A 144179-nucleotide genomic window follows, 5' to 3' on the forward strand; every position below is an offset into this window, starting at 1 on the left:
GAGATTTACAAGGATGTTGCCTGGACTGGGAGGCATGCCTTATGAAGTTAGGTTGAGGGAGCTGGGACTCTTTTCCCTGGAAAGACGAAGGTTGAGAGGCGACCTGATAGGAGTTTATAAAATGTTGAGAGGAATAGATAGGGTGGATTCTCAGAGGCTATTTCCCCGGGTTGAAATGGTCGCTACGAGAGGACACAGATTTAAGGTGCGCGGAGGAAAGTACAGAAGCGATGTTAGGGGTAAGTTTTTCACTCAGAGGGTGGTGACTGAATGGAATCGGCTGCCGTCAGTAGTGGTGGAGGGGAACTCGCTGGGGTCTTTTAAAAGACTTCTGGATGAGTATATGGGGTTTATTGAGATTGAGGGTTATAGATAGGTCTATAGATTGGTAGGTGTTGATGTGATCGGCGCAACTCATGGGCCGAAGGGCCTGTTTGCGCTGTAGTGTTCTATGTTCTATGTTCTATGTACATATGCCCTCCACTCTAACCCTGTAACTCCACATATTTACCATGGTTAGTCCACCTGACCTATACATCTTTGAACACAAAGGGGCAATTTAGCATGCTAATCCACCTAACCTGCAATCTTTGGAGTGTGGGAGGAAACTGGAGCACTTGGAGAAATCCCATGCTGACACGGGGACAATGTGCAAATTTCACACAGACAGTCACCCAAGGCCGGAATCAAACCTTGGTCCTTGGTGCTGTGAGGCAACAATGCTAACTACCGTGCCACTTTGGCACCTAAAAACCAATCAAAGGAAGTCAAAAGAAAAGTTGGACCAGCCATTTTACTTATCCAGGCTGAACAAGAGCTGCCGGATAATTCAACAACATTTTACATCTTCACCGTTGTTCAAATTTCTTTAGAACTATTTCCTATCTGCTGATTCCCACCAGAGTCCCAATTCTCTGGGAAAAAGGAAAGTTTATCTATAAACTACCCTGATTCCTGAAGAATTGTAATTTAAAGGAGATTGGTTTTAAAACAGTTTAATCCTACAGAATTATCAATGTGTTTTAGAGCCATGTGCACAATAACTATCTTTAAGAGAACATTTTGAATACCATGGTGACAAATGGTCCATTTTTTCCCATTACATTGGATGCCATTGGCAAATTTGCTTATGCAGTGGCACAGTGATGTTTATCAGAGATGGGTGAGATATGGATTCAATTTAATTTCACTCATATTTTTGGAGGAAAGCAATAAAAGAACAATAATAATAAACAATAAATAATCAATAACAAAAACAATAAAAAAAAAGGGTAGCATGGTGGCACAGTGGTTAGCACTGCTACCTCACAGCATCAGGGACCTGGGTTCAATTCCCACTTGGGTCACTGTCTGTGTGGAGTTTGCATGTTCTCCCCATGCCTGCGTGGGTTTCCTTCGGGTGCTCTGGTTTCCTCCCAGAATCCAAGGATGTGCAGGTTAGGTTGATTGGCCATGCAAAATTCAATTGCCCCTGAGTGTCGGGGATTAGTAGGGCAAATAAATAGGGTTATGAGGATAGAGCTGGGTTAGGATTGTGGTCGGGCAGACCCGATGGGCCGACTGGCCTTCTTCTGCACTGTAGGAATTCTATGATTCTATGAAAACCATGTAAGCATCTCCTTCAAGGCGAGAGTGGAGCTCTGTGGTGCCTGGTTAAATGCATGTATTTGTAGATCCATTGACAAGGCCATGTGCTTTCTCAAATGCAGGTTGGCATCAGACTATGGAAAGACTATTCAAAGTTAGACATACAAAATAATGTTCTGTATGATCCCAGGAGTGTTCCCTCATGTCTGAAATTCCAGCCTTCAGAAACAAGAAAGTCTTACCTGCGTTCTTAGGAAGATTTCAAATAGACCACTCAAACGATGCTGGATTTACGACAACTACTAAGAGCAAAATAATTTTATTTGAATGCAATACAGTGCGGGTGAGATCTATAATAAAAACCGAAGTGCTAACATCCACTCACACTGAGTAACAACGCAAATCAATACATGCATTGTGTGAGAATTTATCTGGCTTCTCAAGACCATGAAAATATTGAAGAATATCCATGAACACTACCGTTGATTACGTATTGAAAGCTTCCAAACAGATATTACCCAAGATAAAAGCAAATTACTGCGGATACTGGAATATGAAACCAAAAGAGAAAATGCTGGAAAACCTCAGCAGGTTTGGCAGCATCTGTAAGGAGAGAAAAGAGCTGATGTTTCAAGTTCAGATGACCCTTTGTCAAAGTTCGAAGTAGATGAAATGTGATGACAGTTTGCCCCAAAATTTAAGTGTTTGAATTTCTAGTGACTAAACTAATGCAGGCGTGTCCAAAGAAGATTCTGGTCAATGAAGCTCGAGGAAGTCAATCCTTTTTTTCATTCGATTGTGGGACACGGGCGTCGCTAGCTGGCCAGTGTTTATTGCCCATCCCTTGTTGCCCAAGGGCTGTTGAGAATCAACCACCTTGCTGTGGCTCTGGAGTCACAGGGCCAGACCAGGTAAGGATGGCAGATTTCCTTCTCTAAAGGACATTAGTGAAACAGGTGGGTTTTTCTGGCAATCATTTCATGGTCATCAGTAGATTCTTAATTCCAGATATTTGTTCTTGAATTCAAATTCCATCATCTGCTGTGGTGAGATTCGAACCCAGCTGCCCAGAACTTTAACTGGGTTTCTGGATTAATAGTCCAGTGACAACACCACTGGTTCCCCCTGACAAAGGATCACCTGGATTCAAAACGTCAGCTCTTTTCTCTCCTTACAGCTATTACCCAAAATTTTTTATTTTAAGGTGTGTGATACGAGACTTTCCTTTATTTGCTGCACACAGTTCTCTTACCCCAATATCGTTGTAGAACCACTGATGGCTTAATGATGCTTCAAGGATAAGTGAGCCAGTTTTGGTGATGAAAATGTGATGTGCCAGTCCAAAGTGCTTATTTCTATGCCTACTGACAGAGTTTGTCAATGATACTCCAAACCAGAATGTATAAAGCAGGACATAAACACACAGACATTGCTGGCCTAGAACCAAGTGAAGTAATAAAAATAGAAAAGTGTCTTTGGTCGAGGAAGCTCCACTCCAACGAAAAGGTACCAATGTCCAGGTTGGATTAGCAGTATAACCTATAGGATGCCAGGTGAACAACTAGTGGTGCCAACGCAGCAAGCACCAAGTTTGGAACTGGAGCCTCTGGTTGGAATTCTCCGATAACAGAAACCTTACCACTGCTGCCCACAAAAACAGAAAATCTTCGCGCAACCAAATCTCCATTCACTGCAGTGGGACTGGAAAATCTCAGCCACCGGCAAGGCTGGAAAATTTCAGCCTCTGTCTTTTCTCATTACATTGTGAACAAGCAATAAGTTACCATCAAAGATGTGACTGTGTGATTGAAGGCACACAGGACTGAGGGCATGCCGACACTATAGTTAAGAAAGGCCAGTAATGCCTTTACTTTCTCAAAAGACTAATGAAATTTGACATGTCTGCTATGACTCTCTCCAAGAGAGAGATGCACCATAGAAAGCATTCTTTCAGGCTGTATCACAGCTTGGTATGGCTCCTGCTCTGCCCAAGGTGATAAGAAACTGCAAAGGATTGTGAACGAAGCCCAATTCATCTCTCAAACCAGCCTCCCGTCCATTGACACTGTCTACACTTCCCGCTGCCTCAGAAAAGCAGCCAACATAATTAAGGACCCCACACACCCGGGACATTCTCTCTTTCACCTTCTTCTGTCAGGAAAAATATACAAAAGTCTGAGGTCATGTACCAACTGACTCAAGGCAGCTTCTTCCTTACTGCCATCAAGTTTTTGAATGGACCTACCTTGCATTAAGTTGACCTTTCTCTATACCTTAGCTATGACTGTAACACTACATTCTGTACTTTCTTCTTTCCTTCTTTATGTATGATATGCTTTGTTTGTATAATGCACAAGAAACAATACTTTTCACTGTATACTAATACATTTGACAATAATAAACCAAATCAAATCAAATCAAAATTAATACAACGTTCAAGGGCTGTTAACCCAGTTGGCTGGACGGCTGGCCCATGATGCCGAGCAATGCCGACTACGTGGGTTCAATTCCTGTACCGGCTGATGTTATCTATAAAGGCTCCGCCTTCTCAACCTTGTCCCTCAAGGTGTGAGACCCTCAGGCTAAATCACCACTGGTCTGCTCTCTCTCTCAAAACGGGAGAGAGCAGCCTATGGTCCTCTGGGTCTTTGGCGACTTCCACATCATGTGATTAATTATCCTATAGCGAATTATTCTCCATCTCTCCATTTGAGAAGCTAGTCATCTGATATCTCTGTGAACCCACTGAACGACACGTAACGCTTAATGATTACCATTACTTGAACAATCTATTTGTGGGCTGCCTTGACCTAATCATGTTTTATTGAGGTGGTATTAAATGAGAAATATTGTTATGGATAGGTGAAGGGAATCTCTCATTGATCTTATTTCTCAAAGATCAGCCCAATCTATCTCCCAAGCTGTTTCTTCACAATCTCATCTTAATCCTATTTACATATCCTTCCCTGCTGACTAATTCCAGTAAGTATAAATCCGGACTTCTGGTTTATTTTCTTGGTGTCTGATAGGTGTGAACAGTGGAGCTCTGGTATTCTGATTTCGCACTAGTGAGGAAATAACAATCTTAACAGTTTTTTTCCAAAACCCTAGACTCATAAAATTTAAACAGAACAATCTAACAGACAGGAAATAAAACACAAAAGGTCACGATTGTTTGGGAACCTTTGGATTACATTTTGGACACATCTAGCATAATAAAAAAGGGAAGTAAAGGCAGATTGGTTCAAGACACAATTCACAGTCATGAGTGTAACCTGAACCTGAACCAGACTAAAGTGAGTACTAATATTGATTAGGCCAATCTACAAAATAAGCTAAGAAACCTATGGTGAGGGTGGGGTGTTTTACACTCCTCCCAATCTCCTAAGCCAAGCTGCCATATTTGCAGGTGTGAGGTACATAAAATAGGCTGTGTGACTGGCCTATTGTCTTCCTGCTCCAAGCTGCCCCAATAATAGGTAGCTGGGTAGATAAGGCAACTCCCAGCCCACCTTCTCTTGGACCTTTGACATAGTCAAAGCCCTTAACTTTTTTTTATTATTTGTTCATTGTATGTGGGTGCCACTGGTGGGGCCAGCACTTGTTGCCCATCCCAGAGGGCATTTAAGAGTCAACCACATTGCTTTGGGTCTGGAGTCACATGTAGGCCAGACCAGGTAAAGACGACAGATTTCCGTCCCTAAGGGACATTATTGAGCCAGATGGGTTTTTATGACAATTGACAATAGCTTCACAGTCATCATTAGGCTTTCAGTTCCAAATTTTTTACTGAATTCAAGTTTCACCATCTGCCATGGTGGGATTTGAACCCAGAACATTACTCTGGATCTCTGGATTACTAATCCAGTGGCAATACCACTTCATCACTGCCTCCACAGGCCAACTGGCCAACTATGGGTCCATTTCCAACCTGCCACCATAGTACAAGATCTTGAAGGCGACAGACTAAGGAGTCTAACCTGTTACTTCACCATCTTGGGTGAAGAAGTGGAAAGGAAGGGGGCTACCTTCTTTGGGCAGTGCCATGTGCCAGTTGGGTCACCCCAAGATGTTAGCCCCCATTTTGTGACATCCACCCTCCACCTCCAAAATCTGAACTCTACACATACACCATCCAGGACCTGTTCTTTCACTGAGCAAAACCTGCAAACTCACCTTAGTCTGGTATCCATGTTGCCTTCCCTCTCAGGACTCCTTCCTAGATTCTGCGTAAGTTCATAAATTCATAGGATATAGAAGCAGAATTAGGCCATTCGGCCCAATGAGTCTGCTCCGCCATTCGATCATGGCTGTCATGCTCCTCATCCCCAGTTTCCTGCCTTCTCCCCATAACCCTTCAAACCATTACCAATTAAAAATTTGTCTAACTCCTCCTGAAATTTACTCACTGTTCCAGCATCCATTGCCCTTTGGGGTAGCAAATTCCACAGATTCACAACCCTTTGGGAGAAGTAGTTTCTCTGTTTTAAATTTGCTACCTCTTATCCTACGACCTCTTGTCTTAGAATGCCCCACAAGTGAAAGCATCTGCTCCACGTCGACTTTATCCATATCTTTTAACATCTTGTATACCTCAATTTGATCTCCCCTCATTTTGGTAAATTCCAGAGAGTATAGGTCTAGACTGACCACTACTGAGGTCTGGCGCTGCTAGGGCTATTCAGCTGCTGGTCAATTTGAGTCAGGAGTGAGTGATGAAAGTCCCACAATCACCTTGTTAAGGCCACTCACAGCATATTACCTCTGCAGATTAGTCTCCCCATTTCCCCCCCTCCCCCTCTTTAAAATTCAACCCAAGGTGACTGAAACTGACAATATTTATCGGGACACAGTATAACAGGAATGGGCCAGGACATTGATCAATGAATCATAAGGTATATAATTCGCAACAGATATTGAGGAAATTATAGCCCCAGAATTATTGAAGCAGAACTTTATTGTACAATTAGAAATGTTTCTAATTGAAGGATTATTATCCAGACACTGTCGATAATGTTGTGTTGCCTTGCTCAAGTCACTCTCAAGTTATGCCAAAATATTGAATGTATTCAAGAGGCGGCTGGATATAGCACTTGGGGCGAATGGAATCAAAGGTTATGGGAGAAAGCAGGATTAGGCTATTGAGTTGGATGACCAGCCATGATCATGATGAATGGGAGAGCAGGCGCAAAGGGCCAAATGGCCTCCTCCTGCTCCTGTCTCCTCTGTTTCTATGTTTCTGAACAAAATGATATTAAGCAGAGGGGGATTTGTTTTGCGACACACTAGTTTTTAAAACCAATTTCTTAAGGACAGTTAGGGATAGGCAATAAATGCTGGCCTAGCCACACCCCATTTGAATTAGTTTTCACCATGGTGGTCCAATGGAGATGCACCATTTGGCAACTCTAAGTATCAGCAATGGTTCTTTTTCAAGGGATTCAGGCAACGTATGCTGTTAGTACAGTCACCCTGAAGCATCTCAGAACCATAACCTTAGCTCTAAATTTCTGTATTTTCCCGCCTGCCTCTGTGTAACTTAATAAAACAAAGAGAATGGCAATACAAAGCAACTGTGAAATATCAGAGCATTTTTTTTTGTGTTGGAACAGATGAAACTGAAGCACCATCAACTTGACTTGCAAAGCTGTTTTGAGGTGCTTTTGTCCATATTTGCATGAATGTGTTGCCAAATGATATTTAGGAACCAAACAAGCCTATGCTTTTTCTCCCCCCATCCATTAAGCCAATGGATGTCAGTACCAACATCAAGCATGTCCACATTAGGTGTAGCCAGATACAAGATGCAGGTCCCTTGTTTGCCCAATAAGTATCAATCTCAACTCCTTAAGAACACTTACCATCTTCATTTCCTTAAGCATCCTTGTAATGAGATTGCCAATAATGCGGTGTGAGCTTGTTCTCCAAGAAGTGGATTGCGACTTTCCAGAACGATTTCATGAAACTACAGGTTCATTGCAATGGTTTGCTGTTGAATCCTATTTCCAGAGAACCCAAACTTAAGTTTTTTTAAAAGAACAAAACCTGCATTTGATGCCTGATCAACATCCTTAAGTTTCCACATGGTTTCATTGACACATGGTTTCATTGAAAATGTAACTAATCGCAACAGTAGAAGGAAGGACAATTTTACATCAAATTTGTTTGTCTTTGTTTAAGAAGTGTAGCAAGAATAATCCAGGTACTTACAAGCTGGTGAGCCCTACGTCAATGATAGGGAAATTATTGGAGAGGATCCTTCAAGACAGGATTTATTCCCACTTGGAAATAAGTGGACAAATTAGTGAGAGGCAACATGGTTTTGTGAAGGGAAGGTCGTGTTTCACTAACTTGATCAAGTTTTTTTGAGGAAGTGACAAAGATGATTGATGAGGGTAGGGCAGTGGATGTGGCCTACTTGGACTCCAGTAAGGCCTTTGACAAGGTCCCTCGTGGCAGACTGGTGCAGAAGGTGAAGTTGCATGGGACCAGACGTGAGCTGGCAAGGTGGATACAAAACTGGCTTGGTCAAAGAAGACAGAGGGTAGCAGTAGAAGGATGTGTTCCTGAATGGAAGGCTGTGGCAAGTGGCGTTCCTCAGGGATCAGTGCTGGGACCTTTGTTGTTTGTAATATATATAGATGATTTGGAGGAAAATGTAAAAATGGATTGATTAGTAAGTTTGCTGATAACACAAAGGTTGGTGGTTTTGGCGATAGCGATGGGGACTATCAGAGGATACAGCAGGATATAGATCAGTTGGGGACCTGGTCAGAGAGGTGGCAGATGGAGTTTAACCTGGACAAATATGAAGTAATGCATTTTTGAAGGACTAATACAATTAGGAAATATACAGTAAATGGAAGAAACATTAAGAGTATTGATAGGCAAAGGGATCTGGGTGCACAGGTACACAAGTCACTGAAAGTGGCAATGCAGGTTCAGAAGGTAGTCAAGAAGACACAAGGCATGCTTGCCGTCAATGGCCGGGGCATTGAGTTTAAAAACTAGCAAGTCACGTTGCAAATGTATAGAACCTTAGTTAGGCCGCACCTGGAATATAGTGTTCAATTCTGGTCACCACACTACCAAAAGGATGTGGAGGTTTTGGAGAGGGTACAGAAAAGATTTACCAGGATATTGCCTGGTATGGAGGGCATCAGCTATGAGGAGAGGTTGGAGAAACTTGGTTTGCTTTCACTGCAATGATGGAGGTTGAGGGGTGACCCTGATAGAAGTCTACAAGATTATGAGGGGCATGGACAGAGCGGATAGTCAGAAGCTTTTTCCCAGGGTGGAAGAGTCAATTATTAGGGGGCACAGATTTAAGGTGCAAGGGGCAAGGTTTAAAGGAGATGTACGAGGCAGATTTTTTACACGGAGTATGGTGGGTGCCTGGAATTTATTGCCGGTGAGGTAGCGGAAGCAGATACGATAGTGACTTTAAAGGGTGTCTTGACAAATACTGAATAGGATGGGAATAGAGGGATATGTTCCATGAAAGGATTGGGGGTTTTAGTTAAGTCGGGGAGCATGGTCGGTGCAGGTTTGGAGGGCTGAAAGGCTTGTTCCTGCGCTGTGATTTTCTTTGTTCTTTGAATATGGTGAGAAAATTGGGTGGCACGGTGGCACAGTGGTTAGCACTGCTGCCTCACAGCACCTGGGACCTGGGTTCGATTCCCAGCTTGGGTCACCATCTGTGTGGAGTCTGCATGTTCTCCCCGTGTTTGTGTGAGTTTCTTCTGAGTGATCCGGTTTCCTCCTACAGTCCAAAGATGTGTGGGTTTGTTTGATTGGCTAAATAGCCCCTGAGTGTCAAGGGGTTAGTAGTGTAAATAAGTAAGGCTATGGGGATAGGGCCTGGGCAGGATTGTGATTGGTGCAGACTTGATGGGGCAAATGGCCTCTCCTACGAAAATGAAGAAGGGGTAGACATCAACTATTGTTTCACTGAATGGCAGAGGGGCCAGATCTGCTCATGTTTTTGTTTTAGAAAGGACTTCTCTATCACCTGATGGTAAATACTAAATAGTTATTGAAGAATAGATTGGCATGGGGGCACAGTGGTTAGCTCTGCTGTCTCACAGCAACAGGGACCCAAGTTCAATTCCCAGCTTGAATCACTGTCTGTATGGAGTCTGCACGTTCTCTCCATTGTCTGTGTGCATTTCCTCTGGTGCTCCAGTTTCCTCCCACAATCCGAAAGATGTCCTGGTTAGGCGCATTGGCCACGCTAAACAGGCACTAGCGTTTGGCGCGTGGGGATTTTTCACAGTAACTTCATTGCAGTGTTAATGTAAGCCTACTTGTGACACTGATGAATACACTTTAAATATTTGGTTATTGTGCAATCGCAGGTTAAAAAAAGGCAGTTTGTTTTGAAAGTCAAATGACCAACAACCTGTGAAGATTTATTAATTTGATATTTATGCTCATACGCACAAAACGTGAAATTCAATGAGGATTTCAAAAGTGAAATATTTCAGAGAGATTCATAGTCACACATGCTTAGTTCTTTTTGCACGAATCTCTATTCTATGGCTCAGCTCCAAGACAGTCACACAGTTAGAAGAGGGGTCAGCAGTGCCACAAAGTTTAGATTAATACACGTTGCAGGTAAATGGCACTCAGACCTTCCATCTCTGGGGCAGATTGAATTTATATACATGCTCATGCAACACTCCCCCACCCCCCCCGCTCTCCCCTATAGAAACTTTTTTCACTGTTCTGTGAAAATGCAACAGACAAAAGCTATTTGAATGTTAGGACACTCTCAACAACACACTTGCTCACAATACACACTCTCTCTCCTCAGTCAAGCTCCAAGAACGTTGTGAAGTCACTGGGTTAGTTGAGAGCAGGAGTAACATGGGATACAGTTTATTGTATACAATTCAATTTATGCAGAAATAGATTGGTTTCCTCATATTAATACATAGCCGTGCTCAACTTAACACCTACATTTCTGGGCTTATGCATTTCTTTTAAAAAAAACAAACATTACAAAATGGCAAAAACACAGAGTTTGGTACAAATCCTCTCAAGCAGGGTGTACAACCAAAATCCTCTTTCCGGCAAATACAATGCTCCAACTGTAAAGGTTCTGAAGCGCTTAATCTTGGCTTGCTTAGAGTTTGCAGAAATAATTGATAATATTCTGCACTAACCCATTTCTCTCTCAGCATTTGTCAAAGAAAAGATCTAACTCATCATGAAAGCAACTTTAATGAATTTGTAATTGGTGCAATAAACCTTTAATAAATATCCGAAAGATTGTTTGAATACAGCTCCCTCCTTGCCACCAAACTGAAGGCGCTAAATGGACTGATAGAACCCATTAGCACAATGTTAGATTAGGGTTTTGTTCTATGGAAATAAAGTTAAAACATCCGACTAACGTACACTACCGGTGTTTGAGCAGGGGCTGGTAGTTGGTAACTTGAACGATTCCTATTTTAAAAATCATGCAAGTTCATATCGCTTGACATGGAATGCCAATGAGTGGGTTGGCCTAATACAAATGGAAGAACTGCCAAAGGGAAATTTCTCTCCATTTGGAGTACACTCTACTGCACCTACCGACAGTGTAAATGATGGGTCAGATACATTGCAGGTTAGCATTGCTGGTGAGTCTTCGGCATCGTGATGTCAACCTCTGTAATCGCCAGAATGGACTCCAACTACATCTCTATGGTGTTCACCTGGGCTTTATTTTCCAGTGTTTGAGGTGATGTCAGAGATGGGGGCTGAACTGAGATTGAGGAGGAGTGTTACTCTGTATCGGGGGAAAGTAAAGTATGGTAACCCCCATGACTTGCACGGGGAAATCACTGATTGACCTCCTTGTAGGACTCGTTGAATACGAGCTCCCTGGGGATTGGTAATTAGCCAATCAATCGGAGCTCGTATACCGAGCCCTGTATAAAGCAGGCCCCTGAGTGGGTCCGTTATTACTTCTGTCCCGGTTGTGTTCACCACAGGCTTGTGGTTTTGTTTTACTTTATTTTGTGCAATAAAAGCACTGTTCCTGTACAGCCGACTATATAAAGTATATTTTAAAACATCTAGGTAAAATTGGGGATGGGAAGGGAATTGGAAAACATTTTTTTTATATACAGAATGCAGGGTTAATGTAGATGCTTTAGTTTGCAAAAGAAAATAAAACTGCAGGGCAATAAATAGCTATCTTCCCATGATTGTGGTAATTCATTGATTTATTTTCATATCTCCCTCACCTTGTTTCTTGCTCTTCTCTCCTGAAGATGTTAACTCAATCAGGTATGAGCATTGACAGGCCTATGGTTCCTCATTATCTATCTAATTTGAATCTGGCCTTGTCTGTACTGGTGAAGTGAGACTTTTCTGCTGTGTGCCCAGTTGAACCAGCAACTGATCACAGCACCATGGGTCTTCCAGAAAAGAAGTCAGCTGTGGGTCTACCTCTAATGTGAACGGGGATTAATTTTCTCCACTGTTCTCTCGGGCTGTGTTTACAGTACACGTTGTGCACAGAGGGTGTGAAATCCACCCCCTCACTGTAGCATTAACCTGGAGTGGGAGCTCAACATCACAAACTGGAGTAAATCCCTCTGGGTTGCAGTGGGGAGAACCGCACTCTGACTCTGCATTTTGCACTGCTTTGAAGCTAAACCACTTAGCGCTGCTGCAGTTGCAGCAAAGAAACCTTGTAAGCAATCAGTTAGGGCTAAGGTGATATTCAGAGTGGTACATTGTGAGGAGGAAGCTACAGACTGTGAGACTTGCATACATATTATGGTCCATTAATTTTGTCTTTTTGTGTGATTATTAGGAAAGGGAACATCAGTGCTGTGATTCGGAATCTTGTCTTTCCTGTTTCAGGCATTCTGTGCCAGTGTCAAGATTAGGTGTAGCACAGCTTATTACTTCTACACTGCCCCAGCATTGTCTCCTTAGCTCAGAGCTGTGCCCCTAGACTGCATCAGTGTGTTCCCCTTACCAGCTATTGCATGACCTCTCTCCGGTTGGAAAGTTAGGGCTAGTTGGGTATAACGGAGCTCACGATGACATGGACCTGGGTTGGCCCTTTCCAAACTCATTTTGTTCCACGCATCTGGGGCTAGCTGAGAATCGAATCTATCACCCCATTAGCCTGGGTTGGGATTCAAAAACAGATTTAAAAAAATAGGCAGTGTCTAACCAAACAACAAACACAATAATATTCTGTAGCTTAAAGGATAGTTTTCTTCCCAAAAATGGAGAGGGGGAAAACCCACAGTTTCACAGATGCTTTTGGAGGCTATTTCCCTTAAAACCAAAGAAATTCTCTGTGAGTTTAAGATTTCAGAAGTAATTTATACAGTATGATGCAGAAAAGAATGTTAATTATATAAACTGGTTTTCACAAATTTTAAAATATGTTTACATATTCCAGTCCTCGCTTTATATTTAACTAAAATTTAACAATAGCAAAAGCTTCCTTTCTGTTACCTGTGCACACAGTTTATCTCTCAAACATTCACAGTTTACTTAAAATGAGCACACTCGCACATACACACACACACCACTCACACTCGCACTTCTGAAATATCCTTAAAGCTGTTATGTCTTTCTTCTACTCAAGGTAAAACATAACAGTTCATATTTTATTTTACACGTTCAGGGAGATGTTTTGTCAAAGTAATTTCCCTCCCCCCACCCCCCCACCATACACACATACACACACACAATTCTTTTTAAAAATAATCAAATCCATTTTTTTTTGCTCGTTTTCGAGTTCAACAGTTATGCAACTCAGGGTTAGCATACAACATGCTCTCCCTACCTGGAGGATGCACCTTCAGCATTTAATAATGGATTAGCACTCCAATTTCTACTATGCACCTCAACATATAAAAGACACCCTGTACACCATGCACTGCACGGCCCCAGTTGAATAGCATCAGGACTGTTGTTCCATCGCTTTTCAATTCACAGAAAGAAACCCCTTCCCCCCACCTCAATTTAAAAAGAATCCGTGAATGTGTTGCATTTGTGATTGACTCTGTTTGCGTTGCGGATTACAACGTTGTTTTAAACTACGCTACTGCATCATTCCTGGAACTACGTTAAGTTGATCTAATATTTCGTATGCAGTGCAGTTGTCTGAAAATCTTTTTTTGGGATCTCCTCCCAGAGACATGGTGACGGGCTGGACAGTTCGACCTAAACGATAACGCTTGACTTGAAAATCGAGAAAAAAAAAAGACATTGGATCTAGGGCTGCTTTGGTGTTTTATATATTGGCTGGGAAAACAACTCTCTTAGCTGATAAAATTATTCTTATTATAAATGTTCTGGAATAGAATTATATCCTTTAATTTTCACTTAAGCTGTACGAGGCATTCGATTCAGATTGAGGATGCGGCCTACTTGTGTCAGCTCTCTTCAGAGGCCTGCGGTTATACGTGGCAGCTGTAAAAGGAAACAGAGAAGCAGTAAAGATTTTTGTAAGGACTTCATTCATTCCACATAAGTGTAGCATCCATTATGGTTTGTCATTACAGTTTCATCTGTAGGGCGGCACAGTGGCATAATGGTTAGCACTGTTGCTTCATAGTGCCAGGGACTTGGATTTGATTCCTGGTTTGGGTCACCGTCTGTGCGGAGTTTGCATGTTCTTCCCATATCTGTGTGGGTTTACTCTGGGTGCTCTGCTTTCCTCCCACAGGCTGAAAGATGTGCTGGCTCTGCTAAATTCTCCTTCAGTGTGCCTGAACAGGCGCCAGAGTGTGGTGGCTAGGGGATTTTCACAGTAACTTCATTGCAGTGTTAAGCTACTTGTGACTAGTAGATAAATAAACTTTAATTTTATCCCCCAAATTGCACGTTTGATCCTGAGATATTTCTGCTTGAGCACAATTTGCCTAAAATCAGCCAAATCAGTGCCAAAAAGCATCACTTAAGGCATGATGGTGCCTGAACAAGTGGGGTCCGTAAGATCCTTGGGGAGGGATTTTTCAGCCTCGTTAGCCACCAGAAATTCCCACCCGAGGTTAATAGGCCACGGGGTGGGGGGCAGACTATGGCGGGCAGGATGGAAAAATCCCACCCTTTGTATTAGTTTACAAATATCCCGGTGGAAGCTGGTCCTGCATTCTAAACTAGTCACTCCATCAGATTGGGCAATGACCATTGCCAACTTCTGCTAATTATATCCATTGGCCATCTTTCAAGTAGGACTTTAAAATTATGCATTTTTTGAGGCACAAGGTGACTATTAGGTGTATTTTAAAAGCTTTCATCTTTCTATTTGAAAATTGAAATTGATCGCCATGGTAATGCACATGTTGGCCTACATGTAATGCCCTCTTCCAACTGCTGTCTCACGTGTAAACTAGATATTTAGGTCCTTCATGTCATGCTTGCAAGCATCCTTGAGGTGGAACTTTGGGCTGGTATGCTGGATATTTACCATCAAAGGTCAGTAGCTGTTTGACAACAGACTCCAATGTCTAAACAAGATATAAATGGCACCTGATAGCCAGCTCATGTGGCACTGACAGTAAAGTGCACCATACGAAGCTACCTTATTGCCAAGTTTGTTGCAAGCCCGTCATCTCACGTAGATGGAAGGGTACCCTGGACAAATGCTTGCCTGCATGAAGCAGGCACAGCAGTGGGGAGATGACCTGGCTCCTCACAAAATGCTTAGTGTACGCCATTGTACCTGGGTTTCTCGATCATTTTCAGCAACTTAAAATTGGGCTACTCCAAGGGGGGCGAATTAGGCACTCTGATTAAAACTGCTTGTTTTTTTCTCTGACAAATCCATGTTCAGCTCGGATGAATAAAGCTGCACCAATTTACCAGTCTTGAATATAGCAAAATAATAATTTAATGCAAAAAAATCAAGTCCCAAAGCAATGCCCAATTGTGCTGAGTTGTGGCAATTTTTATGTTGGTGATATGCAAAATAGCTTCAGCAGAGATTATGGAAAAACAAACGCTTCTCAAAACTATTGCCACTTAGGAATAATTTACTCCCAGATGTCTGCATCTAAATCAAAAGTTTTTGATTATTATGTTTGGGTATTTACCTAGCTATATACATTTTGAGTTTAAGTATTAGTGTCAGAAGCAGGCTTACGTTAACACTGCAATGAAGTTACTGTGGAAAGCCCCTAGTCGCCACAATTTGGCGCCTGTTCAAGTACACTGAGGGAGAATTCACGTCTGTTGGACTATGAGAAGAAACCAGGGCATCTGGAGGAAACCCGTGCAGACATGGGGAGAAAGTGCAGACTCTGCACAGGCAGCGACCCAAGGAGGGAATCAAACCTGGGTCCCTGGTGCTGTGAGGCAGCAGTACTAACCATTGTGCCACCCTATATTTTTGGCCCTAGCTGCCTACATCCTTGGGATTATTACTTAGGCATCAGTGCAAATGGATAAATATCACAAAGCACCTGGAATAAAGAAATGTTTGCTTTTAGGTTATTTCAGCCAATCATTTTTTTATTCAGCTTTGAAACTCACAGAGTGACATGAAAAAATCCATTGGCCGGAATTCTCCGGTTTCACACGCCCTACCAGCCGACAGCAAAGAATTAGGCGTTCAGCCAAATCTCCGTCCACAGCAGCGGGACAGGTCCTGCCCGCTACGGGAATTGACCAGGCAGAGGTCCATTGACCTTGGGTGGGATTCTCTTGTTTAGGGGCAGTCGTGGCTGGAGAATCCCACCCGTTACCTATCGGGGAAAGGCATCTATTTTTAAAAGGAGAACTACTTGATTATAAACTTACACCAATTCCAATCTCATCCCTAACCTAGTGGTGCACTAAGGCAGACATTCCATAGCTGTTCCCATAGCTCATAATTCCCAGAACAGATCACTAGTCTGTTGTCAGAGGTTTATAACTAAAGGGGCGCAACTCCACATCAAGTGTAGCTGACCAGGAGTCTGTTCTGCTTTTACCGCCTGCCATTGGTATGTTTGGAAAGATTTTTTTAGGTTGACACCCACTGTTTGGCCGTGCTATGAATGCACTTTCCTTGGACATCAAGTGCTAGGGTGGGACTTGAACTCGGAGCTTCTGGCTCAGAGGCAGGGATGCTACCCACTGTACCACAAGACCATTTGATTTATTCATTTTATGGGATATGGGCATCACTGACTAGGCCCAGCATTTATTGCCCATCCCTAATTGTGCACCACTTAAGAGGGCATTTGAGAATCAACCACATTGCTATGGCTCTGGAGTCACATGTAGGCCAGACCAGGTAAGGATTTCCTTCTCTAAAGGACGTTAGTGAACCTGATAGGCTTTTACGATAATTGACAATGGTTTCATGATCATTGTCAGACTAATAATTCCAGATTGTTACTGATTCAAACTTTGCCATCTGCCATGGTGGGATTTGAACCTGGGTCCCCAGAGCATTACCCTGGGCCTCTGGATTCTAGTCTAGTGATAATACCATTATGTCACTGCCTCCCCTAAATAAATGTATTTATTTAAATGTATAAATTTATATTTTTCATTATTGTTAGGATAACATTCCTAAATTTCTCTCTGCCTCTCTTGTGACTTTAACCTATGGCACAGTGTGACTCCTGGCTGCTCTTCCCACTTCAACCAAGTGGCCATGATAACATTGTGCTCCCGACTGATTCTTGTCTGCTTATTTTAGGAAAACTGGGATCTTTTTCCTGTGATTACCCATCTCATTCTGAAAATTGGGTGGTCTACAACACTATGGGTGTACGCACAATTGGCTAGCTTAGTTGGCTGGCTTAGTTGGCTGGACAACTGGCTATTGATGTGGAGTGGCGCCAACAGTGCAGGTTCAATTGCTGAACTGGTTGAGGTTATTGACGAATAATGTTTTCAACCTTGCCCCTTGCCTGATGTGAAGAGCAGAGCATGTAGTCGTCTTGGACTGTGGCACCTTCACCTTTTTATGTGTACAATCTATTGGAAAGGCCAAGTCAGGTCAGATTGGGGTTCTTGAGTGATCTTGCATAACCCCTGAAACATGCACATCTCCATCACATGACTTAATGATACAAAGTAGTAGAATTCAGCCAATATTTTCTAGCTCCTTTGCAAGATCATTAGGCCATGTCCATTGAAAGGAAGCCCCTTCAAGGCCATTTGACCTCATCCTTCACAAACACAAACCCTACAATCTTTGCATTCCAGCAATTTAACAACGACCAGGATGCATTTCTATTTCAACAACACATGCATGCATGCACACACACACGCACACATGCACACACAGAAAAACGCTGGAAAATCCCAGCAGGTCTGACGGTATCTGTGGAGAGAGAATAGAGCCAACCTTTCGAGTCAGGGTGACCCTCATCAGAGCTGAGAGGAAAGAGAATCAGCTGAGATTCATACTATGAGGGTAGGGAGGGTTGGTGGAATTGGACAAAGGGAATTTAAAAAGTCTGCAGAAGGCTGAGAAGGAGTTGAAAGTGTTCATTAAGTGACCAGAATGCATGAATGGCAAAGTAAAGTTACAGCTTGGTAAAGGACTGCCTGAGGAATGTGGCAATTGGCCTGAAGAAGGGGCTGGGGAGACTTGAAAAAATGAGAAGATAAAATGAAGAATGAGATAAAATGAAATGAAATAAAATAAATGGAAATGGGGTGAGTTGGAGGGGAGTGTTCATGCTCTGAAATGGTTGAACTCAATGTTGAGTCTGGAAGGCTGTAAATCTCCAATTGGAAGATGAGATACTGTCCCTCCAGTTTGCATTGGGGTTTGCTAGAACGTTGGAAATGGTCAAGTTCTACTTACTGTCTATGCACATTATCCTTGGCTGCTCCCACTGCCCATCTGGCTTACACTTGATGTTGGGAAAGTGGCGCTGTAAGTAGCCATTTTTACACTGATAACGCACCAAGGAGTTAATTTCAAAACGCTCCCTCTTTTTCCCGAAGGTTCTGGCGTTTTCTACCACTGGAGGTTGACCACAAGCAACTGCAGAAGAAAAACAAAAGTAAACTGTCATTCAGAACAGTTCAGGTTGTTGATACTTTATTAGAATTTGAGTTATCTTAGCCCAACTTGACTTAGTTGGTGATTCAGCTCTGACGAAGGGTCATCCAGACTCAAGCACTTGTCGGGGAGAGTCTTGCCAAAAAATGGCAGAGTGTTGTCTCTGGTGAGAAAACCTGTGAACAAGTCAGTTTTATCTCCAGATCTTACAAGGGGCATGTTTCGCACCATGGGGCAGTTGGGGGGAAGTCAACTCACTGGCAAAAACCAGTTGCATGGAAATCGGGGTGCCAACTTTAAATATATTTTTGATTGACAAGTGAGTCAAGGATTATGGGGGACGGTGGTGGGAGGTGGGAGGGGTGGAAGTGCAGGGGTTGGAGGGGGGCAGACAAAAGAAGTGGAGTTGGGACCACAATCAGAGCAGTCAGATCTTACCGAATGAGAGAACAGGCTTGAGGGGCTGAATGGCCAAACTCCTGCCCTTATTTCTCATGGGTCATTTCTATGGCAAGATGAGCTAAGTGACCAACTGGCTTCCCTTATAAGTGCACATGAATTATAAAGCTGTTGGCCTTCTTGGGGCGGCATGGTGGCACAATGGTTAGCACTGCTCTCTCACAGCGCCAAGGAACCAAGTTCGATTCCCAGCATGGGTCACATTCTCCCCATTTCTGCATGGGTTTCCTTCTGGTGTTCTGGTTTCCTCCCACAGTCGAAGGATGTGCGGGTCAGGTTAATAGGCTATGCTAAATTGGCCTTGATTGTCGAGGGGTCTAGCTTGGGTAAATGCATCGGGTTATGGGGGTAGGGCCTGAGTGGGTTTATGGTCGGTGCTGACTCAATGGGCCGAATGGCCTCCTTCTGCACTGTAGGATTCTATGAATAGAAACGTCACTGCACTGGAATATCCGAGCTTACCTGTCCCCTTCTTGCATGTGTAAGGGAGATGGTAATTACACGGGACATCATTCCACTGACCGTTTTCATGCCATATCATGACAACACAATCTTCACCAGTGTTGAAGAAGCTGTCAGGTTGATTGGGTCGCCAATTTTCGTACAACTATTTTAAGGGCGAAAAAAAAAATCCCACCTTGAAAACCATTAACCTAAGATCAGCTTTTGTCTGCAGTGCAGTCTAAAGGCAAGAAGAAAACAAAAACTACCAATGTGGGAAATTCAAAATAAAGAAGCAACATGGTGCAATGTCCTAATTATGCATAGAGTTGTGGGTTTAAACAGAATGAAAAGACTTGCTTTGCATACGTAGATTCAACTAACGCACAATAGATTTTATTGAAAGCTGCTCCGTGCTCTGCATCAGAAACAATACAAAACTGAAAGTAAACCAGAAACCTCTGCCAGACTTCAATGACATCACTATCAAATCATGTGATCAACTCTTAAAACAACCTGCAACCATTTCTAAATATAACAACAATGGAAATACAGCATGGGACAGGATTTTTAAGATGATGGAGTTTCCCATCCCACCATCGAAGATTCTATAGGGATCACATCCCCACCAAGACTGCCTGACCTTTCTACAATTTAGTCTGCCTCACGGCCATGTCATTCTCCAATCAGCAGTAATTGGCTATGGGCGGGACTTCTGCTCTTGCTCGGGAGGAAGTCCCGCCTTAGAGAGTCAATCTAATTGGCCAGCTACCCTCTAGAGACTAATGTGCCAAAAGCATGTTGTCCCCATAGGCCAAGGCCTAGGATTGCAGGAAGAGGCAAGTGCTAAAGGTTTGGGAGGCCTGGGGATGGGGTGGACAGTGGGGGAATTGGGATGTTGGGGAGAGGTTCAGGGAGGGGAGGGAGGCCCTGGGCATTAAAGGCGTCTTCCTGAAATTAAAAAGAGGCTTATGATTGAGGCAGCCCCTCCTTTCCCGCTCGAGGCATGAGCCTGATTATTTTCTGGCTTCATCCATATGTGGGAACTATTCCTGTCAGCCTCAAAATGGGTAGGAAATGACCCTTAAGTTGTCAATAATTGACTATTCAAGAACCTCAACTGGGGCAAGGGTGGTAGCATGTCTGAGACCTCACCAATTTCAGCATTAAATTGTAGAGAGGTCTGGGTGGGCGCGGAGCCCAGCTAGAAATCCATGTGAGGAATATTACATCCAATCCCCCACTGAGAAACCCATAAGGGGGTAAGAGTAAAAATCTGGGGTCTTTCAGCATCTGAGAAGATGAGCTAGCAATTTCAAATACTTCAATTTTCTAGTCTAGACACTCTTGTGCAGGGCCTCTCCATCAGGCTGCTCTGGTGATGGCAATTATGGGGAGCAACCTCCATGCATCCTGGGGAATCTCCTTTACAAATGGACAAGGTGGGGACAGAGAATGATTTTAAACCAATTTGAAAGTCACTCCTGCATGAGCTGACCTCAGAACACCAAGCGACGATGGGGAAATGAGACTACGGAATGGTTTGACATTGCAACAGCTTCTGTAGAAATTCCTTAAAAGATTCACCATTTGCGTAATTGGAAAGTGAAAAAGCGTGGACAAGGTTGTTTTCAATGGTCCAGTGATAGCGATAATACAAAAAAAAATCAGATAATATGGTTATCTTCCCATATCCAAAAAAGTGCAACTTTTGAAATGAAAACTACCCTAAATGTATACTCAGAATTTTAGCAAAACTGTATTCCGTGGGGAAGATTGAATGATAATCTCCTTTGCAATGCTGTTCCAAAGCTGCTTTGAAAAGGAGTGATAGAGAACAGAGGAAAGACAGTAGTTAAAATATATTTTCAAGGAAATGTAGAAAATAGAAGCAGGAGTAGGCCATTCAGCCCTTCCAACCTTCTCCGTATTAATTTTGATCATGGCTGATCATCAAATCCAATATCCTGATCTGCCTTCCCGCCCATCTCCCATGATTTCTTTAGCCCCAAGAACTTTAACTAATATAGAAGCAGAAAAATAGAAGCAGGATCTCCACTCCCTGGTCATTCATGGAGTTTGTACACTAGGCGAGCAATTAGTTTTTAATCATCCAGGGTAAATTCTTGTTATTTATTCCCCCTTGATTTTACTGATGGAGTTTTGTGCTCTCTTGCACCATTTTCAGGTGAACCACATTGGCTTTTGAAAAATAGAATGGTAACCATTGCAAAGAGAATGGGAAAATTGGGCCAAAACTCACCAATGTGCTGTCATCAGACCAATGGAAATCACCCTCTATTGTCTTGTCGTTCAGTCCAATCCATTGATAATCCTGGGCATGATCTGGGCAGACAGAAATGGCAACAATCAGTTTTAGACTTTGACAGAAGAATTTTGGATTGACTTTCATTGTCAAATAAATGTGCACTGACATCTTGCGACAGTTTTAGAGGAACAGAACTTTAATCCTTACGTGGCCATAGTAGCTCTAGGTTTATTTCTGTATTGAAAATCTGCGGGTGGGTTATGTCCATTGAACAGGACATCACAAAAGTTCAAAAGAATAGGCGAGAAGAGGAGATAATGTTGAACAACAGGTGTTAGGTGATGCTAAATTTTAAGTGCCTGTCGATTGCAACACCAAGGGAAGCCTGGGGAAGTTGGGGGGGAGAGTTCCAACATTTGAGGGATTGCGAAAAATCAGTGAAAAAAGGATAAAGTGCAGTGAGTTTCGAATTCAAGACAGGGAGGAGGAAGACTTTGTTGCGCTGAGTATTTGGGCATTAGGGATGGAATTCTCCAATCTTGCTCATTGCCAGTCCACTGCCAGCAAGAATGGAGAATTTGGTGCTCAACCAAAGCTCCATTCACTGTGGTGGCACCAGAGAATCCCAGTTACGGGAAAGAGCGCAGGATTTCAGCCTAACATCGGAAATGGTAAAGGGAGAGAACAATGTAGAAATAGTTAGATGAGCAATTACCATGGTCCATCTAGTTTTCTTTTCTTTATTCTTTCATGGGATATGGGCAAGACCAGCACTTAATGCCCATTCCTAATTACCCTTGAACTGAACTATTGGTCTTCTAACATGCTGGTAGTCACATGATGAACTTGCTGAGCAATTCTACTAGTCAATCTCCGCTGATGTACAATGGGTCCCGGACATGAGGTGAGACAAGTGCGATGGTGGAAAGTTTTGTCAGGGCAAACATTTCAAAAAGGCAACACTTAGCAGGAAGAGTACTGACCATCATAACACTGACAAAATTGGAGACAAAAAGATTATGGCAATTTCAGGTGACACAGTGGTTAGCATTGCAGCTTCACAGCGCCAAGGGCCTGGGTTCGATTCCCACCTTGGCAGACTGTCTGTGTGGAATTTGCACATTCTCCCTGTGTCTGCGTGGGATTTCTCCTGAATGCTCCGGTTTCCTCCCACATTCCAAAGATGTGTGGGTTAGGTTGATTGGCCATGCTAAATTACCCTGTAGTCAAGGGGTTTAATAAGGTAAATAAGTGGAGTTATGGGAATCGGCCATGGGTGGGATTGTGATCATGCAGACCTGAAGGGCCAAATGGCCTCTTTTTGCACTGGAGGAACTCTGTGACTCTATTTTATGACAAGATTGAAGCCTAAGAAAGAGTGAATTTCTTTCCTTGTGTTGTGTCCAGGAATGCAAATGTATTTGAACAACCTGTACGTATGGAAGATGATTTAAGTCTTTTACGTTCCTATATTAGGAATTGTTAATGCAGTTGAGTGATTTGTATGCAAGAGGATCCTGAGCTCCATGTTTCTGAATAAGGAAAATGTGAACATTCCATTTGAGGTGGAAGGCCAGGGATGTCAGTGGGTGCCGTGGATTAGGAGTGCTGTCATCAGATATGAGGGGCAGGATTTTACGACCTCGCTTGTCCTGAAACCGTACAATCTCATCCGAGATCAATAATCCTTCCCATTGTCTGTCCCTCACCTGATCCCATCCCCATGGCAGGTGGGACGGTAAAATTCCGGCCAAAGTGACATAAGTGGAATTTGAAGTAACAAACACTCACTGTTAACAAACTCTTGTTCCTCTGGAGTGACAATGCTGGCCAGGTGAGCTTTGTGTTCCCTGCATTGATGCTCGGCGGCTTCCCACGTCTGTCGGTCAACAAAGTGTTTGTAGCAGTGTCCCTGAAACTTAGCCCAACCGACTTCGCACTCTTCCACATCTACAGAAAATAAAGTTGGACTGTTAGAAATTGCATAACAATAGTTTCTTTCTGGAGCTCAATACCGCTCTGGAACACGGCTGGATAGGAATGTGGTTTTGTCCTACAGGTATAAACATGATTGCAATTTATTTAATAAGGCAAATGTGATCTCCAAAAGAAATCACCTCAAACCCCACAAACATTGAAAAGAATTGAGACTGTAATATATAGGAAGAAAATTAAGCCATTCAGACCTTTGTGTCTACTCTACCATTCGATTCAGTCTCATATGTTTCTCAACCCCATTCTCCCACCTTTTCCCTGTAACATTTGATCCCCTTACCAATTAAGAACCTATCTTTGTCTTAAATACACTGAATGACTTGACCTCCACAGTCTTCTGTGGCAATGAATTCCACAGATTCACTACCCTCTGTAAAAACTGCTATGAATGTTAATGGACATTGTTTTCTCCAAAGTTTCGCTTCTGGTAGTGTCCACTACACTGTGACTGCGTGGCTGTTATATTTAGACACTGGGCAATTCCATCCCCTAACCGGAGGCCATGTTTTAGGTCATGCTAATTTGAGCTTTGGAGAATTGTCATTCACCCCTTTGACCTGTGTCAAATTGAGTTCTTTCCCACCATGGTAACCACAACTCTGACTGGAAAAACCCTGCAGAAGCAATGCAGGCTTTTAATGCTGTCTATATATTGCCCAGATAATTATACATAAGTGTTATCATCAGTATACAAGCCAACACCCAATTAACCCAGAACAGAACAAGCAAAGTACCAAAAGAAGATAACAGTGATGAAACATATTGCAAAAACCAAATATACAGAAGATACAAAATACTCAGTTAACTCACTGAAAATTGGCAATTACAAATTTGAGGCAAATCTGCAAAGAATGTTATATCAGAGGCAGAATTTTCACCTTGACATAGTCCCGGATTAAAAGGATTTATAAAAAGAGGGATTCGTCTTTGCTCCTACAATCCTCCAGCACCAGTTGCTGTTACCTGACATATTTTAACATAATAGTTGCTCTAATGCTTTGTTTGGGTTGTACTTGCCATTTAGACCATGTGTAGACTCATAGTGAACAGGTGGGATGGTGCTCCGGATGTCCTGAACAAAAATGTGACAACAGGGGCTGTCAGAGGGGAATTAGATCGTGAAGTGTCAATTATGGCTGACTAGTTTTGTTGGAGTTGTTATAGAGTCACAGAGGTTGACAGCACAGAAAAGGCTCTTTGACCTATTATGCCTGTGCTGGGTCCCTGGTGCTGTGAGGCAGCAGTGTTAATCACTGTGCCACCATGCCACAGGGTTGGGCAATAAATGTTGACCAGCCAGCAATGCCCATGTCCCACCAATGAATAAAAAAAACAAGAAGTTGTTTGTCTTGTTGGAGTAAAAGCAAGGGAGCAGTACATTAAGAAGTGACTAAGTCACAAATCTGACAACCTTGCTTCTACCTGCATAGTGAGAGTGCCCAGCATCTCTTTGCTTAGAAGCTTTTGGTCAAAAGTGTTTTCTTGGTTTGTGCTGGAGGAGAAGGCTGGAGCCCAGAGCTTAAAATAACATTAATAGCGGTGAAACCGCATTAGTACCATCGGATCATGGTGAAAATTCTGCCAAGAGGTCCTACACAGAGTAGGAGAAAGGAAAGTGAGAAAACTGTTACAAAGGTTTGACTTTTGAATAGTTTTGTAAAGATTTAGGTGATCCCCAATAGTTTGCTCACAACACAGCTTTTATGGAGTTGAAGAGGGGACCAAGTTGAATTGTTGGCATTGAAAGAGGAAGGAAAATTTAAGCTCCCACCTCGTATCAGCATTGCTCAATGTCAGTTTGTTAACTGCCGAAATGGTCCTTATAAAATTCACATACCTAATTGGACTTCAAACTTTTGTAGTGAGTGGAATTTTTGGTTGCTAAAGCGTTCACTGGGGGCTTATGATGTTGAGTTAAGGGGAAAAAAAAGGATTCATCGTATGTATACATAAGATCAGAATTGCATTAAAGGGACATTGCCAGCAAGATATCTCATCAAATGTCATTATTTTGTATCTAGAAAAAGTAGATACAACATCAAAGTTGACAATGAACATGCAACTGAGTTCAACAATTACACTGACATTTTTAATGTTTTATTGATCCCTACCTCTTCCATAGCGACTGATCCATGATTGTCAGGTGGTTATCCTTCGTTATGTGAGCATTTGTAGGCCTTTTGTCTGAGGGGGTCATCACAGCTTTCATACAAAACATTGTCCAATGTAGGGCCACTGAGTAGTAATAAGTTGCATTTGTGGGAATGTTTACTCTCTCCACCATGAGGTTACAGAAGCCAAATGTCATTCCCAGATGTTTCCCTAGATGAGGCCCAACTTGTCTTTCATGAATCATAATAGTAATCCAGCAAATGTTCATTGCTGGAGCCACTAAATCCCAGCAAGGCCTTCATTGACTTTCACCCTGTCTTCAACCAGTATTGAAGCCTCCCCAGGCTTTATTGGTTTGAAGATGAGATGGTCAAAGTTCACGTGCCATCATAAAGGGCAACTGATGAGACAATGACTGGTCAATTGTGCAGAAGAATACCCCTTCTGTTTATTAACCCTCAACCAAAACTCAGTATGGCTGCCATGATGTCAAGTTTCCTGATCAGAGTAAGCACTGATGAGTTAAAATGAGAAAACCATCCCTTTCAAATAGTTAAAAAACAGGAACCGGACCATACCTATCAAATCATTCTTACCTCATAGCCACACTCCTTTTATTCCAACCAATTTTACTGGAGCAATGTCTGAATAACATAATAAATCACAATGACCATTTAAGTTTTTACCTTATTTGAAGAGGATGAAGAATCTGGCTCAGAAATTGAAGTGGTGATTAAACAATTATCCTTCTGAATTTAAAGACCAATCATTAATAGCCTATCAGCAATCTTAGCCATTCTTAAGGCAGACTGTTCTAGACTTGCTGAAAGATAATTCTAGGGATGCCAATCCAATGTCCTTGTGAGCATATATTGGGCCATCTATGGCTTTGTTTAGTAAAGAGGGACAAAGAAGTTTTTGTTCTGGGTAGATCAGAAATGCACAGTGATGGCCCTATGCTTTAGTGGGTGAATGCTGATGGAGTCTAATGCTGAATCACAAATCATAGAATCCCTACTATATGAAAGGAGGCCATTCAGTCCATTGAGTCTGTACCGACCACAATCCCATCCAGGCCCTATTCCCATAACCCCACACGTTTGCTCTGCTAATCCCCCTGACACTAGAGTCAATTTAGCATGGCCAATCAACCTAACCAGCACATCTTTGGACTATGAGAGGAAACTGGAGGAAATCCACACATACATGGTGCAAACTCCACACAGACAGTGACCCGTGGCTGGAATTGAACCTAGGACCCTGGCACTGTGAGGCTGCAGTGCTAACCACTATGCCACAGTGCCTCCCATGGGTTGATTTGCTGTTTAATGCTGTCCATGTTGAATTCACCTTGAATCTCACAGGGGATAAAGGGTGTTCCAATCAGTCCGAATGCCCCTGGGCAAATTAGGAAAAGAAATGGCCACTTGAGGCAGCAGAAGGCTGGATGGACCTCTACGCCGGCATGATTCAGCATCATCAGAGAGAAGGGGATGAATGAAACATTGAACTAAGCAGGGAAGAGAAATGAGTCATATAATCGAATAAGCGATTTACCTCAGTCTGCCTAGAATTTTTGAAGAGTCACGTGTTGGACCAGGGTTATTAATAAGATTGCCACAATTGAGCTCACACATGGATCAGGAAGGGCATGGGGGCCAAACAAAATATCTTCACTAAATAATCTTGACTGAAGAATTAAGCAATCTTTGCTTTGTCCATATTTCTCATTGTGTGGGATCCCATATTTTATAAATTTGCACCTCGAATGACAATCATTAGAATGAAGTTTCCCAGTTGGATAGAATAAAGTTTCACTGCAAAGTGGCTCGATTACTGCACTATCATATTTTTTGCCTGGGCTGGATCTTCAGGAGAGAGTGGACTTCTTCCACACAATAAATAGACCACTTGATCCTCCAAGAGTAATAAATATTACCAGTGTTGGTGCACAAACTATCAGAAAAAGAAAATCACCATTGAATCCCTGAGAATAAAGGAGGAGGTTAGTTGAGGAAACAAAAAAAAACACACAATGAAAGTCAAACCCAGAACAAGTTGCCCACCCCCAAAAATTGGGCTAGTTTTTGTAAGCTGTTAGTAAAATTAGCTGAAGCCACTTTCTCGTACCAACTTCACAGAGGTCCCCTCCATAGCTGGGTAGGCACAAGCATTTGTAAGAGTCGATGCCATCGATACAGGTAGCTCCATTCTGACAAGGGCTCGAGTGGCACTCGTCAATGTCTGCAAGAAATCAAGTTCTGCCATTAGGATTTCAAGCAGGGAATTGTTCGACGGGGTGGGGGAGGGAGAGAAAGAGGGTTCCACTCTGCACTTAGTCTGGATGCATCCATTTGCTGAGGTGTTTGGTTATGTAGCTGCGTTTAACTTTGAGAAACATGCTGAGCGATTGGAGACTAACGCCTGCTGATTGCTTGAGGGAACCTTTGAACAAGTTGGCCATCGCTTTCCGATCTAATTCATTTCTTCCATAGCTCTTCCATTGCTATATCTAAAGGTTCCTCAAAATCTTTTGTATCTCACTCTCGGTGAGGGGTGGGAAATTTGGTCAGTAGAGTAAAACCCTCTCAATAGTTCATCAAAAATGTGCCTCATCACCAATCATCGAGGACTCTCCTCTGCAGCACCACTTTGACATTTTCCATTTCCCACCTCAGCTAACAGTGGTCTCTCTAAATGGGATTTCAATTTATAGTCAATTTGTACTAGGGGCCAGTACGGAAGAGAAACTTTCTCTCTATCAGTCTGACAGATCCAGAACTTTTGTTGGATCATGAATAATGTGATATTAAAGAGAGAGTTTTATCTGCAGGAATACAAGCTTTTCAATTTCTTCTGTATCAAGGAATAGAAGTAACATAGAATCACTTCAGTGCAGAAGGAGGCTTTCTGCCCATCGAGTCTGCATCGACTCTCTGACAGAGCACCTTACCCAGGCCCATTCCCTACCCGATCCCTCGTAAGCACCCCACCAATCCCCATAACCCTATGCATTTACCATGGCCAGTCCACATCTTTGGACACTAAGAGCAATTTAGGATGGCCAGTCCACCTATCATCTTTGGATTGTGGGAGGAAACCAAAGCACCCGGAGGAAATCCACGCAGACACAGGGGGAATGTGCAAACTCCACACAGACAGTCACCCAAGGTTGGAATTGAACCTGGATCCCTGGTGCTGTGAGGCAGCAGTGCTAACTGCTCTGTATCTGTTAAAGTTTTTGAGTTTTTTTCCACATAAACAGTGAATCGAATAAACTGTTGGAAACCAGTTACTGATTAATAGCATAAGATGGGACTGTGCTCAATTTCTGGCCCTTGTTTTGGTCACATGGCTAACTTAGGCAAAAAACTATTCTGACCACTTTAGATGGCGAGAATGCAAACAAGAGGGCAAATTTTTTCTTTCTGCCCAGGAATCGTAGCAGGAGAGGGGCAGACTATGGAAAGGTCCATTGACCTCGGGTGGGATTTTCCAAAACTGTAAGGTCCCGCCAGAGGTCAATGGACTTTCCAATGGTCCGGCCCTCACCCGCTCTGATTCCTGTGGCAGGTGGGACAGTAAAATCCTGGCTAAAGTCTTTTTGAATAGTTTGATCTTTACAGTGAGGCAAAGTAAGCCTGAGACTCTTCAAATGACTCTGAAATAACATCCTGGCAATAACTGCCCAAATTCAAATTCAAACAAAGTGGGAAAAGCTGACCTCTTTCCCAAAATTAGACTGAGGGAGTCATTTCATAGAAGAAAAAAATCATTGACAGTAATTTGGGTTAGTCATGTAGACATCTGCCTATGAATATGTTCCCCATTGCAAAATCTCACCTGGGGACTAAATAACTTTTAGCTCTTCGTTTGCCTAAATCCTTTGAAGCTACATACCCAGCATGCATCTCTTCAGCAGGGACATAACACATGGTTCAAGATGGAGGCCGGAGGTAAAGTGTTTGAGTGTTCCCCTTTCATTAGTATCTACTAAGAGCAGACTGTTACTGTTTTGCACGAGAGTTTAGAAATAGAGGAGAATTGAGCTAAGAGCATATTTAGCAATCAAAATGGCAACCACCGTGCCCAGACTTAGGAGGGGCGGGGTGGGGGGGAGGTGTGAAATATGCAGCAGCTGACTTTAGCCTGTAGCATAGCAACATTTGCATAAAACCAATTCACTTTGCCAACATACTGTATATATACAGATCAACTTTCAGGATTGGATACAAAGGTTTTGGAAAGATGCATTGAAACAAAGGTCAGGCAATGTAGTTGAAACAAGTTATTTTCAAATATATCACAACAATATGTTCTTCTTCATTAATGAAACTAGGCGTGACTCAAATTACTCTACTTGTGACACACTTCTATTATGTAACTGGAGTTCTATTCATCACGTTACATTAAGTTGATGGCATCATTGAATGCTAAGCCATTGTGTACTGTCACAGTCTGAACCTGCATACTAACCTGAGTCAAAACCTTTGTTTCACGTCCTGTGAATCAACACATGGGGTGCAAACATGTAGATATTTTCATAACAAAATACAAAGAAAATAACAGCAAAGTGGAAAATCCCAACTTTTTCTGGAAACAGCCTGGAAGGGGTTACAACTCCAAACTTCAACCCAGACTCAGGAATGCAATGCACATGATGGTCCTTTCCCAAGCTGACATGCATTAAAGGGTCTTCACCTTCATAAAACATAGGGTTTGGCAAAAGAAAGAAAGAATTGCATTCATATAGTATCTTTTCCAGTCTGCAGGATCTCCCAAAGCCCTTTATAGCCAATAATTATTTTTGAAATATTGCTGAACAAAGAGACATACTAATAAATATTTAATAACATTTAACAAATACTTAATGCATCTACCAATCAGACTCCACTTGCCAACCTATCAGCACTCACTTTCCATGCATTACAAGTTGATCTTCTCTTTACTATTGGTATTCTTGTGAACTGTCCTGATGAGTGAAAGATGAAAAGCTTTGTCAGGATGTCTCTTTTTTCAGCAATACTCTGTATGACCAAATGGCTATTTACTTCCGAAATGCAGACACTGTTATTATGTAGGAAAGACAAGAAACTCAATTTACACATATCACACCATTGCATTGCTGGCATTCACCCCATCAAGCTGGAAAATGATGGATGGATTTGTTTGTTTGTACCCTTCCTCTGGAAGTTATAGATTCACAGAAATGTAACAGCACAGAGGGAGGCCATTCAACCCATCATACTGAACAAGAAATTGCGAAATGCAGCATCACTAGGGTAACAGGATCAGGAATCAATCATTTGCATCCATCAGATAACCTGAAGACATTCCAAAAGTTATTTAAGTTCCTGGTATACGCGGTAGAGATCAGCTGGCATTAAGGTTTTCGATGCAAGTCGTTCCATGGCATGACGCCTCCACTGACAGGTGAGCTGGCATATCAATTTGCAGCATTCATTCGATGTCAAAGAAGATTATGAAGGCTGCAACATTCATATTCAAATATCATCGCTGAGCTGTGGATGGATCTATGCAGAACAATACAGCTGGAACGTGAACTGCAACACAGTGCAATGGTTACCAGACAGCACCACAAAAGCTGTTTAAAATGGTGGGGAGACCGGCGTTGGATATTGTTGGGCACAGTAAGAAGCCTCACAACACCAGATTAAAGCGCAACAGGCTTATTTGGAATCTTGAACTTTCAGAGCGCTGCTCCTTCATCAGGTGACTCACCTGATGAAGGGTCAATGCTCCAATAACTTGTGATACCAAATAAAACCGTTGGACTTTAACCTGGTGTTGTGAGATTTCTTACTGTTTAAAATGGTATTGCTTGAATAGGATAACATGTCCTGCATACATTTCTAAACTGTTTTCCCTTTTACCTGTTTTCCATCTTAGATTTCATGACCAAAAACAACTTTCAAATATCTTGGAAATAAATTGTTAATATTAGGTTTTCCAAACCGAGTTATATTCTATTGTTTGAATCTGTTCTGGGATAGCAATTCCATTGCATTGCTAATCTCAATGCAGGCGAGCTTCCATCAGTTTGGACTTGTTGTATTCAATGAAGTGGTGCAGTATCTTTAGTGGGTTTGGCAAGAAGGGCAAGGTCCTTTTGGATCAGCTTCCTTGCATGCGTGCAACCTATTTGTAAATTCCAACTGGGAATTGAACTTTAGGGACCTCAGATCACATCTTTGGTGCCTTATCACTCGCGATATCCAATTCCCAATGGCCCACAATCAAAGTTACAGGATGGCACAGAAATGTTGTAATAGACCTTCCAATTCTTCACAGAAATAAAATTACTTTATCATTTTGTCACTGAAATATCTTGTAAGAAACCCATTCTTCCCACCATTTAGCACTTAAAAAATAACCATTGGTTATCAAATATTTCTGTGAAGTCTACAGGATTAAATCCTGCCTTAATTGTGCAGCTCCTGATGGGTACTTGATATTGGCAGACACAAAAAGATTCTGCAATCCATCCAATCATAGAAACAGACTCCCTACAATGCAGAAGGAGGCCATTTGGCCCATTGAGCCTTCACTGACAATAATCCCACACAGGCCCTATCCCCGTATTCACATGTGTTTACTGTACTAATCCCCGTGACACTAAGGGGAAATTTAGCATGGCCAATCAACCAAACCTGCACATCTTTGGACTAAGAGAGAAAATTGGAGCATGTGGGGGAAACCCACACAGACACTGGGAGAATGTGCAAACTCCACACAGACAGTGCCCCAACTGGGAATCAAATCTTAGTCTGTGGCTCTGTGAGGCAGCAAAGTTAATCACTGTGCCACTGCACTGATTGACGGTGTGAATAGCGTACTTGATGAATTGAACTGCACAATTAATTCATCCCTTATTTGTTTTAAGCCATGAGATGAGGACACAGTAAAACTTTGGCAAATATTTCTTGATGAAAACACCATTAAATCCATCCAGACTGAAGCAAACATGATGTATTATTAGACACGTCAGTCAAAATGGTTCCCTCTTTGAACAGGAATACATAAACATAAATTAACAATTGACATATTTATTTTATTTTCATTTTTAATTGCTAACGATCATTTCACTCACTCCTGTCCCATTTCCCCACTCTGTATTTGTAACAGAGGGAAAGATAGGGAACTGAACTAAAAATTGGGCTCAGGTTCATCTCACTTGTGGCCAATATGCAGCATGCAATGCAAACACAGTTTGCAGGGATCTTCCAGAAATTCCCACCTTTTAATGGTGGGCAGAACCAGAAACTTTGCCCCGGTGCCTCAAGTGTTCTCTCCTGTATTTATATTTTTAGTGTGCATTGATTTGCTGTTGCCTCTCTTCCCGCAGCTGGTACAGCGCAATTTTAGTTGATTCCATAGTGAAGTTTTTCCTGGAACAGTGCACAAGTCTGATGCCAGAGGCTGTGAGCTTGAGGGGAGCCACTCCACATTAAGCACGGCTGACCAGGAGTCTGTCCCACTCTTACTGCCTTCACTTTTGCGTGTTTGGAAGGATTTTGCAGGTTGATACCCAACCTGTTGGGCCACATTATGAATGTATCTTACTTGGCCATCAAATCCTGGCGGGGAACTCAAACTTGAAGTTTCTGGTTTAGAGATAGGGAATGCCACCCACTGCACCACAAGACCTCCATTTTTAGTGATTTATTAGGCCCACAAATCTTGTTGCTATGCCTTTTGGAAAGAAAAGCATGTTCTTCAGTGACAACAGTTTGCTGTTGGTTGGTGGAAGCTCAGTCTCGTTTTGTTTAAACAAAGGATGAGTACGGCAGTGTTTGCTGGACTTTCTTATAGTTTTTTGATAGTTGCTGAGGGTGTCCAGAAATTGTTTGGGATTTTTAGGGGTGTGTTAATATTTGACATGTGTGATTCCCTATGAAAATGCCAATACTTGCAAAAGGGGTTCTCATTCCCTCTGGAAGAAGCAACATGAACTCTGAAGCATTGACTTGAATCGCAACAAACTGGAGTTCCTTGGTGTTGAATGATGGCCGATTGTACTGCACCATCATGTCATGGTCAAGAGTGGAACTGACAGTAATTCTTCACAGGAATTGAGGCGGGAACAAACGTCAGTCCATTTGTGAAATAAATAGTTTATTTATTAGTGTCACAAGTAGGCTTACATTAACACTGCAACAAAGTTACTGTGAAAATCCCCTAGTTGCCACAGTCCATTGCCTGTTCAGGTAACTGAAGGAGAATTTAACACAGCCAATGTACCTAACCAGCACATCTTTCAGACTGTGGGGGGAAACCGGAGCATCCGGAGGAAACCCACGCAGACACGGAGAGAACATGCAGATTCCACGCAGACAGTGACCCAAGCCAAGAGTTGAACCTAGGTCCCTGGTGCTGTGAGGCAGCAGTGCTAACCATTGTGCGAACCGTGCCTCCCCAATAGGGAGGACATTCAGCCTTCCCCCAGCTCCAGGAGGAACACAAAATCAAACTATTCTGAAACAAGGTTTCTAGGTTCTTGTCCCATTACCCTGTTCTGTACGTGTAGAAAAATTGCTGCTCCTTCATTTGTTTGAAACAATTTATCCCGGTCAGACAGTCATAGTTTCAAGTCATGTGTTTACCATTTCTACACCACTTCTACATCATAGGGCAGCATGGAGGCACAGCGATTAGCACTGCTGCCTTACAGTGCCAGGGACCCGGGCTCGATTCCCGGCTTAGGTCACTGTCTGTGTGGAGTTTGCACGTTCTCCTCCTGTCTGTGTGGGTTTTCTCCCACAGTCTGAAAGACATGCTGGTTAGATGCATTGACTTGAACAGGCGCCCGAGCCTGGCAACGAGGGGAATTTCACAGTAACTTCATTGCAGTGTTAATGTAAGCCTTACTTGTGACTAATAAATAAATTTTACTTTACCATTGGCTGTTGCAGCTTAACACCAAATTGCTTCCTTCGTCAGTCTTCTGAAACTACTAATCTACTTGAGTCACGACACCAGGGTTGGAATATGCCTGTGTCTTGGTGACTGGAATAGAAACTGGTATACTTGTGGTGTTGATGGTACACGGCATTAACTGTTCCCCAGTCCCAAGATAAAGTGATTATTAAATTGAATCGATCTTGGTGCTGCAGCCACCATTACAAACCACCACAATGCTCACTACATTTGGAAAGAATGCAGGTTAAAACCAAAGATAATTAAGGCCCAGTCATTGAAGGACCATCTCTCGTTACATCGGCCACATAAAATAATAACTGACTCACATACCGATTTCACAATGTTTTCCTGCCAATCCAACTGGGCATTCACAAACATGGCCGTCGCCACTCTCTACGCACGTTCCACGGCCACAGAGATTATCTTGACATGGACCAGGACCAACTGTGGAAAGACCAGTATAATCATAAAATGTTGCAGTTATTCAATGTCTGGCGTAGGGAATAATCAGGCACCTAAAGAATTTGTCCAGTTCAAATACGCTGGTGACCAATTTCTTCGGTGTATACAAAAGCAAATTACTGCAGATGCTGGAATCCGAAATGAAAAGAGAAAATGCTGGAAAATCTCAGCACGTCTGGTAGCGTCTGTAAGGAGAGAAAAGAGTTGATCTTTTAAGTCCAAATGACTCTTTGTCAAAGCTTTGTCCTGGGCTTTGACAAAGGGTCATCTGGACTCAAAACGTCAGCTCTTTTCTCTTCTTACAGATGCTGCCAGATCTGCTGAGATTTTCCAGCATTCTCTCTTTTGGTCCTTTATTGGGTATGATTTAAACAGGTCACACCCATAGCAATCCAGGCAGTGGTATTATCGTTGGACTAGTAACCTACAGACTCAGGGTAATGCTCTGAAGATCTGGGTTTGAATCCCACCACGGGCAGACGGTGAAATATGAATTCAATATAAGATCTGGAATTTGAAGTGGTTAAAAACTCATCTGGTTCACTAATGCTTCCTTCAGGGAAGGAAATTTACTGTCCTTATTTGCACTGACCTACATGCAACTTCAGATTTACAGCCCTCTCAAGGGCAATTAGGGATGAGAAATAAATGCAGGCCCAGTCAGTGACACCCACATCCATAGAACCCCTTCAGTGCAGGGATCAAGTCCATTGGGTCTGCACCCACTCGCCGAAACAGCATCTTACCCGGGCCTACCCTCCCACCATATCCCTGTGCATTTGTCCTATCCCCATAACACTGTGCACTTACCATGACTAATCTACCTAAACTGCGCATCTTTAGACTATGGGAGGAAACTGGAGCACCCAGGAGAAACCTGCACAGACATGGGGAGAATCCACACAATCACCCAAAGCCGCAATCGAACCCAGGTCCCTGGAGCTGTAAGGCAGCAGTGCTATCCACTGTGCCACCATGCTACTCTCAAAAGAATTTGTAAAAGATCTATTAACTTAAATAACTTCTTGGCCCACATTTGTTAATTTGTTATGAAACATTGAAAAGAAACTTGGAAGTATACTTTCTCCCTGATATTCCTGCACATTTTGGAATTTTCTTCGTTCAAATATTCATTATTTGCAGCCAACACTGAGCATTTCAGCACTTAGCTTCGGATCAACTTTTCACATCCAAGTTGCAGGGCTAGATCTACAGTTCGATCCCTCTGAGGACCTGGGTTTGAATCCCACAATGGCAGACAGTGAAATTTGAATTCAATGTCTAATGATGATCCACTGTCGATTGTCATAAAACCCATTTGCTTCACCAATGCCTTTTGGCAAAGGAAGTCTGCCTTCCTCACCTGGTCTAGCCTACAAGGAAATGCGGCATGCTCACTACAACTCTCACCCATTTTTACAGATGCACCATAGAAAGCATCCTTTCGGGATATATCACAGCTTGGTATGGCTCCTGCTTTGATCAAGACTGGAAGAAACTACAAAGACTTGTGAATGTAGCTCAATCCATCACGCAAACCAACCTCCCTTCCATTGACTCCATCTACTCTTCCCACTGTCTTGGAAAAGCAGCCAGCATAATCAAGGACCCCACATACCCGGGGACATTCTCTCTTCCACCTTCTTCCATCAGGAGAAAGATACAGAACTCTGATAACATGTACCAACTGACCCAAGAACAGCTTCTTCCCCGCTGCCTTCAGACTTTTGAATGGACCTACTTCGCACTAAAGTTCATCTTTCTTTACCCCCTAACTATGACTGTAACACTACATTCTGCACTCTCTTCTTTCCTTCTCTATGAACGATATGCTTTATCTGTATAGCATATGAGAAACAATATTTTTCACTGTATGCTAACATACGTGACAATAATAAACCAAATCAAATTCTACTTTGGCTGGGAGTGTCAGGTTAAATTCTTTTGAATGGACCTACCATATATTAAGCTGATCTTTCCCTACACCCTAGCTATGTCTGTAATGTTAAATTCTACACCCTCTCCTTTCCTTCTTCCCTATGTACTTTGGGAACAGTGTGTTTTATCGGTATAGCGCGCAAGAAATAATACTTTTCACATGTGACAGTAATAAATCAATGTGGGTGGGACGGTAAAATTCCAGCCATTGACTCTGTGATGGCCTGGCAAGCTACTCAGTTGAAGGGCAATTGGGGAAGGGCAACGAAAACTGGCCTTGTGTCCCTTGAATTAATAAAAGTAAAACAATACGCAACAGCACATTAGATGGCATTAGGCTCCAGTCATTGTAAAATTGTATCTGACTTACCGTGAGCACTGCCACACGTCATCCGCTAGTAAGTGATAAATTATACAATTCCACTGGCTTTTGGCTACGGGTTTCCATTATGCTGCTGGAACACTGCTTATTACAGAACCTATCTCCAAGTGAGGAAGAAAATTTAAATCAAAATATTTAGTACCTTCTGCTATTGTCGGTTCAGCCACAGTTGTCACAACTTCTGGCGAGATTTGAGGTGGAACGGTTGTGAGTACTACTGGCGCAGCAGGAGTAACCTTTAATACCCCTACAGTCTTGGGCCCAATTGAATTCTCTGTTTGGATGGATGTTGCACTGTCTACTGACACTGGAGAAACCTTATCATCTTCAGGTATTTTCAGTTCCACCCAGGTTACCTCCAGATGCGTTGGTCCAGTGCTCACTACTACATCAGGTAATGAAACATCTCCAGAAACGTTTGGAATAAGAGGTAAAGGCGTCACAGGGAGTTCACCACTGACTTCAGGAGCACCAGACAGTTCTTTGCTAATTTGATGCACCCCTGAAAGATCTCCGCTAACTTCATGAATTCCTGAAGGTTCTTCGGCGAATCCTGAAGATTCTCCACTACCTTCAGGAATGCCAGAAGGTTCCTTGCTTGTGTCAATAATTCTGGAAGTTGCAATAACATTTGGAGGAACTCCTGAAGGTGCCCCGCTGCCATCAAGAACTCCAGAAGGTTCTCCACTGCTGTCATATGATTTTCCATTGGCTTCCAAATCCCCGCTAAAAATTGGAATGCCCGAAAGTTGTTCCTCAATGGGTCCTTCACCTGCTTCCACAAAATTAGGTGGAATGGTTGGATATTCTTTATCTTCTGGAGTGATCAGGATTACCTCTATTTTAGGTGGCTCCACACTGATTTTTGGTAATCCACTAGTGTCTAGTGTTCCAGATGGTAATCCACTGAAATCAGGTTCTCCAGAAAGCTCTCCACTGGAAACAGGTTCCCCAGAGGGCTCTCCACTAGAAACAGGTTCTCCAATGTGTTCTCCACTGGGAATAAGTTCTCCAGAAGGTTCTCCACTAGAAATGGGTTCTCCAGAAGGTTCTCCGCTGGAAATGGGTTCTCCAAAAGGTTCTCCGCTGGAAACGGGCTCTTCAGAAGGTTCTCCAGAGGGTTCTCCAGATGGTTCCCCACTTGGAACAGGCTCTCCAAAAGGCTCCCCACTGAAAATGGGTTCTCCAGAAGGTTCTTCACTGGGAACAGGTTCTCCAGAAGGTTCTTCACTGGGAACAAGTTCTCCAGAAGGTTCTTCACTGGGAACAGGTTCTCCGGAAGGTTCCCCGCTGGGAACAGGTTCTCCGGAAGGTTCTTCACTGGGAACAGGTTCTCCAGAAGGTTCTTCACTGGGAACAGGTTCTCCTGAAGGTTCCCCGCTGGGAACAGGTTCTCCGGAAGGTTCTTCACTGGGAACAGGTTCTCCGGAAGGTTCTTCACTGGGAACAGGCTCTCCGGAAGGTTCCCAGCTGGGAACAGGCTCTCCGGAAGGTTCCCCGCTGGGAACAGGCTCTCCGGAAGGTTCCCAGCTGGGAACAGGCTCTCCGGAAGGTTCCCCGCTGGGAACAGGCTCTCCGGAAGGTTCCCAGCTGGGAACAGGCTCTCCGGAAGGTTCCCCGCTGGGAACAGGCTCTCCGGAAGGTTCCCCGCTGGGAACAGGCTCTCCGGAAGGTTCCCCGCTGGGAACAGGCTCTCCGGAAGGTTCCCAGCTGGGAACAGGCTCTCCGGAGGGTTCTCCAGAAGGAACAGGTTCTCCAGAAGGTTCTCCAGAAGGAACAGGTTCTCCGGAAGGTTCTCCACTGGGAACAGGTTCTCCGGAAGGTTCCCCACTGGGAACAGGTTCTCCAGAAGGTTCTTCACTGGGAACAGGTTCTCCAGAAGGTTCTTCACTGGGAACAGGTTCTCCGGAAGGTTCTTCACTGGGAACAGGCTCTCCGGAAGGTTCTTCACTGGGAACAGGCTCTCCAGAAGGTTCCCCGCTGGGAACAGGCACTCTGGGAAGTTTCCCACTGGGAACAGGTTCTCCAGAAGGTTCTGCAGTTGTATCAATTGCTGACAGAGGTGTTACATCTGTAAATCCTGAGAAAAAATAAAAACAACTCTTTTAATTCATTGTGGAAAAATGGGTTATACTGCACAGAGAGCACCACATTCTCCTAAGTTTGAAAATACACTAGAGGGTTCATATCTGAATTTGGACGTCCTTATTCTTAATCTCTTTGACAAAGTATATTTTTCAAAATAAAGTTTTTTTTTAAGATACTGTATGGTCTATTCATTGTTCTACTTTTCCTGGGCGTGGGACTTTATCTTTGCACTTTGAATGAATGTTCATGTGAATCAGCCATTCAGCTAACTGCCCTTGTTAAAAGCATATATGGAGTTGTGTCAAATTGTTCTGAATCATCAAATCAAAAGTATATCCCAATAGATATTTACAATACAAAACCTCAGACATGATTATGAGTCACAGAGTCATAGAAAATTTACAACATGGAAACAGGCTCTTTGGCCCAATTCGTCAATGCCGCCCTTTTTTTTAACCCCTAAGCTAATCCCAGTTGCCCGCATTTGGCTCAGGGACGGGAGGGAGAGACCGTAAATGAGGTTGATGGAAGGACCCAAGAGATAGCGGTGCAGGAACTTCAATCCATTGTCCAGCAGGTTTGAGATTCTTGCTCCCTGTGTGGACAAAACGGGATTGTAGAGAGGATGAGCAAACGGACTATGGCATTGTGTTTAGGGAGCCATTCAAGTGGGGGGAGAAAAGACAGATGCGGTCGTGGTTAGGGATAGCACAGTCAGGAGAATAGACCGGTGCCAGGGTTCAGGACATCTGCTCCGGATTGGAGAGGAACTTGTGGTGAGAGGGGGAGGATCCAGTCATCATGGTCCACATAGGTACCAATGACATAGGTAGGTAGAACAAGGACAAAGGTTCTGTGCAGGCAGTTTGTGGAGTTAGGAACCAAATTAAAAAACATAATCTCGAAGGATTATCACCTGATACACATGCAAATTAGCAATGGGTACATAAAATCAGAGAGATGAATATGCGGTTCAAAGGCTGGTATGGGAGAAATGGGTTTCAGTTCGTGAGACACTGGCACCAGTACTGGGGAATGTCAGGGCTATACTGATGGCACTGCCTACATCAGAACTGTGAGAGGGCTTGATTTTCAACCTGGATTGAGAACCCATCACACGGATCGCCACCGAGTTCTGGTACTGTACCACTGACAGAGAGGGCTTTAAATTAAATAGTGGGGCCAAGGGTTCAGTTACATGGAAAATTAGGAAGTCAAAGTTAAAGGAGGTAGGAGTACAGGTTAGTGATGAGCCTGAGTGTCAACAGGAAGCAAAAGGCAATGACAGATCATATGAAAGTCATATTGTACCAAGGACTCGTATGACAGGTGAGAAATTGGTAATAAAACAAACTTAAAGGCTTTGTATCTGAACACACAAAGCATCCAGAATAAAATTAATGAGTTAACAGCACAAATTGAGACAAATGGATATGAGTTAGTGATGATTACTGAGACATGGTTGCATGGAAGCTAGGTTTGGGAATGGAATGTTCAAGGGTACTCAGTATTTTGGAAGAATAGGCAGGAAGGGAAAGGTGGTGGTGTAGCTTTGTTGGTTAAGGAAGAGATCAGTGCTGTAGTGAGAAATGTTACAGGCACTAAAGTCCAAAACATGGAATCAGCCTGGTTGAAAATAAAAAAAAGCAAGGTAAAGAAGTCCCTGGTGGGAGTAACCTATGGGTCCTCAAACAGTAGTTCTGCAGTGGGACACAGCATAAACTAATACCGAGGGCTTGTAAGAAAAGTACAGCAATAATCACAGGTGATTTTAACATGGATATTGGCTGAAATAATCAAATTGACAAGAGTAGCCCTCAGGAAGAGTTCATTGAATGTATTAGAAATTGTTTTGTGGAATGTTATGTTGTGGAACCAACCAGGGAGTAGCCTATTCTAGATTTGGTATTATGTAATGAGGGCAAATAAATGATGTCATAGTTAAGGATCCTCTAGGAAAGAGTGATCATAGCATGCAAGAATTTCAAATTCAGTTTGAAGGGTGAGATTAGACCCTCGTGGACTGGGCAGAGAGATTACAGGGTAGGACAGTTGATGAACAGTGGCAGATATTTAAGGAGATATTCAAGTCCTCCCAACTAAAATATATTCCATAGAGGAGGAAAGGTTATAAGAGTAGTGGTAGTGGTAGTGGGGGGACGGTGGGGTGGGGGAAGATACCATGGCTAAGCAAAGAAGTTAAGGATGACAAAGACAAAAAAAACTAAGGCACACTGGAAGATTAAGAAATTAACAAAGGTAAATTATGAAAGAAAACTAACATAAAATATTAAAATGAACAGCAAAAGCTTCTAAATGTAAGTAAAAAGGGAGACTTTAGGTAAAGTGAATGTTGGTTCCGTGGAAGATGAGGCTGGGGTGTTAATAGTGGGGAATACCAGGTGGACAGATTTTTAATTAGCAAGGGTTTGAAGGGCTATCGTGAATGGGCTGGTAAGTGAATTTGAGGTTGAGATGGGACCAGCCATGATTGTATTAAATGGCGAAGCAGGTTCAAGAGGCTGAATTGCCTCCTCCTGCTCCTAGCTTTTATGACATGATTTATGAATTTAGCATGGCCAATCCACCTAACCAGCACATCTTTCGGGCTTCGGGAGGAAACCTGGAGCACCCGAAGGAAACCCACGGGGAGCTTGTGCGAACTCCCAACAGACAAGCAGTTACCAAAGGTCGGAATTGAATCCAGGTCCCAGGCACTGTGAGGTGGCAGTGCTAGCCCACTGTGCCACCGTGCTGGATCCTAGAAGCTAAGTGGGAAATAGATGAGATTAAGTCCACCCCTGTGATAGACAGTGTTGAATTATCTTTTGAAATGAATTGAATATATTGTTCTTCTGATGCAAGTCCAAGACCAATTTCACCACCTAACCTTCCCTTCTCATCATTCTTAAGTTCATTAATGAAGAACTGACTTTTAGACTAAAGCTCTGAAGGGTCTCTGCTACTATTCTTAACATGGTAGAAATCAGCTTCTTCCAGAGTGAAGGGATAAGATTGGAAATATAGAAGTCAAAGAGACCATTGAGAGAAGGTTGGGTTCCTCTAATATACAGCACGAGTTTGCTGGCTGCAATAGTCCATCAATTGCAGCTTCCTGTTCATTGCTTCCAAATAATTAAGTCTGTTACTTACCAGGCTCAGTTGTGGGTGTTACTGGCACAAAGAGTTTCTCCGTCTGTTCAGTTGTGAGATATTTATCTGAGGTGACTTCAGTTGGAGGTTCAGAAACCACAGGTACTGTAATCCATTCAGGCGGCAATAAGAAATAAGAACAGAGAAAATTACAGCACAAGAACAGACCCTTCAGTCCTCCAAGCATGCACCAACCATGCTGCCCGACTGAACTAAAACCCCCTATCTTTCCGGGCACCATATCCCTCTATTCTCACCCTAATCATGTATTTGTCCAGACGCCCATTAAAAGCCACTATCGTATCTGCTTCCATCTCCTCCCATGGCAGCAAGTTCCAGGCACCCATCACCCTCTGTGTAAAAAATTTGCTTCGTATATCTCTTTTAAACATTGCCCCTCACACCTTAAACTGATGGCCCCTAGTAATTGACTCTTCCACCCTGGGTAAAAGCTTCTGACTATCCACTTTATCCATGCCCCTCATAATCTCGTAGACTTCAATCAGTTTGCCCCTCAACCTCCGTTGTTCCAGTGACAACAAGCCAAGCTTCTCCAAACTCTTCTCATGGCTAATGCCCTCCATACCAGGTAACATCCTGATAAACCTTTTCTGTACCTTCTCCAAAGCCTCCACATCCTTCTGGTAGTGTGGCGACCAGAATTGAACATGATATTCCAAGTGCGGCCTAATTAAGGTTCTATAAAGCTGCAACATGACTTGCCAATTTTTAAGGTCTGTGCTCCAGCCGACGCCCCATGCCGTATGCCTTTTAGCCTACCTTCTCCACCTGCATTGCCACTTTCAGTGACCTGTGTATGTGTATACCCAGATCCCTCTGCCTATCAATACTGTTAAGGGTTCTGCCATTTACTGCATATTTCTTATCTGTATTAGACCTTCCAAAATGCATTATCCCACATTTGGCCTGATTAAACGCCAACTGCCATCTCATTCCCAAACTGATCTCATCGTTATCCGCAACTCCACCAACCTTGTGTTGTCCGCAAACTTAATAAACAAACCAGTTACATTTTCCTCCAAATCATTTATATACATTACAAACAGGAAAGATCCCAGAACTGATCCCTGAAGAATGTCACTTGTCACAGCCCTCCATTCACTTTCTGTACCAGTCTGCTATGAGGAACCTTGTCAAAAGCCTTAGGAAGTCCATGTAGACTGCATCCACCACCCAGCTTCATTGTCACTTCCTCAAAAAATTCAATCAAGTTAGTGAGACACAGCCTCCTCTTCACAAAACCTCAAGTCAGTGAGACACAACCTCCCCTTCATAATATCTCCATCTTTGGTGCCACTTGCGTTGCTATAGTCTCCTCAATCAAACCAAATGTAATAGTGGGCTCCCCTGTAGTCCCCACAACAAAGGTCTCAGTCCTACCTTTTTCAGCTTCCTCTGGCCTCACTGTCTTTTTTACTTCAAGCTCAAATTCAGGAGTTGGTGAGACCCTATCTATTCGGATCACAGGCACTGTTCGTTTCTCAATCTCTGGCTCTTCAGTAATCACAGGAACGATGGCTTCTAAAAAAAAAGTAAAGAAAATAAGAATTTAAAACATTCTTTCACTGATGTGAGCATTGCTGGTAGGCCTAGCACTTGTTGCCCATTCCAGGTTGCCCTTGAGAAAGTGATGGTGAAGTACCCTCTTGAACCGCTACCCACCATGTGGTGTAGGTACATCTGCAGTGCTGTTAGAGCAGGAGTTCCAGGATTTTGATTCAGCCACAGTGAAGGAACGGTGATATAGTTTCAAGTCAGGATGGCATATGACGCAGAGGGGAAATTACAGGTGGTGGTGTTCCCATGCATCTGCTGCCCTTGTCCTAAGTGTTAGAGTTTATAGGTTTAGAAGGTGTCATCGATGAAACCTTGACGAGTCACTGCAGTGCATTGTGTAGATTATATACACTGCTGCTACTGTGCATTGGTGGTTAGAGATTGAATGTTTAAGGTGGTGGAGGTAATGCCAATCAAGCAGGCTGCTTTGTCTAGCATGGTATCAACCTTCTTGAGTGTCCTGGAGCCTCACTCATCCAGCCAAGTGGAGAATATTCCATCACAAAGTGCATTCCCCCCTGGGAGTTGTCAATGACTGCAACATCCTGATGAATTCCTGGGAGAATGTTTGAGATTGCGTGAAGAAATTCCATGGGCTTTTCACAAAATCAAACTCCAATTTCAGCAAAATTATGGAAGTGGTCGCTTCAAGCATTCTTCCACCAAAGTTGTGTGAAGATTGGTCGAAAGCCAACAGAAATCCCAAAGTGGCAGGTATAGCACTGAATGTCGACATGAACATTTAATTATAAAACCCCAACCTTGTTTTTTTCCACAATGAAGAAACATCCCTAACACTCCTACAACCGTCAATGAATGCCAACCATGAGACAAGTCACAGTTAGGCAAGGATCGTCCAGCCCAGGAATGTGCGGAAAGCCAGCCAAAAGTCCACTGACTTCATCCTGCTGGTGGGCCGAGCTGGAAAATCCCATCCATTAGGTGGGATTTTACAGTCTCACTTGTCCCAAAACCGTAAAATCCTACCTGAGGTCAATGGGTCTTCCCACTGTCCACCCTATGCCTGCTCTAAATCCTGTGATGGGTGGGCAGTAAAATTCTGGCCCTAGCGTTTGACTAAACTAGCCTCAACAAATAATGAGAATTATGAATAATGGGAACCCGCTGTGATGTGGAATATTTACAAGTGAAATTTAAATTGGGAATCTATGCCACCTTTGTCCTCTCAATGATGTTAATGGTAATGAGGTTCGGTGGAAAAGTTGTGACAATGAGCTTCCTTGTTTCTATAGGAGGCTATCTTTTAGTGAAAAGCTTCACCCACTGTGGGATTGGATATGTATTCTGTGGGCATGTTAAATTTTAAGTGTAATCACGTGGGAACTGGCAAAAAGGAAAAATGTGAACTTGGCACCCAATTCCTTTTCCCTTGTCTGGAATGGCATGCCACAATTAAAATTCCATCCACTATCTTCGGTCCCCGACACACTATTGTTGCAATTATCCTTTTTCTACAATAATAACCCTTGTAGGTTCTTTGCGTTCAATTTTCAATTGCCCGAGTGGGTGGTGGAGTGGTGCCGAGGTCAGGTGTGGGTACATTTTGAAAATAACACTCCCAGAAGGCATGCCAATATTGTGAAACCTCCAGAACACGCTCAAAATGTGATTGGTGATTTGTGTGGGTTGCAGCGGAAGGTTGTGTAGAACAGCTGGCAAACCCTTAGCCTCCAGTTAAGAGTCGAATAAGCTCCTGGAAGAGGCTGGAGAGGGCCAGGAGACCAGGAAAAGCAAACAGTTAGTCATGATAAGTGTTCAGCGGTCAATTGTTGAGCCATTATGTGATGTGGACAATGAATAAATGTGATGAAAAATAGGGTGATTCAAACAGAGAGGGTGACATATCATACAACTGAACACTTGGCTACTTGTTTGCACTATTGGCTCTCTAACCTCCTGCTTCCTCTATTCTGCAAGCCCTCTCATAGCTGCCGGCTACCTGGGAGTATTGCAATCTATAACCAGTTCCCACTTCCATGCTAGATGAGCACCACTGGGTGTGCCATCAACCTCACCTCTTGCTTAAAAAATGGCTTGCAATTTGAAAATAGCTTTGCATCAGTGCCAGAGCTCGGCAATGATCCATGTGTTGTGTTCCTGATCCAGGACTGAAAATCAAGCTATTTGGATTACGCTGCCACTATGGTATGGTTAGGGTGTTGGGAGTATTGGAGGCAGGGGGGGCGTGGAAGGCAGCTTTATTTTGTGGAACTATATTCATTAAAATTGGGCATTTAATACTGGAACTAATTTTGGCTTGGATCATTGGAGACAGCAGCGAGGGGAAACATTCAATTTTTCCACAGGAGGTCTAAATCTACAAACTCTCTGCATCCCACAGTGGCACAGTGGTTTGCACTGCTGCCTCACAGCGTCAGGGACCCGACTTCGATTCCCGGCTTGAGTCACTGTCTGCGCAGAGTCTGCACGTTCTCCTGTGTCTCTGTTTCCTCTGGAATCTCCGGTTTCCTTCCACGCTCTGAAAGACGCGCTGATTAGGTGCATTGGCCATGCTAAATTCTTCCTCAGTGTACCCGAACAGGAGCTGGAGTTTAGCGACTAGGGGATTTTCATGGTAACTTCATTGTAGTGTTAGTGTAAGCCTACTTGTGACACTAATAAATAAACTTTAAAACTCGATAGTTTTGTGTTGGGGAAATCTCAGAAATATAAAAAGGAAAAGATGCTCGCTCACCTCTAAAGCAATAGACGTCATAACGTGACTCGGGATCGGGGTATCCAGTCTGATCCACGTGCAGGTACACTGTTCTCACTCCAGCTCGCCCGCTACCACAGAATGGCCTGGGATTTTGGATAGGGTACCTAACGCTGCCATCTGATAGCCAGCCTGCTCGACACTTATCCATGCCCTGCTTCCAGGCTGCATACAGCTGGCCGGTGGTGGCTATTTTAGCATTGTGGCTCAGACAATAGTCAACAGCTTCATCGTAAGTAAACCTGTCTGCCACAGTTGCGTGGAATACCTTTCCTATAAAAGGACAGAAGTAAACACAATGAAGTGAGATTAGCAATGTCATGTTCTGCGCTTAAATCATGGACACTTTTTCTAGTCTTTGAAAATTGTTATACGTTTCTGAATAGCAGCATAAGGATTTCAGGGTAATTGTTCAATGTAGAATAGTGCAGGTTAAATGTGGAAAATGATAGTATTGTTCTTTTTTCATATTGTAAACTGTGATTTCCTACAAACTTCTTTACCATTTATTTCATAGAATCCCAACAGTGCAGGACAAAGCCATTTGGCCCATCGCATCTGTACTGACCACAATCCCACCCAGACCCCATTCCCCTGACCCCACACATTTACCCTGCTAATCTCCCTGACACTAGGGTTAATTTAGCATGGCCAATCAATCTAACCCACACACCTTTGGGCTGTGGGAGGAAACAGGAGCACCCTGAGGAACCCCACACCAACACAGGGAGAACTGTACAAACTCCACACAGACAATCACCCGAGGCCGGGAATGCAACTTGGGTCCCTGGCGCTGTGAAGCAGCAGTGCTAACCACTGTAACACGCCTAGAACCTGCACCGACAACTATCCCACCCAGGCTGTATCCCTGAACCCCATGTATTTACCCCACAAGTCCACCTGACACATAAGGTGCTATATTTGCAAGAAGCATTGTAGCTATCCTTTCATGTAATTAACGTACGGGCTGTTTCTCAATCAGTCTGATAGTCCCACTATCACTGGCAATTGATAAGAATTGTCAAGTAGCTTTCCACAGAGAGATATTACAGCTTGTGCAGCAATTAATAACGAAACATTATTGGTTTCCTTCCTGCATCTCTAAGGCATCTATGATTTCCCTATTAATCCATTTCTAGGCTCGGATGCAGGGATTTTCCTATACTCTCCAGGATTTGTAGCTTTTGCTTTTAATGTTTGGCTCAATTTTAGTTTTTTGCATGACCAATCAATCTAACCCTCACATTTTTGGACATTTCATAGAGAATATTTTAATCTTTAGAACTTATGAGAAAAAGTTACAGCATCGTTGCTCAGACTGCCTATTTATCTTTAAATGACTCTTTAAATTTGAAGACACTTTGGTGCCAATCACTTCACAGCTCGAACATTCTGCCCCCGATACAAGGTTGCTATTATCAGTTCCCTCCGTTGTGAGAAAAGTAATTCAATGTTTTGCCATTTCAATTCGCCACCTTGCTCGCTCATTCACATTTCCGCCCTCAGTCATGTTCCAGTGAAGCCCAACGCAACTTGAGGAACCCCATTGTCCAGCTGGGCACTTTACAGCCTTCTGGACTCAACATTGAGTTCAACAACTTCAGGTCATGAACTTTGGCTTCCATTCTGTCTTTTTCTCACCCTCAGACACACAGAGGGATCTGGGTGTGAAAGTCCACAGATCCTTACAGGTGGCAACACAGATGGAAAAGGTGGTGAAGAAGGCATATGGCATGCTTGCCTTTATTGGATGGGGCATAGAGTATAAAAGTTGGTATATGATGTTGCAGTTATATAGAATGTTGGTTAGGCCACATTTGGAAAACTGCATCCAGTTCTGGTCACCACAGTACCCAAGGGCAAAGTGCTCATGCCCAGGGGGCAACTTAGCACTGTCCATCGAGCATGGAGCAATGCCAAGGGAGAGGAGCCGATGGGGAAGTGCCCTAGGGGGCAGGACTTGTTGGGGGCGAGGGATCCTGCTGCCACTCTGCCATTGAGATTGATGGGGGCTGGAAGGAGGCCAGTGACCGGGGCAGAATCATCTGCAGTGCAGGGGGTGGGAGATGGGGGCGCAGGGGGGTCAGGCTGTGGAGAGGTTGTGGGGGCAGCACTGTGGGGGTCCTATGCTAGCCAGCAAAAGGGAGACTGACTGCATAGAGGCCTTCTGGTTTCAGCCTCCTGAGCAGGAGTAGGCCCCACTCCCTGAAATCTAATGATATTCACGTTGGTGGCCTCTGCAGTGCACAGAACGTGGGAGGTTCGAGTGTGAACTCCCACTGAACAAACCAGCATTCAGTTTTCCCACAAATTCAACATTTTGAATGTTTTTGGGAGAATTCTGGCCACAATGTTACTTCCTGCAGCACTAGCCAACACCCAATGCTGTTAGACCTTGTCTCTATTGTTTAATGATTAAAAACATGACTACTGGCTTATTAGCTTTCCTCTTGTAAATATGCCATCCTGTAAGATTCTTCTCCTCTTTACATCCTCACTGAGTTCAAACGAAAACTTGTTAACCATCTTCCACTTTTCCTCTTGTTCCACAGACCTCAAAGCTTATATCTCCGCACGTGTCGTAGCTCTTACAAACTATGGCCTTTTTCAAATATAGGCCGGAATTCTCCAGCCGTTCATGCCAGCGGGATTCTCCAGTCCTGTCGGCAGCGCAACCCTGCCTATGCATTTCCCGCCGGAGTGGGAATTCCAATGGACAGTGCTGGGACCAGAGAATCCAGCCACTAGCAAACAACACGGCGACTCCCGCTGGTGGGAAACCTCATGGCTGGGATGCTGGCGAATCTCACCGATAATCTTGGTGTTGTCTAAACTTATGTTGAGATATGCCTGATTTTGTCTATTCTTTTTTCAACCTTAGTGATTTCCTGGTACACAAAGGCAAGGAAACTAAGTTCAATACTCTTTATTCAATCATTCTTGCTGGTTGTTTCACAGTTTGGTATGGCTCCTGCTCTGCCCAAGACTGCAAGAAGTTACAAAATATTGTGAATGTAGCCCAATCCATCAAGCAAACCAGCCCCCCTTCCACTGAGTCTGTCTACACTTCCCACTGCCTCAGCAAAGCAACCATCATAATTAAGGAACCCATGCACCCGGACATACTCTCTTCCACCTTATTCCGTTGGGAAAAAGATACAAAAATCTGAGGTCACGTACCAACCGACACAAGACTAGCTTCTTCAGATTTTTGAATGGACCTATCTTGCATTAAGTTGATTTTTCTCTACACCCTAGCTATGACTGAAACATTCTGTACTCTCTCCTTTCCTTCTCTATGAATGGTATACTCTGTCTGTATAGCACACAGGAAACAATACTTTTTACTGTATGCTAATACATTTGACAATGATAAATCAAATCAATAAATCAATAGGAGAATGATCATCTAGCCCACTACAGTCTCCCCCTCCCATGGCTCATTGATGATTGCCTTGGCCACAGGGTTCTTTCACACATGAAAGTAACAGACACACTTCCATTAAGAACAACTCCAATGTAAATACTGCCCCTCGACACTCCATCTTCAGCAACAAGGATCCCTGGTTCACTCCCTGTTTGGATTCCAACCTGACTGTACCTGCCACAAAATAAATAGCTAAAAAAACAATAAAGTTGATTGAACGGATGGCCGGAATTTTCCTAAACCCCCATCCCACTTCTGCCATGGATTCACTGTGGCAGGGCTGACGAGCCATTGAAATCTCCATTCACATCGGCGGGACTGGAAAATCACACTGGTGTGGAGGGCTGGAAAATTCCATCCCCAGATTGGAGTTTGTCAAACATCGCTAAACCATTGAGCTCCAGGGCAACTTATGTAATATCATTAATGTGGCAACAAGTCACAAGGCAGTTCATGCGAGCATTAATCAGTCTGAGACTAAAGGTCTTGTAATCAGGAAGAGAGAGACTTCAAGAGTTAGAGAGACTTAGGGACAAAACAATGATTCTTGCCCATACTATACCATTGAGACAGTCAATGTAGCAGTAAACATCATAAGTTTCCTCAGGTTTGCGGACACCATAACTTCTTACACCAGGAAAGCCATCTTTGTCACCAAAACAACGTTCTCTAGGGTTCACCATTGGATACCTAATCAAAAAGAAGTTTCAGGTATGAAATATCTACAAAATTACATTTTTGTGCTCCTTCAAATTTTTTTTGCAGTCCCAGGTTGAAGGGTAGATATCAGCCAGGGCACCTGGGATAAGTTTCCTGCTCTTTATCAAAATTATGCCATGGGCGGTACAGAGGCAGAGTGGTTGGCACTGCTGCTTCACAGCACCAGGGACCCAGATTCGATTCCCAACTTGGGTCACTTTATGTGTGGAGTTTGTACATTCTCCCTGTGTCTGCGTGGGTTTCTTTTGGGTGTTCCGGTTTCCAATCTCAGTCCAGAGATGTGCAGGTTAGGTACATTGGCCATGCTAAATTGCCCCTTTGTGTCAGGGGGACTAACTAGAGTACATACGTGGCTATGGAGATAGGGTCTGGGTGGGATTGTGGTTGGTGCAGACTCGATGGGCCGAACAGCTTCCTTCTACACTTTGGAGAGTTCTCTAAGAATCGCTCATGTCTATCAGAGAGGGCAGAACAAGACCTCCAGTTAGCATCTCATCTGGAAGACAATGTCATAGCCTACCCTGTGACAGAGATGTCAAAGCTTTCGGAATCACAGTTTCCTTTCTACCCATTCAGGAGGTGGAGCCAAGAAACACATCTTCACACAAAGGGTAGCAGAGATTTGGAACTCTCTCACAAAAGGAAGCTACCACAATGGAAGCTTGCAAGATGGAGACTGATAGTTTGTCAGTCAAGGGTAACAGGGGATGTTAGGGCAATGATGGCGAAATGGTGCTAAGTTGCAGACCAACCATCATTTAATTAAATAGAGAAGCCAATCGAGGGGTTGAATGACCTCCACCTTCAAGACCATTGTAAGCATTGGATGCTGCCTGTGCACTGTTTAATAGCACATTGATTAATATTGCTATTAAACAAATGGATTCTGACCAATGTTCATTGGTTAGAACATTGAATACAGGAGTGGATACATCTTGTTGAAATTGTACAAGACATTAGTAAGGCCATACTTGGAATACTTCAAAAATTCTGGTCATCCTATTATAGAAAAGATTTTATTAAACTAAAAAGAGTGCAGAAAAGATTTACTAGGATGCTACCAGGACTTGATGGTTTGAGTTATAAGGAGAGGCTGGATGAACTGAGACTTTTTCCTCTGGAGTACAAAAGTCTGAGGGGTGATCTTATAGAGGTCTACAAAATAATGAGGGGCATTGATTAGCTAGATAGTCAATATAATTTCCCAAAGGTAAGGGAGCCTAAAACTAGAGGGCATAGATTTAAAGTAAGTGGGGAAAGATACGAAACAGTCCAGAGGGGCAATTTTTTCACACAGAGGGTGGTGAGTGTCTGCCAGAGGTATAAATAGAGGTGGGTAAAATTCTGTCTTTTAAAAAGCATTTAGACAGTTATATGGGTAAGATGGATATAGAGGGGTATGGGCCAAACGCGGGTATTTGGGACTAGCTTAGGGGTTAAAAAAAGGGAGCGGCATGGACAAGTTGGGCCGAAGGGCCTGTTTCTATGCTGTAAACCTCTATGACTCTATAAGAGAAAGCCATCAAGTGGTATTCACTGCATAGGTTACAATTTTCACATATTACCATTTCTAAAGAGGCCAGAAACACAAGACATAAATACAAGATAGTCACTGATAAATCCATGGAGGAATTCAGGAGAAATGTCCTTACCCAGTGCCCAGTGAGTGATTAGATGATGGAACCCACCCTCTCCCTCGCTGTCTCTCTTTCTTTTCTCTCTCCTCCTCCTCCTCTCTCTTTCTCTCTCTCTCCCTCTCTCCTTCCTTCCACCACCGCCCCCCCCACCCCACCCCCCGCCACCCCCACCCTGGCTAGTTGACATGAATGGTATAGAAGCATTTAAGGGGAGATGGTAAGCAGATGAAGGACAAGAAACTAAAGGAGATTCTGATTGGGTTTGTTGTGTATTCGGTCACTAGGGTGCATCCCGAGAACTGACTCCACAGACAGAAGTCGGGAAACACAGGTATTTTTAAGTTTTTTATTTATTATTAGTGTCACAAGTAAGCTTAGATTAACCCTGCAATGAAGTTACTGTGAAAATCCTTACGTCGCCACACTCCAGCACATGTTCGGATACACCGAGGGAGAATTTAGCATGGCCAATGCACCTAACCAGCATGTCTTTTGGACTGTGGGAGGAAACTGGAGCACATTGAGGAAACCCACGCAGACATGGGGAGAACATGCAGACTCTGCACAGACAGTGACCCAAGCCAGGAATCAAACCCAAGTGGTGCTGTGAGGCAGCAGTGCTAACCACTGTGCCACCCACTTTTCAGGTCTTACTCGCTCCACTCTCCAACTCCTAATGCCCACCCAGGGCGATCCTCACCAGATCTCCAGATCCCTAGGATCACATGACTCGCTACTTTAAAGGGGTTATGCCCCCATCATACATTAGAGAGTTAGATGGAGGATGCGCATCCCCCAGCATGGGTCATTGTTTTGTGCTGCAAATAATCTGTGAGATAACATATGATTTGTAACAAAGAGATTTAGTGTACTTTTTACCTGACAGTTTGGTCAGAGAGCCAGCCAGCATCGCACTGGTTGTATCCTTGCTCATAGGCTGCTTGCAGCTGCTGCGGGGTGGCAATGACGGCGTTATTTTCTGAACAGGCAATTTGAGCCTGGGTGAAATTCAGAGAATACCTGCTCGAACGAGCTCGATAATGGAAAACAGTCCCTGTTGGAGGAACACACATGCAGGTGAATGAGTTGAGTCAAATAAAACACGCTACATACAATGGATACAACCCCACTGACATACCATTGCCCCCACCATATAGCACATAGTGGGATTTCAGTGGCATAGAGATGAACCATGGTACCCAGTGAAAGGAGTCCTTTTGCCATGCACCCTTTGCCATGATACCTGACTCCCAGGGACAGAACTATAAAGAAAGCTTTGCCGCATTTTGTGTAGGAAGGGTGTTAAACAACTTGGACATTCCACTCTAATCATTTAGTCTCTTGGAAGTCTGGCAGTTATAGAGTAGAACAGAGCACAATGAGAAGCAACTAAAACTGTACTTGGTTAAAAGAAATTCATAGAACATAGAACATAGAACATTACAGCGCAGAACAGGCCCTTCGGCCCACAATGTTGCGCCGACCAGTTACAAAAACAATGACCCACTAGCCTATACCAATCCCTTTTCGTCCTTTTCATTCATGCACATTCTGAGATGTGACAATGAGCCACAAATTGGATTCTTCTAGCATCTAAATGTATCTGGGATCCCTAGAATTAAATTTATCCTTTTTGAATAAGTAAACTCCAGATCCCTCAATTTGATCGTATCATCACCCCAACCTTGTCTGATTAGATGCTGGGACATGGCTGGATTCCAGGCTCAAACACATTTTGAATGGGCGTCCACTTGATGAAGGAGCAGCGCTCCGAAAGCTTGTGCTACCAAATAAACTGTTGGGCTTTAACCTGTTGTGACATGGGTGTTGTGAGACTAGTTACTTTCTCAACAATATTTGAGTAATTGCTTAACAAATTTGAAGCCTAGTCCTTTAATTATTCAGCCCATCATATCTGTAGCTGGCTTGGTATAGTGGATATCTGCTCCACTGTCAAGATTCTTCACTCTTGTGGTGTTTGCTTTGCCAATACCGTGGGGAGGTGATGGCCTAGTAGTATTATCCCTAGACTATTCATCTAGAAAGTCAGTTCTGGAGGTTCTGGAGATCCGAGTTCGATTCCTGCCACCCCCGATGGTGGAATTTGAATTCAATAAAAAGAAAATCTGGAATTAAGAATCTATTATGACCATGAAACCATTGCTGATTGTGTAAAAAACCCATCTGGTTCACTAATGTCCTTTCGGGAAGGAAACCTGCCATCCTTACCTGATCTACGTGAGACTCCAAAGCCACAGCAATTCCTCTCAACTACCCTCTGAACAAGGGCAACTAGAGATGGGCAATAAATGCTGACCAGCCAGCAATGCCCTTGTCCCATGAATGAATAAAAGATCAAAAAATATAAGAGTCAAAGCAGGACTGAGTTTGAACTGGGGCTGTACAGCCTGGAGATGGGAATGTTAGAGAATGACCTCGCAAACTCTTCAGAATTCTGCAAGAACTTGATGGGAAACTCACTGGTTAGTGAATTGGTAACAAGAATTGGCAGCATAAATTCAGGGTTAACACTATGGCGAGGATTTTCCAGCCCCATCGTGATGGGAGGAGATTCAACAGCCCAGATGCATTAACATTTGGTGGGAGTGGATGATCCTGGTGGTGGGCAGGGCTGGAAAATCCCACGTAAGATTTCTTTACCCTTTCATGTTCCAGAGCTTTTTATTAGATTATTGGCTGCGTTGCAACAAGCAATTGTCGAAGTCCAGTCAATCACAATACTTAACAGGAACTTAGATGAACACTCGTTAAAGGGAATACTGTACAGTGCCAGGAAAGAACAGAGAAGTGGAATTAGAGAAGATACTTCCAATGTGGGGCTAGCATTAACCCATGGGCTGAATGGCCGCCTTCCATTCTGAAAGTTTATTTTTTTTAACCAATGAAATGAGGAAATCTCCTGATAGAATCATAGAATCCTTAAATGCAGAAAGAGGCCATTTAATCCATCAAGTCTACACTGATCACAATCCCACCCAGGTCCCATCCCCATAACTCCATGCATTTATCTTAGCTAGTCCACCTGAACTCAGCAGCAATTTAGCACGGCCAATCCAGCTAACCCACACATCTTTGGACTATGGGTGGAAACCGGAGCACCTGGAGGAAACCTACACAGATGTGTGGAGAATGTGTAAACTTCACATAGGCAGTGACCCAAGCTGGGAATCGAACATGGGTCCCTGGTGCTGTAAGGCAGCAGAGCTAACCACTGTGCCACCACCACGTCGCCCTACAGAATAGCATCAGAGAATCCCTACAGTGCAGGAGGCCATTCAGCCCATCAAGTCTGCACCAACAACCATCCCACCCAGGCCCTATCCCCATGACCCCATGTATTTACCCAGATAATTCCCCTGACCCTAAGGGTAATTTAGCATGGCCAATCAACCTCACCTGCACACCTTTGAACTATGGGATGAAACTGGAGCTCCTGGAGGAAACCCATACAGACATGGGGAGAATATGTAAACCCATGCAGAGGGTCAGAGGATGGAATTGAATCTGGATCTCAGGCATCGTGAGGCAGCAGTGCTAACCACCGTGTCACCGTGCTACCTTTAAATAATGTATAGGATTGTTTTTATTGAAGGGGAAAGCTACATAGTGAAGCACATCACCAAACAAAAAGATAGAAGGGCAGTTGAGATGTAATTAAAAATGGCCTAAAATTCCATTTAAAAGGATATAGATGGAAAGCAGAAGTGATGATTAATTCCTGTTTGAGTTCAATGGTTTCATGGTCATCATTAGACTTTTACTTCCAGATTTTTTTGGATGCCTTTTTATATTCTAACAGAAAACTCAAAAAATTGTAAATACATATATTATTACAAACGAAAAAGATAGTGTTCCAGGGAGTGACTCAGTAGGTTGTCCCTTTACACATGAACAGGAAGGTTAAAAAAGGTCCTTAAAATGAGTATGGCAAGGCAATAGTTATTGCCAATTCCTAGCCCTTCAAGAGGAAAGATCTTGCTCTGAGAGCAAACCACATCATGTGGAGCCACGTGCATTGGTCAAGTAGAGGTGGAAGCTTCCTTTTCGTGAATGACCTTAATGAATCCCTCAAGCTCCTTAAGATCAAGCGTCAGATCAAGTCCGAGATGAGGATGCAATACCTCATCTTGTCAGCTTGGATCTTGTTTGTGTCTCGAGGGGACCTTGAATTGGATGCAATTAGATTTTGAATTTGGCTGTTGGAACAATCAAGGAATGGATTTGGGTCAATTCTGAACATTGACTTTGTAACTTTACAGATGGAGTAAAAAAATTTTTTAAAAATTCATAAGTTGCCCCAGCAGGACTTGAACTCAGCCTCCAAATAGCTATTCTGGTATCATAGCCGCTAGGCTTCCATAGCATTTTCTGGTACTTATTGTCCCCTATCAAATACCACCATCTGATAGCAAATTTGCTCTTGTATCCTTACTGTGGTAACTATATTAACTTACCAGTCGGAGTGATTGGTCTGATAGGAAATAATGGTTCTAATGTTGTACTTCCCTCCTCTTCAACCACGGTCTGGGTAATGGCCTCTGTGACTGGTGTGCCTGTTTCTTGTAGCGCAGTTGTTAGCTCCCCAGGCTTCGTTGCAAAGACATCGGGAACTGCTGTGGCCACAGCAACAACTTCCTCAATGGTGGCTGGAGTCTCCTGTGGAGTTGCTGTGACTTCAAGCCTTGCAGTTGCTGTCCATTCTTCAACAGGTACAGACACCTCAACAGTTGCTACCTCCGAAACCGTGACTTCTGCTTGGGAGACAGCTGCAGTGACTGCTGATATGAATCCAGGGGTGGTTAATTCTTCACTAACTGTCACGTTTTCAGGTAAGTCTGTAATTCTGGGGACAATCGTTTCCTGGATAATGGATGGAACAGGCTCCTCAGAAGTCGGAATGCTAGCTGTCTCCGGAGTGAGGACCTCTGGAAAACCGGTCACTGCTTCCTCAGTGAATGGAAGAGAAACTGCAGTAAAAGGGCTAAGCGTAATGATGTCAGCCTTGGCTTCTTTCTCTATGGTGATTTTTGTGAGGAATTTCTCTACCCTATCAGTAATAGTTTGAACAGTAAAGGCACTTCCTTCATCAGTAAACAACTCTTCTGGTTCTGTGGCTGGGTAGGTTAACGGTGTCTCCGTGAATGCTTCTATATCAGCACCTGCAGTTGAAAAAAAACACATTGAATAGATTACTAGTGAAGGGAACATTTTAGAAAGGAGACCTATTCTACTTCATTTGGTCAAAACGTCCACTAAATCTAAAAGACTGTTTGGCTATAAAATGTAGAGGCTGCGGCCTAGGCTAAGTAAGCAAATTAGTATCACTATTCATGGAATTCCTATAGTGCAGAAAGAGTCCATTTGGCCCATCTAGCCTGCACTGACAATGATCCCACCCAGCCCCTACTCCTGTAACCCCACATATTTACCCTACTAATCCCCCTCATAAAGGGACAATTTAGCACGGCCAATCCACTTAACTTGCACATCTTTGGACTGTGGGAGGAAACCGGAGCACCCGGAAGGGACCCACGCAGACCCGGGGTAATGTGCAAACTCCAATATGCCAGGATTCGAACTTGAGTCCCTGGTGCTGTGAGGTAGCAGTGTTAACCACTGTACTACCGTGGTACCCTAAATTGGACAGATTGTGATCTATATCACAATATGTTCAAGCTCTCATTAGTAGGGGCTTATGAGCACCAATTTTCAGGTGCAGACATTGGGTTTGGCTCAGTTTTGAGTTCATATTTGGTGGTGTACACTGGGAGGTCTGAGGTTTGTCCTTAACTGTGTTATAGATTTGAGCCATTGGCTCCACAGAGTCAAAGGAAGCTGTTTGGCCCATCAAGTCTGCACCAACTCGCTGAAACAGCTCCAGATCCACACTTCTGCCCTATCCCCTTAACCCTGTGCATTTACCATGCCCAATCCACCTAACTTGCACATCTTTGGCCTGTGGGAGGAAGCCCACACAGACACGGGGAGAACATGCAAACTCCATACAGACAGTAACACAGGCTGGAATCAAACCCAGGTCCCCAGTGCTGTGAGCAACAGGAAACTGTCTTTGTTTAGGTTTGGGTTCAAACCCAGAGATCCCCAAAATGAAATTGGCAGCAAAAATAATTTCAAAATGCTTCCAAAAGAACCTGCTTCTCATTATCATCTGTATTTAAGTTATTGTATTGCGAAAATGATTGAAAACGCTTTTCTACATTGTGGTTTGTGCTAATAATCAGAACTAAGGAAACATTATTTTTAGTTAAAGTGAGTCTAGTCACTAAGTAATGCAGTTCAGGCCTCCAAGCCTGTCATAGAATCACTAGAGTGCAAAAGGAGGCCATTTGGCCCATTGAGTCTGCACCAACTCTGTGAAAGTGCATCCCAGGCCCTTTCCCTGTTACCCTATGTATTTATCCCATTAATCCCCTAATCTACACATCTTGGAACACTAAAGGGCAATTTAGCATGGCCAATCCACTTAACCTGAGGATCTTTTGACTGTGGGAGGAAACCCACGCAGACATGGGGAGAATATGCAAACTCAGCACACACAGTCACTCGAGGCTGGAACCGAACCTGTGTCCCTGGGGCTGTGAGGCAGCAGTGCTGTCCACTGTGCCACCTTGCCATGTCATATCCAACATACACCTCTCCAGATTCAATTTCTTTATACGGTCTGTTTCAATTACTTTCTCGGTATCTTAATGCTCAATGAATTGAACTATTTCTTTGGCTTCCTCTCTTGCCACTGCTACTTTAAAAAAAACCTTGCATCCCTCAGAATTTGAACTCTTTAACCAGAATTAACAATTTACTTGTATCAGGTTCTGAACCCCGTCATTGCAACAATAATAACCAACATTTATTAGTCCAAGCAAACCTGAATTCTTGATTGCTTACCACTGAAGCAGTAGGCATCGTGTCGAGTGATAGGATCAGGGTAACCGGTTTGGTTGGGGTACCGGTACACAGTTCTTACTCCTAATAGGTTGCCACCACAGTTGGGTCTTCGCTTTGAGATTGGGTATCTGACACTGGCATCAGCTAGCCAGCCAGTATTGCACTGATCCATGCCATCTTTCCAGGCCATGTATAACTGTCCAGTAGTGGCTAACTGGGCGCCTTTGTCATAGCAAGCTTCCATTGCTTCCTTAAATGCATATCTTCCAGTGGTAGTGATGTAGAAGACTTTACCTACAGACAAGTGCAATTAAGTTGATCAATTGAGTTAAGTAAGTCCACCTCAAATTCGAACGAAAAATGTTTCCAGAAAATGTTTACACTTGAAAAATCACAACAGAGCAAGAAAACCCATTAGTTCCCAAACGCTAAACCTTTTCCCTTTCTAGGATCTAACTGCTTCCTAAGTTTATGTCCTTTTTTGAAGTCCATTGGGTAAAAATCTTTCCCCTATTCTTTACTATCTAATGTTAAACTAGTGGCTTCTGAATCTGAAAAGCGGGGTTATCAAGAGTTTTGAATTGTAATCGAGTTTGGTTATGATTGTAATGGCGCAATCTGACCGTTACAATCCAACTATATAGCTAGACGTTGAATGGGTCCACTCTGCTGTGGCATTGTGACTTTAAGAATGGAGTTAAGATTTTAAAAAGGTGTCCAACACTAATATGTTGGGTGGAAGTGATGGCCTAGACCATTTTTGCTAGACCATTAATCCAGAAACTCAATTAATGTTCTGGGGACTTGGTTTGAAATCCACCACAGCAGATGGTGAAATTTGAATACATTAAAAAAATCTGGAATAATGAATCTACTGATGATTATGAAACCATTGTCGATTGTTGGGAAAACTCATGTGGTTCACTAATGTCCTTTAGGGAAAGAAATCTGCCATCCTTACCTGGTCTGGCCTACACGTAACTCCAGCAATGTGGTTGACTCGCAATTGCCCTCGGGCATCTAGGGATGGGCAATAAATGCTGGCCTTGCCAGAGATGCCCATGTTCTATGAATGAATTAAAAATCACGCTGGTGGGATTTTCTGGTCCCGTTGCAGTGAACGGAGATTTGGCTGGAAGCCAATTGTCTGTCTTCACCCACATCTTCACTTGTAGGGCCAATGGGCATGAATGGCCAGAAAATTCTAGCCACTAAATCCCACACATTCTTGCTCACAATGCTACTTTTCCCCCTGAGATGAGAGGATTGGGAATGAAACATGCTATAATTATAGTATGGTATGTATTCTACACAGGATAGTGCTAGGGACCCAGGTCCAACTCTGGCCTCGGGTCACTGTCTGTGAGGAGTTTGCATGTTCTCCTTGGGTCTGCGTGGGTTTCTTCCGGGCGCTCCGGTTTCCTCCCACAGTCCAAAGATGTGCAGTTAGGTGGATTGGCCATGCTGTATTGAACCAAGTGTCATGAGGATTAGTAGGGTAAATATGTGGGGTTATGGGGATAGGGCCTGGGTAGGATTGTGGTCGGTGCAGACTCGATGGGCCGAATGGCCTCCTTATGCACCAGAGGGATTCTGTGGATTCTATTCTATGGATAACATCATTTTGTTCTTCCACTGAGCTGTAATGGATTCCTCTTCATTACTGAGGAGGTAATCACTGTGCTTCCCTTCTGTGGTTAGGTGGAGAAGGTGATTGGTCCATAATGTGTGCCCATCCTGTTATCCATCCCCTTCTATCAATATTTATTTAGAAAATGCAATGACCATGAAACCTTTCAGATGTCCAACACTTATCCATTTCCTCTCTGAGAGCTTTTAAAACATCCCAGTTCTCCTGTCTGCATATTAGTTCTGTGTGTGTGTGTGTGTGTGTGTGTGTGTGTGTCTTTTGATTCAGAACAAAATCTAAATTTTTGATTTCCTTTAGCTTTGCTGATCCTCAAAGAAGTACCCTAAATGCAGCAGAGCTGCCCCATTTGGAGGATCTAAAAGATTTAAGAGAATTGCATTGAGGACAGGATCCTAGATCTCAACAGCAGACTGGAATTCTCTGGTCGTCCATGTCCTGCCGCTGCTGTGAGCGAGGACAGAGGATTGGTGCTCAGCCAAATCTCCATTCACTGCAGTGGGAATCCCACCGGCATCAACGGCTGGAAAATTCTGGCCATGGTCTTTTGTTTAATTTGTTCATTGCTTCAAAGTCTGACACTCATTGTCCATTCCTAATGAGAGGCAGGCATAGATACGGTTGACAGTCAGAATCTTTTTCACAAAGTTGAAACGTCTAATACTAGGAGAATACGCACTTAAGGTGAGAGGGGGAATTTACAAAGGAGATGAGAGAGGTTTTTTTTACAGAGTGGTAGGTGTCTGGAACACGTTGCCTGGGGTGGTGGTGGAGGAGACAGATTGGGGCGTTTAAGGAGCTTTTAGATAAGCACTTGAATATGCGAGGAATAGAGGGAAATGGACCAAGGGCAGGCAATAGCGATTAGTTTAATTTGGCATCATGTTCAGCACAACATCATGGGCTGAAGAGCCTTTTCCGTGCTGTACTGTTCTGTGCTCTTGGAAAGGACTTATCTGCTTGCAGTTACTTTGTATGAATATAGCAATGAGTTTTGAAGTGACATATTCGACTCTGTTTCTCTCTCCACAGCGCTGCCAGACTGGCTGAGCATTTCATGTTCTTTTTACTTTATATTGTATATACTATATACTATAGCTGAACGTAGATACCAGTAATATCATTGGAAGAAACATTGTTTCCAAACCCACTCTACATTCTTTTTGGTAGAATCTATGTCTTCAGATGATGTGTTATGACCTGACACTCCAATTGTGCTAACACTTCTGGCTTTATGGGGTCGACTTCATTAAGATGTAGGTAGGTCATTGGTCCACGTTGGAGTTGACATTGGGGAATCATTGGAGGAGGCTGAACCTGGGCATCAGCTGGCCACATTGAGCTTAAATTCTCTCATGTTCTTGTCAACTTTATATCCTACATTTTGGACCTCAATCTGAATTTCTCTAGGAAAGAACACATCTCTTACCTTGTAATTCCTTTGCAAAACAATAAACATCATAGGTTTCATTTGTATCTCGGACACCATATGATCTGACACCTGGGTATTCATCCAAATTACCATAGCATCCCACTCGCGGTTTGTGAATTGGATACCTAAGAATAGAATTCCGGAAGTATTTGTCAGGAATAACGTTACCAGTGTATGCTTTTTTTTATGTTCATCATAAATACTGGGATTTACTATTGAAGTTAAAAACAGGAACTGTCTGGGCCCAGACCAACATCCTCAGTCTTCTGGCTTGTTTTGCATTTTGGACTTGCATTAAGTTCGTACAGCCAACCTGTGGGATAGGCCATCACTTACCACTGTAAACATTGGCTCAGTCAAACATTTATAAGGGGATTACCAGGATTCTCAGTTCACTGTCTCATCCCGTTTCACACAGAAGCCATATAGTCAACAGACAAATGGAGTTGGTGTCTCCTCAGTGATAGCTGGATTTCAACCAAGGTTGCAGAAATGGAAAAAAACTGAATAAAGGCAAATTAGTGCAGACGCTGGAATCTGAAACCAAAAGAGAAAATGCTGGAAAATTTCAGCCGGTCTGGCAACAACTGTAAAGAGAGAAATGAGCTGACGTTTGGCAAAGCTTTGCCAAAGGGTCATCTGGGCTTGAAACGTCAGCTCTTTTCTCTCCTTACAGATGCTGCCAGATCTGCTGAGATTTTCCAGCATTTTCTCTTTCGGTTTCAGAAATAAAAATCTGATATCCTTGGTGCATTGTACCATGCAGACACAATTTGAGTGACTCTTCAATTTAACATTGGATGCCAGTTGGCAGAAGAGTTTGCTGCGTTACTTCCACTAATAGCACATGGTGGAGGGATGATATAGAAGCTTGTCTATGTCTTTAGAAAATTTATTCTTCAAACACTATATCTTTAGAAAGTTTTTTCTTCAAACAGCTTACTACCACTTCCTTCTATTTCCCCACAACTTTGCAGCTGTCTCTATTTATATTCCTATTTTGGGGTCAAACAGATAACCAATTAAACTAAATCAGATAAACTGAGGGACAAATTAAAGGGTGGCTCCTTAAAAGGGATGCTGCCTTAAACAAAAATAAATTACAAGTGAAACTTGAAACATCAAATCAAAATGTTTAAAATGGTTGATAAGACAGGCCAGGCCACGCAGTGCACCTCAGATACAAGTCTCCATTTATATTCTTGATCCAATGCAGATTACCTGTCCTTAGCAATTCAATTGGCTTAACAATGTAATTATCAAAGGAAACAATTGCTAACTCATTGACATACTGTTGCTGAGAGACCCAGTGAAATGCACATAGGGCATATTCAATTTTAGCATTAAGTTTCTATATACATTTTTAAGTGGTATTTCCACATTGAAAATTCTCATTGCTCTTGCAGCCCTGATGGCTCAATGGTAATTGCCCCAAACACCATACAGATAGTGGTACAGTGGTTAGCACTGTCGTCTCACAACATCAGGGTCCTGGGTTCGATTCCTGGCTTGGGTGACTGTCTGTGTGGAGCCTGCACTTTCTTTCTGTGTCTGCGTGGCTCCCCTCTGGGTGCTCTGGTTTCCTCCCACACTCTGAAAGACAGGCTGGTTAGGTGCATTGACCCTAACAGGTTCCCTGACAGGATTGTAACATGGACAGTTTTGAGGACAATGATACCCTAACTAATGGGTGGCACAGTGGTCAGCCCTGCTGCCTCACAGCACCAGAGTCCAAGTTTCAATTCCACTCTGTCTGCCTGTGTGGAGTTTGCACGTTCTCCCCATGTCTGAATGGGTTTCCTCCAAGTGCTCTGTTTTCCTCCCACAGTCCAAAGATGTGCTGGTTAGATGCATTGGCCATACTAAATTCTCCCTCAGTGTACCCGAACAGCCACCAAAACGTGGCAACTAGGGGATTTTCACAGTAACTTCATTGCAGTGTTAATGTAAGCCTACCTGTGACACTAATACTTAAACTTAATACTGAAAATTCCCATTGCTCTTAGAGCTCTAACGGCTCAATTGTAATTTCCCCCAAACACCAGACAGACCAGGAAAGTTCTACGTTTGATACCCAACTTTTGATAAGTTAACCAGCATTTGTTAGCAGGGCTGGGCAATAGGAGATCAGTTCCTGCACTCAATCGCCATCCAGTGACCCCTGCTGGAAAGTCCACTTGGTTGATATGCAAAGAGGATCAGGCCCATCTATGATGCCCTGTCATTAATTATCTGCAAGATTCATCATCGAGGCTCAAGTGAAAAGACTATTTCACCGAGGTCTATAAAACTATTGTTGCCTATGGAAGCAGCCTAACTATTAGTCATTTTCTTTTAGGGACAGGAGAAAATAGGAAACTTGTTCTGACATATGTTAGATCATCTCCTAAATGCTGCAACGAAAAAGAATCCCTACACAGCATTATTTCCACATAATAATGCAAATACAGCTGGGGGTAATGTGTGCAAAGTCACTGTGCCACTTGTGGGGTCTCGTTGTAGCTGATGGCAGTTTAGTAATTTATGGACCAAGTGAGACCTGGCAAAATGTGTTCTCTTATCTTGCTCGTTCTAGGACCTGACAGTCCCATGGTCCCCAAAATGGTGTGCCACGCATGTCTGTGGCAAAAAATATAATTGGTCCAGACCTTACTGTTTGATCAGCCAACCATCCAGCATCACATTGATCAAATCCATCATCGTAAGCGGCCTGCAGTTGTTCTGGGGTGGCAATGGTGGCAGTGTTGTCAATACAAGCCTGCTGGGCTTTGTAGAAGTTGAGGGTGTATCTGCTGGAAATCGCACGGTAATGGAAGACAACACCTGGAATCAGAAAAAAAAATGCAGCTAACAAACTTGCAGTATTTATAGCGGGTTGTAAATTGTTCATTGGAAGGGTGTTGAGAGCTCTGTCTGCTGTGGCTCAATAGCTATTTTTTATTGCGCCTACCCTGCGTGTGAAATGAAAGTCCAGTTGGCTCATTATAATCAGGAGTTGCCACAGGAGGATGACACAAGACTTTGCCATTGCTACTGCTGACCCAAGGCCATTATCGGCTTGTGTACGGGCTTAGATTTGGCCTCTCCATCCGGTTTTTCAAATATGTCCTTCGTTTTGCACACCCATGTCAGGGGAGTGGACTTGAGTAATTTGTGGTCTCAATGTGACTTCAATCATGGCAAAAGACACAACATTGCCACAACAAATCTCTTTGGTAGAGGAAGGACCACCACTCTTGGATATTCTGATTGGCGATCCCTAGTTGTCCTTGAGAAGGTGATGGTGAACTGCCTTCTTGAATCGCTGCAGTCCACCTGCTGTGGGTTAACCCACAATGCCGTTGGCCAGGAATTCCAGGATTTTGACCCAGCGACTGTGAAGAAATAGCAAAATATTTCCAAACCAAGATGGTGAATGGCGTGGAGGGGAACTTGCAGATGGAGCTGTTCCCGTGTATCTGCTGTCCTTGTCCTACTACGCTTGTGGGTGGGGAGGGAGGCATGAACTTTGGGAGTCAATTTGGCAGGTGCTGGAATATGTCAATGTAGTTCAAATGGTAAAAGGAAAGGTTTTTGTTTGCAACAAACATACCAGGTCAACCTATCCCTGGTGACCCTGTAAAAAAAATTACTCTCCCAGAAACAAAATAAATATATACCTTTGACAACCAACTCTACAGTATCCTGGCTGTCCTCAATGCCGTGCATCACCTCACAGCGGTATATTCCTGAATCACTCGATTGTAGTTTCTCCAACTCCAAGGTGGCATCACTTGGGATTTCTTGATAGCTTGGGAGCTTAACTCGACCTTGGTACTCTTGGCTGACCTTCACTTTTCCGGAAGTGGCAACCAAGATGACCGTCTCTTTCCCCCCTTCAGCGATCTTGGTCCATTTGATTCTTGGGGCAAGCAGGGTTGCTAAGGGAGTGTCCGGTGAGAGTGGTGCGGAGTTGATGAAATAGCAGGGGATAGTCACAGAGCTGGCAAGAACAGCCTTCACTGGAGACTGCACAGCGATCTTCACGCTCAGTGCCTTAGCATTATCTATTATACAGGAAATAACAAATCTTGTTACACCAGTAATAGATTAGATTCTGTAGACTAATTGAATATCCCAATTTTTGATTAAATCATGAACTTTTCAATAACTGGGTACAGATATAACAAGTTGCTCAGGCTGTCATTATACCACTGATTCTAGTTTAACACAAGCTCCTTCTTAGGATGCCACAAAGTTTACAGATACAAATTATGCTGCTGGCTCTACAGCTAGTGAATGTGGAAACCTGATGCGCAGAGAGACCAGTTAAATCTGAATGGTAGCTCAAAGCTGATGGGACACTAACCTCCTTGCTAGCATTAAATAAGCAAGGATGCAGTTTGACAAATCTCCAGGAGAATCAGGTAATGTTCTGGGGACCCGGGTTCGAATCCCACCACGGCAAAAGGTGAAATTTGAATTCAGTAAAAAATTTCTGGAATTACGAATCTACTGATGAACCAGATGGGTTTTTCCGACAATCAACACTTCCTTTAGGGGAGGAAATCTGCCATCCTTATTGGGTCTGGCCTACATGTGACTCCAGAGTCACAACAATGTAGTTGACTCTCAACTGCCCTTCAAAATGGCCTGGCAAGCCACTCAGTTTCAAGGGCAACTAGGGATAGGCAATAAATGCTTCCCAGCAGCGACACCTATGTCCCATGAATGAATAAAGAACTCATTTCTTTTGAGAATCATTGTCCATTTGCATTGATAATCTTGTGTGATCTCACATTTGAAACCAGCTAGCTCTCATAAGCCACAGGCGTGTGTCTTACAAACTTAGTCAAGACAATAATCTGATCATTGATATTGTATTATATAATTGTAACTTTATTTTGAAAAGTTGCTTACCAGAAACTTCGACAGAAATAGCCGCTGCGATCACTCGCAAACATACAAACACTAAAAGTAAAGTGGTCATTGTTTACCTAAGAGGAAAAAAAGTTAAAGTCAGTTAGTATTATTCCGGTAGAAGAAACATCAATGAATATCAAAGGACGAGATCTTTGTTGGCCTGAGGATTTACTGAGGGGGTTTCCTGATGTGAGAGAGTCTCAAATTGTGTATGAGCTGTGAAGCTTTCCTCATCAATAATTTGCACATAGATAGAGATTTATTTTCATGATTAAGCACTTAACAAGGAGAATGAGTGCTCCAGTTTTCTCCCATAGGCCAAAGATGTGCAGGTCAGGTGGATTAGCTATGTTAAATTGCTGCTTAGTGTTCAAAAATGTGTAGGTTAGGGGGATTAGCCATGGTAAACACATGAGGTTATGAGGATAGGGTCTGGGTGAGATGGAACACTGAAAAGCAAGTGGAATTTAAGCGATCATAATTACGTAGAAATGAGTTTGAAGGAAGATCCTGAAGACAGAAAAAAATAACGACGTGAAATGGTTTTGGAAGAGGTAATCACATTTTTTATTTTCATGAGTCAGCAATAATCTTAATTTACCAAAGCTGTTGAAAGAATTGCCAGCTTCTGATTCAAGTCACCTTTGCTTGGAAAATCCCAGGGCTCAGTGACAAAATTGTTATTGATTAACTGATCATTGCGGGGTTAGAATGGAAGTTCTCCAACTGGATTCAGAGACTCTAGGCTAGAAAGAGTGTTTTGCTTACTGCTATGAGCCAGCAGGACGGGACTCGGGAATGGACTTTGGGTTGAGACACAGTCCTAATTCCTCCAAATAACCTGCTGAGGCTTACGGGACAAGCATATTTATTCTGTATTTTATATATTATAGAATCCCTACAGTGCAGAAGGAGGCCATTCGGCCCATTGGGTCTGCATCGACTCTCTTACAGAGCATCCCAAACAGGCCCTATCCATGCAACCTCATGAATTTAACCTGCTAATCCCCCTAACCTACGCAGCTTGGAACACTGAGGGTCAATTTAGCATGGGCAATCTACCGAACTCGCACATCTTTGGGCTGAGAGAAGAAACTGAGAAAGGTAACCCACGCAGACACATGGAGAACATGCAAACTCCACACAGACAAGACACCCAAAGCTGACATTGAACCCAGGTCCCTGGCGCTGTGAGGTAACAGTGCTAACCACTGTGCCACCCAGAGCAATGCAGAGCTAACACTAGTTTCTAAGTATGCAACAAGTTTATTTACAAGAATTTTAAAATACGTCTCCAATCACAAAGGCTGGAATTCTCCCATCCCACTAGCCACTGGAATTTTAGCAGGCGGATTGTGGAGAATGTGAAACCCCATTGACTGTCGAGCTGGAATTTCCAGCTTTTAGAAAGCATGTCCGCAGAATTGTGCTCAGAATACCTGCAGTCTTGCTTATGGCTCAGCTTGTAGTTGATTCTATGTCTTTTTTTGCTCTGAATCCAAACCAGGCTTAATAATCAAGCACATTGAGCATTGATCAGTTACCAGACTCCCATAATCAAGCATAGAACTATTGAATACACATGAAAAGTTACCACGGAGCCAAGGGTACGTGCTGGTTGTGGTGTAATTATATCCCTAGCAATACCTTCAAGGCAATAGGGAAAATATGGCAGACATTTCGCAAGTCTGGCAGCATCTATGGAGAGAGAAACAGTTAGCGTTTTGAGTCTGTATGACTCTTCTTCATGCAGATTCAAAACGCTAACTAGGTTTTTTTTCTCCACAGATGCTGCCAGACCTGCTGAGTTTTCTCAGCATTTTCTGTTTTTATTTCCGATTCTCAGCATCTGCAGAATAAGTATTATGGCAGCCATTTATCTGTTAACTTATTCCCTGAAACAAGTTAACTATTTTAGCCATGAATAATCTACTCACAAAATGGGGATCTTAAAGAAAAATTTTAAGCACTGATGTTCTGAACGCCATACTGGGCAGGGGAGACTGTAAGACCAAGGAGCAGAATGAGGCCATTCAGCCCATTGACCCTGCTCTGCCATTCAATCAGGGCTGATAAGTTTCTCAATCCCATTCTCCCACCTTTCCTCTGTAACCTTTGATCCCTTTATCAGTTAACAACCTATCTCTGTCTTAAATGCACTCAGTGACCTAGCCTCCACAGCCTTCTGTGGTAATGAATTCCACACATTCACACCCTCTGGCTGAAGAAATTCTTCTTCATCTAGGTTCATCCTTTACTCTGACTCTGTGCCCTCGGGTCCTAGTCTCTCCTACTAATGGAAATATCTTCCCCACGTCCACTCAAAGAACAAAGAACAAAAACAGCCCGGGAAACAGGCCCTTCGGCCCAACGAGCCCGCGCACTCTATCCAGGCCTTTCATTATTCTGTAAATTTTAATAAGGTCCCTCATTCATCCTTCTAAACTCCACCTAGCACAGGCTCAGAATCCTCATACATCAAGCTTTTCATTATTGGGGTCATTCTGGTGAACCTCCTCTGGACCTTCTCCAAGGCCAGTGCTTCCTTCCATAGAAACAGAGGCTGTGTGACTAATGACGGGGAGAAATTAAGCAGCTCTTTCTACTCAACTAATTGAGACTGAATACAGCTAAATTGAGAATCAATTACGCTGATTATGTAGGTTTCAAGCTAAATCAATGGGTGTATTCAGGATTCACTGTCGCCTTTACATGGGCGAAATTCCTCCAGTTCGTTTTTGTCCAAAAAGTTGTTATAAGTACAAAATGGGGGTTCAGTTCCTGCTTTGGTTGGCTCAACTAACTCTGGACTCCCACTTCCACAGGAACAGTGGTTAGCACTGTTGCTTCACTTCACCAGGGACCAAGGTTCAATTCTAACCTCAGGTCACACTGCCTGTGTGGAGTTTGCACATTCTACTCGTGTCTGTGTGGGTTTCCTCTGGGTGCTCTGGTTTCCTCCTACAGTCCCAAGTTGTGCGAGTCAGGTCGATTGGCCATGATAAATTGACCCTAGTGTCAGGGGATTAGCAGAGTAAGTACGTGGGGTTGCGGGAATAGGGCCTGGGTCAGATTGTGTTCAGTGCTGACACTTTTAAAATTTATTTATTAGTCACAAGTAAGACTTACATTAAATTCCCTCAGTCACCATGCCTGTTCGGGTCAATGCACCTAACCAGCATGTCTTTCGGAATGTGGGAGGAAACTGGAGCACCCGGGAGGAAACCCACGCAGACATGGGGAGAATGTGCAAACTCCCCGTGGACAGTGACCCAAGCTGGGTATTGAACCCAGGTCCCTGGCAGCAGTACTAGCCACTGTACTCCCATGCAGCCCTTCTCGATGGGCCGAATGGCCTCCTTCTGCACTGTGAAGTGCCACTCTGATCAATTTGAATGTACAGCTACACTGTCAACTCCAAGTCACTGAATGGTGCAAGGAATGTTTTAGAGATTCATACTTTTCCAGAGAAAACAGCCTGAACAAGGATACATCCTGGGATAAATAGGGTAAGTATTTCACAGGAGACTCTTTCAGGATCCGTGAGGATGTTTGTTCCTCCCAAGGTATGTCTGGCTCCCTCCAAACTACATAGCAAAGTCTAACAATTTCCAGAAAAATCTCAATAACGCCTTTCACAGCAGGGAGAATGTCTCCCGTTTGCAGCAGTTTTGAGCACAGAATGAGGAAGAAAGGAGCCTTGTTATTCCTGGAACCCACAGCCAATTCATTTGGGCTGCATCCCTCAAATATGTCCTCAAAATGTCAGGTGCAAGCTGGCAGTGAGTGCAGGTTCAATCTCTGCCCAAATTCCAACCAAGGATCAGTTCACTGAATTTGGTATTCTGAATGGTAGAGACAGCTTAAGGGGCAGGGTTGATTTGTAGATTTGTACCTAATTGTGTAAGCAACCACTATTTCATCACTGAATCAGCTCTATTTGCCTCCAGTGTGTAGAGAAAGGTGACATTCTTCAAGTCTATGTCAACATGTGCCTCTACTATTAAATCCTAGAGTCATAGAATCCTATATTGCAGAAGTAGGCCATTTGGCCCATCGAGTCTGCACCGACCATAATCCCACCGAGGTCCTATCCCCATAACCTCACGCATCTTCCCTAGCCAGTCCCCCTGACACTAAGGGACAATTTAGCATGGCCAATCCACCTAACGCTCACAGTTTCGGACTGTGGGAGGAAACCGGCTAATACAGAGGAAACACACACAGACACGGGGAGAATGTGCAAACTGCACATAGACAGTGACCCAAGCCCCTGGCACTGGGAGACAGCAGTGCTAACCACTGTACCACCGTGCTGCCCTGTTGGGTGATAATTGTTGGATGCGTATCATGTAAAGAGATGTCACCCTTGTGGGGTTAAGTCGAATAGCTTGCACATTTATTTAGGAGATATTGCTTGTTCTCGGTCTCAAAGTGACTCAAAAGTCCATGAATCTCTTTGCTTATGTCACTACAAGTCACATAACATTATACCAGCAGAGATGCAACTACTTTAAATACATAACATCCTTCCTCCTTTAATTCCCAAATGATAACCTAAATGTTTCAAAAACGGACCCATTTCAACAGTACATCCTTATTTCCCATTTATACAATTAATAAGACAGTTTCCCAGGTAGACGTGTGTTTATTCTGGGTTGTGCTCAAAGCTCTTGTATTTGGCTGCTTGATACATTTGAAGTGTTCTCTTTTTCTTCTGTTGGTAATTCTTCATGCAAAACTATTTCAATATCATTGGTGTTGAAGATTCTTCAGAAACAGAATCTGATTTGGTCTTTGTGGTTAGTCTCTGTTCAGAGGTATCACTATTTGGATTTCTGATGGAAGTAATTCTTATGAAGTTTCTTGTGATTTCACTTGGTAAGGCTAGTGTCTGGTCAATATGATATCATCAACCTCCCTCATCATCCGTCGTAGGAGCAGCACAGTGGCACTATGGTTAATACTGCTGCCTCACAGCGCCAGGGATGCAAGTTTGATTCCCAGCTTGGGTTGCTGTCTGTGTGGAGCTTGCACGTTCTCCCCATGTCTGTGTGGGCTTCTGCAGGTGCTCCGGTTTCCTCCCACACTCAAAGACGTGTTGGCTATGTTCATTGACCTGAACAGGCACCAGAGCGTGTTCTAGGGGAATTTCACAGTAACTTCATTGCAGTGTTAATGTTACTCGTGACTAATAAATTAACTTTAACTTTTTTACTTCAGTTTGTACGGTGTAAGATATTGCACTAGCTTTTGCTGGGTACACATTTTTCATTCGTAATGCAGCTTCTTCCGAGTAAATAGTCTCCTTTTAGTGTTCTGTTCCTTCCTAGCAATCTAGGCTTTTTATTTTTGTTTGACAATCCCTGAAGTATCAGGTGATATCGAAAATTCAAAGTTTATGTGTCTCAGCATGTGTGATATTCCTGTCTGATATCAAGATACGGGGCTAGATTGTCCGACCTCGCCTGCGGCTGGGATTCTCCAATCCCGCTGCTGTGACTGGCGGTTTGGCTGGGTACCAATTTCTCCATCCTCACTGGCAGTGGTAGTGGAGTGTGAGAGACTGGAGAATTCTGGCCATGAATATATTTATTTGTACCTTGGTCCTTTGGTGCCTTGATTGAGTGTTTGAATGACCATTTGTAGATGGATTGTACAGAGTAGGCTTGATGTGTTGCATCCCATTTCATAGAATCATAGAATCCCTACACTGCAGGAGGAGACCATTTGCCTTGAATCTGCACTGACTCTCCAACAGAGTACCTTGCCCAGGCCCACCCCCCTGTCCTATTCCTTAACTCCATGCATTTACCCCACTACTCCCCCTAAACTACACTGACAGGCAATTAGCACGGCCAATCCACCTAATCTGCACATCTTTGGAATGTGGGAGAAAACAGGAGCACCCATTGGAAATCCACGTAGACATGGGGAGAATGTGCAAACTTCACACAGGCAGTCACCCAAGATCAGGTTTGAACCCAGGACCATGGTGCTGTGAGGCAGCAGTGCTAACCGCTGTGCCACCGTGCTGCCTTCAAACTCCTTGAAACTGAACTATGTCCTACCCTCACTGCCAGTTTCCTCTTTGTTATGTATTGACCGGAAATTATAACAAAGGGATCTATTGAGATTATACACTTGTGGGTTTAAGTCGAACACAATGCAGGTTTATTTAGGAGATGTGGCTTGTTCCAGGTCCAAGATGGAAAAGCCTCAACAGCTCATGAATCCTTCTTCTTATGTCACTACAAGTCATGATGTGGAGATGCCAGTGTTGGACTGGGGTGAACACAGTAAGAAATCTGACAACACCAGGTTTAAATCCAACCGATTTATTTGATAGTAAACTCACAAGCTTTCGAGGTGAGGCCAGAACTCTCCATTCACCTGACAAAGAGGGGAACCTCGAAAGCTTGTGAGTTTACTATCAAAAAAATCGGTTGGACTTAAACTTGGTGTTGTCAGACTTCTTACAAATCACACCACCACTTTAACCACATAACACCTAACAGATGTCACTTCTCCGCAGTTTCTCTTCCCAAACCGTGAGCAGCTGCTCCTTGTGTAAGTATTAAGCAAACTTGACTTTTGAGTTTGTCTGGCCATTTTCCCTTCTTTCTTTTTAGTCAGTCCTTTAGAAAGAGCTTGGCCCCCACCCCTTGACGAAGGTCTAAGACCTGCACACTATCAGGTCCTTTCCCTCTTCAGATGCTAATGGAGCCATTGCATGTTTTCACTAATACCTGTTTTTATTTCATGTTTCAACATTTGCTGTTTTTCTTTTCATCTCTTATTGCTTATTTGCAGCAGTTTAACTCAAATCCACCTGAGTGGGTTCTCTTCATGTAGACTAAAACACTAATGTGAACAACAACTTGCATTTATCTAGTGCCTAATTTTGTAAAACATCCCAAAACACTTCATAAATCAAATAAAATTCAACACCAAGCAACATAAGGAGACATTAGGACAGGCCTAGTGGTATTATCACTAGGCTATTAATCCTGAAACTCAGCTAATGTTCTGGGGATCCAGGTTTGAATCCTGCCACGGCAGCTGATGAAATTTAAATTCAGTAAAAAAATGGCTGGAATTAAGAATCTACTGATGACCATGAAACCATTGATGATTGTCGGAAAAACCCATCTGGTTCACTAATGTTCTTTAGGGAAGGAAATCCGCCATCCTTATCTGGTCTGGCCTATATTTGACCCCAGAGCTACAGCAATGTGGCTGACTCTCAGCTGCCCTGAGGCAACTAAGGATGGCAATAAATGCTGGCCAGCCAGCGATGCCCATATCCCATGAATGAATGAAGAAATGAAACAAAGGTGATCAAATGAAATAGGTTTTAAGGAGTGCTTAAAAGGTGGAGAGGGGCGAGAGAAGGCCCATTTTAAATGGCCTTTATATAATCCATTCAAAATGTCCACTCACATTTCCATAAGGCACGTGTCGGCTTTAAAATATCATAATATAATTATGTAAACTTCATCTTCATAAATGAACATGTTTCAGCCCTTGGGCTGAATGGTACAGCTACTGACTGAATTGAGAATACCATGCTACAGCTCCCTCCAGTGGTTTGGTATATGTGACCCAGATCATGGTGTGCTGGATGAGTAGATCTTGGTTAGTATAGCAGTAGGAATTTCACAGGCACAACTTGAGAAATATTTGGGCATAAAATTTGATCCCTGGTTTGGCACAAAGAACAATGCTTGGGAAGGTTTGCTTGTTACATGAATCTTATTGTCAGCCCACTTAAACCAACACAAAATTTTACCAAGTTAATAAGTTACTTTATTCCTCGTTTTTACTACTATTTAATTTTAAACAAGGTATCCCAAAATAAGCTTATTAAAATGGATAATATTAAAAAAGCTGTTAAAGATATATTACATTTACCTCAGCATATTGTGGATTTATTCTGAAACAAAAGATGGTGATTTAGCTCTCCCTAAACTTAATCCAAAATTCCAATAGCTATTTTTAAGAAATTTTAGAAAGAGTGAGGACCCAGTGATCTTAGCCTCCTTCCAGTGCAATGGAATTAATTTAGATTTTAAACGCAGCCAGTTGAGGAGCCTCAGGGTCGTTGACGAAGTAGAACTCCTGGATCCTTGTTATGCCCTTTCTAGTGTTAAAGGAATTGACTCGGATCCTTCCCAAAATTGGCATAGATAGGAAGTGAATAATTGGATAAAACTAAATTGCTAGAATGTAACCAGTGATAACATTAGGTCTTTTGTAATATGACCAATGGTAACAAGACGTAAGGGTCAGCTGACCCAGTGAACCATGTAACCAATGACAGAATGATATGATGATCAGCTGACCAGCTGACTCAGTATAAATAAGAACCTGTTGGGGATTGTTAAATTATTTGGAATGGCCCAGGGTGAGGCCTCATGTTTGGAGTAATGAAGTTTCTTTATTAAACCTTTTCTTTGGTTTATAAGTCCGAGTAAGCTTAGGGTTCCTTCTGGATGAACATAAATTACATGGCATTAGTGCTGCCTACTTCCTGGATGACCCAGTGTCAAACCACTGGTTGTGACTCAGCTGTTTTAAGGAATCAAATTTTATTAATGCTGTTTATTAAGAGACAATTCAGTCTGATATAGCCTGTTTCATGTCATTGCCCAAATTTGATATGATCCCCTCTGTGTTTGGTATCTGAGTAGGTCCTAGTCAAGACCGTGGCATAGTGGCACAGTGGTTAGCACCGCTGCCTCACAGCACCAGGGACCTGAGTTCAATTCCTGGCTTGAATGATTGGGTGGAGTTTTCACATTTTACTCATGTCTGCATGGGTTTCGTCCCACAACCTGAAAGATGTTTGGTTAGGTACCTTGACTAAATTCTCCCTCAGTGTACCTGAACAGGCACCGGAGAGTGACGACTAGGGAATTTCCACAGTAACTTCATTGCAGTATTAATGTAAGCCTACATGTGACACTAATAAATAAACTAAAAAAACTTCATGATATCCTCCAGAAAGAAGAAAAAATTTGTATTTTGTAGTGGCTTTCATGACCACAGGACATCCCAAAGTGCTTTACAGTCAATGTAGCACTTTTTGAAGTGTAGTCAGTAATGTAATATTCATAATGTAGGAGATGTGGCAACCAATTTGCACAGAGAAAACTCTTACAAGTGGCAATGTGATAATGAACACTAGATGAATCTGTTGTGATGTGAACGGAGGGAGTAGTATTGTCCAAGACCTGGGAATACCCCCTGCTCTGCTCCAAAATTGGGTCGTGGGATCATTTCTATTTGCCGGAGAGAGCAGACAGGGCCTTATTTTATCACCTCCAAAGCCTTGCCTGTAGGCCCTCGAAATTCCGTCAAGCTGAATTTTTGTATAACCAACATGTTTTGGGACAGTGAACATTCGATTTAATTATGTTGAAACTAGTGGTATAATCCAACTGTAGTTAATTAATATTAGGAAAGGAAAGTGGGACTGTGTAATCGTAGAATCTCTAGAAGGAGACCATTCAGCTCATTGAATCTGCATCGACTCTCTGATAGAGCATCTTACCCAGGCCCGGTCCCCATAATCTCATATTTATCCCAGTAATCCCTCTAACCTGCACGCCTTGGGACACTAAGGGACAATTTAACATGGCCAATCCACCTAACGAGCACATCTTTGGATTGCGCGAGCAAACCAGAGCATCTGGGGGAAACCCACGTAGACACGGAGAGAACAAGCAAACTCTACATAGTCACCTGAGGCCAGAATTGAACCCTGGTCCCTGGCGCTGTGAGGCAGCAGTGCTAACCACTGCGCCACCCTTTGTGTTCCACTTGCACACCCCTTATTTTCACTGCACCACTATTGGCTGTTAGCTGTCAAGGCCCCAAACAATGAAATTCACTCTCTGAACCTCTCAGCTTTTTATCATCTGTCCTATTATCTCCTTGTGTGCTTCAATGTCAAGTGTTGTTGGATAATGCTCCTGTGAGGTACCCTGGGATGCTTTGTTATGATAAAGGGTACCAGATAAATGCAAGTTGTTGTCTTAGTGACTGCGATGTCCATGACTCGCGGAAGAAATATAATGACGAATAGTTGTCACACTTTTAGATACAGCAAATCTTGAATTATTACTGACCAAGCCCCTTGGAATTTTATCCCTGGTGATAAATTGCCTTCAGTTTGTATTGCTGGCAATTGTACATTTCATGATCTAATTATTAATTGGGGGCGGTGACAGTGGGGGCGGGGGGGCAGGGGGGGCAGTCAAAGAACGTTAGGAAGTAACGACTCTGACTTCTGAATGAACATTCAGAGTTGATCGTCCTGACAGACTGGCTGCAAACCAATGTAAACCTTGTTAAATGCAACAATACGTTGAAAATGTGCCCCCACCAAAAAAAATTGGAATCCCTATTTCTGGTACTGAGTATCTTGTAAAGTGACTGAAATTTGCCAGTCTCTGGACTTGCTATTTATGTTGGCCATTGCTTCAAGTTTACTGCAAGCGTTGGAGCTGACAGTATTGGATGTAGTTACCATTGGTACTCTTGGGGTGACGTCACCACTTGGTGTGGTACTGAGTGGCATAGAAACGGCACCGTTCCAATCCCAGTTTGTGCTATGTTAGCTGATCTCCACTGCCTGGAGGGGAAGAAAGCAGCTAGCATTCCTAGTTCCATCATTTTCCAGTGATTCCCATTGGAAAGCGTGTGTGAGTCTGCTGATCCCCTGTCAAGGGGGCAGTTGGGGTGTTGGAATTACCCTGGCACCATCAACGATGCCAACAGCTCAACCAACATTCACAATGCCTTCACTGCCTTGTGATTCATGTTTGAACTGCCACATGCTTGGTGGTGGTAGTGGTTGGGGGGGTTGCGGGGGCAGGGGGGGTAGAATAGGGGTGGGGGGGATAGGGGTGGGATAGTAGAGTGGGGGGGTTGCTTTGAGTTCAGTGATGATGCCCTCCAAAAATAACTTGACAACACTTGATGAGGCTCAGGAGACCTTTCAACCCTTTGAGAGTTACAGCTTAGCCCAAACTAGTATTCCCTCACCATTTGTACAAGCACAGATTGGGCAGCATGGTGGCACAATGGTTAGCACTGCTGCCTCACAGCTCCCAGGATCTGGGTTCGAATCCTGGCTTGGGTCACAGTCTGTGTGGAGTTTGCACATTCTCTCTGTGTTTGCGTAGGTTTCCTCCCACAGTCCAAAGACGTACGGGTTAGGTAGATTGGCCGTACAAAATCACCCCTTAGTGTCCTGGGATGTGTAGGTTAGAGGGATTAATGGGGTAAATGTGTGGGGTAGTAGGGGTAAGGCCTCGGTGGGATTGTTGTCGGTGTAGGCCAAATGGCCTCCTTCAGCTCTGTAGGGTTTCTATTCACATACTCCAGCCAGGAGCAAGATCCCAAACAGCAGTCACATCTCTGACTCACATGGTTCTGAGGTTTAAAACCCAGCCCGGGCTTGAACACAGAAATCAAGACTGACCTTCCAATGCAGTACTGAGGGAGTGCTGTACTATCAGATGAGACAATGAAGCAAGGCTTCATCTGTCTGCTCTGCTGGATGCAAAAGATTCCATGGCACAGTTTGGGAGAACGGGTGAGTTATCTAACATTGATCCCTTGGTCGGCATGTTTTTAAGGCAAGGATAAATAAATTTTTGAACAGTAAAGGAATTAAGGGTTATGGTGAGCAGGAGGGTAAGTGGAGCTGAGTCCACAAAAAGACCAGCCATGATCTTATTGAATGGCGGAGCAGGCTCGAGGGGCCAGATGGCCAACTCCTGCTCCTAGTTCTTATGTTTTTATGACGAAAATCAGATAATCTGGTCGTTACCGTATTGCTGTTTGTGGAAGCTTACTTCACGGGTATTGGCTGCTGCTTTCTCTACGCCACAACAGTGAGCACACTTGGAAAATCACTGATCCAAAGGGCTTTGAGATTTCCAACAATCCTGAAACAAGCTGGAGAAAATACAAATCTTTCTTTTTACCCAACGTCTGAGTGTCAGGGACAATTGCAGCGTTCCTACTCCTGGACCTTTCGATCAAAGCCAGTCAGTTCAATGCTGAATCAGAATTGACCCTGAGTCAGCCAGACTCCAAACGTTGGCTCTATTCTCTCTCCGCAGATACTGCCAGAACTGCTGTGTTTCTCCAACACTGTTTTTTGTCGTGCTGTTGACTCTGACGCTATCCTGTTCAATACAATTCTAGTTCCATATTGAACAGAAAAGATTTGTATTTACTGCGCTTACCATAATTTTTACATTCAGTTAAGTAGTTTAAAAGTGTCACCGTTATTCTACTGTTGGATATATGACAACCAATTTGCACATGACAAGCTCTCAAACACAGCTATTGAAAGAGATAATCAGCTTTAGTGATGCTGGCTATGAGGTAAATTTTGGAGAAGGTTTTAGGGAGAAATCCCCTGTTCTTTGTTGAAATGAATGGCATGGGTTTTTTTTTTGCCAAAATATAATTTATTCATTGCAAAGTATTTCAAAATAGCTGTCACAGAAAGTGCAATGATATCTACAGATAGATCATACATGTTTGAATTTACATATAATTTAGAGTTGGGGGGCCAAGTGTAATGTCTCAAAATTCACAGATCGCACTAAGATGAGTGGCAGAGCAAAGTGTGCAGAGGACACAAAGTCTGCAAAGGGATACAGATAGACTTAGTGAGTGGGCAAGAGTCTGGCAGATGGAACACAATATTGGTAAATGTGGGGTCATCCATATTGATAGGAACGGCAGCAAAATGGACTATTGTTTAAATGGTAAAAAACTGCAGCATGCTGCTGTGCAGAGGGACCTGGGTGTCCTTGTGCACAAATCACAAAAATTTGGTTTGCATGTGCAGTAGGTAATTAAGGCAGCAAATGGAATTTTAGAACATAGAACATAGAACATAGAACATTACAGCGCAGAACAGGCCCTTCGGCCCACGATGTTGCGCCGACCAGTTACAAAAACAATGACCCACTAGCCTATACCAATCCCTTTTCGTCCATAAACCTATCCAGAGATCTCTTAAACGCCCCCAAACTAGACGCATTTACAACTGCAGCAGGCAGGGCATTCCAATCCTTCACCACCCGCTGGGTAAAGAACCTACCCCTGACATCCGTCCTGTAGCTACCCCCCCTTAATTTAAAGCCATGCCCCCTCGTGCTAGCTTTCTCCATCCGAGGAAAAAGGCTATCACTATCCACCCTATCTAAACCTCTAATCATCTTATATGTTTCAATAAGATCCCCTCTTAGCCGCCTTCTTTCCAACGAAAACAACCCTAAATCCCTCAGTCTCTCCTCATAGGACCTCCCCACCATACCAGGCACCATCCTAGTAAACCTCCTCTGCACCCTCTCCAACGCCTCCACATCCTTCTTGTAATGCGGGGACCAGGACTGCACACAGTACTCCAAGTGTGGCCGCACTAGAGTAGTGTACAGTTGCAACATTACACTGCGACTCCTAAATTCAATCCCCCTACCAATAAACGCCAAGACACCGTACGCCTTCTTAACAACCTTATCTACTTGATTCCCAACTTTCAGGGATCTATGTACACACACACCTAGATCCCTCTGTTCATCCACACTATTCAAAGTCCTCCCGTTAGCCCTATACTCGACACATCTGTTGCTCCTACCAAAGTGAATTACCTCACACTTCTCCGCATTAAATTCCATCCGCCACCTCTCGGCCCAGCTCTGCAACCTATCTAAGTCTCCCTGCAGACTATGACACCCTTCCTCACAATCTACCACACCTCCAATTTTTGTCCCTCGTTGCTAGTGGGATGGAATTTAAAAACAGGGAGGTTATGTTGCAGCTGTATAACGGTGCTGGTGAGGCCATACCTGGAATATCGTGTACAGCTTTGGTCTTGAGAAAGGATATACTGACAGTGGAGGGGGTTCAGAGGAGATTCACTAGATTGATTCCGGAGTTGAGAGGGTTGGTTTATGAGGTGATACTGAGTAGACTGGAGCTATACTCATTGGAATTCAGAAGAATGAGGTGAGATCTTATCTATTCCTTCATAATCTTGTATATTTCTATAAGATAGAAGCAGGGAAGTTGTTTCCACTGATGAGTGAAATTAAAACTAAGGGACATGGCCTCAAAAAAAAGGGAGCAGATTTAGGACTGAGTTGAGGAAGAACTTCTTCACCCAAAGGGTTGTGAATCTATGGAATTCCCAGGCCAGCAGTTGAGGCTAGCCTCATTGAATGTTTTTAAGGCAAGGATAAATAGATTTTTGAACAGTAAAGGAATTAAGGGTTGTGATGAGCAGGCAGGCAAGTGGAGCTGAGCCCACAAAAGGATCAGCCTTGATCTTGTTGTATGGTGGAACAGGTTTGAAGGGCCAAATGGCCTATTCCCCTGTTCCTAGTTCTTATAGTGCACTCTGTGGCACTTCAACACAGCTGTGGTACACATAATATTTGATATTCAATGAGAGTGAAACTTCCAGAGGAGTGGTTCCATACAATTTCCAATCCCTATTGCTGAAATTTTATTTTATTTCTTATGATTTTTAAGATTTCTTTTCCCCCATTCTTAAAGTTACAAAGTCAGTGGACTGCACAAACCCAAATCCATCTCCTTGCTTGCTCCAAAAACCAAATTCAAATTGAATCCAATTCATAGTTCCCACAAGAGAGACAGACAAGATCCAAGTGGTCAAGATAAGGCATCGATCTTAGCCAAAAAGCCGACGTCTTATGACATTTTATATCCATCAGAGTAGGCCTCAGTTTCAATCTTGCTAAAAGACGGCACCTCCAACAAGGCAGTACTTCCTCAGTACTGCAATGAAATGTCAGCCGAGACGTGATGCTCAAGTTCCTGCAGTGGGGCCTGAACCAAAATCTTCCATTCTGGAGTCCAAATTCAGTGCATGGCTGGTGCGGGAGTGGGAGTGGCTGGCCATGCACAATAATGTGCTGTTCAGTTAATTAAATATGCAATCGCAAGGAGTTCACTGATTCCTTCCGCAGGGGCAGACAGTGGTTCCCCCCACCCCCACCACCTACCTCATGGGATCAAAGGCCCAGGGACTGTATTTAAAGAGCACATGGACAGCCTGCACTTCCCCTTCCATCTTTACCCAGCCAGTCCTCCACTCTTCCCAGTTAACCCTTCCTCCCACCCTTGGTTATCTGCCACACAACTTACACTACCACCACCCGGTTTCAAGCAAAGGCTGGCATTGACAGACACTCCCAAAGAGAACAATGCAGTGGCAACTCACGGTTAATCAGGGAAGAAATCCCTACAGTGCAGGAGGAGGCCATTCAGCCCATGAACTTTGCGCTATCTCTCCAACAGAGCATCTTACCTATGCCATCCCTTCATCCTATCCCCATAATCCTGTGCGTTTCCTGTGGCTAATGCCCCTAATTTATACACCTTGGGATCCTAAGGAGCAATTTAGCATGGCCAATCCACCTAACCTGCATATCTTTAGACTGTGGGAGGAAACCAGAGAATCCTGATTGTTAGGTGCACACCAGTTATGTATGATTGTGAAGGTGAATGTTTTAACCTGGTCAAGAACTTAATTTGGAGTGGGAGCTTAAATCCGGCAAGCTAATGCACTCAACAAGGCTTCCCGGGAAACTCAACCTGCCTTCAACCCGTCTTTAAAGTCCCAAGAATGTAAATGCCAGGGTACATCCCACCATCGGGAAACTGATTCTTGGCCTCACATCAAATTACCTTTGCCCGCCAAAGATGACTGCCACTAGCGGGACTGGATGGTTTCACCGTCAGAGACAAGAGGGCAACAAAATAAGCCATGGGTTGACACCATACTGGTGGAAAACGGATCACCCAACCCAGCGTGGCAGCAGAGTTTTAAAAGGAAAAGTATTACACTTCAGTTCCTTCACCTTGTCTGCAGGATAGAGGCTCACAAGGCAGAGTGTCTCTTGTCCAACAGGTAAGGTTCATTACTGTCTTCACGGGTAGCTAATGGACTAGAAAATAAAACAGAGACGCACTATGACTGTGGAGGAGGAGAAAGTATCTAGAGTGAACTTGCACCTCCCTTTAGAATCTTACATCCACATAAGAAGTCCTTATATACGGAGCCTAAGCTGTGCGAGCATGGCAGTCCCGGTTATAAAGTAAATATTTGATGGAGTTACTGTCAGCACAGTTTCCGCTCTTTGGTGCCCTGAAGTGGCGACACACTGTAGCGAGGCGAGAGAGGAGTCTCAGGCTGGTGGGACGCAGGCTTGGCATGGCAGGAATCGAAATAAATACTTCTGTGTACTGTGTGTTTTTCCAGCTGTTTTAGGTGAAAAATTCAACTGACTCCTTATTCATTTTCAGCCTCATTTTGAATACTGGCCCTTTATGCAATTTGTTTATTGTTCAAAGCTCCTGCCAGAAGCATAAAATAAGAGTCTAATGGTAAATGGATGGCATTTAACTGGGAATAAGGAAACAGTATCGTTCATTCAACCTTGTAAAATCGAACAGTGATTCACTGATGCCTCATCTTCCTAATGGAGCGCGTGTAAAGTTGCCTTTATCTTTTTTTTCTTTTGGCCAGTTTTCTCCCCACCTCATCTGAATGTACTGAGGCATATTGCCAATGGGGCGGCACGATGGCACTGGTTAGTGAGCACTGCTGCCTCACAGTGCCAGCAACCCAGGTTTGATTCCCTGCTTGGGTCACTGTCTGTGCGGAGTCTGCACGTTCTCTCCGAGTCTGCGTGGGTTTCCTTCGGGTGCTCTGATTTCCTCCCAAGGTCCGAAAGATGTGTTGGTTCAGTGCACCGGCTGTGCCACATTCTCCCACTGTGTACCCGAATAGATGCCGGAGTGTGATGACTAAGGGTTTCTCACGGGTACTTTATTGCAGGATTAGTATAAGCCTACTTGTGAGGCTAATAAATAGACTTTAAACAATGATTGGTTGCCCAAGATTCATGATAGTCCACAGGCTATATAGCCAGGAAGGCCTACCTTCAATGCCCCTGCCCTTGTCCACACTTCTCAGGAGCGGTTATAAGCAGATTATTGGCAGATTATCCCCTTCCTCCTCCCCCCCGCAACTCTTCACTTCCCACCTGGCTCACCCAAAGGCCATTGAGATAAGTTCTAGCATCCCAAATGCTTCTGTGGGCAACCCTAGCTATCGCGGAAATGGAACGTGGGGCATTTTGCTCTGGGCAGGTCAGGGATATACTGGGCGATATTTTTCTGATGAGCCTTGGTTCTTTTCCAATGTGGTGGGTCGGAATTCCTTCAAGCGAGAGTTGGATCGGTTTCAGGCAGGGCAAGAAATCACCATGGACAAGAAAGGTGGAGGGAATTCATGGCTACACTGATCTCCTGGACTAATTATGATTAGCTTGATGAGCCAGGGAGAAATTCCCAGATTTATTTTCCCCAATTTTGCACTTTTACCTCTCTGAGAAGACCAGAGGCTTTTGGATGGGGTGGCGAGTGTATATCTTATGAATGTATCGCAATCGTTGTGTTACTAGCCGGATGGACATGAAGATCCTTACTCCTGATTAGAAGTGGGAAACTTGAGACACTGAGTGCAGCTTTAAATGCTTTCTCAAATATGACACAACTTTTACGATCAATCTAATAGAATAGTTATTTCTTCTTGTACACTGCCTAAACAGAGCTAATTAGTACTTTTTTTTCTGTTAATGAGATATTAGGCTAAATCTCACCACAAAATGGTGTTGTTTCTGGCGAGGGAGCCAAGGTGTTTCTCTGCAGAGAAATTGGTCGGTTTTCTCTCCATATTCCATTGCACTCAGCCAAAAACAAATCAAGGTGCCATGATTCACACTGTCATACTGGGGGTGCAGGACCTCAACAAGCTGGCAAAGCCCAGCTGCTCAGAAATCAAGGCGCCATCTTTAAATGGCACCCCAATCAGAACTGCAATGAACCTCCCACCACCGAGGCTTCAGTGGCTTCCCTTCCCACCCCGATCGGAGTCAGTAACCAATTTGTCGGCCACTCCCCCAACACCCCATCTCCCCCCCAATCATTGGCCCCGTCCCCCTCACACAAAGTCAGAGGTGGCACCCGAACCCTCATTACTGGCATCCTTCGCTTTTCTTTGTAGTCCCGAACCATAACCACATCTGTATGAACCCCTCCCCTCCCTTTGCACAGGTTGGCACTGCCAGAGTGGCATAGACATGGTGCCAACCTCTGCCTGGAGTCATTGCCAAGCCACTAGCTGGCTATGTTCCTCTCTCCCATTGGCTATACTTATTATTACACCCCTGGGGAGATACCCACGCCAGGATGTTATCTACGTGAACCTGCTGTAAACCGTACCAATGTGACATCATGTGGCATGGCTTGAAGATATGGTGAGGGGTCAAGATACAGTGAAGGAGTGTGTTAATTATATTAAAATTTTCAGAAATATATGTAAAGCAGGTTCATTCCCATTGTAGGTGTGAACTGATGACATTGTCAGTGAGGGGTGGGGAAGATGCAAAGTTGTGTTCTTGCTGGTGAGAATTGTGACTTCCGGATCTCGAGCACTTGCAGGTGACTCACAGATGGCAAACATGGGTTCCAGGTACTGCCCATTGTTTTCAACTTGCAGGAAGCGTATTTAAAGATTCGAATGCACAAACATCCTGTTGCATCATTTGAATGACAGAAATGAAACAATTCTTCTGGCTCTCTTAACTGTTTACATTAAAGTAAGAAGTACCTCACTCTGTATTTGCAAACAAACAGGAAAAAGGGAAGTAAATCCCAATGAAAATGGTCAGATAACAAACAGCCTTTGTCCCACCCAAAATGTTTGCCCTCAAAATATCCGACAGGATTATTCTTCATGTGAGCAAACTCTCAATTTTTTAAGTATGAAATTCTGTTCAGTGAGCTATTTGACATTATATCATGTCCTCTATCACCGAGACAAGGGCAGCAGACACCTGGGAACAATGCCACTTGTATATTCCCCTTGAAGTCACACATCATCCTAATTTGGATGACGAAAAGTGAAGAGGTTTCAAAGAGTGAGTTTAGCTAACAGCCAATAGTGGCACAATGAAAAACAAGTGGAACACAGAATGGCACAGTGATGCCTCGCAGTGCCAGGGACGTGTTCAATTCTGGCCTTGGGTAGCTGTCTGTGTAGAAACTGCATGCTCTCCCCGTGTCTGCGAGGGTTTCCCCCGGGTGCTCAGGTTTCCTCTCAGTCCAAAGATGAGCAGGTTCGGTTGATTGGCCACGGGAAATGTGTGGGTTTGTGGGGATAGGGCAGGAGAGAGAGCCTGGATAAGATACTCCCTGTCAGAGAGTTAGTGCAGACTTGATGGGCTGAGTGGTCTCTCCTGCGCTGTTGGGATTCCGTTCTTCTGCTGGGTCAAAATCCAGGAAATGCTTTATATGTGGAATACTTATTTAATAAAGCAAGCAAGTAACATATTAAGACCAGAGAGTCAAGTAGGGGATTTTTTAAAACTATGTGCAGACTTTCCAAAGACCGCAAAAATATTTTATAGCCCTGTTAAAGTTCTGCTCTTTGAATGTTGCGATTAATGTACCTTAAATGCAAGTGAAATTGACCGTACAATTCTGAAGCATGGAATCAAACCAAAGAGCAGAATAAATGCCTACTTGCATTTTAAAATCCCTACAGTGCAGAACGAGGTCTTTCGGTTCGTTGAACCTGCACCAACAACAAGCCCACCTTATCCCTATAACCCCACATACTTTGATCAGTATACCATACTGAGATGCATCACAAGGCTAGTCACCATACCAGATTACCAAGGAATACATCAGGAATGGCTACTGTCCTGTGCATCAGATATCAAGGCTTTGGATACATGTGGCAACGTTGCGTGATTGTGGCCCTTTTCCTTACTGGATTTCCCAAAATGGGAAATGGAGCAGGATCTCCAGAGACTGAGCGAGAGATACACAAGTGATGAGACAGGGAAGATCTGCCACAAAAGAAACCTCAGTAAGAATAAGAGCTACAGACAATCAAGGAAGTATAGATGCAAACGGAAATAGTGAGGACATGGAACAATAACAACATGGAGATGGTCAGTTGGATGTTCCCCATTGGAAATCTTTTGGCACGGGCTTTCTTCCCCTGCCACCCCTCTCTCAACTCTAATTCCTGGAATTATCACTGAGAGAAAAGGCATCTTTTGTTGAGGAACACAAGCATTGTGAAACAAGAATCTGCCATTTTTGTCACCTATTCAGCTAAAGAACAATTCATTCAGTGCCACTGTGAAGCCTCTTCTTCCTCTTCTTATCCCACACATTCAAATCCTAGGGGGAAGCGATACTGGTTTTAACGTTTGTGGAAGATTGTATTGTAAAGAACCAGGAGTTGAACTGGATCCTGAGTGGCTCGAGGTCACCCACAGGTGCAGTTATCCACTTAGAGTCATAGAGGTTTACAGCATGGAAACAGGCCATTCAGCCCAACTTATCCATGCCACCCTTTTATTTTAAAACCCCAAGGCTAGTCTCAATTGCCCGCATTTGGCCCATGTAACTGTCTAAATGCTTTTTAAAGACAAAATTGTACCTGCCTCGACTACTATCTCTGGCAGCTTGTTTTAGACACTCACCACCCTCTGTGTGAAAAAATTGCCCCTCTCTTGTATCTCTCCCCTCTCACCTTAAATCTATGCCCTCTAATTTTAGACTCCCCTACCTTTGGGAAAAGATATTGACTATCTAGCTTATCTATGCCCCTCATTATTTTATAGACCTCTATAAGATCACTCCTCAACCTTTTATGCTTCAGAGAAAAAAGTCCCAGTCTATTCAGCCTCTCCTTTTAACTCAAACCATCAAGTCCCGGTAACATCCAAGTAAATCTTTTCTGTGCTCTTTCTAGTTTAATAATATCCTTTCTAGAATAGGGTGACCAGAACTGAAAATAGTATTCCAAGTGTGGCCTTATCAACATCTTATACAACTTCAACGAAGGAGGTCAGCGAAGAAGCCACGTTCTACAAAAATTTAAAGCAAAAATATTGCAGATGCTAGAGATCTGAAATTAAAACAGAAAATGCTGGAAAAACTCATGAGTTTGGCAGTATCTGTGGAGAGGAAATGTAATTCTTACTCCACTCAAGATGTTAACACTGTTTCAACCTCCATAGCAGCTGTCAGACTTGATGAGCATTTCCAGCACTTTATGCCCAAGAATTAATCCCCCCACCTTCACTCAGACAGTGCCAGGGTGGAGTTCAAAGGTTGAATGGTTTATGCTCCAATAGCTATGAACCTGGACTGCTATATTCTAGTGTTTTCAGAACCTCTGACGAATCTCAGAATGTTACATTCTGTGGAAAGTTTTTGTGCAAAATTATTCTCTGGTGACCCAGGTTCGTGGCATCACTTCACAGAATTGTTATGGCACAGGAGGCCATTTGGCCCATCATTTCTGCATCAGCTCTCCAAACGAGAATCATGAATTAGTGCTATTCCCCTGTCTTTTCCCCATAATCCTGCATTTGATTACAGTTTCCACCTCAATTTCAAATATTATGAAATTTCTAAATCACTGGTCTCAATGAGGCAATGCTGTGCATTGGAGCATGACTGCATTGTAGACTATAGGGAGCCCAGGTTGGCATTCACAACCTGCCAGTCTCCAGGATAACGTGATCTCATTTATAGTGGAGCTCAGAGTAAGAGCTGAATCATTGGCTGCACAAGTAAGGGGCTGGAGAACAAGCACATCCTTGGATCCTTCTGTATGATTCTTTCAGCCCATCAGCACTGACTCTCCAACAGAGCATCTTACAAAGGCCCTCCATCTGTCCCAACCCCATAGCCCCATGCATTTACCCCACTAATCCTTCTAACCTACACATCTTGGACACTAAGTACATCACATCTATACATCATAGAATCCCTACACTGCAGGCGGTCATTCGGCCCATTGAGTCTGCACCAACTCTCCAACAGAGCATCCCATCAGGCCTTATCCCTATAACCCCAGTTATTTACCTCATTAATTCCCCTAACCTATACATCTTGGGACACTAAGTGGCAATTTAGCGTGGCCAATTCACCTAACCTGCATATCTCTTATTGGACTGTGGGAGGAAACTGGAGCAACTGGAGGAAACCCACACAAACACAGGGAGAATGTGCAAACTCCACACAGTCATCCAAGGCTGGAATTGAACCTAGGTTCCTGGCGTTGTGAGGCAGCAGTGTTAGGTGCCGTGCCACCGCGCAGCGACCCCCAAAACTTAAAAGCCATTGCACCAACGTAATGACCATTTTAAAATGTCTGTGACGTTTCTCGGATTGTATTGAAGCACCTCAGCAGTGCAAGATGATCTGAGTAGAAAACCTGAGTGTTACTGCACTGTGTGTGCGATGGCCATTCTGAAATGCTTGTAACTCTCTTTCAGATATTTTACAAGCAAAGTAGATTCTTTGCAAAAAAAAGGGAAGAGCTGAAGAAGATGTTGGCCCGAAAGAATTCCATATCTCACATTTTCACTATCATATGTATGAAAGTTGGAGGAGGACAATTGACACATTCTTCTGGGAGTTCACTATCTAATGGCTATTTCATGCCTCATCAGTTCTTTGCCTTATGTCATCAATCATACATCACTCCACCGTTAGTTGCCTGACTTCAGTTGCCTTGGCTCTACACCTAGATTATCCTCCCTACGCCTCATTGCCTCTATCTCACATTCTTCCCTTTTGTTTTTGCAATGCTCCTGCGAAGCTATATAAATGCATTATTGTTGTTTGAAATTTTATTTTTGTCTTAAAGGAATAATTGTGATAATTGGCATCTTGGATGTTCCTTCAGATTTTCATCGACGTTGTAGGAGATTGAGAACCCTGAAGTGTGTACTGGGAGTTTTACTTTGTCTCCTGTTAGGGCCCTTCACAAGTGCTACGTGACTGCCCATTTCAATTACAAGACAATAAATAATCATTACCAATAAAGGGGGTTATTTTCTAGCCCCATTCACAGAGGATGCAAATCTCAGAACAAAATCTTCCCCTGTCGCCACAAATAGAGACCTGTCATGATGGCCGCACTGGGGGGCTTGGAGGCCATTGAAGCCCCCGGGTAGTTGGGGAAAGGCTGTGTACTGCACTGCCGTCTGGCAGTGTTACCCTGGCAGTGCCAGACTTGGCTGAGCGCCAGAATTTCTGTTCTCCCTGGAACCGGTGGCGAGGCATGTTATATCGGAGAATCCTGGTTTCGGAAATACATTGGGAGAACGCCACCCAACATCGCGTTCTCGCCCAGCCAGGATTTGAACCTGTCTTCCGTGGATTAACATACATTTAAATGTTCAAAAACAGCTTCACGCAGCTACTTCCAGTTTCATGCAAAGGCTTGGACTAATGACCTGGTGACACAAATTCAAATCTCACCACGGCTTCTGGGGAATTTAAATGTAGTTAATTAAACAAATCTGGATTTTAAAAAGGCAACATCTGTAATGGTGACCTTGCAATTGATGCATTAAAAAATCTGTCTGATTCACCAATGCCCTTCAGGGAAAGGACTTGATTTGCTGTCTTTACCTGGACAAAAGAAAGATAGTGAGGATGCAGATGCTCTTAGCATCATTTTCAGCCTCTATCATTACCATTTATTTCCCTTTGCCTTTTTGTCTATGCCATCCCTGTCAATTACAACATCCCCTCCCTCAATCCCCACAGTATAAATCTTATCCAACTTTCCTTGACTTTAGCTCCAGCTCTGACAAAGGGTCATCCTGACTCGAAAGATTGGCTCTATTCTCTCTCCACAGATGCTATTCAGACCTGCTGAGATTATCCAGCACTTCATTGCTGTCTTTACTTGGTCTGACCTGAGTATAACTCCAATCATATGGTCCCACTGATAAAGGCTGAGAATGATGCTAAAACCTTCTGCATCCACACTATTTTGCTATTATTCAGGAAAGTTAGCAATTCAAGTTCCTTCCCTGAGGGGCATTGGTGAATCAGACAGATTTTTTTAATGCAACGCAGCAGTTACAAGGTCACCACTACAATCATTACCTTGTTTCAATCCAGATTTATTTAATTAACTAAATTTAATTCCCCAGAAGCCGAGGTGGGATTTGAATTTGGCAGAAATTCGACATGGTTTTTGGGGAAGGACAGTGGCACAGTGGTGAGCACTGCTGCCTCACAGCAAGAAGTCTGACAACACCAGGCTAAAGTCCAACAGATTTATTTGGTAGCAAATGCCACTAGCTTTCGGGGTTACCCGAAACTGTCCTCTGAATTGACCCAGCAAACTGGTCATTGAAGAGGAGAGGACAATAAATACAGCCCTTGCCAGTGATGCCCCTATCCCTTAAATGAATAATAAAAAGGTCCATTTCATTTCTGTACATCTAAACTCGGCTGACTGAATACTTCAAACCATTCCTAAAGTCTGCAATGCACCTTCTTTCTATTTGTTGCTACACACTGCTTACCTGGTGAATGGTACATGGGATGGTTTGGAATCTCAAACACACACCCAAATTATTTCCATTGTTCTGTTTCTATGATCACATGCACAGCTGCAGATGAAATGCATTGTGCTCAGTGACCCCCCTCCCAGAGTTTGGAAGGGAGAGGTCAGGTGGGAAAATTACTCCCGATCCTTATCTAAGTACTTCTCCTGGAAGACACGAGTGTTTAAGACATGACTGATGTACTGCCAACATTGTAACACATGATGAATGGCCACCGTCCTTGCTTTGATATACATAATAATTCACCAAGAACTTTAGATGTGCTGCATGAGGCAACTATAATGAGAAATCCATCCCCTTTAGGCTCCTTGGCCCACTCTGATTTGGAACTGTGCAGATGCAAGGCCTGATAACGTAATGGTAATGTTACTGGACTGATTATTCAGACTTATTATTTCAACTCCCACTATGGCAATTTAAAAAGTTGAACTCTGTTCAAATAAAAGACTGGCAAAAGTGACTCTAAAAGCTGGCATTTGTTTGTAACAATCCAATGAGTTCACTGTGTCCTAGACCCACTGCACTTACCCAGCATGATGTGATTCCAGTCCCATTCTTGAGATGTCTACATCCTGAGATTGAATTAAAAAGAGATATTTCAAAATATCCACTCCCTGCTAACACAATGCGATGTATATAGGTGAATTCCTGGGAATGAGAGGGAGAAATTGAGGGAATGAGAGGGAGAAATTCTCCCTTGAGGAGAAATTGAGTTGAAAGTGACAAAAGCAACAATGGTGATATGAGGAGAACATTGGGATTTGGAATATGCTGCCTGGGAAGATGGTGGAGGAGGGTTCTGCCAGGGCATCCAAAGCGGGAGTTGGATTATTTTGGGGTGGCACAGTGACACAGTGGTTAGCACTGCTGCCTCATAGTGCCAGGGACCTGGGTTCAATTCTGGGCTTGGGTCACTTTCTGTGTGGAGTTTGTACATTCTCCCTGGGTTTCCTCCAGGTGTTCTGGTTTCCTCTCACAGTCCAAAGATGTATGGGTTAGGTGGATTGGCCATGCTAAATTGCCCCTTAATGTCAGGGTGGCTAGCTCGGATAAATGTATGGACCTATGCGGATAGGGCCTGAGTGGGATTGTGGTCGGTGTTGATAAGTTCATAAGATATAAGAGCAGAATTAGGCCCATCAGCCCATCAAAACCATTCCACCATTTGATCATGGCTGATATGCTCCTCATCTCCATTTTCCTGCCACCTTCCCAGAACCCTTCAATCCATTACCAATTAAAAATCTCCTTCAATTTACTCACTGTCCCATTATGCACCACACTTTGGGGTAGCGAATGCCACAGATTCACAGCCCTTGGGAGAAGTAGTTTCTCCTCAATTTTGTTTTAAATTTGCTACACCCTTACCCTAAAACTATGATTTCTTATTATAGGACCTCGCTTGGTGCAGGTCTGATGGGCCGAATCCCTTCTTCTGCACTGTAAGGTTCTATGATTATCTGAAAAGGGAGTGTACAGATTTACAGAGAGGAGATGGAGAATGACATTGGGTGATTTCCTCATTCGGAGAGCCAGTGCAGTCTTGGTGGACCAAATGGTCTCATTCTGTGATATAACCATTCTGTGGAGCTCATCTCATGAAATGGATGAAATATTTTCAGAGTGATTGATGTCAAAAGACTGCTCCCTCTGGCTGTACGTCCGTGAACCGAGTTTTACGGATAAATAATTGGCCATTTAGGATTGAGAGATGAGGAGAAACATCTTCATTCAGAAGGGACATGGTGGTATGGTAGGAATTTTTTTTATATTCATTAGTCACAAGTAAGGCTTACATTAACACTGCAGTAAAATTACTGTGAAGTTCCTTCCCCTATTTGCCACACTCAGGTACCTATTCGGATCAATGCGCCTAACCAGCATATATTTCAGATTGTGAAACCAGAGCACCTGGAGAAAACCATGCAGACACGGGGAGAACATGCAAACTCCATACAGACAGTGACCCAAGCCGGGAATCGAACGCAGGGTCCTGGCACTATGAAGCAGCAGTGCTAACCACTATGCACTGGACTAGTTATACAAAGACCCAGTTTCAAGCTCTTATTATTCAATTAATAATCTGGAATTGAAAAGAATAGTCTCAGGAAGGGTGACCATGAATGGATTATTGTAAAAACCCATCTGTTTTACTGATGCCCTTAAGGGAAGGAAATCTGTCATCCTTATCTGGTCTGATCTACAATGTGACTCCAGATCCTCAGCAATGTGATTCATGGCCCTCAGTCCAAGAGTAATTAGGATTGGGGAACAAGTGCTTGCAAGCGTTGCCCACATCCCATGAAAGAGTAAATAAAAATTCAGAGGTTTGTGACTCCTTCGAATTCTCTACCTCAGAGTTGTGCATACTCATTCGATGAGCATATTCAGGACTGAGTTCAGTAGATTTTTGGAGACCAAAGGGATATGGGATAGAGTGGAATGTGCAATGGTGTAGCAGACTTGATGAGTTGCAGGACCTACTCATGCTCCTATTTGTTCTTTTGTTGACTGCCATCGGATACAGATGTAATAGTTGCTCTCAACTAAACACAAAAGATGACCATCAGGGAAACATCACAAGGAATGTGTTTGCTTTGTCAAATGCAAAAATATTTTATATAATTTAATGATTAAACATGCTAATTTTTGAAACAAAACCATTGAATTCAAACAGTATAGAAAGAGGCCATTTGGCCCATCGAGCCTGCACTGACAACAATCCCGCCCAGGCCTCATCCTTGTAACCCCACGCATTTAGCCTGCTAATCTCCCTGACACAAAGGGGCAATTTAGTACAGCCAATCAACCTAAGCTGCACATCTTTGGACTGTGGGAGGAAGCTGAAGCACCCAGAGGAAGTCCGTGCAGACGTGGGGAGAGCGTACAAATTCCATACAGTCACCCGAGGCCAGAATTGAACACGGGTCTCTGGCGCTGTGAGGCTGCTGTGCTAAACCAATGTGTCACTCAGAACATCTCAGTAAAGAACTAGCAGAATACACATGCTAACATTTTCGAAGGGTCACAGTGTGATATTGGATATGTGACCTTACACGGAGCCAAAAAGACTTGTTCACCTGGAACTTTGACAGAGTTCTCCTAATTTCCCTATGGCAAGTTTCCACCAGTTTTCCACAATGGGACAACAGAAGTGTTGCTGAAATTCTACCCCATACACATTTTATTTAAAATAATGATGAAATTGCATCATGCAGTAGGTTAAAAATCAATGGTCTAGAAGTACTTTGATTTTGCATCAAGATTAACAAATGCTGTTTTTAGAAACAGGAACAAATGACTCTAAAACAAGTTTTCTCGTTATTGAATCAACCTATCTCTTCATGCTCTAAGATGTTGGCTGGAGTTCCCCTTCCCCCTCCCCCCACTGGGATTTTCAATGGCAGAGGTGGATCCTCCAGTCCTGCCGAAGTCAATGGGCATTTGTGTTGTCGAGAACCTACTAGGGAAGACCCCGCCCATGGGAAGGGCTGGATAATCTCATGTGTAGTTTGTAGCTTTGTTTACTGACTAGTAACTATATGTGGCATAAGGTCTAAGCAAGGAACTAAGCTTTTTTCAAAGTTTTCTAGTGTTACAACTAAGCTTACATTAACACTTCAGTGAAGTTACTGTGAAAATCCCTTAATTGCCACATTCCAGCGCCTGTTCGGATATACTGACGGAGAATTTAGCGTGGTCAATGCAGCATGTCCTCTGGACTGTGGGAGGAAACCGGAGCACCCGGAGGAAACCTATGCAGACACAGGAAGAATGTGCGAACAGGAATCGAATCCGGGTCCCTGGTGCTGTGAGGCAGCCGTGCTGACCACTGTGCCACCGTGCAGCCCCCATAGAGCTGTCTCAATGCTTGCTTCTACACTCGTCTCTCTCCAGGCCCAGACTGCCCTCTAGATTCATGTCAGATGCTTTTTTACATCACATTATGGATGGTACTGTACTCAGTCCCAGATTAACACTTTCCATGCCAGACACTCATCTACACTTCACTTCCCAAGCAGAACCCTCAACTCCTCTCCCCATAATATTCCATCCTTCATCCCTGTAACCATATCTAATGGGCCCGGAGAGAGACGAATGTAGAAGCAAGCATTGAGACAGCTCTATGGGGGCTGCACGGTGGCAGAGTGGTTAGTGTGGCTGCCTCACAGCACCAGGGACCCGGATTTGATTCCTGTTTGCACATTCTTCCTGAGTCTGCATAGGTTTCCTCCAGGTGCTCCAGTTTCCTCCTGTACCATGATATCTGTTTCAATGTTCTTCTTTTATAAGATGTTCTTTGGGTTAATAATGCTCACTTCATACTGCTAAGTTCTTCATTTCTACTTTAAGTTATCTGGCAATTGCTATCAGTGGAATTAGATATCAGGTGCTGGAAATCTCAAACAAAATCAGAAAATTCTGCAAACGCTAAACAGGTCCAGGAACATCAAGGGGAGACAGAAGCAGAGCTAAAAGTTTCAGATCAAGCGACCTTTCAACAGAACAGTTCCTTTCTCTACAGATGCTGCCAGACCAGTTGAGTGTTTGTATTTAACCCACTTTTCTACAGACACTGTGCAATAAAAGGAAAAGGAAGAATAAATTGATTCAATGAAAGCGTGTTTTTAACTTTCACAGTAAATGCAAGTGAAAGGTCATGGGTCAGACAATGCTTTCTGGAGCCGGAATACGCAATCGTAATGTCACCTAATTCAAAAAACTGGATGATTTATCCAACAAGAAAAGGAATCAATCTCCAGCAGTAGACTACCCTGTAAACAATGCCACAATCTCAGGGTCGATTTGGCTTCTTTTCAGATGTCTAAATGATATACTTCTCTTTTATCTCTCCTTCAGCTTTTTCTGAAGACTCTCAGTGAGCCTGACAGCCAGTGTGATTGTAGAGAGTGCAGCAGATTATTTGATTCCCATTGTTTATCATGCAGTAGGTTTTTGTGGGGGTGGCAAGGGCAGAGAGTGTCACTGAATAGCAAACACAGATAGGAACTATGGCCAATTATTATCTCCTTATCAAGTGCTTCCCCAATTACACCTCTGTTTGAGATCAGCTCACAAATCATTTTAAGTTGATTTGCTTTATTATTCTCACACACATTGTACACAGTGAATAGTATTGCTTCTTGCGCGTTATCGAGACAAAGCATACCATTCATAGAGAAGGAAAGAAGATGCAGAATGTAGTGTTACAGTCATAACTAAGGTGTAGGGAAAGATCAACTTAATATAAGATACGTCCATTCAAAAGTCTGATGGCAGCAGGGAAAAAGTTGATCTTGAGTCGGTCGGTACATGACTTCGGACTCTTTCATCTTTTTCCCGATGCAAGAATGTGGAAGAGAATATATCCAGAATGTGTGGGGTGTTTGATTATGCTGGCTGCTTTGCTGAGGCAGCGGGAAGTGTAGACAGAGCCAATGGATGGGAGGCTGATTTGTGGGATGGTAAATACAAGTGAAAGGTCATGGGTCAGACAATGCTTTCTGGAGCAGGAATACGCAATCGTACTGGCACCTAATTCAAAAAACTAGATGATTTATCCAACAAGAAGAAAAAAAAATCAATCTCCAGCAGTAGACTATCCTGTAAACAATGCCACAATCGCAGGGTCGATTTGGCTTCTTTTCAGACGTCTAAACGATATATTTCTCTTTTATCTCTCCTTCAGCCATATCAAGATGTGTTACATCCGTAAAGGATGCTTTCTATGGTGCATCTGTAAAAGTTGGAGAGAATCGTAGTGGACATAGAGATCCAAGCTGACATTTTCTGGTTTGAACAGGCCCACAGAACCCTGGCCTTTGTCTGTGAGGTATAGTTCTACCTTTATTTAACATCTTAGATTCAATAGTAACTTTCAAGAGGGAATTCAGAATTTAAAAAAAGTACGGGGCTTTGAGAAAAGAGAAGGGACATAGGACTAATTGATAGCTCTTTCAAAGGGCTAGCACATGCACGATGGGCTGAATGGTTCCCCTCTACATTCTATTGGTGGAATTTTATAGCTCCTCCCACTGGCAGAATTTTCCAGTCTCACCGAAGTCAATGGACTTTTGAACATTTTCCTGCCCTTCCCACTGTAACAGGGCTGTATAACATCACTGTATGATTCTAGTTAATAAGAATATATGTGAGAATCACAATATTTTAAGCCACCTGATTGTGGCATTATTAGTTTCCTTAGTGAGTATAAATGAGGCATGGCACATAGCAAAAGAAACTGTGGTATTTCATGCATGTTCTGACATTCTGGAAATTACTAGAAACAAGAGGCCTTAGTACCTCAGCCATTGTCTCTGACCTTGCCGGCATCTAGGATTCTCCAGTCCCACTGCCGTAAACAGAATTTTGGCTGAGCGCCAAATTCTTCATGATAATGGTGGAGGGATGAACAAGACCAGAGAATTCAGGCCAACAACCTGCAGCTAATAATCCCAGGATTGAAAACCTGAGGAAGGCAATGGCAGAGGCAAAGGAAAATAGGCGATTGTTTAATACATTGCATGTTACATCAGCCATGCCAGGAGAATAAAAGAAATATAGTTCCTTTAAGACCTCAAGACATTCCAAGGTTCTTTACAGCTTATAAAGTACTATTCGAAGTGTAGCTACTGCTCAAATGTAGGAAGCATGGTAGACAATTTGCACACAGCAAACTTCCACAAACAGCACTGCGATAATGACCCGATAATCTGCTTTAGTGATGTTGAAATATTGGCCAGATCATGGAGAATAATTCCAATGTTTTATTTGAATGTGCTGCCAGAGGATTTCTAACATCAACCCGAGAGAGAAAATGGAACTTTTCCTTCTCATCCAAAGATGGATAGAGTAAAGAATCTCACAACACTAGGTTAAAGTCCAACATGTTTATTTGGAATAATGAGCTTTCAGAGCATTGCTCCTCCATCAGGCGAGTCTGAAAGCTCGCGATCCCAAATAAACCTGTTGGACTTTAACCTGGTGTTGTGAGACTTCTTACTGTGCCCACCCCAGTCCAACACCGGTAACTTCACATCATGGTTGCATAGAATAGTATCAAAGGGGAAGTGTGGGAGAAGGGAAATACTTTCCAAGGAAATTGATCACTATCTTGCCCAGTTCAAAGATTTGAATCCAACATGTGACTCCATACATCGTCTCAACTGGCAATCTGGTGGAGTGGAGGGTGGGCTGCTTCATCAGAGGTGAAATATTAAACTAATAATAAAGATTAAAAAGTTTTAAATTTAAGGTTTATTTTTTAGTATCACAACTAGGCTTACATTATCACTGAAATGAAGTTACTGTGAAAATCTCCTGGTCGCCACACTTTGGGACACTGAGGGAGAATTTAGCATGGTAACTAACATGTCTTTTGTACTGTGGGAGGAAATCAGAGCATCCGGAGGAAACCCACACAGACACGGGGAGAACATGCAGACTCCACGCAGATAGTGACCCAGGCTGGGAATTGAACCTGGGTCCACGGTGCTGTAAGGCAGCAGCGCTGACCACTCTGCCACCGTGAAGGTTCTCAAGGAGTAAAGATTCCCGTCCACAGCTGGGATTCTCCGGTCTTGCCACAGTGAATGGAGATTTGGCTGAGCGTCAAATTCTCCTTTCTCACTGGCAGCGGTGGTGGGACAAGTGGGATTGAAGAATCCCAGTCAAAATCTCCAAGGGAATTATGGAAACCGGTGTAACTTCACTGGAAATGAACTGGAAACTCTACTTGTGGCAAAGTTACTGCATTTTTAAAATTCATTGCATGGGATGTGGGCATCGCTGGCTGGCTTAGCATTTATTGCTCGTTTCTAACTGCTTTCCATTTCAGAGAGCATTTGAGAGTTAACCACATTACTGTAGATCTGGAGACACAGCAGTGCCACTGCACTCCTTCTTAAACCCAATTTTAAATTTGTATCCCGCTGACACAAGACATGAACCAAATGAAATAATATCCTGTGTTAGTACCTTAGGCACTATTTCCTTTCGTCTCTTTATTCCAAAGAAAGAGCTGACGTTCTTTTCTCAGCCAGTACAGCTGAATAATGTTCTCCTTTCAATTTCTCAGGTAATTCTAGGCAAGCTTTTGACAGCCTGTTAAATATCCATTACTCAGCATTCAGTTTATCCCCTAACTGTGAATCCGCACACATTGGTGTAATTCCATCGATTCTGACTATGCTACACCCGTGTGTCCTAACTGCCAAATTACATTTACAGACACGTGTAACCAAACTGTCGCTCATCCTCAGAACATCTGTACATTTGTCTATTTCACAAACTGTGTTAATCAGCCTGTGTACCACTAATAGTTCTAAACTGCGGTGGATTGAGGAATCAGCTAAAATTCAACTCATTGAAGCAAGAAGCACATCAGTGGATCAAAATGATTTGTAAAATTAAACTCCTTATAATAGAGACTTACTGCAATTTACTAGTATGCTACTGGGACTTGATGGTTTGAGTTATAAGGAGAGGCTCGATCGAGAGAGACTTTTTTTCCCTGGAGCTTAGAGGAGATCTTATAAAAGGTTTAGGAAATAATGAGAGGCATAGACCAGCTAGATAGTCAAAACCTTTTCCCAAAGGTGGGAGAGTGTAAATCTAGAGGGCATAGGTTTAAGGTGAGAGGGGAGAGATACAGAAGGGTCCAGAGGGTCAATTCTTTCTCACAGAGGGTGATGAGTATCTGGAACAAGTTTCCAGAAGTAGTAGTGGAGACGGGTACAATTTTGCCTTTTAAAAAGCATTTAGGCTGTTACATGGGTAAAATGGGTACAGATGGATATGTGGGCAACTGGGACCAGCGTGGTGGTTTAAAAAAAAGGGCAGCATGGACAAGTTGGACCGAAGGACATGTTTCCATGCTGTAAAACTTCAATGACTCGAAATGAACCATCCTAACATCACAAATTTATGTTAAATAAGTTGGGATTATCAAGAAGATACCAATTAACACATTCTCTCCCCTCTTTTAATGGTGCTGATTCCTACTAGGGGGTGCAGTTTTGCACGAACCCTCGAGAACTTCACTCATTCTTTATCACTCATAAACATTAAGGCTAGAATTTTCTGACCATTCCTGCCACCGGGATTTTCCCATCCTGCTGCAGTGAATGGAGATTTAGCTTGTCGCCAAAATCTCCGTCTTTGCTGCATGGAGAGACAAGGTCATGCCCTAGGTCTCGGTATGTTACTTTACCACGAAATACATCACGGCCAAGAATAATCCACTCCCAGATCATGGCTTATGAGGACAATATTTTTAAAAATAGGAGTCCAGAGACGTGTAGGTTAGGTGGGTTAGCCATGATAAATTGCTCCTTAGTGTCCAAAGATGTGTAGGTTAGGTGGATTAACCATGGTAAATGCATGGGGTTACAGGGATAGTGTGGGGAAGTGGGCCTAGGTAAGATGCTCTTTTGAAAAGTCAGTGCAAATTTGATGGGCCAAATGGCCATCTTTTGCACTGTAGGGATTCTATGGAATCATTGGATCACGAGCTAGAACAGGAACTCGAGCTGATAATTCTGCTCCCTGCATAGCAATGCTACCTGGATACAAGCAATATGAAGAAATTTAAAACTAGGGCAAATATTGAATTAAAAATTCAGAAAAAGTATTTTATCCAGGGAATTAAACTGTTTTCATATTTAGTAGCTGAGCCAAATAGGCGATTAAACCACATAATGCACGAGGGGGAAAGGAATAAAAAGATATGTTCATTGGGGTAGAATATTGGGGTGGGAGGAAGTTCGTGTGAAGTCTAAGACTGACGTGGAACATTTGCAACAAGTGGCCTGTTTCTGTGCTGCAAGTTATTTGCAATAAAAATAAATATTAATAATATGTAGATAAATATTTCTCCAAAGAAGTTTTAAATTAGAATTGTGCTGTTGGTTTCCACTGGATAATAAAACTGATTAACAGCAGGGCTGAGAACCGGGGGCCGCTGATTTCAGGTGAATGGCAAGAAGCCTGGAGGCACACAAGGAAAGATATTGTTGCTCAGTGAGCAGCTCGCGTCTGGAAGGCACTGTCTGAAAGTCTCAATCCAGGCTTTGAAAAAGGAATTGAATAATTATCTGAGGAGAGAAGATTTACAGGTTTAACTGTTTTGCTAAGAGAAAGGGGACCACCCATAGTATCCGATTTAAATTCCGGAGGGTTCCAGGCGCAGTGTAATCTCCCAATGGAAGCTGAAAGTACTATGACCATCCTTCTGTGGGGACTCCTGGGCTGGGGGTGGGTTATTCCCAAGGTCATCATGTCGGGCATTTCATGTGTATAACCCCTCAAGGGACTATGATCCCTCAGGGAACAGGAGTCCTAAGTCAGTGTAGCACATCTCAGTGCCTCATGCACCATGGATATTATATTTCTGTTAAGGAAGAAATGTTGCACAGCAAGATCCCATGAGGAGACATGAACGGTCAGCTTTTTATTGAGGTGGAAATGCTAGGTTGGGCTAGCTCAATATTCCTTCAATACGGGCATTGAATCCTGAGAATCAACCAAAAGCAGATAGAGTGAATCTTTAGCTTCTTATCTGAAGAAAGTGTGGCAGTCCTGCAGTACTGCAATGAAGTATCAGTCTACATTCTGATCCAAAGCCAACAGTGTTACCCCTACTGGAGTCAAGGTGATACTCGAGTTGTCTCTGGCCTCTTCCTAAAAACCCATTCTGTTTGGGGAAGAAGTCACATATCATTTTACATCTTGATAGCTTGAGTTAAATACTACGATGATAAATTTCACCTGCTCAGCACGGCGACACAGTGATTAGCACTGCTGCCTTGCAGCATCAGGGACTTGGGTTCATATTCCATCCTCGAGTGACTGACTGTGTGGAGTTTGCATGTTCTCCCCATGTCTGCATGGGTTTCCACCGGGTGCTCCAGTTTACTCCCACAGTTGTGCAGGGTAGGTGGTGCTAAATTGGCGCTTAGTGTCTAGGTTATGTGGATTAGGTAAATGTGTGAGGTTTAGGGGATAGAGAGGGACCCTGGGTAAAATACTCTGACAGAGAGCCGTACAGACTCGATGGACCGAATGGTTTCCTTCTGTAATGTAAAACTTGTTTCCTGCAGATCCTTCAGAGAGGTGAAAGACCAATAAATGCAGCCACTTCTAGCAATGGCTTATTTTTGAAAACTTGGTTTTAAAGTTGTTAGAGGGCGTGCTGCTAAAGTGCCCCTTTGTCTGTGAGACTGACCATACAACCACAACTGAAATTATCTGTAATTAGCAGCAGGGTCCTAACCACTGATCTTTCCACTGCAATTGCTTAGATCGATTCTATTCTTGCCAATGCCACGCCGGCTAATATCAATTCACTCAGCACTGATAAGGGAATGAATTGGGGTCTGTGTACGTAGCATGGTTCACTGCTCCACTTTGCAAAGCTTCTATTTTTCCAGGAGACATATTAACCTGCATCCTGTTAAGTGCACCACTGCAATTCAAAGTCACTGTCCTGCAATCACAGGAACCAACCATCCAACATCCATATAACATAATGAAGAAAAAAATGGGGATTAAACTTTATGCGTGTACGTATTAGAGTCATTGAGTGATAGAGAGTCATAGAGGTTTACAGTGTGGAAACAGCCTTTTGGCCCAACTTATCCATGCCACTCTTCTCTTTAACCACTAAACTAGTCCCCACACATTTACCACAGCTAATCCACCTAACCTGCACATCTTTGGACTCCTTCTAAATTAAGATTGTGGTCACAAACTTGATCTGGGAATGCATTATACTTGCTGTGATGTCCATGGTAAAATGACATACCAAGACATAGAGGGTGATCACGCCATGCTAAATCTCCGTTCAGTGCAACAGAATGGGGAAACCCTTCTGGCAGGAATGGTTGGGAAATTCCGGCCTTAATATTATGGATAACAAATGAGTGAGGTTCTTGAGGGTTCCTGCAAAACTTCCCTCCCTAGTAGGAATCAGCACCATTAAAAGAGGGAAGTAAATATGTTGATTGGTACCTTCTTGATAATTTCAATTTACTTAACATTAAATAAATCATCCGAACATCGCAAATTTGAGTCATAGAGGTTTGCAGCATGGAAACAGGCCCTGCGACCCAACTTGTCCATGCTGCCTTGTTTTTACCCAGCATGCTAGTTCCAATTGCCCACATTTGGCCCATATCCCTCTGTACCCATCTTACCCATGTAACTATCTAAATGCTTTTTTAAACACAAAATGGTACCCGCCTCTATTACTACCTCTGGCAGCTCGTTCCATACACTCATCACCCTCTGTGTGAAAAATGTTTCCCTCTGGACTCTTTTGTATCTCTCCCCTCTCACCTTAAACCTACGCTCTCTAGTTTCAGACTCCCCTATCTTTGGAAAAAGACATTGACTATCTAGCTGATCTATGCCCCTCATTATTTTATAGACCTCTATAAAATCAACCTCAAGTCTTCTGCGCTCCAGGGAAAAAGGTCCCAGTCTATCCTCCGTCTCCTTTTAACTCAAATCATCAAGTCCCGATTCTTGTAAATCTTTTCTACACTCTTTCTGGTTTAATAATATTCTTTCTATAATAGAGTGACCAGAACTGTACACAACATTCCAAGTGTGGCCTTACCAATGTCTTGTATTACAAAGAATAATGGACAAGCTTGTATGTTTTCTGGTACAAGTAACACCTCTGGGCTTGACCTTTTGCCCTTAGGGTTATGTAAATCTTCAAATGGTAACAATTTTATTGGACTTACTGAAGAAATTGTCCCACTGATTCCTGATATCATTGAACACCTTACAATGGGAAATCCTACCTTTTCTTCCCAAGTTTATTGGATATATAAAAATGTGTTACCAGCTGATTTCCCATGTCAGTGGTGACATATTTAACCACCTGAAGAATAGTTGTGATGGGTAACTATTAAAAAGGATTGATGCTTGCTCGTCTATTTCCCTTTAAGGTCTGTGTAGGGAAAAGGTTAAATTGTGACAATCATAAATTTTTGGCTCCAGGCCAGAAGTGCTCATTCATTATCCAGCTTCCTTTATTTAAGTTGTCACATGTCTGAAATGCAACATCCACATGCTAGGTGTAAAATATGTATATTATATTGTATATTAACTGGCTTTCTGTGACATTGCTCATAGTACCGCAATACCTCACATTGCTTGGGTGGCATGGTGGCACAATGGTTAGCACTGCTGTCTCAGAGTGCCAGGGACCTGGGTTCGATTCCCAGCTTAGGTCACTATCTGTGTGGAGTCTGCACGTTCTCCCTGTGCCTGTGTGAGTTTGCTCCGGTTTCCTCCCACATTCGGAAAGACGCGCTGATTCAGTGCATTGGTCTTGCTACATTCTCCCTCAGTGTACCCGAACAGGCGCTGGAGCATTGCAAATAGGGAATGTTCACAGTAGCTTTGTTGCAGTGTTAATATAAGCTTACTTGTGATACTAATAAATAACCAGAAAGTAAGCTGATAACTCCTTGGAGCACCAGATGAAACCCACAGATATGGGGAGAACGTGCAAGCTACATAGATGGTCACCTAAGGCCAGAATGGAACCTGGGTCCCTGGTGCTGTGACGCTGCAGTGCTGACCACTATTGTCCAATCTGGGATCTGATACCTCCACATCCTGACAAACCTTTCTTTTGTATTTATAGGGTGCTGTGTCCCTGTATTTTGCAACCTCTGTAACTCTGTTGTCTGCCTGGTTTCATATTAGTTCAACATTTAGATGTCATACAATGTAATAGGTAACATTGTGGTTAAAGTAAGTGTTAAGAATTAGTTACGAGAATGTACATCAAAGTTGACACATTTATGGCTACACTGCATTAGTGCAGTGTAATAATACATCAATCCAACAAGCAAATGGAGAGTTTCCAATACATATGCCTGATAAAGCTCCAACATTTGGAGCTAGAAGACATAACATGATGGCAATGGGCGTCTATAAAATGCAAACCTTTTAAACAGATCTAATGCTGAATTAAATTGAAAACAAAAACTGGATTAGTATCAGAGACAAGAGAACAAAAAGGAGCAAAAATGAAATGGTCACCATCCTGAACGCATAGCTCCAACCAATTCTGAATTGGGAGGCTAATTATGGTGCAGAGGCATGGGTGCCGACCGACATTCAGTAGCAAAGGCACTATCAAAGAGGAAAGGATCAGCTGGATCCTTTTGTGGGCAGGAGGGAAAGGGTTAAATTTGTTTAATAGCTGGGACATGAGCGAAGGTGACAACGAGAACCTAGACAAAATATTGGAAATATCTGAACACAACCATAGGCAAATCATTGGATCTATCGATGTGAGTTTCAAAACTTGAGGTGGAAACTAGGTGACAACGGCTTGGCAAAACTGAACAAAGAAATAGATGAACGACTGATAGATCAGCTCAATTCATAAGTTCATAATATATAAGAGCAGAATTAGGCATTTGGCTCATCGAGACTGCTCTGTCATCTGATCATAGCTGATATGTCCCTCATCCTCATTTCCCTGCCTTCTCCCTATAACCCATTACCAATTAAAAATCTATCTAACTCCTCCTGAAATGTACTCATTGTCCCAACATCCACCGCACTTTGAGGTAGCAAATTCTACAGATTCACAACCCTTTAGGAGAAGTAGTTTCTCCTTCACTCTGTTTTAAATTTGTTGCCCCTTATCCTAAGACTATGACCTCTCATTTTAGAATGCCCCACAAGAGGAAGCATCCGCTTCACGTCTACATTATCCATATCTTTTATCATCTTGTATATATTTGGGGTTCTACATACTCTTAAATAGGGAAAGGTTTGATTGGAAAGGACACGTTCACCATCTCTTAGGCTGAAGACACTTCCAGATCACATAAAGCCACAAGTGGACAGATGAAGCCACCAAGCAACTAACCTTCAAGAAGAAGGAGGCAGCAGGGTTGATGCAGTGAAACAGAACAAAAAAATGCACACCAGACCCTAAGAAAGATGCGTAAGAATTGTGTACGACCGTGAATTCATGCCGAGACAGGAGGTAATGTCCTGCTATTGGATCAGACTTCAGACTGCAGAAACTTGTCGAAAACTCAATCACTGGGGAACGATATACAGAGCAAATGAAAGAAAGGCTTATCAGAGGCAGAGCAACAGGGTGAATGAGAAGGAAAATAAGTAAAACATTTGCACCCTGGAAGATGATAATAAGTTTACAAGAATATAACAGATAAAGAAACTAGAGAACAACGTGAAATAGCTGGACGTGATAGCTCTCCGAGGAAAGAAATTCAGGCAACCAGTCAGATTAGGAAGAGGGTGAGAACTACACTTACAGCCATCAATCTGAAACTGCAAGTTTATTTATTAGTCCCACAAGTAGGCTTACATTAACATTGCAATGAAGTTACTGCAAAAATCCCCTAGCCACCACACTCCCGCACCTGTTCAGGTATACTGAGGGAGAATTTAGCATGGTCAATGCATCTAACCAGCATGTCTTTTGGACCGTGGGATCCATGATGTGGAGATTCCGACATCGGACTGGGGTGGGCACAATAACAAATCTCTCAAACCAGGTTCAATTCCAACAGGTTTATTTCAAATCATGAGCTTTAGAAGCACTGCTCCTTCATCAAACAACTGGCCACTCACCTGATGAAGGAGCAGTGCTCCGAAAGCTTGTGATTCCAAATAAACCTGTTGGACTTGAACCTGTTGTTGTGAGACTTCGGACTGTAGGAGGAAACCAGAGCACCCGGAGGAAACGCCGCAGACATGGGGAGAATGTGCAGATCCACATAGACAGTGACCCAAGCCAGGAATTCGAACCTGGATCCCTGGCATTGGGAGGCAGCAATGATTACCATTCAGCCACCCCAGACTGACATAGGAGCACAGAGTAACATCATTTTGCTCAGACTATAGCAGAAGATCTTTGCTGATAATTTGGAAGAAAATGGTTAGTCAAGGAAAGTTGCTCTGAAACTGAGCAAGTTGAAGCCTAAGGCCTAGACACCAGGAGGAACATGCTCAACATCGGCTGTGCAGAGTGTCAACTCATGCCTGAGGGTAGTGAATTCCTCCACCTTGTCGGTGAACAATATATACAAATACTGGTAAAGAAGAACAGTGGGTTCCCTGGCATCCTGGTGACTTTTATTGAATTAAGTTGACTTTGTAAATGATCTTGTACAACAGTGAAAAAAACCACAGGACTTTTTTTTTTAGGAAACCAAATTGACCTGAGCAAAGGGCCAATGGATTTGGAGCAAGCCACTGCAGAGGCCAAAAAGAGCAGGAGAGAAGAAAGGCCAAGAGTGTTAATAAGGTGACCCCAAAGTTTTAAACTTGGTGTTTAGATTCAAAAAGTATGTTCCTGATGGTGAGAGAGTACAGAACTAGAGGTCATAATTTGAGGTCATGTTTTTTTTTCTGCAGCATCTCCTTTCTTTCTCTATGAACGGTATGCTTTGCCTGTATAATGCATAAGAAACAATACTTCTCACTGTATACTAATACATGTGACAATAATACATCAAATGAAATCAAATCAAGATGATAAGGGGTAAACCTTTTAGGACTGAGGTGAGGAGAAATTTCTTCACCCAGAGTGTGGTGCATTGTGTGGAATTCACTACCACAGAATGTAGTTGAGGCCAAAACGTGGTGAGATTTCAAGAAAAAAATTAGAGTCATAGAATCCCTACAATGTAAAAGGATACCATTTGGCCCATCGAGCCTACAACGACAAGAATCCCACCCAAGCCGTATCTCAGTAACCATACATACTTACTCTGCTAATCCCCCTGATACTGAGGGGTAATGAACCATTGCCAATCTACCTAACCTGCCCAATGTTTGGAGCGTGGGAGGAAACTAGAGCACGTGGAGAAAACCCACACAGACACAGGGAGAACATAGAAACGGAGACAACATTCAAACTCCAGACAGACAGTCATCTAAGGCTGGAATTGAACCCAGTCCCTGGCACTATGAGGCAGCAGTGCTAATCACTGTGCCAGCCTCTTGGGGCTGAAGGGATCAAAGGATATGGGGAGGGGCAGGTGGGATCAGGTCAGCCATGATCGTAAATGAATGACAGAGCAGGCTTTATGGGCCAAATGGCCTATTCCCACTTCTAGTTTCCATATTTCTATGTAAATGTGTAGCTGGAAGGGAAGACTGGAGGAGTGTTGCGAAATACAGCAAGGGAATGAGTTAGAGAAAGATTTGATAGATATCTTGAGAATTATTTAGAAAATGAGGGAAAAGTCCAATCTTTTGAGAAAAAAATGCATGTGTCAATATTTATTGACAGGCAGAATTTGTGATTTTGAGTGTCTTAGACTCAAGAGTGTTTCTGGAAATCACCTGTTCCATTGAGCATCGGTAGAATGGTAGACCTGCGTCTTGCCTCATCCAATATATTCTGGGCAGGATGAGATTCTGGTGGTCAGTTTGCTGCTCTGTTGTACAGGGTGAAATTTAACTTTGGAGAAATCATAAAACCAATAACATGGAATCTGCTGCTGGTCCCTAACCATGGCTGAATATCAGGTGGGAAATGAAGTTTAAGCTGATGTTAAAAGACAATTGCTGAAATTATGCCACCTTGCCTGCCATAGAACCGGAGAGGGCGAGGGGCGAACAACAGAAATGTCCATTGACCTTGGGCGGGAATTTCCCCTCTCGCTCGAGTGAGGCTGTAAAATCCCGCCAAAGACCGGAAAATCCTGCCTGAGGTCACGAACCTTCACAAGGTCCTGTTCCGCCCACTACAATCCCCTTGGTGGGTGGGATGGGGTAATTCCACTGAATGCTGTTGATCGTTGCATCCCTGTCCATTCTCAGTAATTTCTAAACTCACGGAATCTTTTAAATCCTTAAGATCAAATGCAAAGTAAATAATTTCATTTGAAACCAACGCAATTTCAGAAAAAGCCTTTAGAAATTTTTGGTTAAACACCGAATTCACTTGAGACCTAAATGGGAAAACTCCCTGATGGTTAGCCCTCATAGTTATGGTGTGCTGATGAAGATGCTGCAAGTGTCCCAGGTTTGATTCACAGCTTGTTCTGAGCAAACAGATCTTACCTGGAGTGACAATAAGATCATGGTACACCCAAGAATGTTTTACTGTGTTAATGATGCTATATAAATGCAAGTTCTTGCCATTGCCTTTTGTTATTATGCTATGCAGGGCAAAACAATCATACAAGGTGCCTGCACAAGATCACTATCAGAAGAGGGTGCGAGGAGCGGTGGGAGAGATACTGCTGGATGTGTATATTGGGCAAGTACAAGATGAACAAGGCCTCAAAGTAGGCTTGCTTTAACATTGCAGTGATGTTATTGTGAAAATCCCCTAGTCACCTGTTTGGGTACACTGAGGGAGAATTTAGCATGGCCAATGCACCTCACCAGCACATCTTTCGGACTGTGGGAGGAAATCAGAGCACCCAGAGGAAAGCCACACAGACTCAGGGAGAACTCTATACAGACTCTGTACAGACAGTGACCCAAGCTTGGAATCAAATCCAAATCCCTGGTGCTGTGAGGCAGCAGTGCTAACCACTGTGGCATCCTGCCGCCAATGTCTCCTGTAGTTTATTTCCCTACCGACTCCCTCTGCCCAAGCTCTCACAAAACCGTGGCCTATACTTGTAGAATCATAGTCCAATAAGAGTAAAATCCTTCAGGAAAGGAGGTGGGAGAAATAGAAAATCATGTCACCATTGCAGAAATGGGAGATAAACACCATGGAGTGGACAATAATAGGAATGCAACATTTCCACAAAAAAAAATCCAGAATGATGTGGACAAAACCCTGGCACTGGCAGCCATGCTTTCAACTGACTAGGCCTAAAGCTCTGGAATTCTCTCCCTAATTCCCTCTGCCTCTAATTTTCTTTTCTCCTTTAAGACACTCCATAAAACATACATCTTTTGCTAAGCATTTTATTACCTGACCTAATATCTAATTAGGTGACTTGGTGTCAGAGTTTGTTTGATAGGGGTTCTGTTAGCTGCCGTTATTTACCATGTTAAATGTGCTCTTAAAGTGTAAATTGTCACTGTTGTCCAGCATCAGTTGATGATCTATTTTCGGTGCCACTGTGCTCGTTTTTGCACTGTGCACCTTCTCCATATTAAACTTGGAATAGATTGAGGAAGTCTAGATGTGTCTTGAATCTACAAAGGCTTTATTGAAATATCAAGGGTAATACACACACACACACACACACACACACAAGTTTAGACTAAATTCCATTGCGACTGCTCTACTCAACTCCTTTTTCCACCCGTGGTACGCACCCTCCTGCTGATTGGATCGTCCTGGTGGGAAACTGAGCCATTGGGTACTTGCTGATCACATGATCCTCAGGAAACAGTCCCCTCCCCCTTCAAGGGCCACACTATTACACAGATTTTGTAAAAAGGTTGAGCTATATTTTCCAGCCTCGCCCGCCCTTAGAACGGAAATTCCTGCCCAAAGTCAACGGACGTTTTTCATGGCGCTGTCCCGCCCACCATGATTCCTGTGGCGGGTGGGACAGGAAAATTGCCCCACCGTTTTGTTTAAAGTGTGAGGTCAGTGTGCAGAGGGTCGGAAACTCTGACTTGACATGTGCCTGGAGATTCCTGGGATTTCCATCACTTGACCTCTCTCTCTCTTGCCACCGCCATGTCAAGTTGTGAGATCATTTTACCTCCCACTATTAAAGATCCAATTTTAAAAAAATGAAAAGATCCCGCAATTTTTAGAATGTCTCGGGTTGTCTACAGCTGTGCCAGGATATTAATCTTTAATTCGTAGAGGTGCTGGGACAACCCTGGACAATTGCTAATCCTGCAGTTCAATAAAGTGTTAAAAAATTATAAATATGATCCATTTTTCATAGCAAGGTCATCAACTGGAATGGACTTCAATGATTCAAGAGCAGGGTAGGTGTGGTTATTAATTCAATGCCCTACAGCAGCTATTTGTGAAGTAAAATCTAAACCATCAAACCAGTTAGGTACCACTTCCAAAGCAATTCCCTCAGTCTCCCGATCATAGAATCCCCACAGTGCAGAAGGAGATCATTCGGCCCATCAAATCTACATCGACCACAATCCCCATAACCCTACTTATTTACCCTATTAACCACTTAACACTAGGGACAATTTAGCATGGCCAATCAACCTAACCTACACATCTTTTAGACTGTGGGAGGAAACCAGAGCACCCGGAGGAAACGCAAGCAGACACTCGGAGAACGTACAAATTCCACACAGACAATGACGCAAGCCGGGAATCGAACCGGGTTCCTGGCGTTGTGAGACAGCAGTGCTAACCACTGTGCCGCCCCAGATGATTACATAAATTCCCATTGATTATAACTTATAAATAATTGGACTAATTCTCAGGCTTCTAATGAGAAATACCTACTAGCTAGAGCAGGAACGCATGCTATTACCACAATACAACTGGTTAAAAGAATTTGAAATTCATATTTTTTTGGCCAATTTTATCCGGTGCTCATGCTAATTTAGTGGGACATTATGAAGTAACATTCTGTGAATTTTCCTCAAGAATTGTGGGGGGCTGTGTTGATTACTCCTCTTTATCAATCGCAAAGACAGTTAAATAAACAAACTCAATACTGAACAGAATCTGGAAAATTTAACCAATGTTGCTTCAAGTATATATTAAAGCAAATAAAAAGTTCTGGCAAGGACACTTAAAGCAACTAAAGTGGAGATGACTCCTGGTAGCATACTGATTAAAGCAATGAAGTAGCTTTCTTTATGCACTGTTCTGATGAAGCTGCGATGTTTTAGCAAAAATCCAAGGCATTGTTAGCAGACGGAATGAAGCCTGGAATAACTGCAACTGTGTCGCTGCCAATGTGTTTGAAAACAATTTAATCATATCCACAATTTGCACGATAAGATTCCCTCTAAAGTGAGAGCAGCCAAGTAGGAAACAAAGACAGCTTAGAAAGGAAAATGTAAGCAATATAGTTTTCTTTAGGTTAATGACTGAAAGAATCATTGCACTATATGCCTGACAAATTCCTCTGGAGGCCAAGATCACCTTTATACTGAAACCTCAACTTACAACTTGCCCTTGATTCACCAAGAGTCTTGTGAAGCTGCATAGACAGGAGATCACAGTCTTGGTTTGCGTTGCGTCCATTCATATCAGTTCATAGAATCATAGAATCCCTATATTTCAGAAGGAGACCATTCGGTCCGTCAAGTCTATACCAACCACAATACCACCCAGGCCCTATTCCTGTAATCCCACACAGTTACTTTGCTAATCCCCCTGACACTAGGGTCAATTTAGCGTGGCCAATCTACCTAACCCGTACATCTTTGGATTTCGGGAGGAAACCAAGCACCCGAAGGAAACCCATGCAGACATGGTGAGAAAGTGCAAACTCTACACAGACAGTGATCCAAGGCTGGAATTGAATGTGGGACTCTGGCACTATGAGGCAGCACTGCTAACCACTGTGTCACCATGCCGCCCATTAGTTAGGTATCATTGTCCTCAAAACCATCAGTGTCACAATCCTGTCACAATGAAGTACATGCTCTGGGGCAGATCTAGCCTGGGAAAAGGTAAAGTATTATTCTTAGGAATAAAATGGTGTCTACCTGTAGAGGGGAGGGCGGGGGAGTGGGGAAGAAATGGGACTGTGTACATTTGTTATCTGGATGAATAAGCCTATATTAAGGAAATACTGACTCTAGATTCTTTCTTAAGTCACTGATGGAAAAATTACAACCTTAAATGTGAAACCAGTGCGAGTGTGTATATATGTGTATGTGTGTGCCTATGTGTTGTATTCTTGCTCACATATCCCATGACCCTTTCTGAAGGTGCTGGATGGGTGAAGAAATGGTTAACCTCCACTCTGTTGCATTTGGGAAACCTGCAGACACTCAGGTGTTTGGTTCACAGGTGAGGAGAGGCCACTTGAGTTGGGCTACCGGAGGAGAGAGGACACTGGTCACCAGTGGTGTCCAGCAGGAAGGGATGCCCTTTAATTGGGAGGAAGAAAACATTGGTGATAAAAGAGGACAAAAAGTGTGGGACGGGGGATGGGAAGGAAAAGGATTTAACATACTTGCCCTCTTACAGTGTGGCTACTTAATGCTGCATCCTTCACATGCTTACTTTTCTTTCCATTACTCTCAACAATTTATATAAAAGTGCAGCACTTGCAAGGACTGAACGGTGCCTGCCCGTTGCTCTAGTGTGAGCTGAATTTGTGACAGAAACCCCTCTATATGACGATTCATCCAGCCAACAAAAAGTTCCTTTAGGTGCGTCAATGTTAGTTTGCAAAAAAAAGGAATGACTAATTTTTTAGAAAGTAAACTTAAGATTTCCGTTTCTGCATTGGACGCAGGATAGGTTCTTTTTTTTTGAAAAAAAACAGTCCTCTTTTTCCTTGACATTCATTTTTCTGGCTCCATGAACACTGCTTTTGTTGCTTGCTCTGGGACCTGTTGAAAGTATATAGGAGCCAGTGTTTATAGAGGGAAACCTGGCGTCATCTGCTGGCTGCAGTGCTCCACACTAACTGCTGTGGGGCAGAGGGAGAAACTGGTAATATTCTTAAGAGGTAGGGGATGATTCAGCTGAACGACTCACATTTTCCCCTCTGGTTCGGAATGAGAAATTAATCATAAAATAGTGAAAATTCAGCTCCTTTTGAAAAAAGGCATAGGTAAGAAACTAACAATATCTATATGCCAAAGGTTAATGCACTTTATCTTGTACATTTATTTTCTTCTAGCATAAAAAATAAATCAGTGTTTCTCTTCTCTTTCATGTTCATTCGGGAAAATTCAACATCCCGAGCTAAAATTACCCATTGGCGTATCAAACAGCCACACTGCTGTACTGATTTCATCTATGCAATATTTGAACATCTGTTTTAAAGGCAGACATTCAAGTGGCTTCCCTACTGCACACCAGAGCAAACACTGCCTCGACTGTGCCCTCCATCATTTACACTGGAACGTCAGGTCACCAGCCAACATTATCAAACTATTCGGACAATATCCCCTTTTCTCTGCTGCTTTCAGAACATTAAAACATGCACCTTAAAAAGAAATAGTTCCCCTCACCCCTACTGAGACTATAAATCACTTGAACAATTGCCTTCAAATATCCTGAAGTTAGCCAGCAACTGCCAGATAGCATTTCAAGTTTCCCACTACTACACGAAGCCTGGTTTTCTTTACAGTGTGTTGCACAGTATTTCAGCACCATGTAGAGGAGATTAATTGGCTTCTCTTAGGCACAGAACCTTTACTACCTTTTCTCCCCTCTACATTTTGAGACAGAAACAGATTCAATGTTCTGCCAGCTGCTAACAAAAACCATTTTTCCTGAAAAAGAATACCCAATGCAGTTCACTAAATGTGCTGAGTTCTTTTTTAATCCCCTCTCTTTCTCCCACATGCCAGTTACCTTGTACAATTCAGTGCAGTTGTTCGGAATGTGGAAAGTACCATACACCTTGCCGAGAAACTAACTTCAGTTTTAAATCTTGGATGCTGGTGTTTCTTTTCACGTCCCTTCCTTCTTTTTTTTTGTTTGTCGTGTGTGCTTTCTTTTGCTTGTCCTGCTGTTGTCACTTCTTGTCAATTATCCTTGCTCTGAGAGACAGGGTCCTTGAGAGGAGCAGAGAGGGAGCTAGAGCAGACTTCTCCAAGCCAGACCAGTAGCCACGGAATGGGGAGAACTGGAGAGTTGATTCACAGCTCCTCCTGCCAGCTTGTTAGGTATCTCTCTGGTGCTGGGAAATTACCAAATTTGTGGATCCGCCTCTGCAGGTCTGAGGCTACAGTCCAGGGGTTGACAGCTGTCACTAAGCTGGAGAAGAGAGGCTGGAGGTGGAGCAAGTTGAACACATGGAAGGGGGAGGGCGTGGAGGCAGAGAATCACTAGGATGGGATGAACTTCAGAGTGCTGGGAGGAGACGCCATCCCAACACCCACTGTCATTGAATATTGAAGCAGCCTTCGAACCTCCACCAAGACTCTATTTAAAGGATCGTCCCCTTTCCGCAACACCCCCACTCAATTGGAGGAACGGAAATACATTCTTTGATAGTCTCACAACAGAATTCATTGTTTGTGAGCAAGAGAGGGAAAAGTGCAATAACTCTTGATAATTAAAGGCTGGGAAGAACTTCAGCAGAGATTTAGTGGTCATTAGAAAGCAATTACTTAGCATTTCAGCTTTTTAATCTTGGAAATAGAAGGACTGCAAACAATTGGGAAGTGCCAGTTGCTGCTCGGAACAGGCAGCAGACCTGAGTTGTAAGTTCTGATTAGGTAAGGCTGAAAAACAAATGAGGAAAAGTGGGCAGGAGAAAATGAGCAAGGGAAATGAAGCGATGGAAGCAAAAGGGCAGAAAGAAAAAGAAGGCTATGCAATCAGAGTGGGGTTAGGAGGGGTGCATGGAAGAAATTGCAAGGACGAATATAACATTTTGACGGCTGTGTGTGTGTGTCAGTTGAGCCTGAAGGTGAATTTTCTTTTTGCTTTTAAGCTGAAATTTCTTGCTCAAAGACATCAGTCATACTGACGTGTAATGTTCTAAATCCATGAAGCATAGAGCTCCAGTGTGTGCAGTCAGTCTTTGTTGCTGTGTGCTACTTTCATTAATACCAGTAAGAGTCCAATTAGACATCTGTCTGTGGTACATGACATCTCCCGGATATACCATCTGAAACTCCTCTCCATCTTCCAAATGGAAATGATCTGGTCAATTAAATATTCACTTTGACCCATTAACTGTGGAATGAATGCAATGGGCACAATGCAATGAAGAAAACCCATCCAGAGGTTGAAGATAGCTCATGCAACCAATGAGCCTGGTGACCTGTTGAGTTAATAAGCCTGCCTATTGTGATCGGGATTTATCGACAGACTTAATGGGCTTGATATTCCCTGCTTGTTTTAAATTCATTTTATGAGACATGGGCAGCGTTTAAAATTTATTTATTTGTTAGTCACAAGTAAGGCTTACGTTAACACTGCAACAAAATCTCTGTGAAATTCCCCGAGTCGCCACAGTCCGGCACCTGTTCGGGTCAATGCACCTAACCAGCGCATCTTTCAGAATGTGGGAGGAAACCGGGGCACCCGGAGGAAACCCATGCAGACACTGCATGAAAAACATCTCCCAAACATCTCCCTTCAACTTTCCCCCTCCTACCTTGAACCTGTGCCCTCTTGTAATTAACACTTCCACCCTGGGAAAAAAGCTTTTGGATTAATGTAAAACCAATGAGAAAGTGGAGGTAAATGAAGATTAGATTTTGGAGCTGAGACGTTTAAATTGTATTGTCAAATATCATAACTGAGTGATCACAGGTGTGCAGGTAGGGAGGCAGGGTTTCCTGCTGGTTTTGACAAAAGGCTAAATGGTGTTGGTCGGATGTAATGAAATGGGGGCTGGGTTGCAGAGTGTCCCAGAATAACGGAGAGAAGCCTGAGTCCGTGTGCAGGAGCAGACCTGGATCTAGAAGTCAGACAGATGCAAGTCAAAACATTGGAAGTGGTGTTGGGTTCCAGAGAACAAACATGAGATGAGAGGAGAGTCCAAAGATGTGTGGATTACGGGACTAAGGCCTGGTTGGGATTGTGGTGGGTACAGACCCGACGGGCTGAATGGCATCTTTCTGTACTGTAGGGATTCTATGAATGGAGGTTATAAACTTAGTTGGTGCCTAAAGGGACCAAGAAAAGCAAAGTTTGTGTGTAAGGGATGATGGGATGGGCGTCTAGAAACTAAATGAATAAGTGACCATTTCAAGAGGATTTGATGATGAGCAGGCAGTTTACAAGTTGGGGAATTCGGTTGACTGGAAACTGAATAGAGGATCATAGATAACAAAGCAGAGGAACAATAGGCTGGTTAATGACCATTTTGCAGCAGATGGTTTCACCACAAAGGCTTCAACCTTTCGCACCTGTGGTGATGTATCACTTTGGGATTTCCTCCCACCCTGAACCGAAACCAGCTCCGAATACATGGGAGAGGGTCCAGGAGTGTATGTGTGGAGATCAGGATATAAGAACATCCTGGGAACATAAAAACAAGGAGAGGACATTAGCCCTCAAACCTGTTCTCTCATCCCATGAGATTATGGTTGACTTGCAACCTAACTCTAAGAGGATATTAGAAAGAATTAGCACAGTCTGGTAACAGTAAAAGATTGCCCAAGTATATCGGAGATTTTAAAACCATTGTTTTTAAAACTAGTCCTTGTTTGTTTATATTTTAATCCCTGAAAGAAGGAAAAACTTGCTGCAGACGCAAGGAATGGATGCGAAAATTAAAACATTTAATAATTTAAATAGCTTACGCCCCATCAGATCTTTCAAGTTGAATATTCATTCTGTTCCATATGCGTGTTTTGAATGAAACCTCGACAAAGCAACAAAGCCATTTATTGTGATTAATGATTGAGAGTGTTAAAGATTAAATATGAGCCCAAAAAGACTTGGCTAGTGTGATGATGCCATCCCTTGGTAATTGCTTTATGGAAAAGAAGTCCAGCTGGGGGCCACAACTGAGCTCTCAAATATCGCTCACAAGTGGTATTGGTGGAGAAATATAAATTAAAACTATGAATGGTGACAGTCTGAAACACAAACGGAAAATGCACAAAAATTTAGCCAACATCAGAGAGGAAAACGTTCAGGCATCAGAAACAAGGCATAGAAGCGATTTGTTAGAGGGAACTTTATAAAGATAAAGACAAAAGCAAAATGATCTAAAGAAGGGAATGCAAGGAAACAAAACAAATCATAGAATCCCTACAGTGCATAAGGATGCCATTCGGCCCATCAAGTCTGTACTGACTCTCCGATAGTGCATCTTACTGAGCCCGCCTTCTGCCCCATTTCTTTAGCCCCATGCATTCACCCGACTAAACCTCCGAACCTACACATCTGTGGACACTAAGGGGCAATTTACCATGACCAATCCACCTAATCTACAAATCCTTGGAGTGCGGGAGGAAACTGGGGCACCTGGAGGAAAGATATGGGGAGAATGTGGAAACTCCACACAGGTAGTCACCCAAGGCTGGAATCAAACTTGGGTGCCTGGCACTGTGACATGGTGGCAGTGTTAGCCACCATGTCACCGTTGACACAATCATGACACGAAGATAATGGAGGTACAGATACAGGGTAGCATGGTGGCAGTGTTGGCACTGCTGCCTCACAGCATGAGGGACCCAGGTTCAATTCCAGGCTTGGGTCGTGGCCTGTGTGGAGTTTGCACATTTTCCCCGTGTCTGCGTGAGTTTCTTCTGGGTGCCCTGGTTTCTTCCCACAGTCCAAAGAAGTGCGGGTGAGGTTGATTGGACATGCTAAATTGACCCTAGTTTTGGAGGGATTACGGGGATATGGGGTTACGGGGATAGACTGGGATTGTTGTCGGTGCAGGGTCAATGGGCCGAATGGCCTGTTTTTGTACTGTAGGGATTCTATGATTCTTCTATGAAAAAGTGCAAGTCAAATTAAGAACTGATGTCAAGAATTTTGGGTCACAGATGGTAAAATCTGGAGCAGATTTCCAGGTTTGCCTCCTTTCAAGACTGGAAAGACCTAATTTGTCCAATCACTTAGTCAAATGGATCAGTCCCCTTAAGGTATTAACATGCAAATAAAGTGCAAAGAATTGTTTTACTCTTTCCTATCATACCAGGATATCTCTTTACTGTTACCAGCCTATGCCAGTAGCTATTGTGCTCCATGGAGTTAGAACCCAGATCCAATATGCGGCACTGACCAAAACAACATTGTGGTTAGAAGTTCAAAAATGCTAATTGTTAGGTTCAAAGAGTGTTTACGAGACAGTTTGACAGCTCCAAAAGAAAGGAAAAGCCATGGATTGAGCGCAGGATTGTTGAGTTTGAAAGCGATGAGATGAGAACGGGGGGGCAGGCAGCAAAAGGAGCAAAGGTTGATCTCGTTCGATTTGATGTCCTGAAGCTTTTCTTGTATGATTCAAATAGATTTGCCTGAGGCAAGTATCTTAAAAGCTTCAGGTGTCAGACAGATTAACAAATCGGGCAACTCTTTCCTTTGCTGGTTCTGCCTCTGTGGATTACAGAATTGATGATATTTGTTGCACTGTTGTTAACTGGGCTGATCTCCTGATGTGGGGATGCCAGAATTGGACTGGGGTAGGCACAAGGTACCACAAGGCTTGTGCTACCAAATAAATCTGTTGGACTTTAACCTGGTATTGTGAGACTTCTTACTGATATCCTGATACAGAAGACAAGCTTAAAAAAAACCCCCAGCAAGTTGTAACTCAGCTATTTATAAACCCACAGGATCCTTCTTGTTGTGCTGTGTGGGCTGATTTCAAAGGAAATCAAGTTTATTACAGTATTTTAATTCTTCAAATGACTGCTCTTCAAAACCCTCTTTATTACATGCCTTCTTTTCTAATCCTTTGTTCTTCACATTTTAATGTCCCACATCCTGAGGAGGTCTGGGAATTGGTATTGGCAACTGGGGTTAGATTCATAAACTTTTACTTGAAATGTTTCAGGGTCAGTCCTGAGTTAGCAGATTTCAAACAGGGGAGAAGTTAGGACGGTCTCACTGCACTAGAGTGCCCATATTTAGGAATGGGTCAAATCAGCATGGTTTTGCACCCCACTAGCTAATGACTTCTAATCGAATCCTTAATAACTTTCAACAGCGATACTAGGGGTCAGTAATGGCTAGATGCAGCTGGAGGCTGGAATGTCAGGAGTATTTCAAGGGGTGTTGGTGGTGTAATGGTATTGTCACTGGACTAGTAATCCAGAGGCCCAGGGAACCCAGGTTCAAACCCCACCACAGCAGATGGTGAAAGTTGAATACCATAGAAATCTGGGATTAAAAGTCTAATGATGACCATCAATTGATTGCTGCAAAAACCTATGAGATTCACCACTCCTCACCTCATCTGATGACTCCAGATATATAGTGGCCCAGCAAACTCACAGTTCAAGGACAATTGTGGATGGGCAATAAATCCTGGTCAGTGATGCACACAATCCATAACAGAAACACAAAGTGGCTGTTTTCTCAGCAGATTGCTTTCTTCATTTTGAAGATATTGAGCAAGAATTAGATATTGGCTGCAGCCTAGTGGACAGCACTACCTCCTGTGAGGTGTCAATTCAGTTCCCACTCCCAGAGATTTGAGCACACAACATGGGTTCACACTTCAGTACAGGACTGATAAGGCGCTGTTGGAGATGAAGGCCGAGATTCACTGTTTTCCAATTCATTGGATGTGGGCATCGCCGACTGGGGCAGAATCTATTGCTTATCCCTAATTGCCCTTGAACCGAGTGACCATTTCAGAGGGCATTAACAGTCGGTCACATTGCTGTGGACGTGGAGTCACATATAGGCCAGACCAGGTAAGGACAGCAAACTTCCTTCCCTAAAGGACATTCGTGAACCAGATGCATTTTATGCCATCCAGATTTTCTTTTACTGATTTCCAATTTCACCATCAGCTACGGTGGGATCCGAATCAGGGCCCCCAGAGCATTACCCTGGCTTTTTGGATTACTAGTTCAGTGACAATACCACTACCATACCACCAATCTGAATGCAAGTTATTTCTAATTATCATTTCATGCCAGGATATAAAGGGGATGGAGATTGGAAAATGGACCCATATTGTGTGCATAAAATGGCCTTAAAAGACCATCTTAAAAGAAGGAGCAGGCATAACTGAAAAATTCATGTGCGTGTCTATATATACACTCGCCCGGCCTTGGGTCCTTGTACGAATAACATGCGGCACCCACCACTGCAGTACTAGCCCCCAAGTAAGAATATTAATCCAGCACTTCTGTCCAAAATGGAAAGAAAGGATTGTGGCTACTAATATATCTGGAAATCTCAGGTCCAACAATTAGTGCACCTATGTCAAAAAGCTGCCAGCTAGTTCAGCATGAATTGACAATTGCACCCAGTGGAAAGAAAGAGGAAAGATTTTACATTGCTTTAGTCTAGTATATTCCAAGATGACTTGTAGTGGCTTCAATAAGGAAGGGTTTATTAACTAATATAGCGTATATACTTAAGACAAGGGCCTGAAAAAAGTAGTATACATGTCTAAGTACACAGGTATATAAAAGGGAAGAGAATAGCTGAAGTGAATGTTGGTCCCTTGAAGGATGAGACCTTGGAGTTAATCGTGGGGAACACGGAAATAATGGAGGCGCTAAATCAATATTTTACCTCAGTTTTCACAGTGCAGGCTATTAGTACCACCCCAATATAACAGGTAATGCAGAGGAAATAGAAAGGGAGGAACTTAGAACAATCATCAATAGGGAAATAGTACTCAGACTTTTGGGGTTGAAGGCACACATGCTCCCAAGGCCTGATGGCCTACATCCTAGGGTAATAAAGGAAGTTGCAGCAGAGATGATGGATTCATTGGTTATAATATTCCAAAATTCCTGGATGTAGGAAGGATTCCAGTGGATTGGAAAAAATGCTAATGCTTATGTAAAAAGGAGGGAGACAGAGAATAGGAAACTACAGACCGATTAGTTTAACATCTATTGTTAGGATCCATTATTAAAGAAGTAAAAACAGGACATTTGGAAAGTCAAAACACAATCCGTCAGAGTCAGCATTGTTTTATGAAGGATAATTCATGTTTGACTGATTAGCTATGGATCTTTGAAGATGTAACAAATCAGGTTGATATGGGGCATCCTGTAGATGTGAAATATCTGGACTTCAGGAATGCATTTGGTAAGGTGCCACACAAAAGGTTAGTATATGAGGTGAGATCACATTGGCTGGGAGTAACATATTAGCTTAGATAGAAGACTAACTGACAGAGGACAGAGAGGTGGAATAAATGGATCTTTTTCTGGTTGGCAAGATGCAACTAATGGGGTGCCACAGGGTTCAGTCTTCGGATCTCAATTATTTATAATCTATATTAATGACTTGGATACAGGGATAGAAGTTATTGACAGCAAAATCGGTAGGATAGCAAGTTATGAAGAATAAATAAAAAATTTATAATGGATAAAGATAGGTTAGGTGAATGGGCCAAGATGTAGCAGATGGAGTTTAACATGGATAAGTGGTCAGAAAAACGGGAAGGTAACTTATTATCTAAATGGAGAGAAGCTTTGGAGTGCTTTGGTACAGAGGGATCTGAGTGTCTTTGTACATGAGTTGCAAAAAATTGGTATGTAGTGACAGCAGGTAATAAGGAAAGCAAATGAGGGGCAGGTCGGCCTGGGTAAGATGCTCTTTCAGAGAGTTGGTGCAGAGTTGATGGGCTGAATGGCCTCCTTCTTCACTGTAGGGATTCTATAAAACAGCAGTAAACACATAAATAAATCTCAAAGGTAAATTCCAGAAAAAGGGTAAAATTCTGAACTGGAAATTTTATACAACTGTAGTCTCTCCAATCTTTGTTTAAATAATTTTTTTTCCCAGTAATAAGTGATTATCTTTGCATCAGGTTCTCTTTCTGTTCGCTGGGAATGGTGCATTTGAAAATATCACTGCAGCAAAACAGCATTTTCCTATCGCACAGATGTAAAGAATTTAATAACAGGAGCCGAGCCCAATTTAATATTGGTACAAAATAATTTGGATATTTAAAGACTTCTTCCTGTGCGCAGAACCTGATGGAAGCTGGAATAGAGTAATGTTGTGGAATACCAAAATTTCCAAAACATAAAATCAAGGGGAAATGGCAAGGTGCCACTAGTTCTCTTAGAACCTCCTGAGCTTCTAATTGGATGGAAGTAAGAGATCAAAAGACATAGAGCCAGTTAGCCCATTGAGTCTGCTCTTCTATCCTCAACCCCACTTTCCCACCTTATCCCCATAACTTTTGATTCCCTTACTGATTAAAAATCTGTCTATCTCAGCCTTGAACATACTGAACATCCAGCCTGTATAGTAGAGAATTCCACATATTTAGTACACTCAGGGGAGAAATTCTTCACCATCTCTGTCTCAAATGGACAGTCCCCTTTCTCTGAGATTATGCCCTCTGATCCTAGACTTCCCCACAAAGGAGGACAATGACCCCTTACCGCCCAATTCCAAACTCTCCCACATGGGGGAACAACAGGACCTTCCCACCTCAATTCCAAGTGCATGTGGGGACTGTCTTGATCTCCACCATGAAGTCCCATTCCCCAATGAACCCTTGCCCACAACCAAACAGCCTACTACATATTCATTGTCCAAACTAACACAAGAGTTGGTGAAGTACAGGAGGGCTCACTATTGCCCAGAAACTATTCCCAAGTGTTAAAAAGAGCTTGGATTGTTACTCATGTTTTAACAACTGTTGCTCTTTGCGTAGGCAGGATAAAGACATTTCGTAAACTCAGCACTACTCTGTAGAATATGCTTCATGCTTATTACCTCGATATTAATTGAAATTGCAACTTTGATACTTGTTTGATCCCAATCATAGAATCCTACAGTGCAGAAGGAGGCCATTCAGCCCATCAAGTATGCACTGTTGACAATCCCACCCAGGCCCTGTCTCTATACCTCCATGCATTTACCCTAGCTAGACCCCTGCCCCTAAGTGGCAATTTAGCATGGCCAATCCACCCAACCAGAATGTCTTTCAGATTGTGGGAGAAAATCAAAGCACCCGGAGGAAACCCATGCAGACACGGGGAGAACGTGCAAACTCCACACAGACAGTGACCCAGGCTGGGAATTGAACACGGTTCCCTGGTGCTGTAAGGCAGCAGTGCTAACCACTGTGCCATCATGCCACCCGCGGTGCCATTGAGAGTTACAAAATAAACAAAGATTGCTTTCTGTTTAATTCTGGGATTTGAATCTATCGTAGGCAAGTTGGATGAACGTTTCCCACTCTCTCCGATGGGTTGAAAGCTGCAAACAAAATAAGCTTTGTTTTGATAGTAGCAATTGATGCTTGTGGATATAAACCCACAATATAAATCAGCCATTACAGTGCAGAACCTGGAGTTCTCCCACTTTCCAGGAGGTGATGGAGACAGAGAGGTGAACAGCTAAGTGGTAAGAATTGGAGGGAAAAATAACATCGTTTATATAAATGCTCACTTCACAGCTCAGCAGAAGTAGTTCCACTGTTCCTAATCTGCCTGGAGTCAGCCGATCGCAGATCATTGAATCCCTACAGTGCAGAAGGAGATCATTTGACCCACTGAGCCTGCATTGACTGACAACAATCCCACCCAGGCCCTATCGATGTAACTCCACATATTTGCCTGCTGTTCTCCCGACACCAAGAGGCAATTTAGCATGGCCAATCCACCTAACCTGCACATCTTTGGAACCGTGGGAGAAAACCAGAGCGCCTGGAGGAAACCCACACAGACACAGGGAGAACGTGCAAACACCACACTGAGGCTGGAATTGAACCCGGGTCCCTGCCGCTGTGAGGCAACAGTGCTAACCACTGTGACGCCCTTGAGATTTTGAAGGACAGCATAATTCCCCCATCACCAGAGGGGAGATACAAAATCATTCAGTTTACTGTACACTTGTATAGGCTTCAGGAAAAACAGAATAGAATTGGACTGAGCTGCAAAACCCTCTAGTGTGGAAAATTCTTTGGAAGCTGAAATATTTCATGACCACTTATGCAAGGAGCTGGTTACTTTTGGTGAGTGTGGAACCCAAGACAAAAGACCATATTAAATATGAACCCAAAGTGATTTGGCTAGTGTGATGGAGCTTCTTTTGGCAATTACTTTGTGGAAAAGAAGTCCACTGGGGGTTACAACTGAGCTCTCGAAAAGACCGTAAAAGGAGCAGAGGTAGGCCATTCAGCCCATCGAGTCTGTTCCATTCAATGACATCACGACTGACCTGTATACCAGCAACAGACAGCACTCACCGGAGAGAAATTTGGAATAAAACATGCGTGAAATTTGATGCACCATGCCATTTCTTTAGTACAATATTTCCTTAGCGTGTTACAGCACACAAAGATTCTTCACTGCATACAGAAACTAAATCCCATTTGATAATGTCAAAAGTTTTGTACATTCCGAATGGAACAGTGCACAGAGAGGTTTCTGTTAGTAGAATTACTGGAAAACCAGAGTTCTTCTCCAAATAGGAGAATGCTGTGGTGTTGCTGTTAAATACAGGCCCTGTTCTACCCGTGGCAGCAGAAGCTGGTTCCAGCACAGTCATACAGCATGACGCACACTTCTCCCAGATGGTCATTGAGGCCTCAATCCAAAGGGGTTTAGACAGTTAGCCTTACATTAGATCAACATTCTAATAATTAGCAGCTAATCCATTTATTTCAAATGGGATGGCAGCAGCGTTGATTGGAAAATCTGGCTTGTTCCTTCACTTGATTTGGTGTTGAATTTGACCTGATTTATGCAACATAAAATTTGGTTTGATTTATTATTATCACATGTATTAGAACACAGGGAAAGTTATTGTTCCTTGCACGCAATACAGACAGACCTTTTAAATGCCCTTACAGTCATAGCTAGGGTGTAGAGAACAATCAACGTTATGCGTGGTAGGTTCATTCAAAAGTCTGAGGCAGCAGAGAAGAAGCTGTTCTTGAATCAGTTGATGTGACCTCAGAGTTGTGTATCTTTTTCCCAATGGACAAAGGTGGAAGAGAGTATATCCAGGATGCGTGGGTCCTTAATTACGTTGGCTGCTTTTCCAAGGCAGCGGGAAGTGTAGACAGAGTCAATGGATGGGAGGCTGGTTTGCGTGATGGATTGGGCTACATTCACAACCCTTTGAGTTCCTTGCGCTCTTGGACAGAGCAGGAGATGCACCAAGCTGTGATACAACCAGAAAGAATGCTTTCTATGGTGCATCTGTAATAATTGCTGAGAGTTGTAGCTGACATGTCAAATTTCCTTGGTATTCTGAGAGAGTAGTGGCATTGGTGGGCTTTCTTAACTGTAGTGTTGGCATGGAGGGGGAGACCAGGCCAGGTTGTTGGTGATCTGGACACCTAAAAACCTGAAGCTTGTGACCATTTATTTAATAAAATTTAAGGAAAAAAAAATGCCTGGGTTTATATAACATCTTATCACAGCTCAGAAACATTTCAGAGTGATTAACACACCCTGAATTAGTTTGAAATTCTTTGATAATTGCTGTATAGGCAAAAACACTTGTGGGTCCCACAAACAGCAATGCAACGAATGACCATTGATGGATTTGGTTGAGTGAGGGGATAGTTAGTTTAAGAATACCTTCCTCCATTATAAATATTGCCAGAGGGAACTTAAAATTCCATCTCATCCATCAACAGTGCCTCAGGTTAACATCTGAACTGCAGCACTCTCACCATTATGGAAGTCCATCAGTGCAGCATTACATGAGCCAAGCCTCTGGCCTCCAGCTAAGATGCTCAAATCTACAACTTTATGATTTAGAGAAGAGGAGCCATTGATTGAGGCAAATCTTCACTGCTTAACTAGTGGGTGTGAGACCCCATGCATTCCCCTTTAATCCTCCCACACAATGACAAGCGTTGAATATCTTTTTATTTGTGTCCAAGCCCATTGGACCAAAGCTTCAAAGGACAACTTGAGACAAAGGTGCTTTCTCAGCTGCAGCTTGCTGAGCATGATGGTGAAGTGGCCAATCACCAGAGCACTATTTTGAATCTCTTACTCAGAAATAGCGAGGTGAGAAGTGTGGTTCTGCTTCCTTTGTGTGCAAAAAATGGCCCTACGTCTTGTACAAATTCATGGATAAAACTTCCAGAGAATCCACACATTGTTCACCACTGCTTCAGGATCTGAGAGAGTTAGAGGCTGGATAACAGATGACAAAACGATGATGTACATAACTTGTATATGAATTGGATTATCCAGACAGTGAATTGTACATTGTCAGCTTCACTTTCTCATCCTGACTTATCTTGGTCCAGTGAAAAGACAAGCTGAGTCCTGACGGCTGGAGAGGGATCTGAATGCGATGGGTAATAAGGTCATCCTTTGTACCTTGTCGAGTTCCACACACTCCACAACATTTTGTTGATCCACCTTCAAGACTGTTTGGACCTTAGATTGATTGAGTCCACCAGAATCAGCCTTCCTGAATGAGGAGACCTGACAGGAGCCCTCTTCTGGTTTTGTCTATCTGTTTTTTACTGCTGTCACATGCTAGCAGATACTTGGAGCCAGAGCTGAGGTACAGCACAGGATGAACCACTCCAAAGAGTGCGGTGAGTCCATCTGCGAGAGGTGCTGTCTTGGAAACCACCTCCTGATGAACAGACATAGTTGACAAAAGTCATCATCACTTCCCAATGTGCTAACCTAGCCTTCAGCTGACTGGGGAAAAGAGAATTTAAGGACCAGGGCACAAACTCAAGAATAAGGCCACAGTTTGCCAGACAGCAGTAATTGTCATGCTTTTATATGTTTCACAGAAAGTAAGCAACTCAAAGTTCTGGAGAAGCACCATTAGCGGTGACTTCACAAGATCACCCAAATCTGGTGTCAAAAAAGATGGTTCAATGGCATAGCCCTCTCCCGAGTCAAATTGTCCAGCTTTGAGGCATCAATCACTAGGACACGTCATTTGTACACCTGACAACTGACTCCCGAAACAACTGTTCTACACGGAACTCTAAAGAGGCAGGAGAATCGCTGGAAGACAGTGGAAATACTTAAGGAATGTCCTCAGAGCATCCCCGAAGAGGTCAAACATGCCCACCCACTCATGGGAGACCCTGACCAAAATGGAGGAGGTACATTCAGAAAGGTAACAAATACGGACAGCCTTTACTGGGAATGTACAGAGGTGAGGTTGAGATATTGGAGGGAGCACGTAAACCTTCAAACAGCTCATCTACTCAACCTTTCAAAAGTCCCAGGTGGTGGAGCCTGTAGATCTGCACATTGCACTTAGCAACCCTCTCAGAAATCATCGAGCCGGAGAAAAAGCAAATCATCCTCAATCCCAAGTGACTGCCTAAGAAGTGAAGGGAGATGTTACCTCCCCCTTTCATCACTTACACTCTGGTTTCTCCATTGTCCACCTGTACAAGTGAAAAGGAACTCAGCAGTCTTGCACCAATAATAGAGGAATCTCACTCATCTCCATTATCAGTGAAGTCTTTGCCAGAATCCTTCTGAACGACTTTGTGCAACATATTGACAACAACCTGTTTCCAGAGATCAACGCAGTTTCAGAAAAGGACAACATTTTTTATTCATTCATGGGACATGAGCATCACTGCCTGGCCAGCATTTATTGCCCATCCCGAGTTGCCCTTGTTCAGAGGGCAATTGAGAGTCAACTGCATTGCTGTGGCTCTGGAGTCACATGTAGTCTAACCAGGCAAGGATGGCAGAATTCTTTCCCTAAAGGACGTTAGTGAACCAAATGGGTTTTTCCAACAATCGACAATGATTTTGTGGTCATCAGTGGCTTCTTAATTCCAGGTATTTTTTATTTAATTCAAATTCCACCACCTGCTGTGGTGAGATTCGAATCCGGGTCTCCAGAATACTAGCTGAGTTACTGGATTAACAGTTTTGTGATAATACCACCAGCCATTGCCTCTCCTTGATATGGTGTTTGCAGTTAACTCCATGAGAAATGCCAAGAATAGAACATGGACCACTACATCATGTTTGTTAGCCTGATCGAGGTTTTTGATGCAATTAGCCATGTGGGCTTTGGGATGATTATGGAGAAGTTTGACTGCACTGAGAAATTAACTACAATATTTGGTCAGTCCCAGGATAGCATGCTCATGTACAACTTGAAAGATGGGTCAGTCTTCAGATCCATTCTTTAAGGCAGTGCTAGATAGATTCTTGATTAACAAGGGGGTGGAAAGTTACCAGGCGTAGACAGGAATGTGGGTTGAGGTTACAATCGGATCAGCCACAATCTAATCAAATGGCGGAGCTGCCTCGAGGGGCTGAGTGGCCTACTCTTGCTCTTAATTCATATTGTGTACCTGCTGGCATCAGCCCTCTTCAGCATGTATTTTTTCCGCCATCCTCTCAGATCACTCCCATGATGGTGATTCTGAAATCAGATATCACATGGACTGGAATCTCAAGTGGAGACAACTCCAGCCAAAGACCAAGATCTCCAAGAACAGACTTTATTATCTGCTGTGTGAACCAATAATTAGAGGGCAGTCACCAGCAAGCTTGACATGCAAAGTATGGATCATTTCTCCACTCCACCTGATTACTGTGGTCTTCATACCAGCGTGAAGAAAACAGAAATAATGTACTGACCTGCTGCAGGAGGGTCCTATATCAACACTGAGGTCTCAGTCCGTGATCAAGTTCACCTATCTCAGCAGTACGAGCCGTCTGTATTGATGACAAGATACATGCAAGAACTGTCAAAACAAACTTAACTTTTGCTAGACTCTGAACATCAGTCTGGGAGTGAAGAGGAGTAATTCCCCCCTAAACTGAAATACTATAGAGCAGTAGTCTTGCCTATTCTGTGCTACGCACGCAAGACTTGGATTGTGACCCTGTGCCAAGATGATCCATCACTTCTGCTTGAACTGCCTTCTGAAACTTTTGCAGACCAGGTGACAGGATGAAATGCCAATCACCCCCACCATATTAGTCACAACTAGGTTGGGCTGATACTCAGAATACCCAACACTTGCTTATCAAAGCAAATCTCCTTCTAAAGAGCTTGAATCTTGGGTGTGCGTTCGTGGTGGTCAGAGGAAGAGCAACAAAGATGGCTTTACTTAGGACTTTTGATGCCGAATTTGAGAAGCTTGTCCAGTATCTCAACTATTGATGCAATCAGTTGTGCCAATTGGATGGGCATGGTGGCATAATGGTTTGCATTGTTGCCTCACAACTCCAGAGACCCAGATTCAATTCCTGTTTTGGGTCACTGTCTGTGCAGAGTCTGCATGTTCTCCCCAGGCCTGTGTGAGTTTCCTGAAAGACGTGCTGGGTAGGTACATTGCCCGCGCTAAATTCTCCCTCAGTGTACCCAAACAGGTGCTGGAGTGTGGTGACTAGGGGATTTTCACAGTAACTTCATTGCAGTGTTAATGTAAGCCTACTTGTGACAATAAGAAATAAACATTAAAATGCTAAATCAGGCGAGAAATGGTGCATCCTCCTTCGGAAGCGAGTGCAGACCGGAGGCAGAGGGAAAATGCATGCAGACGTATTCCCAAACAACTCATCCAAACCTCAATTGTCTGCAGTATCCTATTGTATTTATAGGACAACCTTCAGGGTACAAATCAGCTTTAGCAGTGACCAGCAACGAAATCTTATCAGATGATGAACACAGTCCTCCTTGCCTCAAAAGACAAACAACAGTGAGAGAGAGAGAGAGAGAGTGCACAATAACTCAGCTGGGGTGAAGGGGTTTTGCGATATTTAAAGTTTATTTATTATTGTCACAAGTAGGCTTACATTAACCCTGCAATGAAGTTACTGTGAAAATCCCCTTTGTTAGTCAATGTGGTGGTCAAGCAGGTTAAGAGGGCACATAGCATCTAAATAAAACAAACAGAACGGACACGAGACATTATTTCATTGACTAAGGCAAGTGGATGCTATAATTTGTTCTGACGAAGGGTGACGCAGATTCGAAATGTTGGGTCTATTCTCTCTCCACAGATGCTGTCAGACCTGCTGAGGTTTTCCTGCATTTTTTGTTTTTGTTATTTTATTGATTTTTTATTGAACTTTAACACTTCGGTTCTGAATTTCTTCTGACTTGCTGGTATGCGATTGTGTATTTGTCAGGTACAATTTTTTTATTTTATACATCTTATGCCGTCTGTTTAGGCTTCTAATTTGTTCAGTTATCACCACTAACTGTGTTGAGATAGATTCCGTTGGTTCCTGTCGTGCTTGTTTTGACTACGGAGATAGTGAAATGTATTGTGTTCTGACAGCAATCATTGAATTCCTGGACCACTTCCAGATTGGTTCCATGATGCCGTGTGGGCGATGCAGTTAACTTAATGATTGCAGCAAAGTATGAATTTTAAATCACCAGCTTCTATTTATATAGCACCTTTCATTTAAAAATGTACTAAAGCATCCCACAAAAGGCACATGGAACGCAACATTTCTGGAGCAGTACAGTTCACAATTTTCTTTGTACAAAATAAGAGTCATACCTATCAAACTGATTGACACTTAAGATGGTGCACAGAATGAAGAGGAACTTACTGTGACACTCGGAGCAAATTGGTGCAAATGCAGAACGCAAATGTTGCGATAGAATGGAAAAGTGCTCTTACATTGTTAACACCGCAATCCGCTCCAGACCTGTCATCCTCTGGGATGTCTGCTCTAATGCTGGCCTCTTGAATGTCCCCAGTTTTAATAGCTCCACCTTCAGCTGCCTGGGCCTCAAGCTAAGGAACACCCTTCCTTACATCTCTCCGCCTCTCTGCCTCACTTCCTTCCTTTAAGATAGTCCTTAAACCCTCTGTCTTTGACCAAACGTTAGGCCGTCTGACCAAATACCGGCTCAGTGTCATACTTTGTTTTACAATTATTATTGGGTTGTTTTCAGTGGGGTAGAGAAGGCTGAGGGGGGTGATCTGATCGAGGTGTGTAAGACTATGAGAGAAAGGGACAGATTGGATAAGGAGCAGCTGGCCCCCTTAGTTGAAGGGTCAGTCATGAGGGGACATAGGTTCAAGGTGAGGGGCAGAAGGTTCGGGGGGAATGTGAGGAAAAACCTTTTTACCCAGAGGCTGGTAATGGTAATGCTGACTAGGAGGGTGGTAGAGGCAGGTTGTCTCATGTCCTTTAAAAAGAACCTGGTTGAGCACTTGGTACATCGTAAATTTTAAGACTACGGGCCAAGTGTTGGTAATGAGATTAGGTGGGAGTTCAGGTGTTTATCACATGTCGGTGCAGACTCGATGGATCGAAGGGCCTCTTCTGCATTTTATGATTCTATGATAATACTCCTGTGAAACGTCTTGGGATATTTCATTATGTTAAAGATGCTATATAAATGCAAGTTGTTGTTGTTGATTAGCGTGCCAAACAGGCCAGTTCAAGTTGTTTCAAAGAGTAGTGAAAAAAAAAATGCAAGCTACTTTCTTGCTCCTTTGGACTCTCATCTTCTCTCGCCAGACAGGATGTGGTAGTATCGGTCCAAAGCACCAGATGGAGCACTTTAAGATGGAACAGTCTTGTCTCCTTTCTCCGCGAAGAGAAGCTAGCATCAGCCACTCTTCCCAGGCAGGTTTCCAGTGGATTGGCAATGGGGTAGTGAGCGTGGAGAGCGGATACAATGCGTACACTGTGGAGTGGGAAGAGGAAATGGGCTCCCAGATGGTATCAATAACCACACAGGACAAAAAAATGTGTTTGAATGCCTTGGTCACCTGCGTTCAAAGATTACTTAATCATATCACCAACATAAAGCTAAGACCCACAAAGGCATCCTGCCAAAAAGTGAGTTACAGGAGTCCATTATAAAGTGCTCACTGCAAATTGAAACACGTTTCTGTATCAGTAGCTTTCCAATGTCTGACGATAAGAATCAATGTAGAATGTCAGCTAATAGGCATCAAATACGACTTAACCAAATGGAATGATAATATTTAAAACACAGTGGGATGCAAAACTGTTTGGGGAGTCAGGATTCTCAAGTCAGCGTAAGATCATAAAACATATCTAATAAATTCCCCATTGCCCTGCAAATCATTCAGCTCCAGGTGTTTTTGCACAATGGAATCTGCTTCCACTGCCCTTTCAGAATTGTAACCCCTTGCTGCATTAAGAAAATGCAGGGGCTGCACAGTGGTTAGCACTGCTGCTTCACAGCTCCAGGGACCTGGGTTCGATTCCCGGCTCAGGAATTTATTTATTTATTGGTGTCACAAGTAGGCTCACGTTAACAGTGCAATGAAGTTGCTATGAAAATCCCCTAGTCGCCACACTCGGGAGTTTAACATTTATATAGATGATCTGGAGGAGGGAACCGAGTGTAGGGTGTCGAAATTTGCTGATGACACCAAGATTGGGGGAACGGCAAATTGTGCGGAGGGTGTGGAGAGTCTGCAGAAGGATCTAGATAGGCTGGGCGAATGGGCCAGGAAATGGCAAATGGAATTTAATGTTGGCAAGTGTGAGGTGGTCCACTTTGGTAGGAAGAATGGTAGGAAGGACTATTACTTACGTGGCGAAAAACTGCAGCAGGCGACGGTGCAGAGGGACCTCGGGGTCCTTGTGCATAAGTCGCAAAAACCCAGCTTGCAGGTGCAGCAGGTGGTCAGGAAGGCGAATGGGATGCTGGCCTTCATAGCGAGGGGGATTGAATATAAAAGTAGGGAGGTCTTGCTGCAGCTGTATAGGGCATTGGTGAGGCCGCAGCTGGAGTACTGTGTGCAGTTTTGGGCGCCGCACCTGCGCAAAGATATTTTGGCCTTGGAGGGAGTGCAGAGGAGGTTTACTAGGCTGATACCGGAGTTGAGGGGGTTGAGCTATGAGGAGAGGCTGAATAAACTAGGCTTGTACTCGTTAGAGTTTAGAAGAATGAGGGGAGATCTCATTGAGACGTATAAGATGATGAATGGGATGGATAGGATAGAGGTGGAGAGACTCTTCCCACTCAAAAAAGACAGTAGGACTAGGGGGCACAGCCTCAAGATAAAGGGGAGGCGGTTTAGAACGGAGTTGAGGAGGAACTTCTTCACTCAAAGGGTGGTGAATCTCTGGAATTCTCTGCCCGTTGAAGTGGTGGAGGCTGCCTCGCTAAATATTTTTAAGACGCGGGTTGATGGGTTTTTGATAAGAGAGGGGATTAAGGGTTATGGGGAGAGGGCGGGAAAGTGGAACTGAGCCACGACAGATCAGCCATGATCTTATTGAATGGCGGGGCAGGCTCGAAGGGCTAGATGGCCTACTCCTGCTTCTATTTCTTATGTTCTTATGTACACTGAGGGAGAATTTAGCATGGCCAATTCACCTAACCAGCACGTCTTTCAGATTGTGGTAGGAAACCGAGCACCCGGAGGAAACCCATGCAGACATGAGGAGAATGTGCAAACTCCACACAGAGTCACCCATGGCAGGAATTGAACCCAGGTCCCTGTTGCTTTGAGGCAGCAGTGCTAACCACTACGCCACCATGCAGTCCCCCCTCTGGCGCCTGTTCGACTACACTGTGGAGGGAGAATTTAGCATGGCCAATGCACCTGACCTGCATGTCTTTCAGACTGTGGGAGGAAACTGGAGCACCCAGAGGAAACCCACGCAGACAGGGGAAGAACGTGCAATCTCCACACAGACAGTGACCCAAGCTGGGAATTGAGCTTAGGTCCCTGGTGCCCTCAATCTGTGCTCTCAATCTTTAGATCTATCTGCCTTTGGGAACTATTTGGAACGCCTCAAAACATCAAATCTCCTCCCAGCCAGGTCATCATTGCATGGGTGAAATCTTACTAAAAAATGGCAGAGATGTGGTTCCGGTGTTTCCTATTGATAGCACCAATGTGTTTTCAGACTGAATTTTGTGTCTTATTAAGAATAATTTTTATGCTCACAAGCTTCACGTTGCACTTGCAGATGCTGTCAGACCTGCTGAGATTTTCCAGCACTTATGGTTTTCATTTCCTTAACACTACTTGTGTTTGCCAATGATGCTGTTCTTCTTTGTGACTCCTATGCCAGCATGTAAAGGAGAGATTCTGTAATTGTGCAGGACTTGACATCAATGTGGAAAAGAATGCTGGGTATTATATGGTGTCAAAAACATAAAGCCTTTTATTTTAGTCATGAAGAACAATTAACCAGTAAGGGAATCAAAGGGTATGGGGACATGGCAGGAAAGTGGAGTTGAGGATTATTATACAAAATCAGTCAGGATCTCATTGAATGGCAGAACAGGCTTGATGGGCCAAATGGCCTACTTCATCTCCTACATCTTAAGGTTTTAACCATGGAAGATTGAAGGAGGAAATGTTAAATATATTAAGCCAGGAAACTTTGGGTAATACCATGATGCTGAGATGGATCCACAGATTGGACAGAAAGGGGATACTCAGGAGGTTAAAATTGCAAACATGGATTGATAATCTAATATTGAGCTCCTTAAAACCGTTACAATTTTAAAAAAATTTTATAAACTTATTTTATCCCCTGGTCTTTTGTCAGATTTTAATTGAATCACCACAGAACATTTCAATCTCTTTAGCCAATGTTATTAAAAAGCTGCAAAAAATTATTCATAATGATATGCATGTGGCACAGTGATCAGCACTGCTGCCTCGCAGTGCCAGGGACCCAGGTTCAATTCCAGCCTTGGGCGACTGTGTGGAGTTTGCACATTCTCCCTCTGCCTGCGTGGGTTTCCTCCGGGTGCTTTGGTTTCCTCCCATTGTTCTAAGATATGCAGGCTAGGTGGGTTGGCCAAGCTAAATTGCCCTTTAGTGACTCAAAATGTGTAGGTTAGATGGATTAGGCATGGCAAATATATAGGGTTACAGGGATAGGGTGGGGTAAGAAAACCTTTGTTAGAAAGTTGGCGCAGACTTGACTGGCTGAATGACCACTTCTGCACTGTAGGGATTGTATGATTCTATGAAACCTGGCAGCCTATTGCCCACAGTCTTCAGTTTAACATCACATCCTGACAAAGTCCTGCACAAAAGATTACCGTGCAAGATTAAAGCGCATAGGATTGGAGGAAGTTTGTTAAAATGGATAGAAAACTGGTTGGCAAAGAGTAGGAATTATTTGGTGCTTTTCAAATTGGCAGGCAGTAACTAGTGGGTTGCCACAGAGACTGGCTATTCACAATATATATTAATGATTTGGATGAGGGAGTAAAGTGTAACATCTCAAAGTTTGCAGGTGATACCAAGTTGGGTAGGAGAGTGAACTGTGACAAGAATGCAGAGACCCTTCAGAATGATCTGGACAGGTTGGGTGAGTGGGCTAATCAATAACAGATGTAGTATAATTTGAATAAGTGTGAAGTTGTTCACTTTGGAAGCAAAAACAAGTCGGCAGATTACTACTTGAATGGCTACAAATAGGGAGACGGGATTGTGCAGCGGAACCTGACTATCCTTGTGCGCCAGTCACTGAAGGTAAACGTGCAGGTGCAGTGGGCGGTAAAGAAGGTAAATGGTACGTTGGACTTCATAGTGAGAGGCTTCGAGTACAGGAGCAGGGATGTGTTGTTGCAATTATACAGGGCTTTGGTGAGGCCACACCTAAAGTATTGTGTGCAGTTTTGGTCTGTTTTCTGAGGATGGATGTTCTTGCTCTCGAGGGAGTGCAGGGAAGGTTTACCAGGTTGATTTACCAGGGGTGGCAAAAATGACATTTGTAGAGAGATTGACTAGGTTAGGATTGTTTTCACTGGAGTTCAGACGAATGAGGGGGGATCTAATAGAGACTTATAAAATTCTAACAGAGCTAGACAGGGTAGATGCGGGGAGGATTTTCCCGATGGTGGGGAAATCCAGAATCAGGGGTCAGAGTCTGAGGATTCAGGATAGACCATTTAGGTTGGAGATGACAAGACATTTCTTCACCTAATGAGTGGTGAGCCTGTGGAGTTCATTGCCACAGGAAGTAGTTGATGCCAAAACATTGAACATATTCAAGAAGCAGCTGGATGTAGCACTTGTGGCGAATGGGATCAAAGGTTATGGGGAGAAAGCAGGATTAGGCTATTGAGTTGAATGATTAGCCATGATCTTAACGAATGGTGGAGCAGGTTTAAAGGGCCAAATGGCCTCTTGTAAAAGTGCTGGATTTCCAAACACTGATCAGGAATTGTTACAAACAATACTTTATTCACTAGCTTGCTTAGCCTCTCTATGTATGAGCTCGTCCCACTCTCCCATCACACGACAACTTTGTCTACAAGTACAGTATTCCTTCAGTTAGCCTTGATTTTTGTGCTCAGGTCCGAGAGTAGGACTTGAAATCAGAGGTGAGGGTGCTACCAACTGCGCCATAGCAGAGGTAGATGAACACTAACTGTGTTTATATAACCTTTCAACACAGTAAGGTATTTGGAGAGGGGATGGGGTGGTATTGGAGTGATTCGGAGAAGAATTGGGTTAACAATTGTGCAGTCAAAGAGATCGATAATGAGGATGGAGAATCTGCCCCTCTGCCTCTTTATCTTTGGAAAGTACCTTGGTATGTTTTGCCACAGTTTGCAGTAGTTTTGTTCATGCCCCCATCGATCAAGCTGCCAAGAGATGGAATCTGTGGCGTAGGTGTTGAATTTTTCTCGGGAGTAAAGCAGGATCTTCCTTGTCCAGAAGCATTTAGCATCATTCTCAATGATGGGGGTGGAGAGGTGGAACTAGATCTCATGTCTAATGATATCATCGTCAAATGGTAACCTGTCGCTAATGAAAAAGCAAGGAAAAAATGATAGGTTTGAGATAAGAAACGGAGAGGCATACAGAAAGCTGGAAATGTTAGAATATAACATGTTTATATATATTTTAGTCAAAGTGCCAAGACAATTATAAATGCTTTGGCTATTTTCTCTTTCTTGGTGTGCTTATGCTCAAAACTATACAGAGAATTGTATGAAAATGTTTAACTCTAATTTGAGTCATTGGATGATATTAGGTTATCATCATATGGTATCATGGAACCACAGGGCGAGATTCTCTGGCCACCCAGCGCATGTTCCCTGCCGATAGGAGTTGGCATGTTGTTTGCTGGTGGTGGGATTCCCGGGTCCTGCTGCTGTCAATGGGATGTCAATCCACAACGCAGGAAAACCATGGGCAGGGGTACGATGCCGGCGGGACCAGAGAATCCCGTTGGCGTGAACAGCCGAAGAATTCTGGCCATAGAATCGTTACAGTGCAGAAGGTGGCCATTTGGCCCATCGTATTTACCCTGCTGATCTCCCTAACTGACAGCCTTGACTCCTTCCTCCAATTTTCTTTGCTGTGTGTGCGACTCAGCTGGTGGCACACTCACTTCTCTACCTGGGCAGCATAGTCCGTGCATGCTCGGAGGGTCAAAGGGCCTGTTGCTGTGTTGTAATTTTCTTTGTTCTTTGTGCGACTCAGCTGGTGGCACACTCACTTTGGAGTCAGAGGTTTGTGGGTTCAATATTACTCCAGGACATGAGCAAACTGACACTCTTGTGCAGTATCGAGAGAGTGCTGTGCTGCAGGAGGTGCTATCTTTCAGCCAAGATCTTAGCCCTGCCCACTCTCAGGTGAATATTATAGATTAATTGGCTCTGTTCAGAGACAAAACAGCTACCGGATCTTGGCCATTATTTATCCCTCAATCAAAATCTGCCCTTTGTAGGATCTCTGCGAAGAACTGTTGAAGGGAAAAGTTCTTTGGAATGTCTGGTGGTCAGAAAAGACAAGCATGGAATTGCAAACTGGCAGCTATTGAATAACACGGTTCATTAAACTGAAATAAATACCCTCAGAGGAACATGACCTCATCAAATCAGTCATGATTCATTGAATTGCAGGGCAGACTCGATTGGCTGAATGGCCCACTCTGCTCCTAAGTTTTATGATCAGTTACGCCAAGAGTGGTTAGCCTCACAACGCCAGGAACACAGGTTCAATTCCCAGCTTGGGTTACTGCCTGCGAGTTTGCACGTTCTCCCTGTGTCTGCGTGGGCTTCCTCCGGGTACTCCGGTTTCCTCCCACAGTCTGAAAGACATGCTGGTTAGGTGCATTGACCCGAACAGGAGCCGGAGTGTGGCGACTAGGGGAATTTCACAGTAACTTCATTGCAGTGTTAATGCAAGAATTGCATGTGACTAATAAACTTTTCTTTACTTAGCTTCCATGGACTAAGATTTCCCAAAGTTGGAAAAAGTTAATTGATTAACCTGAGGCAGGCAAAAAAAAACAACTATTCTTGGGTAATTATTCTCTCACGTACGACTATGTCTGTTCTGCAAATAATTGCATTTTTACGACATGTATTTTGGGTACCGGTGGATGTGGTATTTCTCGATTTTCAGAAGGCGTTTGATAAGGTGCCGCACAAAAGGTTGCTTCGGAAGGTTAGGGGGCATAGAGTTGGGGGTAAGGTGTTAGCGTGGATAGAGGACTGGTTGTCTCATAGGAGGCAGAGAGTTGGTATCAATGGGTGCTACTCTGATTGGCGGTTGGTAACTAGTGGAGTGCTCCAGGGATCGGTGCTGGGGCCTCAGCTGTTTACCATTTATATAGACGATCTGGAGGAGGGGGCTGAGTGTCGGGTGTCGAAATTTGCTGATGACCTGAAGATGAGTGGAAAAGCAAATTGTACGGAGGGTGTGGAAAGTCTGCAGAGGGATCTAGATAGGCTGAGCGAGTGGGCGAGGACCTGGCAGATGGAGTACAATGTTAGCAAGTGTGAGGTTATCCACTTTAGCAGGAATAATAGCAGGAGGGATTACTATTTAAAGGGCAAAAAGCTGCAGCATGCTATGGTGCAGAGGAACCTAGGGGTCCTTGTGCATGAGTCGCAAAAACCCAGTCTGCAGGTGCAGCAGGTGATCGAGAAGGTGGATGGGATGCTGGCCTTTATAGCGAGGGGGATTGAATATAAAAGTAGGGAGGTCTTGCTGCAACTGTATAGGGCACTGGTGAGGCTGCAGCTGGAGTACTATGTGCAGTTTTGGTCGCCGCACTTGCGCAAGGATATTTTGGCCTTGGAGGGAGTGCAGAGGAGGTGCACTGGGCTGACACCGGAGATGAGGGGGTTGGACTATGAAGAGAGACTAAATAGACTGGGTCTGTACTCGGAGTTTAGAAGGATGAGGGGGGATCTTACAGAGATGTATAAGATAATGAAGGGGATGGATAGGGTAGAGGTAGAGAGATTCTTCTCGCTCAGAAAGGACAGCAGGACTAGAGGACACAGCCTCAAGATAAAGGGGGGGCAGTTTAGAACAGAGTTGAGGAGGAACTTCTTCACTCAAAGGGTGGTGAATCTTTGGAATTCTCTGCCCGTTGAAGTGGTGGAGGCTACCTCGCTAAATATATTTAAGACATGGGTACATAGGTTTTTGGTAGGCAAGGGAATTAAGGGTTATGGGGAGAAAGCGGGAAAGTGGAACTGAGCCACTTCAGATCAGCCATGATCTTATTGAATGGCGGGGCAGGCTCGAAGGGCTAGATGGCCTACTCCTGCTCCTATTTCTTATGTTCTTATGTTCTTATACTTGAACATGCTTCCCACTCTCACTATATTCCACACCAACTGCTCCAGATTTCTCCCAAATGCTAGTTCAGTGCCGGGTACAATAGGTATGTTTTCATAACAACTATAGCACCAGTGTGAAACAGCTTACTCTGAAGGTTGTTTCAATCTCTCCGAGCTATATTTTAATATCCAACAGATTTTCCCTCTCTTTCATTCTGGGGAAGAGTCACATGGACTTGAAGAGTTAACTCTTGTTTCCTTTTCTTACAGATGCTGCCAGACTTGCTGAGTTTTTCCAGCATTCTCTGTCCTTTGGCATTTTATATGGATGCTGTAACTACAGTGTAAATGTAGGCAGAAGCCAGAGTCAGGAAATCTCACTATATTAGGCCCTGGAATCCGAAATTAACCATGCAATTTTACAACTACATCAAAACTAAATTCAATGTGCTGAGATTTTGACACGTGCAGTAAGTATATCTGTGCTTGTAGGCGCATAATAAGAAGAAAAAAATAACTTTCATTTGACGCCAAACAAATTTGCTAAGTAAATTCAATACTAACCCATCCCACTTCTATTTTCTTTGAACATTCCTCCATCTGTTATATTTATTTAATTATATTGCATTTATTTAAAAGTAAAGTTTAAAGTTTATTTACTCAAGACAAGTAGACTTACATTAACACTGCAATGAAGTGACTGTGAATATTCCCGAGATGCCACACTCCGGCGCCTGTTCAGGTCAACGGATCTAACCAGCACATCTTTGAGACTCGAACTCATCAGGTCAAGTACCAGAATACCAAATCTCAAAGGGAAAAATTTATTTATTCGTGTCACAAGTAGGCTTACACTAACACTGCAATGAAGTTATTTTGAAAATCCTTGAATCACCACACTCCGATGTCTATTTGGATACACTGAGGGAGAATTTAGCATGGCCAATGCATCTAATCAGTATGTCTTTCAGAGCACTTGGAGGAAACCTTCGCAGACATGGGGAGAACATGCAGACTCCGCCTAGACACTGACCCAAGCTGTGAATCGAACCCAGGTCCCTGATGCTGTGAGTTAGTGCTAACCACTGTGTAACCCCCATTCATAATATAGCACTGGAAATATTGAATAGATGAAATAATTTCTTTCTCCCTGCACTAGCTCTCAATACTGATGCTTGATATTTCAGCCAACTGAACTTTAAATCCTCCCTCCCATCCCAACCCACAGCTCTGGAGTACAGGACGGTAGCAGAAAATGACTCCAGCTGAGGGAGATTGACCAAACTATTTTCCTGCCAATACATTGTTTGGTTTCTTAGGAAAGAAGCCATTATTTTACCAAAAATTAAACAACTTTGTTGATAACTGAAATGTTAGCACTGATTTAAACCTGGAGCGAAGTCTGGTGATATGCAGGGCCAGAGGTGCAGTTTCCATGGCAATGCCAGCTTAAGACCTGGGCTGCACTCCCAGGCTTCATTTCAAGTTTACAACACTGGCACCTGCCAGAAGATAGTGGGAATGATGTGCCCGCTGGTGGCTGCTATTGGAAGTCCAAGGGAACAAAATTCTTGCTGGCAAGCAAGTCACTGGGAGGGACGGGGGTGAAACCTGGGCAGAGGGTGTCCAAAGTTTCTTTGTGGAACCTGGGAAAACATTCATCCTCCTTGTGATCCCAAAATGGGAATTTGAAAATAAAATTAAGCTTGGCTAGTCTGCCCGAGGAAACTTGCCAGCAGGTTTTAGTTTGGAGCTGGGCTAAAACCATCTGATTGTTTGGTTTTGGTAGTGACCAAAGCTTTTCTTCCAGATTGTGGGAGCAATCTTACCTGCACAGCTCAGGCCACGTTTCCGCTGTAGCGAGGTCGGAGAATTAGGCAGCCAGCCAAATCTCCATTCACTACGGCAGGATGGGAAAATCCCACCAGCATGAACAGTGGTAAGATTCTGGACTACGTCATTGAATACGGTGGGAGTGGACATCAGGTACTTTTGCTATCACCAGGGTTTTAAATGTTGGTGTGCCCTGTCATAAGAAAATACAGTGGGCACCTTCTGACCTCCATTTGAACCCACATCTGTATTTCTTATGCTAGCTGACTGGGTCCAAACTCAGAATTTCTCTAGCATCAAAAAGTACATGGCATTATTGGGTTATGATGTGGAGGTGCCAGTGTTGGACTGGGGTGAGCACAGTCAGAAGTCTCACAACATCAGGTTAAAATCCAACAGATTTATTTGGTAGCACAAGTCACAAGCTTTTGAAGTGCTGCTCCTTCATCAGGTGAGTGGGAGTCGTGTTCATATCACACTATCTGTAATCCCCATGACTTGCCTGGACTTGCAAAATCTCACTAACTGTCCTGGCTGGAGACAATACACACCTCTTTAACCTGTGCTTAACTCTCTCTCCACTCACATTGTCTGTACCTTTAAGTCTTGATTACTTGTCAAGACTCACATTCCAACCATTATCTTGCAAATTGAGTTTGTGTTTTTATATGCCTTGTTTGTGAACACAACTCACTCCCCTGATAAAGGAGCAGGGCTCCGAAAGTTTGTGGCTTGTGCTACCAAATAAACCTCTTGGACTTCAACCTGGTGTTGTGAGACTTTTTATTATTGGGTTATTACAGCAACTCGCCTGGCTTATGGGAGGAAGTTTTTAAAAATCATCAGTAATCAATCTTTGA

At 43.3% G+C, this 144179-nt stretch overlaps 1 protein-coding gene across 1 annotated transcript; it reads right to left on the minus strand.

The window, feature by feature from the left end:
* Nucleotides 1–13648: 13648 nt before the first annotated feature.
* Nucleotides 13649–88063, minus strand: LOC145359429 (aggrecan core protein-like). Its single transcript, XM_080213977.1, has 24 exons — nucleotides 88046–88063; nucleotides 67804–67880; nucleotides 66564–66950; nucleotides 65553–65727; nucleotides 62902–63029; nucleotides 59805–60118; nucleotides 59137–59149; nucleotides 57373–58077; nucleotides 53777–53951; nucleotides 51103–51230; nucleotides 47093–47386; nucleotides 44200–44340; nucleotides 42799–42903; nucleotides 40712–40899; nucleotides 38502–39592; nucleotides 37700–38415; nucleotides 35106–35219; nucleotides 27966–28079; nucleotides 23520–23678; nucleotides 21723–21805; nucleotides 19481–19625; nucleotides 18359–18541; nucleotides 13978–14019; nucleotides 13649–13788 (listed from the first exon to the last, which is right to left on the minus strand). The coding sequence occupies exons 2-24, from the start codon at nucleotides 67871–67873 to the stop codon at nucleotides 13649–13651; spliced, it is 5610 nt and encodes a 1869-aa protein (XP_080070103.1). The 5' UTR covers nucleotides 67874–67880; nucleotides 88046–88063.
* Between the last annotated feature and the right edge of the window lie 56116 nt (nucleotides 88064–144179).

This window comes from Carcharhinus amblyrhynchos, chromosome 28 (assembly GCF_965287045.1).
Source record: "Carcharhinus amblyrhynchos chromosome 28, sCarAmb.v2.hapA, whole genome shotgun sequence".
Taxonomy (NCBI): domain Eukaryota; kingdom Metazoa; phylum Chordata; class Chondrichthyes; order Carcharhiniformes; family Carcharhinidae; genus Carcharhinus; species Carcharhinus amblyrhynchos.

Bases quoted from the DNA above. Each gene is read 5' to 3' on its own strand.
- LOC145359429 (XM_080213977.1), bottom strand. From the start codon at position 67,873: ATGACCACTTTACTTTTAGTGTTTGTATGTTTGCGAGTGATCGCAGCG. The intron at 53,952-57,372 runs GTAAGTTAATAT...TTCCTCCAACAG, and splicing joins CAGACCAATCACTCCGACTG to GGACTGTTTTCCATTATCGA. The intron at 23,679-27,965 runs GTACGAGAAAGT...TATTTTCTGTAG, and splicing joins AGGGGACCTCTGTGAAGTTG to ATGTGGAAGAGTGCGAAGTC.